The 144,179-nt window shown below is 47.1% G+C and overlaps 4 protein-coding genes across 5 annotated transcripts in view; all 4 read left to right on the top strand.

The window, feature by feature from the left end:
* Positions 1-20,890: 20,890 nt before the first annotated feature.
* On the top strand, positions 20,891-27,902 carry fgf10b (fibroblast growth factor 10b). Its single transcript, XM_056292336.1, has 3 exons — positions 20,891-21,374; positions 27,105-27,208; positions 27,583-27,902. The coding sequence occupies exons 1-3, from the start codon at positions 20,891-20,893 to the stop codon at positions 27,772-27,774; spliced, it is 780 nt and encodes a 259-aa protein (XP_056148311.1). The 3' UTR covers positions 27,775-27,902.
* Positions 27,903-30,419: 2,517 nt separating this feature from the next.
* Positions 30,420-48,936, top strand: paip1 (poly(A) binding protein interacting protein 1). Its single transcript, XM_056284187.1, has 11 exons — positions 30,420-31,118; positions 38,578-38,720; positions 38,904-39,101; positions 39,268-39,380; positions 39,512-39,623; positions 40,251-40,376; positions 40,498-40,604; positions 43,100-43,217; positions 44,019-44,073; positions 46,112-46,190; positions 47,622-48,936. Exons 1-11 carry the CDS (start codon positions 30,923-30,925, stop codon positions 47,707-47,709), a joined length of 1,335 nt encoding a protein of 444 aa, XP_056140162.1. The 5' UTR covers positions 30,420-30,922; the 3' UTR covers positions 47,710-48,936.
* A 12,386-nt stretch (positions 48,937-61,322) lies between these two features.
* Positions 61,323-116,425, top strand: LOC130114747 (integrin alpha-2-like). The gene is made up of 30 exons (XM_056282650.1): positions 61,323-61,428; positions 66,194-66,317; positions 67,981-68,090; positions 69,019-69,110; positions 74,866-74,980; positions 75,200-75,327; positions 76,572-76,720; positions 79,175-79,325; positions 82,570-82,735; positions 83,001-83,077; positions 84,550-84,688; positions 85,651-85,796; positions 87,854-87,997; positions 88,910-89,113; positions 92,541-92,671; positions 92,876-93,039; positions 94,260-94,411; positions 95,503-95,613; positions 97,491-97,576; positions 105,403-105,544; positions 106,494-106,586; positions 106,696-106,772; positions 106,869-106,952; positions 107,067-107,169; positions 107,263-107,373; positions 111,713-111,823; positions 112,066-112,179; positions 112,295-112,384; positions 115,729-115,845; positions 116,120-116,425. The coding sequence occupies exons 1-30, from the start codon at positions 61,380-61,382 to the stop codon at positions 116,204-116,206; spliced, it is 3,567 nt and encodes a 1,188-aa protein (XP_056138625.1). The 5' UTR covers positions 61,323-61,379; the 3' UTR covers positions 116,207-116,425.
* Positions 116,426-141,673: 25,248 nt separating this feature from the next.
* fsta (follistatin a) overlaps positions 141,674-144,179 on the top strand; it is a 2,954-nt gene continuing 448 nt past the window's right edge. Inside the window, exons 1-2 of one of the 2 annotated variants that reach the window (XM_056282159.1) lie at positions 141,674-141,861; positions 143,555-143,752. In XM_056282159.1, coding sequence (XP_056138134.1) covers positions 141,771-141,861; positions 143,555-143,752 — 289 coding nt within the window. In that variant the 5' untranslated portion in view covers positions 141,674-141,770. The remainder of the gene's footprint in view (positions 141,862-143,554; positions 143,753-144,179) is intronic. The other variant, XM_056282167.1, reaches the window with a different exon arrangement.

Here is a 144,179-nt window from a genome sequence, read left to right on the forward strand (position 1 = left end):
GTGTCCCTACAGACACAATTGGCCGTGTCTGTAGGTGGGAAGCCGGATGTGGGTGTGTGTCGTGGTCGCTGCACTAGCACCTCCTCTGGTCGGTCAGGGCGCCCATTCGAGGGGGAGGGGGAACTGGGGGGGGGAATAGCGTGATCCTCCCACGCGCTACGTCCCCCTGGCGAAACTCCTCACTGTCAGGTGAAAAGAAGCGGCTGGTGACTCCACGTATATTGGAGGAGGCGTGTGGTAGTCTGCAACCCTCCCCGGATCAGCAGAGGGGGTGGAGCAGCGACCGGGACGGCTCTGAAGAGTGGAGTAATTGGTGAAGTACAATGGGGGAAGGGGGTATAATTAAAGTACAAGAATGGGCAGACAAATTTATTTTGCAGTTCACCTTTATTGATAGCCTACATTTAGCAAACCAAAAAAAACAACCCCCCCTCCCGAATATCCGAATCCCAAAATTGAAACCGAATACCTACCCAACGAATTAATATCTGAATAGCCCCCCCCCCCCCCCGGTTCAGGGATGATTGTTCCTTCCTCAAAAAGATGGCCTCTTTGACTCCCCGTTCAAACCAGTGTTCCTCCCTATCAAGAATGTGCACATCCTCATCCTTGAAAGAGTGGCCACTGGCCTGTGGATGGGTGGAGACTGCGGAGTCCTGGTCTGACGTGTTGACGTGCATTCCTGTTGATGAAGTAGTGGATTTATAGTCCGTATGAAATTGCAAAATTACCCCACCCTTAGCAATAGGACCACCCTCAACACTGACCAAGTGTGTCTGCTCCTGAAGCTGTGTCTTCAGTCCATGTACTTCACATACAGGGGGCAGTACTGTAGGCAGAAGCATGGGTGTGCTATGGGTTCCCCAGTCTCACCTATAGTGGCCAGCTTGTATATGGAGGAAGTGGAAAAGAGGCTCTGATGTCCTATCCAGGGACACCACCTAGCCATTGGTTCAGGTTTGTGGACGACACCTGGGTTAAAATTAAATCTCAGGACGTACCACATTTCACCGACCACATTAACTCTGTGGACAACCACATCAGGTTCACCAGGGAGGATGTGGGAAATGACAGGTTAGCCTTCTTAGACTATGAAATTGCAATTGGTGATGGGGGACATTTGATTGTTGATGTTTACCTTAAACCAACACATACTGATCAGTACTTAAGGTTTGACTCTCATCATCCACTTGAGCACAAACTAGGAGTTATTAGGACGCTGTACGACCGAGCTGATAATGTCTCCACCAACACAGCGGCTGGGGAAGGGGAGAAATCCCACATTAAACAGGCCCTGGTTAAGTGTGGTTATCCCAACTGGGCGTTTGTCAAAGCCAGGAAGACACCCAGACAGTGCACCAGCTGATCGAAGGGAGGAGAAGGACAACAGCTGCCAAAGCATAAACCAGTGGTGATTCCGTATGTGGTGGGAGTGTCGATAAAGTTGAGACGCATATTTTCCACACACTCAGTTGGTTTCAAACCCCAAAACACACTGCACAAGAAATTGGTCCACCCCAAGGATCGGATCCCCCGGCACAAACAGAGCAATATAGTGTACACTGTTAAGTGCCGGGAGGATTGCCGTGACTTGTACATTGGGGAAACTAAACAGATGCTAACCAAGACGATGGCACAACACAGAATAGCTAACACATCAGGCCAGGACTCTGCAGTCTACACCATCTACACAGTCTACACCCACCTACAGGCCAGTGGCCACTCTTTCAAAGATGCGGATGTGCACATCCTTGACAGGGAGGAACGCTGGTTTGAATGGGGAGTCAAAGAGGGCCATCTATAATAAGAGGTTATGACTATCCCTGAACCGGGGGGGGGGGGGCGCTAAGAGTACATCTGTTGCCATCTTACAATGCTGTAATTGCAAACATTCCCAAATCCTCAGTGATGGCCATTGTGTAGCCATTCAGTGGCCACACATGGCCATTGAAACTAGTTAATGGTCACGCCTATTTGCATATGAAACTGATCGTTGGTTTCTGTCGTTATGCAACTGTATTGTTTATAAGGGTGGGATACCTGCAGTCACTGTATTGTTTATAAGGGTGGGGATACCTGCAGTCACTGTATTGTTTATGAGGGTGGGGACACCTGCAGTCACTGTATTGTTTATGAGGGTGGGGATAACTGCAGTCAGTTGAGACTGAAGAGGTCACTTAGATGAGTGATGAAACGTTTCTCTCAGTAAACGTTGTGTCCAGATGAACTGATTCAACTTTATTTTATTTATTTTTTTACCTGGTTTATTGCACATGCATAAAGACATATCAGAGATGCTGAAATAAATACTAGCAGGTTATTTACATACTACATGCCCCAGGTAGATGGACATGACAGAGTGTACCAGTATACATACAATGTACAGTACAGTATATATAAAATGGTTGGATTTATTTGACAGTGTTAACTGTTCATTTGCATGACAGCCCGTGGAAAGAAACTGTTTTTATATCTGGTTGTTTTGGTGTGCAGTGCTCTGTAGCGCCTACCAGAGGGAGGAGTTGGAACAAGTTGTGACCAGGGTGTGATGGGTCTGCAGTGATGTTGCCTGCCTGTTTCCTGACTTTGGAGGTGTATAAGTCCTGAATGGAGGGCAGGTTGGCGCCAGTGATTTTCTCTGCAGACCTGACTGTCTGTTGTAGTCTGTTCCTGCCCTGTTTGGTGGCAGATCCAAACCAGACAGTGATGGATGTGCAGAGGACAGACTGGATTATTGCAGTGTATCAATCAATCAATCAAGTTGCATTTTTATAGCGCTTTTCTAGCTGTAACAGCCACTCACAAGTGCTTTACAATTAATTGATTCACACACACACACAACTATATCATAGTGATTAACGTAGTGAAACTGTAACTGCTGATTCAGTGTAGAACTGAATCAGCAGTTCCTGAGGCAGGTTGAACTTCCTGAGCTGGTGGAGAAAGTACATCCTCTTCTCAGCCTTTTTGATGATTGTGTCTATGTTGGATCCTCACCTTAGGTCCTGGAAAATTGTGGAACCCAGAAGTCTGTAGGTTTTCACCACCAACACCATGCTGTTGAGTACGATGAGAGGGAGCAGTGTTGGGGACTCCTCCTGAAGTCCACCAGGTTGTTATGGTCGCACCAGAGGGCCAGCTGTTCAACCTCCTGTCTATATGCAGACTGGCCACCATCCCAGATAAAGCCAATGATGGTTGTGTCGTCCGCAAACTTGAGGAGTTTAACAGACGGGTCTCCTGAGATGCAGTCATTTGTGTAAAGGGAGAAGAGCAGAGGGGAGAGCACACATCCCTGGGGGATGCCAATGCTGATTGTCCAGGTGCTGGATGTGACTTTCCCCAGCCTCACCAGCTGCCTCCTGTCTGTCAGGAAGTTTTTAATCCACTGGCAGATGGGGGCTGGTACAGTGCGCCAGTCAAGTTTGGAGTGGAGGATATCTGGGACGATGGTGTTGAAGTCCACAAACAGGACCCTTGCGTGTGTCCCTTGGGAGTTGAGGTGTTGGAAGATGTAGTGCAATCCCATGTTGACTGCATCCTCCACTGACCTGTTTGCTGGGTAGGCAAACTGCAGGGTGTCGAGCAGGGGGGCCTGTGATTTCCTTCAGGTGGGCCAACACCGGTCTCTCGAAGGATCTCATGATCATAGACTTTAGGGCAACGGGCCTGTAGTCATTTCTTGGGAACCGGGATGATAGTGGAGCCCTTGAAGCAGGAGGGGATGTCACACAGCTCCAGTGATCTGTTGGAGATCAGTGTGAAAACTGGGGCCAGCTGGTCAGCACAGACTTTCAGACAGGAGGGTGACGCACCATCTGGGACCGGTGCCTTCATGGTCTTCTGATTCTGGAAGAGCTGGCGCACATCCTCAACACAGATCCTGAGTGAGGGATCGGTGGAGAGGGGCTGGCAGAGGGTGCAGTTGGTTCTGTGTTGTGGCTAGAGAGGGCGAGGGGTGTGAAAGTTTGCTTATCAAAGCTGCAGTTTGATAAGCCATAACCCATTTAGATCATCAACCAGTTGATGGTTCCCTGCAGTGTGTGTATGGTGGGGGGGGGGGTCTCCTGTAGTTGGTAATGTCTTTCAAACCTCTCCAGACTGATGCTGGGTTGTTGGCAGAAAACCTGTTTTTCAACTTTTCAGTGTAGCACCTTTTTGCCACTCTGATCTCCTTTGTGAGTGTATTTCTGGCTTTGTTGTACCGGCTCTATCTCCACTCCTGCAGGCCTCCTCTTTGGCCTGACAAAGCTGCCTGAGTTTTGTTGTGAACCAGGGCTTGTTGTTGTTGAAGGTACAGAAATTTCTGGTGGGCACACACGTCTTCACAAAAGCTGACGTAAGATGTCCCAGTGTCAGTAACTTCATCCAGGTCTGTAGATGCAGCCTCGAGAGCACTCCAATCAGTGCAGTCAAGGCAGGTCTGGAGCTCCAGTTTGACTCATTGGTCCATTTCCTCACGGTTTTAACCACAGGCTTTGTAGATTTTAGTTTCTGTCTGTATGTTGGGATGAGATGAATCAGACAGAGATCAGAGTCCCAGGGCTGCACGGGGGACAGAGCGATAGGTGTCCTTTAATCTTGTGTAGAAATGATCCAGAGTGTTTTTGTCCCTGGTTGGACATGTAACATGCAGTCTGTATTTTGGCAGTTCATGGCTGAGGTTTGCTCTGTTAAAATCCCCAAGGATAATGAGAAGGGAGTCTGGATATTTGCACTCCATGTTTGTAATTTGATCAGCCAGGTGTTTTAGCGCCTCTTTAACACAAGCCTGGGGTGGAATATAGACACAGGCCAGAATAAATGATGAAAATTCCCGGGGTGAATAAAATTGTTTACAGTCAATGAAAATGGTCTCTTAAGTGAGGGCTGCATGATTTCTGCAACACTGTGACATCTGTGCGCCAACCTTCGTGTATGTAGAAGCCTGGAGATTTACCATAATCGCTGTGTTCGCAGAGCCTCCGGCATCATTAAGGATCCCCACCACCCTTCTCTTTGTTTTGTTCTCTGTTTTATATGTTTTTAGTAGTATCGTCCCCCCCCTCCTTTTTCCCCCCTCCCCAATTGTATCCGGCCAATTACCCCAATCTTCAGAGTTGTTCCGGTCGCTGCCCCACCCCCTCTGCCGATCCGGGGAGGGCTGCAGACTATCACACGCCTCCTCCCATACACATGGAGTCCCCAGCCGCTTCTTTTCACCTGACAGTGAGGAGTTTCACCAGGGGGACGAAGCGCGTGGAAGGATCACGCTTTTCCCCCCAGCCCCCCCCCCGCCCCCGAACAGGCACCACGACCGACCAGAGGAGGCGCTAGTGCAGCGACCAGGACACATACCCACATCCGGCTGTCTATTCCGTTGCCTACCTACCCGGGGATCGCCGGTTCGAATCCCTGTGTTACCTGCGGCTTGGTCGCGCGTCACTACAGACAAAATTGGCCGTGTCTGTGGGTGGGAAGCCGGATGTGGGTATGTATCCTAGTCGCTGCATTAGCGCCTCCTCTGGTCGGCCGGGGTGCCTGTTCAGGGGGGAGGGTGAACTGGGGGGAGTAGCGTGATCCTCCCACGTGCGACGTCCCCCTGGTGAAACTCCTCACTGTCAGGTGAAAAGAAGTGGCTGGTGACTCCACGTGTATGGGAGGAGGCCTGTGGTAGTCTGCAGCCCTCCCCGGATCAGCAGAGGGGGTGGAGCAGAGACCGGGACGGCTCGGAAGAGTGGGGTAATTGGCCAAGTACAGTTGGGGAGAAAAAGAGGGGGGAGCTAACTAAAGCCTTTAAAAAAGTGGTGGGGATACGGCCCCAGCATGCCCAATGTAAATGACACCTATAGCCAGAAATAACAACTTTAGTTGAAAAACAAACAAAAGTAAACATAGATTAAATAATAACATTCATAAACACTGCTAGCTAGCTTGCTCATTTATTGGTGCAGAAGTATTGTTGTGTCTGTACGTTAATCTGTGTGGTGCTGTTCATTGTGCAGTTAAAGAAGTAGCTTTGTGTTGTAGGAGGTGAGTTAGCGTTAGCTTGAATTTAGCTTGCTTGCTTCACTGGTGGCAGGCGTCCGGCAGGCTGCGTCCGAAATCACATACTACCACACTATTTAGTACTCCAAAACAGTATGTGAGTTTGTTTAGTATGTCCGAAACCATAGTAGGCATCAAATAGGATGTGAAAAATACCAGGATGTTATCTACATGCAGAGAAATTCATGTCAGGCTGTCTTCCCTGGCTGTATGGGATCAGTGAGGGGGATCAGTGAGAAATTTTGGCGCATGCAATGCATTGCGATACTTCATGACAACAACCAACAATGGTGAAGGGTGTTAAACAATCCACCCAGTCCCAGACAGCAACCGGATGTGGGCCACTTCAGGCAGTGATGCGGCACTGACGGCCTTCTTCTGGCCCTGACAGAATGGATGTGAGCCTGAAGGGGCCTACATGTATAATAGCAAATATGGCCCAAATATGCCAAATCAAATATGAACCTTTTTTTGGCAAAGATGCGGTGCTCTGGGCAACATGTGATCTGGATGTGACCCTGAAGTGGCCCGTGTGGTAAATGGTGAATATGGCCCAAATATCACAAAACAAATATGGGCCACCTTTGGCAAATATGTGGCATTGCTATGGCTTGGTTCTGGCCCAGGTCTGGCAAACAGGAGCGGACCGCCCAAGTCCCATCATTCCACGCGGTATGTGGGCCGGATGAACGTGTCGGGTGTGGGACGGGTCCGGGCCGCAGCAGTTTTACTATCTGGGGTAGAACAGCGTAAAGTTTGAAATTTAAGTATTACTTTTCACTTTGCGAAGCTGAAAGAGGCGAAAACCTTGTTTATTTTTACATTAGGAAAAAAAGCTGTGGGTCTGTGCGGCATGTCTCATTAACCCGGGAAGAGCTGACAGGAAGTGGCGTGGCCCGATGACGAGGTAGGATGTCCGAACAGAACTTGTACTTTTGATTCTCTCGCCAATAGTACGCTGGAGGATGCTACACATATGCATTATGTAGTAAGCAGCATGTGATTTCGGACGCAACCCCCTGTGTGCGTTGTCAGAGTCAGGCTGTCTGAATTATTCGGACAGCCTGACATTAATCGAGACACTAATTATAATTAGTGGAAACCTTCATTGTTGACACGGGGACTTGATGACAGCCGGGGAAATCAGCTGTTGGTGAAATTGGCTGTTGGAAGCAGAATTAACACTGGTGAACTGAAGTCATCGTAAATTATATACGGCTCTCGGCCAATCAGATCACTTGGTCACAAACCACTGTTGTAAAAAGCACATTAATAAATGAGCAAGTAAATAGTAAGCAGAGTAAAGTGTTTTTAAAGTGGTTTTTTTCTGTTTAATCTGACTGCGTGCCAGTCGAATCCCATTGTAAACCCAGAGCGTGGTTTGAAGAAGACTATGGAATGTAATCATGTGCGCCAACTGGTTGGGAGGTTTGGAGCAGGGAGAGGTCCAGTCTGGTGACTCTCATCTGGACCCCATCAGGATACCTGTCCCCAGGCTGTTAGACTGGCATCCCTGCACCAAGCTCGTTTCTTTATTAAAGCCTCGGCCTGCTTTGACCTGGCACACACGGAGCAGGCCCGGGGGAACACAGACAGCGGCACACACATGGTTCCCATAGGTCAGTTTGGTTGTTTGTGAGTTGTGCGTTTGATTCCCTCATAGACCACATACGGATTCGAGCTTAAGTAACTCCGAGTGAGGTGCTTTTCTTCATAAAACATCTGCTTAATAACAGTGTACGAAAGGGAGGGCCCAATTTAAACACGATGAGGCCAAACAAAATCAGACACACATGATGTTGAGCGAGCTGAAGAAGGTTTTTCCACAGCTGAACTTGCCAAGGCTGACATTCTCATCATCCGCCCAGCATTGGACTGCATGGCATTCAGATTGGCTCCACCTGCCGTTAGAGGGGAAATCGTGAGTACCCGGGCTTAATGCCCCCCGTAGGCCACAGGCAAAAATTGAACATCAACAGGGGGACAAAAATATTTCAAGACATAGACTGATTAAACATGCTGAACCCTTAGAAAAGTTTAGCTTCCCAAATCAGAATCAGAACCCCAATCAGACTTTATTGACCAAATATGCTGAACACATACAAGAAATTATTCTTGTCATGAGCTCTCCATGTACTTTATATTTAATCATCCATAAATGCATACATACGTACATGCATACATACATGCATACATACATGCATGCATGCATGCATACATACACTCATGCATGCATACATACATACATACACGCACGAATGCGTACATACATATATGCATACATACATACGTACGCACGTACGTACATATGTACATACATACACACGCGCATGCATGTGTGCATGCATACATTCATACACACATGCATACATACATACATACATACATACGTACATGCATGCGTACATGCATGCATACATACATACATGCATACATACATATTGTAACGACCACAGATGACTCTAGGAGTGTAAGAATATATCGATGCACTCGAGTATCGCGATATTATCTTTCGTGATACTGTATCGATTCTCAAAACCACTATACTACTACTACTTTCGGCTGCTCCCGTTAGGGGGCGCCACAGCGGATCATCCGTTTCCATCTCTTCCTGTCTTCTGCGTCTTCCTCTGTCACACCAGCCACCTGCATGTCTTCCCTCACCACATCCATAAACCTCCTCTTTGGCCTTCCTCTTCTCCTCTTCCCTGGCAGCTCCATATTCAGCATCCTTCTCCCAATATACTCAGCATCTCTCCTCCACACATGTCCAAGCCATCTCAATCTTGCCTCTCTTGCTTTGTCTCCAAACCGTCCAACCTGAGCGGTCCCTCTAATATAATCGTTCCTAATCCTGTCCTTCTTCGTTACTCCCAGTGAAAATCTTAGCATCTTCAACTCTGCCACCTCCAGCTCCGCCTCCTGTCTTTTCGTCAGTGCCACTGTCTCCAACCCATATAACATAGCTGGTCTCACAACCATCTTGTAAACTTTCCCTTTAACTCTTGCTGGTACCCTTCTGTCGCAAATCACTCCTGACACACTTCTCCACCCACTCCAACCTGCCTGCACTCTCTTCTTCACCTCTCTACTGCACTCCCCGTTACTTTGGACAGTTGACCCCAAGTATTTAAACTCCGATGTCTTTGTCACCTCCACTCCTTGCATCCTGACCATTCCACTGTCCTCTCTCTCATTCACGCATAGGTATTCCGTCTTGCTCCTACTGACTTTCATTCCTCTTCTCTCCAGTGCATACCTCCACCTCTCCAGGCTCTCCTCAACCTGCACCCTACTCTCACTACAGATCACAATGTCATCCGCGAACATCATCGTCCATGGAGACTCCTGCCTGATCTTGTCCGTCAACCTGTCCATCACCATTGCAAACAAGAAAGGGCTAAGAGCCGATCCTTGATGTAATCCCACCTCCACCTTGAACCCATCTGTCATTCCAACCGCACACCTCACCATTGTCACACTTCCCTCATACGTATCCTGCACCACTCCTACATACTTCTCTGCAACTCCCGACTTCCTCATACAATACCACACCTCCTCTCTCGGTACTCTGTCATAAGCTTTCTCTAAATCTACAAAGACACAATGCAACTCTTTCTGGCCTTCTCTATACTTCTCAATCAACATTCTCAAAGCAAACATCGCATCTGTGGTGCTCTTTCGTGGCATGAAACCATACTGCTGCTGCTGATCATCACCTCTCCTCTTAACCTAGCTTCTATTACTCTTTCCCAAATCTTCATGCTGTGGCTGATCAACTTTATACCTCTGTAGTTGTTACAGTTCGGCACATCGCCCTTGTTCTTGAAAATCGGTACCAGTATGCTTCTTCTCCACTCCTCAGGCATCCTCTCACTTTCCAGGATTGTGTTAAACAATCTAGTTAGAAACTCCACTGCCATCTCTCCTAAACATCTCCATGCCTCCACAGGTATGTCATCAGGACCAACTGCCTTTCCATTCTTCATCCTCTTCATAGCTGCCCTCACTTCCTCCTTGCTAATCCGCTGAACTTCCTGATTCACTATCCCTACATCATCGAACCTTCTCTCTCTCTCATTTTCTTCATTCATCAGCCCCTCAAAGTATTCCTTCCACCTTCTTAGCACACTCTCCTCGCTTGTCAGCACATTTCCATCTCTATCCTTGATCGCCCTAACTTGCTGCACATCCTTTGCAGCTTGGTCCCTCTGTCTAGCCAATCGGTACAAGTCCTTTTCTCCTTCCTTAGTGTCTAATCTTTCATACAACTCACCATACGCCTTTTCCTTTGCCTTTGCCACCTCTCTCTTTGCTTTACGCTGCATCTCCTTGTACTCCTGTCTACTTTCTTCATCTCTCTGACTATCCCACTTCTTCTTTGCCAACCTTTTCCTCTGTATAATTTGCTGTACTTCCTCATCCCACCACCAAGTCTCCTTGTCTTCCTTCCTCTGTCCTGATGACATACCAAGTACCTTCCTAGCTGTCTCCCTCACTATTTCTGCAGTGGTTTTCCAGCCATCTGGCAACTCTTCACTACCACCCAGTGCCTGTCTTAACTCCTGCCTGAACTCCACACAACAGTCTTCCTTCTTCAACTTCCACCATTTGATCTTCGGCTGTGTCTTCACTCGCTTCCTCTTCTTGGTCTCCAAAGTCATCCTACAGACCACCATCCGATGCTGCCTGGCTACGCTCTCCCCTGTCACCACCTTGCAGTCTCCAATCCCTTTTAGATGGTGCCTTCTACATAAGATATAGTCCACCTGTGTGCACTTCCCTCCACTCTTGTATGTCACCCTGTGTTCCTCCCTCTTCTTGAAATATGTATTCACCACAGCCATTTCCATCCTTTTCGCAAAATCGACCACCATCTGTCCTTCAACATTTCTCTTCTTGACTCCATACTTTCCCATCACCTCCTCATCACCTCTGTTCCCTTCTCAAAACCACTATATAGATTTTTAATTGTCTACATGTAAAGCTTCGTGACAAACATGTTGTGTTGTGTGTAACCCCACGACCGCTAGATGGCAGTGTTGTCATCTATCTTCAGCCATGTGACTCTTCCACTCCAACCCAACAACGTAAACTGAGACAGGAAGTAGCCCTTGGCTAGTGGGTCGCACCCTTTAGCTGACTGGTTAGCGCAGTCGCCCGTGGTGCGGGGAACCCGGGTTCGATTCCCGGCTGCGACCTGAATTCGCCACATTGGTGTCAGAAGTGGGATGGTGAGACCATGAAGCCATCGGAAGCACGTGCGCCCAGAGGCGTGAGGGAGCTGGTATGCTGAAGCACGGGGACACCCCGGATGAGTAGACTCGCTAGCCCCGTTGGCTAATGGGTCGGACCCTTTAGTCGACTGGTTAACGTAGTTGCCCGTGGTGCGGGAGACCCGGGTTCACGGCCCGGCTGCGGTGGTTCCCGGCTGCCCCTTGAATTCACTACAACATATACAAAATATATATAAATCCAATGAGTCAAGTAAATTCTTTATGACACTGTACAAGACTGTTTCATGCCATAAGCAATCATCAGCTGTAAATAAACTTACTCGGGAAAGAACTTCCTTTCTTTCTTTCTTTCTTTCTTTCTTTCTTTCTTTCTTTCTTTCTTTCTTTCTTTCTTTCTTTCTTTCTTTCTTTCTTTTTTTTGGGAAAGAGGGTTCTTTAACGCTTGTTCGTGGGTTTGCGTGACCCATGTTGATTAACAACCATAAACCATAAATATTATTGATGTTATTGAGAGGAAGATAACATATACTGAGTATTTTTGAATAATTTTATAGTTGTTTTGCTGTAAAAAAAAATCAAAGGTGGCCTGGGTCAGTGACTGGCAGACAGCACTGCACCCATTGGTGTTCAGTGAACACAACATGATGGCAAAGTGTCAGTGGGTCCACCTCATGTCAACACCCTGACACACACACACACACACACACACACACACACACACACACACACACACACACACACACACATCTAGCATCGCTTTAGGGGGCCGTTCACCTTTGCTGTCCCTCGTCTCATCGCGTCTCATCTCGTGTCATCTCATCTCGTCTCATCGTGTCTCATCTCATGTCATCTCATCTTGTGTCGTCTCGTCGCGTCTCGTGTCATCTCATCTCGTCTCGTGTCGTCTCATGCCGTCTCATCGCGTCCCGTCTCATCTCGTCTCGTCTCATCGCGTCTCATGTCATCTCATCTCGTCTCATCTCGTCATCTCGTGTCGTCTCATCGCGTCTCATGTCATATCATCTCGTCTCATCACGTCTCATCTCATGTCATCTCATCTCGTGTCGTCTCATCGCGTCTCATCTCGTCTCATCGCGTCTCAACTCATGTCATCTCATCTCATGTCATCTCGTGTCGTCTCATCGCGTCTCATGTCATCTCATCTCGTCTCATCGCGTCTCATCTCATCTCGTCTCGTCTCATCTTGTCTCATGTCGTCTCATCGCATCCCGTCTCGTCTCATCGCGTCTTGTCTCATCGCATCTCATGTCATGTCATCTCGTCTCATCGCGTCCCATGTCGTCTCATGTCATCTCGTCTCATCGCGTCTCATGTCATCTCATCTCGTCTCATCTCGTCATCTCGTGTCGTCTCATCGCGTCTCATGTCATATCATCTCGTCTCATCACGTCTCATCTCATGTCATCTCATCTCGTGTCGTCTCATCGCGTCTCATCTCGTCTCATCTCGTCTCATCGCGTCTCATCTCATGTCATCTCATCTCATGTCATCTCGTGTCGTCTCATCGCGTCTCATGTCATCTCATCTCGTCTCATCGCGTCTCATCTCATCTCGTCTCATCTTGTCTCATGTCGTCTCATCGCATCCCGTCTCGTCTCATCGCGTCTTGTCTCATCGCATCTCATGTCATGTCATCTCGTCTCATCGCGTCCCATGTCGTCTCATGTCATCTCGTCTCATGTCATCTCATTGCGTCTCATGTCATCTCATCTCATGTCGTCTCATCGCGTCTCATGTCATCTCATCGCGTCTCATCTCATGTCATCTCTTCTCGTGTTGTCTCATCTCGTCTCGTGTCATCTCATCTCGTCTCGTGTCGTCTCATGTCGTCTCATCGCGTCCCGTCTCATCTCGTCTCATCTCATGTCATATCATCTCGTCTCATCACGTCTCATCTCATGTCATTTCATCTCGTGAGGTCTCATCACGTCTCATGTCATCTCATCTCGTCTCATCGCGTCTCATCTCATGTCATCTCGTGTCGTCTCATCGCGTCTCATGTCATCTAATCTCGTCTCATCGCGTCTCGTGTCGTCTCATCGCATCCCGTCTCGTCTCATCGCGTCTTGTCTCATCGCGTCTCATGTCATGTCATCTCGTCTCATCGCGTCCCATGTCATCTCGTCTCATCGCGTCTCATGTCATCTCATCTCATGTCATCTCATCTCGTGTCGTCTCATCGCGTCTCATGTCATGTCATGTCATGTCATCTCATCTCATGTCATCTCACCTCATCGCGTCCCATCTCGTCTCGCCTCGTCTCATCGCATCTCGTCTCATCGCGTCTCATGTCATGTCGTCTCATCTCGTCTCGTGTCGTCTCAGCCCCGGTGATGTCAGAGCTGCTGATATTGTTGATTCGTTGAAAACTGTACTGGAAACGGATCTGTACAGATGTGGTGGGGGGTTTTCTTTTCATGACAGTTTTTCAGATGAAACGACCATTTTGGAATCATAGTAAAGTCAGACGTGCAGCACACCCCCCCCCCGTAACACCAACGCCTCGGCTTTTTCTATCTGTATCATTCATCTGGGCAGCTTTTAGTCACGCTTCATAATGACTGCCTGTAAAGAACCTTATACTACATACGTGCTAGGGCGCCGATAAGCTCCCATAACCCATAAGTTAACATCAGCGGACGGCCTGGAATACGTCTTGGTGCGCTGTATCCACCGGCGTCGTCAGGTCGTTTTGCCGGGGCTTAAGCCCCAAACGTTTTGAGCGTAGTCCCGAATGTAATTTCAAATTCAAGCCCATGTGAAGCCCGATTAAAAGAACGCACCGTGTTTGAATGTCCGATAGTTAGTCTTTGTAACATAACAGCCTGTCTAAATAAACGCAGGTCTCTAAACTAAAGCGCAAGTTAAACGTTCCAGGCACACGAGGTCCGCCTGACGTAAATCTCGTCATCAGAGGGCGTACGCCCAGGGGCCGCGCGGACATCTTCGTACCTCCCACTTCTTGTGTCCGCGCGAACAAGGGCGCAACTGCGCATGTGCTGGTAAACAAAAATGGACGCCGACTTTGAAGAGAGGCTATGTGAGGAGGTCCGTCGTTACCCTCGTCTTTATAATTCGTCACTAAAACGCTACAAAGATAACCAGATGTGCACAAATTCATGGAAGGAAGTCGCCCAAGACTTTGGGGGGGGGGGGAGAAGGTGTGTGCAGACAGAAACGGAAGTATTTGAGAGACAGATTCGTGAAGGCAAGAAGCCGACGGGAAGAAGCGGCGCACCAGGCGGGAGTGTTCGTGTTCCCACCACCGTTTCCCATTTGAGCTGGCTTTCCGGGTACGTTAAACACCGTGACTCAGACTCCCAACTTTCCAGCAGAGGTAAGTTAATGTGAATCAGTTTTCCTCTTCCTTGGTCCTGTTGTGATTGAGTGGCCGCACACACCATTTTCTTGCTTTCCGCTTTTTTATTTTTTTTTCTCCAGTTGCGCCAAATACAACAGACAAAGCAGCTCCTCTTCTTGCATGTCGCCATTTTGCCCGGAAATACGTAACGCTGATCTACTGCGCATGTGCGAAACGTGTACTCCAAACGGACTCCTAACTCTGCGTCAGTTTATAAACGCTTGGCTCAACAAGAGACTGAGGACGTTCTCCCAGACTTCGTTGCTAAAACTGGGTGGACGCCATTAGAGTTAAAAAAAAAAGTTAATTGCGGGACCAATCCAAAGTCTTTAGGGCGGGGCCGCCACATGGGGGCGGTGACATGCAGAAAGCGTGTGCTAGTAAACGCTGTCGTACCAGCAACGCTAGCGTTATATGATGGGTCTAGCGTCAACCTTTAGAAATCCCCAGACGATTGGCAGGCGGAGATTGCCGATTGTCTGGTATCGCGAGACTACGTCAGCGCCATCTCCGCGCATGTGTGATGGGGTCTGCTGGTCAGCGCAGAGTCACGTGACACGTGGTAAAGCGGGAAGAGAGGAGAAATGGCGGAGCTTGCCGAAAAAAAACCCCAACTCAGTCGTTTTGGATTTTTCTAAGAGAAGGAAGGGGACGAGTCTAGTAACTTAATGTAGGAACTGTTCAATAATGGTTGAACTTGCCTGTTTATTTATGATATGAATTGGATTCGGCAGCTACATCGTGATGAAGAGGATTTGTCTTCATCGTGATTGTAGGTGCCATTAAGCTAGCGGGCCGTACTCGTCTGATCCCACAGCATGCTGCTATTGTCCTTTAAAAACGGTAACGACTCATTCATTTTACTGTAGGCACGAACAAAAGTTAACCAGCATATTGATTTAAATCTAAATGAACGTCAAGTAAATACTGTAAACTACTAATAACACACGTTAGCCCCTAGCTAACGGGTCTGACCCTTTAGCCGAGCGGTTAGTGACGTCGCCTTGTGGTGCAATACATCCCATATCGAATCCCGCACCGGGCACAAAAGTAACCAGCTACAATAATTAACTTTACGCCATTATTTTGGGATATTGTTTACACACTACTACAGTTAGATCATGTCATGTAATTAGAATGCAATCTAATCCAATTATGAATCCAAGTATGAGTTTCATTTAAGTTGGTTTCATGGTTTTGCAGAGGGCAGCAAAGACGAGATGCAGACTGAAGAGCAGCAGCAGCTGAGTCGGACCCAGGCGTGGAAACTGGTAACAGCAATTTGCTGTCACTTTGAAGCTATTTTGATTAGCCAAAATGCTAATGCTACTCATGCCTTTACATTGGAATGAATTTTTGTCAGTTGCAAATGTCAGTATAGACAGGTCAACGTCATGGTGTGCCTTCTAAAGTTACACTGAAACAACAAATGTTTTCATTTTAGCTTAATTTTATCAGGCCATACACCATTTTGACAATTTATGTCAAAAAGTATATAAAAAATATTGAAATCGCATTATTTTGACTTCCTGAAAAATATATAAAAATATAACTCTTTTGTGGTGACTTCATTGTAATGTGTATCACAAGGTACATGAAAATTCCTACCAGAGTAGGAGCAAACGACAGTTTTTGAGGTACACATTTCAGTTTTTCAATGATTAAGCTGTGTACTTTGAATGTAAATAAGGTGCCAGAGTGCATAAAAAATCATCAAAATTGAGCTTGTTTATCAAAAAACTTTTCCAGGGGAAAAATCCCCCCCGGACCTCCCTACAGAAGTCCAGGCTAAGCCCCAAATGTCCTTCAAATCCTGGAAACACCCCTGTCATGTCTTCTTCCTTCTTCATGTCACGCTAACCTCTTCTTGATGGAGCAGACCAGACTATCCTGACCTGAACCTCCAGCCACAGAGATGCCAGCTCTGAGGTCCCATTTCATTTGGGACACTTTCTTGTGTTTTCCTTTTAATTCAGTTACTGACAATTATCTAAATAGTCTAAGGCTTGTTACTGATATTTCTCCCCCCCCCTCCTTTTTCTCCCCAATTGTACTTGGCCAATTACCCCACTCTTCCGAGCCGTCCCGGTCGCTGCTCCACCCCTTCTGCCAATCTGGGGAGGGCTGCAGACTACCACGTGCCTTCTCCGATGCATATGGAGTCACCAGCCGCTTCTTTTCACCTGACAGTGAGGAGTTTCACCAGGGGGACGTAGCGCGCAGGAGGATCACGCTATTCCCCCGAGTCCCCCCCCCAAACAGGCGCCCCGACCGACCAGAGGAGGTGCTAGTGCAGTGACCAGGACACATACCCGCATCCGGCTTCCCACCCGCAGACACGGCCAATTGTGGCTGTAGGGACACCCAACCAAGGCGGAGGTAACACGGGGATTCGAACCAGCGATCTCCATGTTGGTAGGCAATGAAATAGACCGCTACGCTACATGGATGCCCGTTATTGATATTTCTAAGCCGTCTGCTAATTAACCAGTGTGTTGTATGGGTTTGTAAGTGTAATGACTATAAAACTCATTTACTGAACACTCTTTTCACTCTTTAAGCCTTGTTATCTTAATGGTTTGTGCCGAAGGTTAACAGAATAAAATGTGAACGTGGAGATAAAATGTGCTGGTCAAACTCGGCTAAGGCTGATGTTCTGTCAATGAAGACATGGTCTCCTAACAGATGAAAATCGCGTCAGCATTTGTGTTATGCTGTCGGTTGACACCTTCTGACAGCCCAGGGCTCTCCTCTGTGTCTTACCTTCATTCATAATCCAGTTTGGCATATTTTCATGTTGTGTGGCACATCACATCTCCAAGGATGAATCTGAATTTCCAGCATTTTATTGCCTTTGATGCAATTATTTTTTATGTTTTACTTTTTGGTTTTGGAAAGGCAGCCTAGTTACTCAGCCCAGAGCCGCATCCTGTAGCCAGGGATCAGAAACCCATCCGTCTGCTCTTCCTGCCCACCGGTTTGAACTTTGAAATGTAATTGACAGCGATATATGTATGAAGATACCACCACAGATGTAAAGGTGTGGAGCGCAGAGGGAGATGAGACCATCTCCATCCCTCCAAATCTCATTTATATTACGTTCAGAGGAGCAAACGGACTGGCTCGGCTATACCGACGAGGAATTTGCTCCTCTGGCCTTAGCTGAAAATCCAGCAAATCTTCAGTCCGTCGGCGTCACTGCCGGCCATCTCCCGCTAAGGCTCCCGTCAAAAAGACATTAACGTCATAACGGGAAAGAAAATACTTGGAACTGGTTGAATATCCAAACAGTTTTAGATTCTTTACTCTGGTCTGAGGATGGATCCGTGCCCCAGAGACCGGGTAGGAGAGGACTACGACTGATGGACCCACTGGAAATCTGTCAGAAGACATTTTTGAGGTATCTAACTGGGTGGTAATTATAGATGGACCCTAACTGTAAGAAGAGGAACGTCTCATGCCGTCTGTCGAGGGCAACTAGCAAGTGATAAATTTCAGAGAGCAGAGCCAGTAAAACTAATGAAAAATGCATTGTTATTTACTTTAGCCTTGAGTATTTATTTGCACAATAGGAACAAGTAGAGATTTTAAGAAAAGCATTTTGCAATACAATATTCGGTCATGTGTACAAATACACCAGACTTAGGCTCTAGCATATGCATTTACATGGAGCGAGAGTCGTCAAGCCAAACCAACCCATAAAGTGGAGAAGAGCACAGACCAGCTATGCAAATACAAGTTTGGGTGTACAAAATAAACCAGAAAACACAATCGCACCTGGAATAATCATTCATGTTATTGATGTGAGCTCTGTGTCGTTATGCAGATGAGCTTTGTCACATTGGGGAGGCTCACCACAGAGGAAGTGTTGATAAGATTGATTTGCTTGCATTCGCAGATAAAACCAAAAGGACTTGAGATCAGACCTCACTGTGGCCGTGGATCACTGACAGATGTTCAAACCGGCACTGAAAAAAACAAGACTAAAGCGAGGCTTTAGAGAAAGCTAGGTACTGGACAGGGCCCCGTGTATGTCAGCGACAAGGAGCCTGAGATGGCCAAGAAGAAAAGGTAAGGCTTTTGTTTTATGGTAGCTACATGTCAATGCTGTGATACTCTCCTTTATGTAGACAAAACCAGACATTCCCTCCTGCATTTTAAGTACGTAGACAACATTAGCCTCCTGTATACGGTGACGGTGTGTGTTCTCCACATCGCTGGCCTTGGAGGCTAGTGATGCATGGCACGTTAAAGGGTTCGCTTGGCTTCGGGCCCCTGCAGACACCTGAGTCACAGAGGAAAAGACCGAGGTCTGAAACTGGAGAGCTGCATTGCATTAGAGCACGGCGGGAGAGATAAAACGCTGTGACAGAGGAGCATGAGGGGAGAGAGAGGGAGACAGATGGAGAGAGAGAGGGAGGGGGAGAGATGGAGAGGGAGGGAGAGAGAGAGGCAGGCCTCGGTGTAGATAGCCCTGATAAGCCTTGCATACAGAGCATTCACACCCCCAATGGGTAACTTAATATGATTTTTTATCTACAGAGATAGAGAGCGAGCAGAACTTGTCAGACTTTTCATATCTTAATGAGCAACAAGTGGGTCCATTTCAGATTGGGTTCTCTAACCCCCCCCTAAACACACACACACACACACACACACACACAGACGCACGTGCACAGACGAACTTACAAACACGCATATAAATACAACCAGACACAGTAGCACAGTTCCCAAGTACACGCGTTAGAAAACAAGGCCGGTTCCTGATTAACCAACAGAGGAATCGTCACTACAATCTCTTCAAACATAACCACACTGCCTCTTCCTGTCCTCCAGCATCGACACAGATAAAACTTTGATATACACCCACGCCCCCGTACACACCCCTCAACCCCCCCATACCCCACAGCCCCCCTCCCCTTGCTAGACCCATGTCCTGCCGCCCACCTTCTTAAGACAGATTTACTTGCGCGTAGGCATGCGCACATGCACACAATTACATACGTACACGCCCACATGTATACACACAAACACACACACGTATACACACACAGTACTTGCTCCCATATGTGAGAGGGGGTGTGGAGTAAAGGGTGGGAGGGATCAAATGGCTTATTCACACTAACACACACACACACACAAACACACACACACACACACAATTTCTCAGAAAGTCATTTTCTCTGATCACCCTTCAGGTAAGGAGAGCAGAAGAGATATCTGCATATCAAGGACCCAACCTAGAAGAGCAAAACAGACTGACTCAGCTCTGAAAGAAAGAGGGCGAGAGAGAGCAGAGAGAGAGAGAGAGAGAGAGTTCTCCTGCGAGTGCCCTCTACCCCCCAGACTGTTACTTCAGTGTTCTGTGAAGGTGGAGTCATGTGGGGGTAGAAAGAGAAAGAGAGACTGAAAGAGAGAGAGAGAGAGGAGCAGGGTAAGAGAAGAAGACAAAGGGATTATCTGACATGCACTTGGGTTGACCAACATTCCTCTCCTTGTCCTGGAAGACGTTCTCACTCCTCTGAGTGAATCTGACGTTGTCATCCTGCACATGTGGAGTGAGGCCGGCATCTCGGCAGGTTGTTAAACATTGCGGTGCACCTTATCCGCCTTCAGGGGTGAAACCAAGGATTTTTTCTTTTTTCTTTCATAAAAACGCCAAAGTTTTCCTTCTTGGATATAAGTGAACTTCTTTTGTTTTTGGTTTTTGGTTCTTTTTTAAATCTCGTACTTAGCGGGCTACCTCAGGAGTCCCACCAGAGCAGCCGAGGACAAGAGTGAAAAATCACACAGACACTTTCAGGAACATTTTACAGAAACGAAAGGCGAGACGGAGAATTCAGGTTTGTCACTGGACTGCTCACACAGAATAATCACTGTGATCTCTATTCTTTTTTTCTAGTGTTGTGGTTTTTTTTTTTTTTTCATTCCAAGAGAGATTTGTGGACTCGGCTGCCGAGCAGATATCAAGCGTGCAACTTTTCGACTGTGCTGCAGAAATCTCAGCTAAAGAACAGCAACTTTCTCGGGACAGTGACTGCGCATTCAAACACGAGACGATCGGGAAAGGCGAGGGATTTGGTGCAGGTGTTGTACACACGTTAGCCGTGTACAGTGGGGAGGGGGAATAAGTCCAGTCCGGACCCTGGAGGGCTCTCCTCCCTGCCCTCCCAGCCTCCCCTCGCCCCCAGCAGCATGTCCCAGGCTCTGAGGCTGCCTCCAGTCCTCCACACAGCACACTACCATGAGCAGATGGGCTGCTGGTGGGAGTAAGGCTGCCGCTGCCTCATCACGCTCCTGGGATGAGTTAGGGGACCTTCGTGGTTCCAGGTCCCACCCTGGGACGAGGCCACCGTCCTCCATCTCTCGCCTATCTCTACCCCTCCTCCTCCTCCTCGCTGTGGTGGTCCTCTCCGTCTCCTTGCCCGGGGCCGTCTGCAGCCGCCGCAGAGACAGACTGAAGCTCGTTGTCGCCGGGCAAGCCCACGGGGGTCTGTTCAACGTTTCCGGGACTGGACCGGTGGATAGGCCCGGGGTCACCGCCGCCGCTGCTCCCACTGGGGGTCCTCCGGATCGACCCGGGGGGCCGCAGGGCCGACATGTGCGTAGCTACAATCACCTCCAAGGGGACATACGGAGGCGTAAGCTGTTCTCTTTCCAGAAGTTTTTCCTGAGGATTGATAAGAACGGAATAGTCAATGGGACAAAGAACAAGGACGACCCCCTCAGTAAGTCTTGTTTTTTTTTTTGCCACCAAGTGTTTTTATTATGTGAAAGAAAAATGCAGGCGTTCCAATATTTGTTGTCACAAGGAGAATTCGCCTCTCTCGCCCCTCTCTCTCTCTGCTACGGGTTTGACAATATGTGAAATCGGCAGAATTGCATGAAAATTTGTGCAGAATTATGAGGAGGATTAATAAACGTGCAAGGCGTTGTTGCTAAACGTTACTTGATTCCTTGCTAAAGAATTCACATCAAAAAAACCTGTTCAGGTGTGGAGTCAAAGAGGTCAGACACAGATCAGAGAAGTCGGGGCTTTAAACACCAACTGATCTGCTCCCAAACGGCTTTATTCCGGTACAGTCGGCGTTCCGAGGCGGCCTTCTCAGAAATCTTTATATGCACCCAGATCATCGGCCTGAACGGTGTTATTTGCCCCGAATCTTTTGAAACAGTTAATTTCCGCGGCCTGCAGACGGAGCAGCTGTAGGTCGGTGGTTTGAGATGGAGCATTCCTGATTAGAGGAGTCTTTCTGTTGTTGTTGTCTGAAACCAGACATCCTCCCGATATCTCTGCTGTCCAAACACTCGGCACAGGGATGGTAGCCCTCAAATGGTTTTAAAAAAGGGAACTGGGGGTAGATAGCCGGGGCACTATCAGGCGGTCTTCACAGCCTGGGGTAAACAGCGCTGATAACAGCCACAGTAGAACTGGGGGGGGGGCATGTCCATCCATCCAACTGATGCTTTCAGACTCTCTCTGTGTCTCACCCACTCAGTGTCCGCCCTGCCAGCCGGCGTGGGGCAGATTACATATTGTCAGAGCAGAGCCAGGTCCGACATTTGTTTAAATGACATATTATCAGAGCCAGGTCAGACATTTGTTTAAATGACATATTGTCAGGGCCAGGTCAGATATTTTTTAAGGCAGTTTAAGGTGGAATAACATTCTCATTAGTCTGACAGTGTTCCCACTGAGCTACGTGTGTGTGCCTCGCCAGCCGACGGGCAGTCGCATGCTCCAGTGGGTGTGTGATCATACAGCAACCAACACCGACACATGTGCTCGCTTATTGCCGCCACAAACACACACACACACACATACGCAGGCACGTGCACACATGCAGGCACTGCACACACACACAAGCACACACGCACTACCTCTTTTTTCTCTTTTTGTCATCTCTCTGTGTCTGTGTCTGTGTCTGTCGCTCTCTCCCTCTGTCTCTCTCTCTCTCTCTCTCTGTGTCTGTCTCTCTCTCTCTGTGTCTGTCTCTCTCTCTCTCTGTCTGTCTGTCTCTCTCTCTGTCGCTCTCTCCCTCTGTCTCTCTGTCTCTGTCGTCCCTGCAGCACCATACAGTGTATATGGAACCTTTTCATCTTCCTCTTGGGAGTGCTAAAACCACACATTCAATCAAAGTGACTTATGGGAAATGGCAAAAGGGGGGTAGCACAGTGTCAAAGGATGTGTTTGTTTTGACAAGGTCACGACAGAAACAGCTCTTTTCACCGACCGTATTACGCCATCACATCTTAACAGACACCTTTACTGTCGCTTCCTTGTTCTAAGTTGTTAAAAACCTTGCAAAAAGAAAGAAACGAGAGGAAGAGTGGGATTTTTTTTTCTGGGGTGTGTGTGAATTCACCCTGGGGTTAACGTAGGTTCGGACGGGTGATTTACTGATCCCTTCACCGTTTCTCTTTTTATTTTTATTGGTTCACAAATTCTCCGCTTTGCTACTGTTTTTTTAGGGAGAACACAGTCTTTTCAAAGGAGAACAGGTATCAGGGTGGGAAGCACCGGGAAGAGGAGGAGGGGTGTGTGTGTGTGTGTGTGTGTGTGCAATGACTATAGGGGTACAGCTTCATGAATGACATGGCTGGGCGTCATTGTAGCCACATCAAAGCTCCACGTCTTCGGTATCAATGGCGGTGCCGTCAAAAAAAGCTGTGTCCTGAGGGGGTCTGTGGACACTGTGTGTGGATTATGTGCCTGGATATCAGGTTCACAAGGTAAGAGATACTACACAAGAGCGACCCTAGTCCCTTCTGTGGCCCCTGAGGCTAGACATGATCCCAGGGCCCAAACCCTTTTGTAAGACCCCTTGATAGTACCTTGACGTGACAACACACCAACTGGGAGAAGGCGAGCGTACGCTGTTGTGGTTGCACGTCGGTTGACTTTTCCCGTATTTTTTTGAATGATTTAGATCGTGTGAGGATGTGTTGATACAGAGGTGTTGTTGGCTCTGGGTGCCGACTGACTGTGGCCCGGCGAGGACCCGGCCCGCTGACTGTTGGAAAGGCAGTATCCAGCCTCCCACAGATTTATGGGAATGCCAGCGCAAAACTGTCCCACATGGCTTTCCAACCCGCTGGGAGTCTGTGCTGAGGTTACAAAGAGAACGAGAGGGAGAGACGTAGAGAGAGAGGGAGAGAGAAGGGGAGAGGGTGGTAGGGAGAGAGAGAGATGGGGGAGAGAGAGGGAGAGGGGCGATAGAGAAAGAGGGAGAGAGACGGGGTAGAGAGGGAGAGAGAGAGATCTGAAATTTGAGAGAGAGGGAGAGAGGAAGGGGGATAGAGAAAAAGGGAGAGGGGGAGAGAGGGTAGGGGGAGAGGGGGATAGAGAAAGAGGGAGAGGGGGGAGAGAGAGAGAGGGGTATATGGAGAGAGAATGTGTAGAAGTGAGCTAACAAGCTTGCTGTCTGCTGAAGAGACATAGTTACAACATGCATGACTCAGTCGACTTCATGGGACACATTTGTTCTTTTATATTTATGCCCGGCGAGCGGCGCTGACTGAAATTTGGCAAAAGTTTGGTGGTAAAGGAATTTGGCTAATTACCCACGGCTGTGATGGTGTGTGTGTGTGTGTGTGTGTGTGTGTGTGTGTGTGTGTGTGTGTGTCACCCCACCAGTTCTATGCGTTAGAGGCCATGTGCCCAAGATGTCTCCGGACAAGACTTGAGAAATGTATGTGTGTCTATATGAATGTGTACGTGTGTGTGTGTGTGTGTGTGTGTGTATGTGTGTGTGTGTGTGTGTGTGTGTGTGTGTGTGTGTGTGTGTGTGTGTGTGTGTGTGTGTGTGTGTGTGTGTATCTCCTTTAATCAAAGTAGCTGCTTATTTGCGTGGGAAACAACAGATGGCGTTCTTATGGAGGTCTGAGAGAGGGATGTATAGTTTTCATGGAGGTGGGGAGGAGGGTGGATGTCCCCTCTGTGTAATGTGCTGCTTATCACACGGCATCACCATACAGATTGATACGCCGTCACCTCCTCCGCCCGTGCCGCAGTCACGCCAGAATGCCGCAAGTGCAAATTTAACTCTCACTCCGAGTCTCTTTCTTTTAAAGCTGCTGAGCGTTTGATATAGACGTGGTTAACTGAGCTGCTGTGAATAACAACACACGCCGCACAACACTTGGTTTTTAAAGCGTCGCACTGTGGGGGAAAAAAAGCAGCTTTAAATCTCACTGGCGTTGTCTCGCCTCCGTTCCATAGCCGCTGCACCGTTTACAGTTGTAACGCCAAACGGAGCGTATCAAATAAGACGCACGTTAGGGAAAATGCACCCAGCATGCAACAGAAAAAAAAAAACCCTGTTATTTCACCGTGTAAACGGTCGGACCCGGCCGGCCGGCTGCAGCCCGTCTGCTGGGCTGCACGTCTGCTGGGCTGCACGTCTGTGGTTCATACAAACGGAAAAATAACCAGTGCTACAAACTGGTGTCGATCGCTGTAATGTGGGGCATGCCAACCGCGTGTCAGCCATGATGGCGTTTTTCCATGCAGGACTAAATGAGCCTGCGTGTGTGGGTGCACGCGGCCTTCGCCAGAAAGACTGGCTGATCTTAACTCTGCTGACCTCGCGGCCAGCTTGGGAGTGTACGTGTGCGTGTTTGCATGCATACGTGTGCGCGTGTGTTTCTGTTTGTGCGCGCGCACATGCACGCCTACAACCTGTCTCGCCCCTGCCTCCGGTGGGTGACTTTGATCAGTGATCATTACAGCCTTTCTAATCCTCCCCTCCACCCCCAGTCTCACTGTCCTGGCTCCTCTGTCCTCCTCTGTTCTCGCTGCTTTCATCCCTCCCATGTTTACAGAGCGGCCAGAGACCGCCATAGATTGTCTTACATCCTCGCTCCGTGCCCGACACCTGATCCCTTACAGAAAGCAGCGCCTCTCAGATCTTTCAATGGCCACAGTGTCACAGTCCCCATGGAGCTGGCTGCTTCAGACCTCACCGCCCCGAGGTGCCACCGTTTGAACTAGAAACTGATCCAGTCCAAGACCTCACAGACGAGGAGAGAAAACACTATTTTCTTCTCTTTTTTTTTTTTAAGAGAGGGATGAGGGATTGTTCCATTGGGGACACACCTGCATCCGCCACTGTCCACATAGATATGGAGTTTGCAGTCTTACAGACCCCCCCCTCCTCCTCCTCCTTTCAGAAAAAGGCCGCAGAGGAGAGTGGGTTAGACAGTAAAGGAGTTGCCACACAAACAGTCAACAGACAGGGGCGGGAATGGACATCTGATCAAAGGACATCGTCGACTCCCTGGAGTTCACACCCACACACTGCTGTGTGTGTTTGTGTGTGTGTGCGTGTCTGTGTGTGTACATGTGTGCGTTGCTTTGTGTGTCTGTGTGTGCGTGTGAACACATGTGTGGTTATCAGGATGAAATAACGACACCACATAGGAAGTGGGGAAAGGAAGTCAGGGGAGGGAGGCACGAAATCAAATGTGCCATGGGAACTAGGGAGGTCCCCATCACACACACACACACACACACACACACACACACACACACATGCTAAACACGCACACACACACACACACACACGTGCACACACCAGTGTCAGATGAGACGAGTAGGTTCTGCGGTCAAAGGACACCATAGGAAGTTATATCTCTGTGACCTGAGATGCAGAGACCACACAAATAACCGTCGCTGTCTGCAGCAGCAGCATGCCCTTGTTACCGGGGGGATAAATTAGGCCTCGTAACAGCCTTTTGGAAACCTGAATTATTTGCATAGGGACTCGGTAGCCCACATACCAAACGAAACACAAACAACTTGAGAATTTGCCTGGTTATACCCCGACCCGTCTCCAGGCCAGATGACCAGACAGCTGGAACGCGTTACACAGGTGCAGATTTTAAAGTGGTGCAAGAGTAGCTCTGAAATGGAAGACGCTCACGGAGAGTAAATTACAGTACACAGGATCGATCCCCGCTTGGTGCGTTCCCTCATGCAAGCCGCTGGAAGTACAAGTGGAATAAGTTACTGTTCATGAGTAAAGCCATTCTGTAATGTCAGTACACGTTGTGCTTGTTCACTATACCATGCAGTACATGTATCACAAGAGTCCTACAGCTGTGTCCAAGACTACCCGTGGACTAAACCTGGTCTACATCCAGTACTGGTGTTCGGCCGGTCGGTGTGTTACTTGCATGTGGTCGGACTCTGCCGATTGTTCCACGTGGTCTTATTTGGAACAACTGGGGGCCAAGGAAGCCTTTTTTTTTTTTTACAACCTTTACTTCCTCTTCCTCGGAGATCTGTCAGTGCGTCTGTGTATCTGGGAAATGTGAGGCGGGCATGCTCCGTCTGGCTCATCTCAAACCTTTAAGGAGCTGAAACTGCCAAAATGAGTTTACCTGCAAAGATGACCTGTTATAATGACTGCACATGTTAACCTGAGTGTATATACGCTTCTTTTTTGTGTTTTTAGGCATCCTGGAAATCACATCAGTGGACGTGGGGGTGGTGGCCATTAAAGGGCTGAGCAGCAACTACTATCTGGCTATCAGCAGGAAGGGAGAGCTGTATGGAGCGGTTAGTATCCGGGTCAAAGGTCAATCTAGAGGGAGATAGTGTTAGATTCTTCGGTCTTTATCAAAGGAAGCTTTATCAGGACTCTGGCTTTTGCTAGGTCAGCTTTGGATCATAACCAGACCAGGGTGCCAACACACACACACACACATACACAAAAGCAGCCAGAGACACATAATACAACCAAGACACATGCTATCTAAACCTACTGACCAGCAAGGCAGCGGCAGTGATCGTGCAGATGCTAAACAAACACTATTGTTGTTATGACAACAGATACGCAGATGCTCTCTCACTTTAACTTGAACTGTCGGCGCAGAGGACGGAGGTCTGAAAGATGTCTACGAATTGTCTTTTCTTTTTTTTTCTCCTTCCAGAGGGAGTTCGGCGTCGACTGCACCCTGAAGGAGCGCATCGAGGAGAATGGGTACAACACGTACGCGTCGGCCGAGTGGAGGAACAAGAAGAGACAAATGTTTGTGGGTCTCAATGTCCACGGCAGGCCGCTGAGAGGAAAGAGAACCCGCCGGAAGAACACATCCACCCACTTCCTACCGATAATGGTGTGAGGGCAAACTGCAGATGGCCACAGGGGAGAGCGAGAATATATTCAGCACTGGACAGAGATTTTTTTTTTTTTTTTTTTTTTACAAAACACTGAGAAACTGAATAAGGACGTTCGCCGAGACATGTCTCCTTTGGGAATAAAGGCACTACAACACTGTTCAGAAAAGAAGCGAGCTTGACCGCTGACATTGGCTGAGGCCTTTTTATTTTCATTTGTTTATGTGTTTGTTTGGGGGGGGAGTTGTGATCTGTGTTTTCTGTGGCACAGGATGCAATATTAATCCTTTTTCTGTGCCAAACTGGTTTACGACTGGACCGGAGGATGTGTGTGTTCTAGACAGAGTATATAACATGTGGTCCATGTGGATGGACCGGGGGATCCAAGCTGTTATTTATAGTTCAGACTCTCTCGGAGAGGGCCGGTATTCTGCTAACATGAAGAGGAGGATTATAATGTCGATAATTTGCAGAAAGTACCCGGTAAATTTATCATGAAACCATTATACCATAGAGAATACTATACATCTACTTAACCACTGTGTTTTGACTGTATTGAAATGATTTATTTATTTTGTGACATATTTAACTGGAGGGGGACTCTTCCAAGGCATGCATTCCTTTGCATTCTTGACTTTTTATAGGAACTCTACTATGTGGAAATAAAATTACTGTTTTCCTCCTCTGCAACACGCTCCTTTTACTTCCTTCTTGCACAAAATGCAAACACCAAACTTTTACTACACACGAGTAGATTGGCGAGCGATTCAACAGAGGGCTCAATTTGATCACAAGCCACGAGGGAGACTTGACTGTTATGGCAATTTTATTCTTATCAGACTCTCCGAGGTAGGGAGGGACAAAAGGCAACCATTAATGCCCAGCCAGATATTCCATATGGCAACCATTGCACTAATGATTAGAGTTCCAAAACAAACTGGAAACATACCAACCAACCACATCAAAATGGAAAGGAGGTTACTTCCCTTATATGGGCTGTGGATGCTGACATCATTTCCTGCCGTAGCCCCGTTGCAATTTGGCTGCAGCATCCCTGGATGTCAGAGGGACTGGCCAATGAAAAAACCCTGAGCCACTGAGCACCTGTTGAAAGACAAACATATGGACAGCAATGTCTGTCACTGTGGACAGAATTACTGAGGTCTGAATATCCTGAATGAATGTGTGTGTGTGTGTGTGTGTGTGTGTGTGTGTGTGTGTGTGTGAGAGAGGGAGAGAGAGAGAGGGAGAGAGTAAGAGAAAGCGTAAGAGAGAGAGAGAGATCAGTGATATGACCTGTGTCTGGCCACCCACTTCCTTCAGTAATCATCTGCAAATGCACTAATCAATGACAGCTGCCTTGATGTCAGATCAAAAGACTAGGGGGAGAACATTAACACCGCAGGCTTCCGGGCCTCATGTTCCCTCATCCCGCCTCTCCGAACATCTATCTCAGGGAGGGCATGAAAAATTAAAAGGGTGAGTAAGGAAGGCAGGTGAGAGTAGAGCTGAGGCACGTGGTGGCCATGTTTTCATTTCCAAATTCCTTCAGGTTAGTTCGAGACCACAATTCCAGCCCCGGGGAGCTAAAACAATGGGAAATACTGTACTGCAGGATACCGGTGATAAGAAAAGCATTCACTCCAAGCTACATGCTCATGTTATCCTCTAAACAATGATTTAAGGATTTAACCACAATGGATGGTTGATACAGTGGAATGACACAGTGCGTCCCCATACGACAGTCAGGGTTTATGGCTGACATATGGCAACATATAGGAATCTATTTCACTGGCAGGTGTCTATATTAAACACTAAAATATCTACTATGAATTCTCTATTCACAAGTATCCTACAATATATTGCAGCCACTGCACACTCAAGTATTATTTGGTTGTTTATTTATTCAACAATTTTCCCTTGCCCAGATCTTGCCCTCTGCTTCTTCAAGTTTGCAGCACTGCCTATCGTCAAAATTCACCTAAATACCAAAGCTATTGTGATTTGTCATCCAATGCATTCCACGGACTTGTGAATGTTTGAACTTCCTCCAAGACACTGGTATGGAGAAAAACAGCAATAACGAAAAAAGAAAAAAAAGGAGGGGGAGCAGTAATCTTTTATCAAAGTGGGTCTCCACATTTCTGGAACGGGAATGGTCTTTGACATAATGTGATCCAGCTTTGGGAAACAAGTGGAAAAAGGCTGGGGGCTAAAAACAACTAATGAATACTTACGCTGAGAGGTCTGGTGCAACACACATGTTTGTAGTGGGCAGCTACTGAGTGAAAAGGGAGAGACTAGCTTTTCTGAGGCATCCCACAGGCTGTGATCCTGCCCGGCGATGCATGTGCACCACTGTGCTGTGCGAAACCTGTCCCTGCTTTCATGGTTGTGGTTTTCAGGTCATACTGGACAAAGTTGTGTATCTTTATCTAAGTATCAGACCACCGGGTCTTTTGGGGGTTACATGGCGAGAGTCTCCTCTCTTAACGGTTTACGTCCTATACGTTTTAGAGAGGTTTATATCTCTTTTTCAGGTTTTGAGTTCCACTCCCCGCCGCTAGAGGTCGACAGCCCGTAGAGTGAAGGGTGGCAGCAAATATGTAAAAAAAAAAATCCGGTCACAACTCCGGAGCAGTTAGCAGTAATGCGCCGAGCGCTCTCAGAGCCAAGCGGGAGAAGAAAAGAAGAGGAAAATGTTTCAGTGTCTCCGGACAGCCAAGTTGTTTTACAGAATTTGAGCTCGTAACACTTTTATTTCATTTTATTCGAGAACGCGGAGAAAAACGACCCGATCCCTACTCCGTACCGGGCGGCGACGTCAAGGCGCCATTTTGCCGTTCGCAGACCGCCGCTAAAAAAAAAAGGCAAGAAGAAGAAGAAGAAAAGGAAGTGAAGAAGACGACGAAGAAGAAGCTGAACTGTTGTTAAAGGAAGTGGCCATTATTAGGACGAACAACAAAAAAGGAAAAGAGAAAGAAAAGTTGTGCGCGCCTCGACCGCGGTCAACGTCAACATGAGAGACGCGTCGGCGCCGTTTTAACCAGATCGACGGCTCCGCAGAACAAACCCGAATCCGGCGAGGTCCAACGGCGCTCTTAGGCACAGCCGAACCCTATGCCTCTCTGAGCCGCGACGGAACGAGCGGACATGAGCGAGCACTTCGACCGAGCTCCGGGCGCCGGGAGAGCCCGTGTGCAGCCGGCGAGCCCCGGCCTGTTCGGCGCCGGGGACGCAGACGCCAGCGGCCGGCTGTTCAGCGAGAGAGAGCCGCTGAGGCAGCCGAGGACATCGCCGCCTTTAGCCGACAGCATTAGCTCTGTTAACGACCTGGTCGTCGGAGGAGGTAGGTGCCGAAGGAAACCCACCCGCTCTTCACTCGGGTTCAATTCGTGGGGGGTTGGGGGGGGGGTCGTTAAACGTTTTATTAGACATTTTGAGGACGGCGGAGACGGGCGGCTTGTGGCAAACCCGCCATCCACCGTGACGTGTGACCGCGCAGCAAGTTAAAGGACAAAATCTGCCTTTCGGGGTAAACGCGTCAAACCCGGTGTGCCTACGTCATAGGGGGGGAGGGGGCTTTTTTGATTTCTTTATTAACGACAGAAATCTCGTGTAAACAGGCGTTATTGATACGGAGCGAACGACATCAGAGCATGGAGACACGCTGAGTGAACACATTAAAACAAAGAACAACATTTTTGCAGCTTTCTCATGTTTAGAGGTGAAAGTGGTTTTAATGTATCGTTTGGTTTCATTTCCAAAAACGATGTGGCTAAATTTTGATTTGTGACTATATTATACTTTGCCAAAATAATAAACAGTGACTATATATATATAATTCTTTAAGTTATTATTATTATTGTAGAAACCACACAGGACCTTTTCCCAATAAAGAGGAAAGTCTGAGTCAACGTTGTCAGCAATAGACCACGGTGTCTTTCCAAAACGTGGTGGTGCAGGGACATTGCCAGAACAGGTGCAGCATTGTCTCTGGGTACATTTCACACAGTGACGTTAACACAACACATATCTTTCTTAAACTTAATGTGAGAAAGACACACATAAGTTTAAGAGAGACACAAATGTCTTTCTTAAACTTAATGTAAAAAAATGTGCTGGTGTCATCCTCTGCTGACAGTGTGCTGTATCTGAAGGACCACGGTGACACCAAGAATTGAGTTTGTAACGGTACACTGGCGGCGTGTCACATTTTGAAGAAAGTGTTTTGACTTTGGTGGATTTTTAAAAAAAATTGACCTGAGCAACTTCAACATTTCCCATGGACTCAGTCGGGCAGTGCTAGTCTCAGGTTTGCAAGATTGAAATCATCTGGTAACACCTATGTATGTGTTCTGAAAGAACCGTTTCTCTTTTGGTTAGGAGATATTTGTATCGCATATTCCAGATACTTTTCCAGTATCAACAAATCTAGACCAATGGGACACAACAGAAAGGGTACTAGTAATATATTTTAGAAACAGTTATTAGGGTTGCATTACGCTGTAACGTGCACGGGTAAGTAACAGGTCGGACCCTTGTGTCGCGGTGCGGGAGACACGTGGTCTATGGCGGCGGTTCCCGGGCTGCCCCCCCCCCCCTGCAGCCAGCTAGGAGGGCCGCCCGGCGCTGCTGCTAACGCTCTGGATATAGCCTAGCTAACGCTTCGATAGGTTTTGCCGCTTGACCCAAAAGCCAAACTCATTTTGCTTGACCGGTCAACGGGACGGTTCTGTGTGACATGACGGGATCTGCTCCGATCTAATGCGTCATTTCTCGCCCCACGTGGACAGACGACACATCCACGTGTTCGTCTGCCCGGCGCGGGCCGAGTCGTCAAAATGAACATTCTGCCTCATAGCGGGTGGGCTGTGCTGGTGGCTAAATAATGCGTAATTAATGGGGACAATATGAATGACATTATCTAAAATGTGAACATGTTAAGTTTCATTTTTTTGGTCAGGCACGAATCGGCGGACTAGAATCCCAATTTTCGTCAGGCACCAAATTAGAAGGTTAGAATCTCATTGCACCAATTGCGGCATCCATTTGTCTCGAGCAGCGATGGGGGCAAAAAAAGAAGAAGAGAGCAAATGGGGAAAATGACAAAAAGGAAGTTTTTATGCGCATGCTCAGCGATCCAGGTGAGAAAGTCGCAGGAAGGCGAGTCAGTTCTTCTGGACACGTTTATTGAGAGAAACATGACGTCACTCATCCGAGTGACCTCTCAGTCTCAACTGACTGCGGGTACCCTCCCAGCCTGATGAAGCATAACGACCGAAAACAACCATCGGTTTCATATGCAAATTAAAACCAGAGTTACGGTGACGGTGTGTACTATCCACAGAGGATTTGGGAATGTTTGTAGTCACAATTGTCACGGTATTTTGCATATGAAACTGGTCGTTGGTTTGGGTCGTTATGCCACTGTGTTGTTTATAAGGGTGGGGATCAGGGGCGGATCTACAGGGTGGCAAGGGGTGGCAGCTGCCACCTCTGAGACACAGTCTTGCCACCCCTGTTGCCACCCCATTTATAAATCAAGATAATATGTTTTTAAAGTATATTTTATGTACATGCATGGTGAAGGTCAATGAGACCCGCACCAAACTCATCTCAAACAGAAGTCGCCGATTTAGAATCCCCCTCCCCCTCACAGGCGCGGATCTACAGGGTAGCAAGGGATGGCAGCTGCCACCTCTGGGACACAGTCTTGCCACCCCAGGAAAAAATCTCTAGATCCACTACTGGTGGGGATACCTACCTGCAGTCAGGTGAGCCTGAAGAGGTCACTGAGATGAGTGGCGATGAAGAGTTTCTCTCAGGAAACGTGTCCAGATTAACTGATGCAACTTTCTGTGACTAGATAAGGACGTATTAACAATAAAAGGATCAGTCTTGGAAGTAAAGTTAAGAAAAGGGAAACTTAACCCTGCTGTCAAGAGCTGTGCCATTTTAACTTTTTAAATAAGATGACTTAGTGGAACATAGTATAGCTATGAAATTAGCAAAAGTGTCTTAGTTTTCTGTTATTAGTCATTCAGAAGAAAGTGTGTGCAAATATATTAGACCCAGTAACACTGAGCTGAATGAGTTTAGTTAAAGAAACAAGCATTGCTCACTGTCAACAAAATTATTTACCTGACTAGCATTACTTGTGCTTATCAAAATTTCAGGATAATGACCTGTTTCAAGAAAAAATGGAACAACTTGAAAAAACAAAGTAGGCTACTATGGTTATTGCAAATTGGCATTTCCCAGTTTTAAGCATACGCCATCATGCAGGGTGTCTATCAAACCTCAGGTAGCAGGAATCAGTTCAGTACCATTAGCAAAGCCTCGTCCACCGATTAAAATATGCCGTCTTCCCTTGTTCACGTGCCTTTGCCACCAGTGGCCTGAGCTGCATCCTTCTCTTTCTGACTGACTGGGGTAAATCTTTGGCAAAGCACAGCTTTTTGTCATGGAGGAATTTTTTTTTTTTTTTTTGCTTCTTTCCAAACTGCACCCAGTAGATTCGTGAGGCGAATTGGAAAATAATCCCTTGAGGCTTCGAATAATCTTTTCTTGGTTGGCCAGGTGATGCACTTTATCAATGACATCAGGAAACTTGGCCTTGTGCTCAGGTAGGATGGACTGGCAGATCTGTATAACCTCTCTGCAGACATTCTGGTCCTTACATTCAGCTACTCCGTAGAGTCACAGGTTCCATCCTCATGAATAGTTCTCAACCTCAGTTAAAGGTTCCACCAGATTTGCTTTCTTCTCAGCCATGCAGACTTGTTCTTCGACGTGTGTCATTTTCACTTTTACATCTCGAATCTCAGCACAGACAAAGTCTACTGCAGGGGTGGGCAATCTTACCCAGAAAGGGCCAGTGTGGGTGAAGGTTTTTGTTCCAACCAAGCAGTTACACACCTGATCCCACTAATCAACCAATAGAGTCTTTGCTAAGGAACTTGATTAGGAGACACAGGTGTGTAATTGCTTGGTTCAAACAAAAACTTTCACCCACACTGGCCCTTTCTGGGTAAGATTGCCCACCCCTGCTAGACCTTCGATCTTCATTGTGTTGTCGGATATCAAATCAATTTTATTTGTGTAGCCCAATATCACAAATTACAAATTTGCCTCAGTGGGCTTAAGGGCAACACAACATCCTGTCCTTAGACCCTCTCATCGGATAAGGAACAACTCCCTAAAAAAAACCCTTTAACAGGGAGAAAAAATAGGAAGAAACCTCAGGGAGAGCAACAGAGGAGGGATCGCTCTCCCAAGACGGACAGCGTGCAATGGATGTTGTGTTCATGCAATCAACATAATACATTGAAAGAGGATAACAGAATTATAATGGCCATCAAATTTATGAAGAACATGATGCACAGGATATGAACCTCTCTACGTTCTTTTCCAGAGCATCGATCCTGGTATTAAACATCACTTAGATTTTCTGCACAATGTCTGCGCTGTCTACGTCTAAAGTGCATGGCATCTTGCTTTTCTTCGATGCTGGGGGTTTGGGTGGTGTTCTAGGTAAGGGGGGAAACTGTGCACCCATGATAGATAACACTGGTTGTTCTTTCATGCAGTAGTCGTGCATGTTGTTCCCAGGCAGATTCTCCAGTGCTGACTCCATGCTGTTGTAGCTAACAGTGCTGTTAGCTTAAGCCTGTTTTATCAGGTAAGTGTATAAACTTAAAGATACCAACAATTTGAGGTCACTCACACATCAACACAAAACACAGTACCGCTCTAAGATGTGTTGTGAAATATAAGGCATAATAGTTATGTTCCACTTATTTTATAAAGTTTAAGGTGACCAGCTCCCAAAAACCTGTGCACTCACATAGCCATCTTGGCTCCAACTCCCACGTCATATGGGGGCATCAGAGATGCCCAGACCAAGGGCGTCTGGGTAGCGTAGCAGTCTATGCCGTTGCCTACCAACAAGGGGGTCGGCAGTTTGAATCCCCGTGTTACCTCCGGCTTGGTCGGGCGTCCCTACAGACACAATTGGCCATGTCTGTGGGTGGCAAGCTGGATGTGGGTATGTGTCATGGTCACTGCACTAGCGCCTCCTCTGGTCGGTTGGGGCGCCTCCTTGGTGGGGGGGGGTGGGGGGGGGCTGGGGGGAATAGCGTGATCCTCCCACGTGCCACATCCTCCTGGATAAACTCCTCACTGTTAGGTGAAAAGAATCGGCTGGCGACTCCACATGTATGGGAGGAGGCATGTGGTAGTCTGCAGCCGTCCCCGGATCAGCAGAGGGGGTGGAGCAGAGACCAGGATGGCTCGGAAGAGTGGGGTAATTGTCCGGATACAACTGGGGAGAAAAGGGGGGGGGGTGTCTAAAAATAAATAAATAAAATGCCCAGACCAGTGTGACATAGGCAACACGTGGTGCTATCACGCAATCAGCTTGCTCGGCCCAGGGGTGATAAAAGATTGACTCGGGACAATTTAATATGATGTTGGGATGTTCATATGACGAATGAACAAACCAACCAAAATACAAATAATTAACGTAATTCTGATGATGAGTTGCGTCTTGCTCACCAGTATTGTCCAGTCAGATGGTAGGGATAAAAAGTTAATATCGTGTCCTGGTGGGCACCCCGGCGGCTCACCTGGTAGAGTGCATACCACATAAAGCTGAGTCCTTACTGCAGTGGCATGGGTTCGAATCCGGCCCGGGCCCTTTGCTGCATGTCATCCCCTCTCTCTCCCCTGCCTTCTGTGTCTCTTTCTCTACTGCCGCCGGCCAATAAAGACGGAAAATGCCGAATTTTTATTTTTATTTTTTTTGTGTCCTGCAGATCTGCTAACATTTTGCCCCAGCGCAAACCCTCTTTCAGCATTAAAAAGCACCTGCTGAGATCCAGTGTAGGGACGCAGTTGGTATGTTGTCCAAGTGAGAGGAGATGGTAGGTGGGTAGAACGTTTACGCGTCAGCCACATTGTATATGAAAGGTTAACTCCTTTATAACCGGAGTTACCCTTTCATATCGCAAAATATTGGGGGAGATTATGGAATTAAACACTATACAAATTTATCAAGGCCGTTTGTGAAAAAGATTTTTGTGATCACGTGTGTTATTTAAATCATGTGAAAAGCATGTTTTAACTCATTGCACCTCTGACACGACTACTTTTGTTGTAGCTTGGAGAAGGCACCGTAGGATACAGAGAGAGAGTTTCTTTTTTCAACACTTATTTACAACGTTAGATGAAAATGTGACCGTATCACCTGCTAAATCACATTATTCTTAATTTGCTGGAGGAAATCAAAAGAAGATCTGGAACCACAAACCAGGAGTCATGCCCTCCCAGTGAATTAACAAAACTCCTTGCCACTCTTCATTTTATTTACCTCTGGTCCTTTCCAGTGCATGGTGGCATTTGTGGCTGCACTGTCACAGTCAGCATTATCCCCCATGCTGTCGCAAGTCCTTAATGCAAAAACGCAAAGAGTGCAGAATCATATGCAGTTCTCAGTGCAGTCAAACAGGGTATACTGGGAGGAGGATGCTGAATATGGAGCTGCCAGGGAAGAGGAAAAGATGAAGGCCAAAGAGGAGGTTTATGGATGTGGTGAGGGAGGACATGCAGGTGACTGGTGTGACAGAGAAAGATGTAGAAGACAGGAAGAGATGGAAATGCATGATCCACCGTGGCGACCCCTAACGGGAGCAGCCGACAGTAGTAGTAGTGGTAGTAGAAGTAGTAGTGGTAGCAGTAGTGCAGTCAAACAGGTTTCATAATATAGCAGAGTTCCCAGATGTATTAGGAGCAATTGAAGGGTCACGTGCAAAGCGTGTTTGTAGCACCGGTCACATTTACATTAACGAGGCTGCTTCAGCATTAATTAATCTGCCCATTTTTAGTAGTTATCCCTGCAAAATTGGCCACCCCCATTACAGCTACCGTACACACTACAGGATAATTGGCCTATTTGTGGCCCGATTCCCCCCCCCCCCCTTTTGAGACTTGGGGTGGCGGTCCTGATTTGAAGCTGCCCAGAACCGATTATCCTGCGGTATGAGGTATTTATAGAGTCAGTATTTAGCCTCCTGGGGCCGCTCCTGATAATATCAAACATGTTTGTTACTCACAACTGGAAATGCTGTTGTGTGAGGGGAACAGAAACCCACAACAGCCAATGAGAGTGACGCTGACTCAGAACTCCAAGCAACAAATCAATCCATTTTTTTTTTTTGCTGCAGAAAAATACACACAAGAAGCTTGACACGTCGTGTCTGACTGTTCCGACTGCTCTTAAGTCACATTTGCATTCATGAGTTTCTGTGAGTCTTTGCCCCCCCCTCCTTTTTTTTTTTTAATGGTGGTCAGTATCCAAAGTGTTGCACTACCGCTAATTGCTGGTTTAAGATGAAACGGTTCTGAGAAGTGAGACTGTGATGGATAGTTAACAGGCTCAGTAGGGGCTAGTTTCCCGGACGGAGATTAAGTTCAACTGGATTAAACTGGAGTTCGAACGGAGATTCTTCACACAAGTCATTCAGTCTGGGTATAGACTTAATCTGTGTCCGGGAAACCGGCCCCAAGTGTGTAATGCTTGGCCTGATCATTCAGTGTGTGCGTTCTAATGACTGAGACAAAAAAAAAAAGAAAAGTGAAATATGTCCTTGTGTGTGCCGTCTCCCACGTTTTCCATACCAGTTAGGATCTGAAAAGTCCTTGAGTGTGCTCGCCGCCTTAATGAAGTAAACATTTCCCTTTCAGGGCCTGGTAGAGAATCACACAGTGGACAAAGGTTAAGAACATTTTTCTTTCCCTTTTTTCAGACACTAGAAGACAGACTAAACCCCAACAAATTGCATGCGGCAACAGCGCTGCTGTACCGAAAGGGTGTAATGTGGAGACCCTGGCCAAGTCGTCTACACTTTCAGCCAACGCTCCAGAATTTGTCCCCTCGGGAATTTACGTGGTATGAGGGACCCCTTTAGAACATCACTGGCTTTGTCCAACCACACACCACTGGTGGGGCAGGGGGGGTTCTCTGTCACCTCTTTGGAAATTCGTGTATTTTGCCTTGCCATGTTGAACTGTCTAGAATCTTCCCATATCTTTCCAATTCCTGTTTCTTGAACATCACCTTCTTGACTTGCAGGACCCGACATTCTACGACGGCAGTGAAAACTATTACGGTGAGGAAACACTGGCTGACTTGGTCGCAGACTTCCTTTACCAACTGAGCTCCTCACCGGGCTCCTTTGATTCAGATGTTGAACACATTAGCTACACGCTCAATTCCTGGGTAACTACCGAAGCCCTGCTGCAAGAGCTGGTTGAGCTGATCTTCACACAGGTACGGAGGGCCACACCCCTGTTTTCCACTTTGCACATTATGTAGAAACTTCTGTAAACATGGCACACGGCCAAACGTTTGACATTCCTGTTCCTATAGACCAGATTGTCCATCAGCGTCTGTGCAAAATATACCAGTTGATCTGAGTTTCTGTTTTTCTTTGCAGTCCACTGCTATTCCCAACTTCTCTTACACGGGTGCCAGACTCTGTAACTACCTGTCTCATCATCTTACCATCTGTCCAACGAGGGGCAACTTCCGTCAGCTGCTCCTGGAAAGGTGATTTCTTCCATCAGATGTCACATAGTTAGAGTTTTGTACATGTTGCTAATCGTTTTTGCAAGCTATTTTTTTTTAGGTTATCCCATTATTATTATTATTACTATTATTATTATTTTTGTGTCTTGCAGGTGTCAGACGGAGTTTAAGAAGAAGGATGCAGCTGTGACAGGAGATCAGGAAACTCAGAAGTCATTTCACTCGTTTGTGCTCTTCCTGGGAGAACTCTATCTTAACCTGGAGGCAAGGAACCCCTCTGCTTTACTTTGTCTGTTCTGCTATACTTGGTTGTCTGTCGTCTAGTGAAAACTATTGTCCTGTGTGAAGCCATTTAGTTTTTACTCCTGCTGGCCTTCATTCATTGTCCAAATCGCTGAGGCTGAATTTTAACATTTTCTTTTTTTTTTATAAATTTATTTCTGATTTTTCCCTTTTTTCTCCCAATTTAGTGGCCAATTGATCCCTATTTTAATTCAAACACCCACCCTCGTATTGCATGCGTTCGCCAACTGCATCTCTCTGGCCGGCAGTCTCGAAGGAAAGCGCCTCCCCACTTTCGTGACAAGGCGAATCCAAGCCGAACCACTGTTTTTCCGACACACACAGAGACGCATTCACATGACGAACACAAGCCGACTCCGCCCCCCTCCCGAAGACAGCGTTGCCAATGATTGCTGCTTCACCGAGTCCGTCCATAGTCGGATCTGACGAGACCGGGGCGCGAACCCCAGTCCCCAGTGGGCAACTGCATCGACACCAAGCCGATGCTTAGACCGCTACACCACCGCGGACGGTCGAATTTTAACATTTTCAGTGTGAAAGCAGTTTTGTGCGTTTGAGAGGAGACAGAGATGTTTTCCATTTGTCCAGGTGAAAAGAGGGAAAAGGCCCCCGACACGAGCTGACATCCTCCTAGGAGCACTGAAAGACCTGTTGAACTGTCTCCTCTCCCACCCAGTGGATGCAAACCTCATCTGTGCAGTAAAACTTCTGAAGGTTATGACATTTTCCGGGATTATGCTTACAGCCTACATTTGACTAGTGCTCCCAACTTGCTTTAATGTTGTTGTTGTTGTTTTTTCAGTTAAACAATGAAAATTCGTTCTTGTCTTTGCAGTTGACAGGCTGTGTCCTGGAGGACACATGGAAAGAAAGTGGTAAATCAGATATGAAAGAGCTGATTCAGAGAATAGAAAACGTTGTGCTGGATGCCTCCTGCAGCAGGTGCGTGTGCATCTACGGCCCTTTTGCTCACGCTACGGGCTGGATTCTGATTTATTTATTTTTGTCAAGTTATTGAAATGTGAATAACACGAAGCCTAGAGAGGTTTACGTGCAGCAACAGGTGGATTCATTGCATGCGAGTTTCAAGAATAAGTCTGACAAATATTAGAAGTTAGTTCAAGCTACAGGGCTGGGTATTGCCGCCAATTTCCCGATTTGGTTCCGATTCGCAGCGTCCCAAATTGATTCACTTCGCTATTGCTTCAGTTCAGGATATTTCAGCTATAATGCCAGTTTTGCTGGGATAAGAAAGAGATTCTCGGAGAACTAACGTTGTAAATTGTACAAGGAACCCTCTCACCTGGTGCATTATTAAAGATATTAATGTGTACATTCAGAATTGACCCCAAAGCATTTTCTGATAAACAAACATTAAAATATCGATTCAGGGATTAAATTAATCGATAATCAGATTGTTATGATGATTGATTTGAATCAGGAAAACGATTAATTTAACTCAGCCCTATCAAAATATATATAGGTCCTGGGTGTCTGGGTAGCGTAGCGGTCTGTTTCGTTGCCTACCGATACGGGGATCGCTGGTTTGAATCCCCGTGTTACCTCCGGCTTGATTGGTTGTCCCTACTGTGTCTGCATGTGGGAAGCTGGATGTGTCGCTGCACTAGCACCTCCTCTGGTTGGTCAGGGTGCCTGTTCAGGGGGGAGGGGGATCAGGGGGGAATAGCGTGATCCTCCCACGTGCTACGTCCCGCTGGTGAAGCTTCTCATTGTCAGGTGAAAAGAAGCGGCTGGCGACTCCATGTGTATCGGAGGAGGCATGTGGTAGTCTCCAGCCCTCCCCGGATCGGCAGAGGGGGTAGAGCAGCAACCGGGGCATATCGGAAGAGGGGTAATTGGCCGGGTACAATGGGGGAAGGGGGGGGGATATATATGTATATTTCTAGGTCCATCACTAGGTATTGAAAATATTTGGAGTTGAACTACGAAGCCTGCAGCATTGCAGTAAAATCTTGGGTTTTTGTTTTTCTACACCCACTGTTAAGTTCAATTATTTTCATAACATGATGTGACAATTACGTGTCCCATTTGTTAATCTACATCATGTTGAACACCAGCCAGAATCTTTTGAATTCATCCCTGAGCTCAGAGTTACAGTCCTGAAGATTTACATCCAAACAAAATTCTTCTTTTGTAACTACTTTTCTGGCTTTTTAACACAGTAACTGATATATGGAAACTGAAATCCAGATTTTGTAGTTGTTCCTTGTAATGGTTACTGACGAGGAGGACTTTTCCAGGGAGATTGATCAAGTGCATGGTGTTTTGCCGAAGAAGGCAGAGGTAGCTGCGAGGTTGAAGTAGCAGTAAGTAGTGGTGGCCAGCAGGTTGATGTAGTAAGTAAAACTTCATTCATAAAGTGCCTTTCAGAACTGAAGTTACAAAGTGATTCACAGGGAGAGAGCCAAAGGACAAGAATAGAACAGTCATTTAATTAAAAGCTGCAGTGAAAAGATTATTCAACACATCATTTAACCACTGGATGGCGTCCAGGTAGCAGTCTATTCCGTTGCCTACCAACACGGGGATCTCTGGTTCGAATTCCCGTGTTACCTCCGGCTTGGTCGGGCGTCCCTACAGACACAATTGGCCGTGTCTGCGGGTGGGAAGCCAGAAGTGGGCATGTGTCCTGGTCACTTCACTAGCGCCTCCTCTGGTAAGTCGGGGCGCCTCTTCAGGGGGGAGGGGGAACTGGGGGGAATAGCGTGATCCACCCACGCACTACGTCCCCCTGGTGAAACTCCTCACTGTCAGGTGAAAAGAAGCAGCTGGTGACTCCACATGTATCGGAGGAGACGTGGTTGTCTGCAGCCCTCCCCAGATTGGCAGAGGGGGTGGGGCAGCGACCGGGGCAGCTCGGAAGAGTGGAGTAATTGGCTGGATACAATTGGGGAGAAAAGGGGGGAGGAAATAAAAAAAAAATGTTTTTTTTTAAAAACGATGCCAGTGGAGGTAGCCGTTCTTGTGTAAAGGGGCAGCTTGTTGCAGAGTTCAGGGGTCACAGCAGAGAATGCAGATACCATAGATTTCAATGTGGTCCTTGGGACGGACGGCAAGACACCCTTGATCAGAGCACACGAGGTCTTGCTGGATGTATCTGGGAGGTATGACAGAACAAGGTGGTAGAAGACCTTCACCAATGGATAGTACAACATCGACAAGTAAAACTCAGGTTCAAGCACGTTTTTTTAGTTTGGGGGGGGGGTGCTGACACAACAACACCTGATGGGTCTGTGGTTAGGATGGACCTCTGGGATTTGATGTGGTCAGATTCCTGTTCAGTTACAAGCATCACCACAGGTGTGATCCTCAAGAGTGTAGCTGTAAGGTGTGACAAGAAATGGAAGTGGAATATGTGGAGCGTGTGTGTGAACCGTGTGTATGAGGTCACAGCAGGACTGAATGTCGCCCCTCAGGGATGTAAAGCAGATGCTATTAAAACTCGTGGAGTTGAGATCCAGCAACTGGGGCCGGGTCCATGCTGCCGCTGCAACCAGTAACGCCACGCCAGACAACGACCCCAACTATTTCATGGTGAGTTGTGACGCGCACTGTGCTCCACCTTTTTTTTACCACTGTGGTGCAACTTGAGACACTCTATAGCACTGCTCTATAGCATTGTGCTTGTTTAACGTCATCACAGTTTGAATTTTATTTTATTTTACAAACTGTTAAAATACATGCTGAAATAACTGTTGTCTTTTTGCTAATATATAAATATATATATAAAGGGAAGTAAGTGTGGCATTGTTGATCTTGACACCCTGGGCAAGAATGCTACAGTACACAACCACAGTCATCATTTTCCTTGAAAAAGAAATATACATAGAGCGTTGACACAAATGTGCCATGGCATTGTACAGAACCTGTGCTGCAAGTGGTTATAATGGTTTTTGTTTCATGGTTGTCATTGGGCGGCACGGTGGCGCAGTGGTTAGCACGGTCGCCTCACAGCAAGAAGGTCCTGGGTTCGAGTCCCGGGGTAGTCCAACCTTGGGGGTCACCCCAGGCCGTCCTCTGTGTGGAGTTTGCATGTTCTCCCCGTGTCTGCGTGGGTTTCCTCCAGGGGCTCCGGTTTCCTCCCACAGTCCAAAGACATATATAGGTCAGGTGACTCAGCTGTACTAAATTGCCCCTAGGTACGAATGTGTGTGTGTGTGTGTGTGTATGTCGGCCCTGGGTGATGGCCTGGTGGCCTGTCCAGGGTGTCTCCCCGCCTGCCGCCCAATGACTGCTGGGGTAGGCTCCAGCATCTCCGCGACCCTGAGAGCAGGATAAGCGGTTGACATAATGGAATGGTTGTCGTTGAAGTTTTCTTGTTTTTCCTTTCCTCAGAATGAGCCCACGTTCTACACGGTGGACGGGACTCCCTTCACGGCAGCAGATCCAGGTGATCGTATTCGAACACATTCAAAATATCTTAAATAGTTCTCTAACTGGGGCAACGGACCAGTTTCATGGGTACCCTGCATACTAAAAGTGTAAACACTCATGTTACTGTATGGCACTCTGGGTAAAAGTGTCAACCAAGTGACACGTTGTGACCGCATGACACATCGTGAGGGTTTTGCAGTGGTTCCAATACGTACGGTTCGGCTTGCTGTACTCCTATTTTTACCTTCAGCGTGCTCCACTTGTCCTATGATTATCATTTGCCACTGCAACCACATAGTTGTCCCGTGGGGATATCAGAGTGTCATCTGATCTGATCACAATTTATGATTTATTCAGTGGAGGGAACGGTGGTCGGGGTAAATACATTTGCATCACCTTCAGCCATCCTTCGGTAACATTTTATTTTTCTGTGAAATCAGAGAAATCCCTGTTTCCTGGCTCTTCTGTTAGGTGATGTCTAGGGCTGCACTGTACTGGGAAAAACTCGCATTGCGGGTTTTTTTTCTTTCTGCGATTATATATTGTGATATGAAAAAATGCAGGAATTTTCACCAGATGACTTGAATATCTGAGTTTGGAAAGAAATAATCATTCTAGAATGATTGGGGTGACTTTGTAGGGGAGTGCATCTGCATAGAACATAGAAATAACTACAAGAGTGCAGATCCCCACCAGTTATATCTCCCCTTCTCCGCTGCTTGGACTTAGAGAAAAAAAACCAAAACAGCTGAGGTGTTGCAATATGCAACACTCAAGCTAAAAAAAAAATCTCTGTAAGGCATCCAGGTGGCGTGGTGGTCTATTCCGATGCCTACCAACCACCGATTCGAATCCCTGTGTTACCTCTGGCTTGGTCGGGTGTCCCTACAGACACACTTGGCCGTGTTTGGGGGTGGGAAGCCGGATGTGGGTATGTGTCCTGGTCGCTGCACTAACGCCTCCTCTGGTTGGTTGGGGTGCCTGTTCGGGGGGGGGGGACTAGGGGGAATAGTGTGATCCTCCTACGCGCTACATCCCCCTGGCGAAACTCCTCACTGTCAGGTGAAAAGAAGCGGCTGGTGACTCCACATGGGAGGAGACATGTGATAGTCTGCAGCCCTCCCCGGATCAGCAGAGGGGGTGGAGCAGCGACCGAGACAGCTCAGAAGAGTGGGTTAGTTGGGGAGAAAAAGGGAGAACCCCCCCCCCCCAAAAGAAAAGAATGATTGCGATTGGTGGTTCTGTGTGCGTGCAGAGCCTGCATGCATGTCACTCACTAGCAACAAACTCCATGGCCACAGGAAGCCTTAAATCGGAGTAAACTATGTTCTATCAGACAGACTTGTCTTGTAGATTAGTCATGGAAAATGAGAACTATCTGAGTTTTCCTTTCTTATCAAGGGGCAAAAAGTTATCGCGTGAGGTGTTTGAGTTGATTTGCCTTACTTCACATCGCACATGCTCGTGTCACGATGACGACACTGAAACGCTATATCGTGCGGCCCTACTGGTATCTATTAGCATACTGCTTATGAGTGGTGGGGGTAAAGGAGGCAAATAGGCAGTAACTTTGCAATACAAGTGAAGGGAGACTCGTAAACAATCATATTCCCGTAGAATGAAGTTTTCATCAGTTACACATGCTGATGCACCGCTAAAACGAGACCCAGACATGCGAGCGTCAGCGGAGGTGAGTGAGGTTTCATGGTGTCGAGGGGGGGGGGGGGGCACGGTCAGTAGTCTGATGATGTTCACACTGTTGTCGTTCAGAAATAAAAAGATGGGTGTAGATTCCTTTTTGTGATATACCTCTACATAATCAGTCTGTAAATTTAACATGAATATAAAATGATTGACTCGTTGCATGCTAACCCTAACCCAGTTATTTGAGTCATCGTACTGTTTTTCCATATCGCCTTCAGTGGCACTGGTAGCTCACCGTAGCCTTTTCCAAAGAACAAGTACAAAACTACAGCTCATACCAGTAAAAGTTGCCCAACCCCTTGTCACATTTCACTCATACAAATGCATTTTTGGTCACCTTTCCCTTGCAGAATATTCTGAGAAATACCAAGAAATCCTGGACAGAGAGGATTATTTCCCCGATTTTTACGAGGAAAATGGGAACGACTCGTGAGTACACGTTGTGAATATGTAGAGATAGTGATGAGTTGGGATAATACTGGTCTGTGGCCAGTACAATGGCCTCCCTCATTGCTGGGTTTTCAAAAAAAATTCCCTGATGGTTCTGGAAAGCCTCTCTGCAGAGACAGGCAGGTAATGCCTTCTGGGTCATCGGGGTCAGCTATATGAATGCCATTACTGTACACTGGGTAGTACCAAAACAAGCGAAACAGTTATTTTTAATCCATGGGCTTTCCGTACATCATCTCCTGGAGAGCCATGTGAATGCTATCACAATTATTTTTCTGGAGGAATTGTTGTATACAGTCTGTCTTTTATGATGGGGCTCATAAAATGCCTTAAACATGGTTGTGGAATATCCTTTAGTCAGAATGAAATGGGCTGATAATGAAGCTAATGACATGTATTATGCCATAATCGACTAACCATCAGGCGGCCACATGTCATGTAGACTGCAACATCATTGCCTGGAAAAACGCACAACTTCCATTAAAACAAGATGACGAGAACGTTCATGCCAGAAAATGCACCACTGCAGGTGCACTGTAAGGGAGGAAACCGCCGACGTCGTGGTTTGATTTTTGACCATTGGTGTTGAGGGGAAACAGTTAAGAATTTCGGCTTCATCTCTTGGACGATACTCCATTAGCAGCCATAATACCGAGCATTCTTCTGCGCGTCGCCGACATGGTGCGGAAAAGTGTCTGCCAGTGACATCACCGGTGAACAATCCACGAGACTGCAAACTTAGTTGCTGGTTTTCCAGTAGGCTGCGTTGTGCAAGAAGATGCAGATAAGCTAATTGCTATTCGCATTTTCTTTTGCAGTGCGTGTTATCGACAAGCCAGGAAGTAAGATTTCAGATTCGCCCGGTGCTTTTCTGTGTTTCCGAGACAGGCAGTAGACCGACCGCTCGGTATTACTGCTGTTAAATGGAGTATCGTCCCACCACGCCGGCCCGCATGTAAAGACGAGGCTCAACACTGTGACTGTGTCCAAGCTCTGTGATCCTGCTCGCACATCTTTGGTCATGTGACCGGACAGTATCTTCATACAGGTCATGTGACCATGTCTCTCATAACGGTCATTGACCCATGGGCCCCTCTGAGCCCTGTGGATGTGATTGTCTGGCCCACAATGCATCAGGGGAAACCAGGGGCTTAGATTTAGTTTAGTCAGCAAACGGGCGTGAATGTGGGCTTAGCTCGCTCTCGCTGCCCGCTCAACTCAACGTTACGTGTGGGTTTGTGTCCGTCTGTTTGTGTGCCTCTGCGTAGGAAACATAAACACACAGCAGTGCTGAAGCAGTGTTTCTTCCCCTCATTCTTGAGTTACACCAACCAGCCGCATGCATTTGTCTCCAAAGGTGTGGAAACAAAGTGAGAAATCCGAAGGCTCCTTGTTGTTTTGTGTTAACAGGTTCTTCTTGGAAGAAGAGATGGACCCCGAGATCGAAGAAGCGTTTGAGGATTTCTGCTTGGAGGCGGAGAAAAAACGAGGACAATGACAGAAGTGAGAGTATAGCTAGACAACTCAGTGTTTGTTTGCCATCTGGGAAAGTCTAGGAAAACTACCGTTGAATAGATACATGCTTGGTTTTCCAGTAAGCATTTTGGCAAAAAAAAAAGAAAAGAAAATGTGAATAGTTTGCACTTCCTGGCACCTCAGTTCCAATTTTTTTCTGGTTGTGCTGAATAGAAAACGGAGGACAATCATCTGGGTAATCTTTCTCGACGTTGAGCTATTTTAGACATTTCTGTCTTAAGAAAGGTTTTATTTTTGTTCAGGATTGGTTTCACTTCCCCTCGGGGAACACTTCCTTCCTTCACTCTGCAACACAAGGCCGCGAGGGGAAACTGTGTGCTGTGGATATTTAAGTACTCTTCTGTGAATTGCTGTAACGAACAGTAACGAATGTGTGCATCATTTGCTTTAATACTAACTGGCTTTGTTTACTGTTATCAGTTTTTTAAAAAGCAAAAATCTCTTTTAGACACAGGACGGCACCACGGCGGCGTGGCGAGGGACACAGATTCAGACCGCATGGGGATAAGAACGCTTTTTAAACGCGAGAGGAGGTTTCTCGTATCGACACGAGTGGTGTATAAGATACTGCACTGATACTGTGTACTGTGTACCGTGTACTTATACTGTGAAAGTCAGGTCTCCAGGATTCTGAATTTGTGTCTGATTGTTTTGCTGGTGTTCAACCCTGAGGTTATAAATTCACTTGACATCCGTCATCTGGCTCCAGTTCATTCAACATTCGGTCAGACGCCCTATAAAAAGCTATGCAGTTTAGAAGCTGGTTTGTAGAACTATGAAAACCCAATACTTAAATTCAGCCACAAGCAGACCAGTAAATACAGGCTCATCCTACAGTATAGGTTTTCTCTTCTTTTCTTTTTTTTTGTCCTTCCTTTGTGGGTTCACATCGATAAAAAACACACATCATGACATTTCTTACATGACGAGCGTGTTGGAGAGCGTATTAAACAATTCCGGGAAGGTTAAAGAATCATTTTGTCTCTTGAATGTAGCTTTAAATACCCTCCTGTCTTGCCATTTTTGTAACCATCACGAAGACGCGCAGAACAGCAACAGGAGCCAATTTTTATCTCTGGACTCAAAGACTGTTTACCAGCCATATATGGACCCACAAAAAGGAATGTTGTTTTATAGTTTGTAAATATTATTTATAGTATTATTTGCCTGCAAATAAATTCTTTATAATGTGACGGTTATTTTGCCTGGGCTTTTTTGCAAATCTTGTTTGCAAGTGAAGGTTTGTTGGCGAGATGGAAGCCAAGTGAGCATCCGAGAGCTTTGATGGGTTTCGTTTGGCTCGGTCAGTTATCGGTAGCCAAAGTGGACGACGGGGGAATTGATTTTTTTTTCCCTTATTGATCAAAATGTTATTGATGGAAATATCCATACATCCGTTATCCAAGCCACATATCCCAATTGGGGTTGCGGGATGCTGGAGCCTATCCCAGCAGTCATTGGGCGGCTTGGGTTTCCTCTGGGTGCTCTGGTTTCCTCCCAAAGTCCAAAGACATGTAGGTCAGGTGAATCGGCCGTACTAAACTGCCCCTAGGTGTGAATGTGTCGGCTCTGTGATGGACTGATGGCAATATGATTGATCAAAATGATCCGGGCCCATGTGATGAACTTAGGTTTATCACATCAAACTGTTAAGTAATGAAAAGTATGAAATCAAACCAAAACTAGTTTTCGAATAATACTCTCAAATATGTCATACCTCGTTTTGCGAAGTATTTTAGGTCATAGATTATCAATAATTTTAAACAACAGAATAGTGTCATGATATGGCGTTATGTGACTATGATCCATATACATCCATCCATCCATTATCCAAACCGCTTATCCTGCTCTCAGGGTCGTGGGGATGCTGGAGCCTATCCTAGCAGTCACCGGGCGGCAGGCGGGGAGACACCCTGGACAGGCCGTCACAGGTCCACCAGTCCATCACAGGGCCACCAATCTATCACAGGTCCACCAGTCCATCACAGGGCCACATACAATACCGAGATAAATAATATTGAATTACTGACCCTGATAACGTCTCATGTTTGTGTTGAGAAATTAAACTTGACTAACTCCGCCATCTTCAGGGGTCTTGCTGTATGTGCAACACTACAGTAAAACAAATGCCCAGTTCAGCTTTGTCATCAGAAAACACAGAACACACAAGCTACAATACCTCCCATTAAAAGTGAAAAGAAAACGTTGTTAGAAAGTGCAGGTATCCCGGTGTCTCCCCAGGGCTGACTAGGATTGGCCAGCAGCGTGATCATGGCGTTCTGAGACTCATGCAGTGGACAGATAAATTTGTATGTCAGGTTTCTCAGTAGGGCCTGGAGAGTGTTCAGTCCTGCATTACAGAACAAGTCAGTTGCGCTACCCCACCTGGGTCTTTTAGTGTCCACATACAGTCAGAGATCAGAATCTAACACTTTGTCGTTTCCCCCAACCCACACAGCAGTGCAACACAAAGACAACTACAAGAACACAACTAACACATATATCTAAACTAAAATAAATAATAATAAAAAATCACTGTCCAGGAGAACTAACGACAGTCAGGATGACTGTCAGAACTGCCGGTCTGCATGGGCTAGCAGTTAGCTTAGCCTGCCCCGCCTCCGCGCCTCGTCAGACCGTACTCGGTGTTACCTCTTCGGGCGGCAGCTCCAGACAACGTCGTGGTCCCTGGGCCCACAGGATACAACACACCAGGCTCTTCCAGCCGATCCAGCGCCAGCTCTCCCAGCCGTCAAACGAAGACAAACTTAGACGTGGACAAAGACAAGACACCTTCGACACACCTCCCCGCACTCAAAACGACGACACTAAAAACACAGTCAAGGCCAGGCGAGGTCGCCGCTAGACCGCCCTCGGTGTTACCGGAACTGCCGGTCTGCATGGGCTAGCAGTTAGCTTAGCCTGCCCCGCTTCCGCGTCCTGTCAGAACGCCCTTGGCGTTGCCTCTTCGGGTACAGCTCCAGCCAGGGCCGTGGTCCCTGGGCCCACAGGGTACAACAGACCAGGCTCTTCCAGCCGTCAAACGAAGACAAACTTAAGACGCAGACGTGGACAAAGACACTGCATGGACGGTGCTGGGTGAGGCCGCCGCAAACGTGAATTCGCGTCGCCATCTTCCCACACCACCGGAAGCCTGTGTATGCTTGCCTTTTTAAACTTGACCCACAAGGGGGCAGTAAAGAGGAACGCAATTCGCTCTAAATAGACTATCTTAACATGGTCTGAACACGGAGAATTTTCTTGCCAACATGTACATGTCAGCTTGAGCATTTCACATGTGGTTGCCACCTATACACATCGTCGTCATCAGACCTGATCAGCAATGAAGTGCCCCAGATATTTTGTTTTATCACAAACACAGCAGCACTTGCCCTGACATAAAAATCTGGAAAGTTGAGGTCCTCATCCCCTTTTGTTCTCCATATCATGACAGCACACTTTCATAGCATTGTATTGCACATCATGTTTAACCCCATAACCAGAGCATATAGTTCAGCAGCTGTTGAAACCAGCACTGCCAGGAGAAAGAACAGCCAGGTCGTCAGCATACATACGATGGTTTATTAGGGTGTTACTAACCATACAGACAGTTTTGCAGCCTCTTAGTTGGTCAAATAAATCATTCATGTACACGTTAAAGAGTTCTGGTGAAAGTAGCCCCCCCTGCCGTACTCCATGACCAACACCAGTGGAGCGGAGATTCTATTGATCCATTTGATCTGCTTACGCTGGTTGGCATACCAGTATGCCACGAGTCTGATCATGCTGTCAGGCACAGCCCTTTTACTCAGTTTCAGAAACAACTTTTGGTGATTAACTCGGTTAAAATCCTTAGAGCCATCCGTAAATCTGATTAGAACAGAGGAGTTTTGCCCGCTATACATTTCAGCTACTTCTTTCAAGGCATAGATAATCAGCACCATGTTTAGCCTTGAAACCAAACTGGCTTTCTGTGGTACCAATATATTTACATATAAACGATCTAATAGAATCCTTTCCAGGATTTTGGATACCACACTGGCTTGTGCAGCTGACAAATAATTATCTAGGCTCCCAGCCTTGTCAGCTTTGTCCTTGATGACAGGCACAAGAGTAGCAGGCAACAGAGTCTAGCAACAGTCAATGAATCATGAAGCCAGTAAAACAAATGGCCAGAGCAACAACATTTAGGCTTGCAAACTTAAGGTGCTCTGCAGTGATGTGACCTGAGCCACTTGCTTTACTGACAGATTGCTTGATAAACGTCATTGGTTTTGATTCCCAATGTGTCACTGTTGCGAGGCACTTGTGACCTCTGATGACTAGTAGTTCTCCTGATTTCCGACGTTAAATGCACTTATTGTAAGTCGCTTTGGATAAACGCGTCGGCTAAAGGACTGTAATGTAATGTCACTGTTGGCAATATTGCCCGCTTTCTAGGGGTCACTTTTAACACCGTTAAATAAAGCAGAATAATGTTGCCCCCACAACTGGGCTATATTATCGGCTCCAGAAACTCCCTCCATAGTGCATGGTAGCCATGTATTGCCCCTGTTCAGAGCTCTCAGCTCCTTCCAAAAGTCAATATCATTGTTACAAAGCAGCTTTTCATCCATAGAGTCTGCTCTCACAACTTGTTTGTGTTTGCAAACATAATGAACTGCATATTTATACCTCGCATTGGTGAGCTTGTTGTAATCCAGGACAGGCCCCTGTCTGGGCCTACCTACCAGGACCCAAGCCTTAAAGGCCTCTTTAGCTTCTGCACGATGTGCAGCCACACATACTTATTCCAACCCGGCTTGATCTTGTGTGCCTTATCTGAGTAAGTAAAGTGTGATCTACTGGCCTCATACACAACTCCCACAATACAGCCATACATAGCACAGAGGTCCTTACGGTGGGAAATGCCATTACAATTTACAGCAGAACACATGATTGCACCTTTGGGTAAATATGCATCACTCAAGAGGACATCAGTTTTCCCATAGTATGACAAGACAGCCTCACTTGTGAGCTTAACCCAATCCGGTTTAGCCTTGCAGGTAAGCGCAATATGAGATTATCATCACAGAACTGTAGGATGTCTTTAGCAAACAGTGAACAGCTATCTGAAAAGTTATCATTGATATCACCAACCACATAAACAGTCGTGGATGATTATCATGACTAAAGGAATTTAAGCAAGCCTATTCAAGTACTCTCCCTCATTCTGTTGACACTCATAAGAGCTCATAGTGCTCCACTTGATTTATAGATTCACTTTAGACCACACAAAGGCCTTTCCATTTGGCAAGTTATAGCTGTTTTTGATCAAATCCCAGGTTAGGGTTAATCTATAGCTGTAAGTTATCACAAGCAAACCAACTTTTAAGTCATTGCAGTCTGTTCACACAAGGCTGTGTTGCCAAATATGGTGAAATCCGCAGATGACGCCACAGTAATTGGACCGATAAATGACAAAAATGAAGACGCCTATAGGAAGGAGGTGAGGGACCTATCCATATGGTGTCAAGATAACAACCCCTCTCCCTAAATGTTGAGAAAAAGGAGATAACTGATGATTTTTGGAAGTCTAAACAGTTCAGACACCAGTTTACGTCTGTGATGTCCCTGTGTAGTTTGGGAAGATCTTCAGATCTTTAGGCATTATTCAGATTTCGGACTCCCTCTCCTGGTCTCCAAACACCGGCTGTGTCGTTAAGAAAGCACAACAGAGACTATACTTTCTGAAACAATTTAGAATGTCCACAAAAACCCTGGTCAGTTTCTATCAGACCACCATAGAGGGCCTCCTTACTGGGAGCATACTGTGTGGTTTGGCAACCTGAATGAACAGGACCGCAAACGACTGAGAAGGATAGTAAAAGCGGCTCCAGACGTAATAGCAACAGCCCTGCCACAGCTTCATGGACATTTACACCACCTGTTGCAGAAGGAAGGCTGTAAGCACGATGGAGGACGGCATCCACCCAGCACATGGTCTGTTCTCCTCCTTCCCTCAGCACAACGCTTACAGAGCATCAGAGCTCCAACCAGCCGCCTCAAAGACAGTTTTTACCCCCAGGGGGTCGGAATAATGAGCAGTAGGCTCCTCACATAACGTCAGTGATTTATTATTTTGCAGGATTTCTGCTTTCCTATTCATTGTTTTTGTTATATTGTTTTGTTTCGCGGTGGCGCAGTGGGTAGCGCGGTCGCCTCACAGCAAGAAGGTCGTGGGTTCGAGCCCCGGGGTAGTCCATCCTTGGGGGTCGTCCCGGGTCGTCCTCTGTGTGGAGTTTGCATGTTCTCCACGTGTCTGCGTGGGTTTCCTCCCACAGTCCAAAGACATGGAGGTCAGGTGGATCAGCTGTACTAAACTGTCCCTAGGTGTGAATGTGTGTGTGTGTGTGTGTGTGTGTGTGTGTGTGTGTGTGTGTGTGTGTGTGTGTGTGTGTGTGTGTGTGTGTGTGTGTGATGGCCTGGCGGCCTGTCCAGGGTGTCTCCCCGCCTGCCGCCCAGTGACTGCTGGGATAGGCTCCAGCATCCCTGCGACCCTGAGAGCAGGATAAGTGGTTCGGATGATAGATGGATGGATGGATGGATGGATGGATGGATGGATGGATGGATAGATGGATGGATGGATGGATGGATGGATGGATGGATGGATGGATGGATAGTTTTAAGGGCTGAGAAAACCAGGGCACATGCATTTCATGGCAATGGAAGGTACGTGGTACTTTTATATTAATATGACAATAAAGTGGAACTTGAACTTGCCCAAATGAAAACTGAACAGTGTATAAGTGCATTTGAAATTTGGTTTGCAATAACTCAAAAGCGCTTAAGATTTTCACACAACTACACAGAGTGTTTTACTGTCTGATCTACTGAGGCGGTTCAAACGGAGTCGGTGCTGATTTTAATGTTGGCCTATAGCCCCCCCAAGTGACCTTTTTGGGTAAAGTTGGTAAAACTTTACTACTATTACTACTACTACTACAGCTGCTCCCGTTAGGGGGCGCCACAGCGCATCATCCGTTTCCATCTCTTCCTGTCTTCTGCATCTTCCTCTGTCACACCAGCCACCTGCATGTCCTCCCTCACCACATCCATAAATCTCCTCTTTGGCCTTCCTCTTCTCCTCTTCCCTGGCAGCTCCATATTCAGCATCCTTCTCCCAGTATACCCAGCATCTCTCCTCCACACATGTCCAAACCATCTTGCCTCTCTTGCTTGTTCTCTTCCCAGACAGCAGAATTGCTGTGGCCCAGACTCGTCATGTGCCACATATTTCCAAGATTGTGTTAAACAATCTAGTTAGAAACCCCACTGCCATCTCTCCTAAACACCTCCATGCCTCCACAGGTAGGTCATCAGCTGCCTTTCCAGTCTCCATCCTCTTCATAGCTGCCCTCACTTCCTCCCTGCTAATCCACCGCACTTCCTGATTCACTGTCCCCACATCAACCAACCGTCTCCCTCTCTCATTGTCTTCATTCACCAGCCCCTCATAGTACTCCCTCCACCTTCTCAACACACTCTCCTCGCTTGTCAGCACATGTCCATCTCTGTCCTTCGTCACCTTAACTTTGCTGTACTTCCTCATTCCGCCACCAAGTCCCCTTGTTTTCCTCCCTCTGCCCTGATGACACACCAAGTGCCCTCCTAACTGTCTCCCTCGCCACTTCCGCAGTGGTTGCCCAGCCATATAATATGAATAAAGGAAGAGATAAACAGCAACTGGGCAGAAGGGTAGACAGATAAGCAGAGAGGGTGCGAGAGAGAAAGGGAAACAGATCAATTATTCCTTCTGCTACAAGGGGAAATGTCTTGCCACAGCACATACGTCACAAAATACAAGTTTCTGACATTAGAAAACAAGTTCACCTGTGCAGATGCTCACACAGTTATATAAAAGTTCCCCTGTGTTTTTTTTAAAAATATCTTTGTATTCCCCCCATAGGGAGGGCATGTTGTGGCTGGCTTTTCTATTTTCAATGCATTGTATTATACTTACAATAAGAACCACCCAAACACAAACACAACCACCGCCTTTTACCGCTGAGCACTACAAGTCTTCCAGCCCCTGCACCCTACCGCGACCGACAAGAGCGTTTCCTAAAGCAGCGCCCCTAGCGGCGGCAGGAGGTATGCCACAGATACTTTTCTCCTCTGTGCATTGTGGGTTTGTATCTACTAGTTGACCTCCTGTCTGCAGCGTCCCACAGACAGGCTGGTGAAGGGGAGTGGGCAGTAGGTAGTGATGAAAGCAGTTTGGGAACAGCAGAATATGTAGACGGAGCGTTTTTGTGCTGTTTCGCCGTCTAGCATAGTAACTGAGGTTGCTATTGGCAGCACGGCCGCTAGAGGTCGCATAGATGTAAAACGTAACTATACTAGGTCGTAATAAGCTGCTTGTACAAACGACCTACGGGGTCGTTTGTAATTAGTGCTTTTACGGCCCCTCTTCTTTCTTTTCTTTCTTTTGTTTCTTTTGTTTCTTTGTTTTTAGCAGAGAGGCAGCAGAGCTCATCAGCTTGTGCGGTCGGCTGATTCACGGGGGAAAAGCCCCCGAGTGTCACGTGCGCGTGCGCGAGGCGGCTCTTCGCACCGCCGGTGTATTTTCGCACTTTGGTCTGTGACATATTTCCCATGTGAGGCTATAAAGGGGAACTTCCTGGTTCGCTCGCCAGACAAGGGTAGCGTTTGTCATCGGGGTCCGGGGCCAGCCAGCCCGCCAGCCCGGCCCTCCGAAATTCCTGCTGGTTGCCGGAGACACTCACACAGTCGCCACATTCAGCTTAGCGCGCGCGCGCGGACGCGCGCACAAAGGGGCGTGACGTCACCACGGGCTCAGAGCAGCGTACGGGCGCACGACGGATCCACTTCAGAACAAAGACCCGGTGCTGGTGCGGACGAGCTCAGGCTCGTGCTGCTGATGACGACACGCTTTATATATTCGGCAGCGCTTCCACGCTGACTCTTGTCTCGAGCGCCCGAGAGAACGTGTGGGTCGTGAGTTAGAACCCGCGTTCTCGTGTCAGAACTTCCGACGTGAAGCCCATCTACCGCTGCACAGCCGGTTCTGGTGTGAGGGTGCCGCCACACTGCTGTTGGAAGCCATTTATTTACTGTTTACTTGTGTGTGTGCGTGTGCGCGCGCGTTTGTGCGCGCGCGCGTGTGTTAGAAAACAGAATAGCAGTAACGCTCCTTCAGTCGCTGCTATGGGGGGGCACAGCCCGGCAGGCCCGGTAGGAAGGCTGCTGGCTGGCTGCTGTTCCGCCACAGTAAGCAGGGGGCCGTGGAGGAGGTAAGACGCGTGACCAAACCGCCGTGTCCCAGCACATCTCAGGGCCACTCTTCAATCTGGGGCAACTTTTGGCTTTTGAAATTTTGAAAAAATAAAAAAATACAGTTCTTTAAAATCAGTTTTGTTTTTGTTTTTTCCCCCCCAAAGCCTCTATTAAGTGGTCTTAAACAAGTATATTAGCATAGCTTTGATCGTCCTACATAATAACTTTGATATTGTAAGCGGTTATTTTCTTGCCCGGTGCGGGATTCGATACGGAGTGTCCGACACCCCTCGGCTAAAGGGTCAGACCCGTTAGCTAAGGGGGCTAACGTGTCTTATTAGTAGTTTACAATATTATGATGATTTTCTTTTCAAAGTTGTAACAGCAAAATGTGACGTAATGACACGTGACGGTCATGACAATTTTCACTTTTTGGAGAAAAAGTTGGCTGAGTCTTAGACTTGCTAAGCTAACTTGTTAGCTAGCATACAATGTACAATGCATATACGTGAATAAAGTGAGATTTCTTATTTCTGAACTAAAACCCTCAATTAGTAACTAGTGTAAACTACTAATAAGACCCGTTAGCCCCTATCTAACGGATCTGCCCCTTTAGCCGAGCGGTTAGTGACGTCGCCTTGCGGTGCAGTACTCCTCGTATCGAATCCCGCACCGGGCAAGAAAATAGCTCGGTTATAGTAGTTTGGTAACGACGACTAATAAACATTGCTAGGGATAATTTAGTAGCGCCAGGTCACCTGACTGCTGGACCAGGCTGCAGCATCCCCGCCACCCTGACAGCAGGATAAGCGGTTAAGACAATGGATGGATAGATGGACTAATAAACATCCTCTCAGATCAGGACACAGAAATCTTCACATGACATTTGTGGACATGGAAAAGTCATGTTTCTGCCATGACCCGCTCGTGCGCCTCTGGTACTTCTAGTTTCCATGGCAACCACGCTGTCGTCGTTTGGGAAAACGTTATGGCTCTCTACAGTGTTGGGTGTGATGGTGTGATGTTCCGGAAGATGCTCTTGGTCATCTTCCAGTGATTCACAATCTTTCTCAAAGGGGGATTTTTACACGACTTGAAAATAGGCTGCGTAGTTATTTTGCTTTGTTTTGTTTTGTTTTGTTCCAGGTAATGATAGATTTCCTGACAGCCAGTCGACCCGCCTTGTCCGTAAAAGGTGAAGACGTGCAGGATCTCGTAATGTCTCTTAATCTCATTTCTCATCTACATTTACAGTCAAGTCAAGTCAAGTCCATGTTATCAGAGATTACGAAGTCCTGGGCGAGGTGTTTGTCTCCATCTTCATCGTGGTTCAGGAGTCCGCTGAATCTGCTCGTGCACAGCACGAGGGCTCACTCGTGCATGAATGACTTATTGGCAGCAGCGGTTTAAAGCGAATTATTCCCTTCAGTTACAAAATGCGACCAATCCCAGGAACTGGCTGTCAAATCCTTTTCATTAGAAATCCTCATGGGTCAGTTCCCGGTCCACATTAATCACATGACCACCGACTCATGCACCAGTGGGTGAGTGTGCACACGATTCAGCTTTTGAATCAGACCCCCCCCCAATACCTTCTGAATCAGACAACACCCCCCATACCTTCTGAATCAGACCGCCCCATACCTTCTGAATCAGACCCTCCCCCCAATACCTTCTGAATCAGACCCCCCCATACCTTCTGAATCAGACCACACCCCCATACCTTCTGAATCAGACCCCCCCCCAATACCTTCTGAATCAGACCACACCCCCCATACCTTCTGAATCAGACCCTCCCCCATACCTTCTGAACAGACCCCCCATACCTTCTCAATCAGACCACACCCCCATACCTTCTGAACAGACCACACCTCAATACCTTCTGAGTCAGACCACACCCCCCATACCTTCTGAATCAGACCACACCCCCATACCTTCTGAATCAGACCACACCCCCATACCTTCTGAACAGACCACACCTCAATACCTTCTGAATCAGACCCTCCCCCCAATACCTTCTGAATCAGACCCCCCCATACGTTCTGAATCAGACCACACCCCCCATACCTTCTGAATCAGACCCCCCAATACCTTCTGAATCAGACCACACCTCCATACCTTCTGAATCAGACCCTCCCCCATACCTTCTGAACAGACCACACCTCCATACCTTCTGAATCAGACCACACCTCCATACCTTGTGAACAGACCACACCTCAATACCTTCTCAATCAGACCCTCCCCCATACCTTCTGAATCAGACCACACCCCCCATACCTTCTGAGTCAGACCACACACCCCATACCGTCTGAATCAGACCCTCCCCCATACCTTCTGAATCAGACCCCCCCCCCCATACCCTTACACCAAACCAAAACTTCTGAGTCAGTTAACAAGTCAGTGACAATTCTGAATACAAACAGTTCGTGGTCCATCTGCCGTGCCAACGCGCTCTTTGTTAGACGCTCCCAAGTATAAATGTCCTGCTAGATAAGAATGATTACTCCAGTGAATGACGTAACAGGTGGATTATTTATGAAATCAGTTGTCGAATGCACAGAAATTGTTTGATTTGGGTAACAAGTGGCTATCCAACTGTTGGCACACCCAGTTGTCTATGAAGTGAGCGTGCAGGCCGTGTTGTAGCGTTGCGCCGGTCTCCCGGCATCATGGGGAACAAGCCGTTGAAGAAAGTGCTCCTGGTACCCAAATGATGGCAGTTTGTGGGTTTGTGCCTGAGATGTCCAAACCCGTCTGTGTGATTCGAGATGTGACTTGACACGGATGAAAAGATAAAGAAAGCTGAAGGTGTTGAAATCCCTGCCGTGCCCAGGGTGTCGACTGTGTGACCAGCGTTTCTGGAGTCGTGCCAGAAGATGGCCCAGCGCTCAGTTGCGTCGCTGTTGTCTCTAAAGCGCTCGCGTTTTACATGACTCATCGAGCGGGGCAGTGACTCAGTCGCAGTTGGGGCAGCGTGGTGTCTGGCTGCCTCGCGGCAGCCGATGCCCGCATATTAATGTGCGATCTGGGTCATCGGGGCTCGCCTGTTCCCCATCCCCCTGATTGGTGTTTCGGTTCGCCCGCGCCCCGCTCACCTGGTTGCCCCTGCTTCACTCACCCGTTCCCTTTTCTCCCATTGGCTGTTCCGTTGCCGCGCACCTGATTGGCTCCCCTACGTATATAGTCCCCCCTGGTTGCCTTGTCGGAGCGTGTGTCGCACACGCACACGCACACGCACACGCAGGGCTCTCTATCGCCGGATGCGCCACGTCCTGTTTCGAGCCTTTCCTGCGGTCTGTGGCGTCTGCTCCTGCTGTGTGCAAGTTCGTGTGTTTATTAAAACATTGTTCTTGCCCAGTCTGTCCGGGACTCGTGCCTGTGGGTCCTCCGTTCCTGCCCCCGGCGGGACCATGTATGTACCCGTGTCCCACTGAATGTCACGTGTGTATGTGTCCTCCAGACTCTCTACTGAATACACAAGGGCTAATTTATTATATCTTTGATGTCCTCTTTACCCTGTCAAGGTTTATATGTGTCTGTTGTCTTCTTTAATCATTGGCTGCTTTGAATTTGTGCACGTTCACTAAAATGTAAAACGCTGTAATGTTTGATTGCTTAATAAATTGGTTGATTACTGTGTCGGTTCCTCTCCTGGATCTCCACCTTGTCGTGGTGGAGAGGCTTGCATGTACATTTCATCCCAAAGACTGTCCCGGGGATGGCTACTGGTTGGGTCACCCAAGGTGGATAAGTCGGGGGGGGGGGTGGTAGGTCAAGGGGGAGGGTTCTAGACGAAGCGCGATCCAACAGAGACCTCAGTGGCGGAACTGGCGGAAGATGTCTCCAGGTCACGATGCCAGTGAAGGCGGAGGGTGGTCCCCAATCGTCTTGGTTCTCCATGCCATTGGACTCTGCCCGCCCCCCCCCCAAAAGACCGTGCGGTGGCTGCACGCGCATCAGCCACCGCAGGTAAAAAGCTGTCTCGCGCAGGCGTCCTCCCATTATGCGGCCCAGGATCGGCCTCTATGCCCACCTGAAGACCCAGAAGGAGGACGGTCCTCCTTGATCCCGACTGACCGCCGATGAGGATGATGAGGATGAGGATGATGATGTTGGGCGGCGGAGGGGTTTCTTTTTTCACCGAGTGTGGCTTGTGACCGTGTGACGCACACTTCACAATATAACTGGGTGTAGTTTGGGGGGTGCGCGCGCGGTGATGAAGCCGTCCGCAGACCTGCGCGTCGTCATTTGACGTCACGCTTGGGCGTGAACGCCCATCGACACGGTGAGCCAGAACCAAGCCAGACAAGTGCAGGACACCGGACCGTTCCCCCCTCAAATGGAATAGAAACGATGACGGAGTACTTCGGGAGCAAACTGCTGTTCACTGCCCTGGCTCTAGGTGAGTGCGGAATATCCATATCCATGAGCACTTTTCTCGGGAAACTCGGATTTCCTGGAGTTTTGCGGGGCTGACTGCGCCCCTAACGCACAACTTCAGAGCCGCTCTCTCCAGCTCACCTCCCGTCGCGTCCTCTCTTACAGTTTTGAACACGCTGCTTCTGTTGTTGTTTGTTTTGTTGTTGTTTTGTTTTGTTTACACGTGCTGAACGATTTTCCCCTTAAATATCGGATCACACCAAGACCGGTAAGGACCACACAGGATGAGCGGCGTCTTCATTTCAGCCGCGTCCACTTTCAAATACTGGATCCGAACAGAGACGCCAGCCTTTCTGAGGCGGATTCCGCGTTACTCGGTGGGTCGGGTCAGGTTAGGACAGCCGGGGACCAGCAGTTTCTACACCACGTTGTGAATGGACCCACCACTCCCCAGACCGGGGTTGGGCAGTCGTATCCAGTAGGGGCCAGTGTGGGTGAAGGTTTTTGTTGCAACCAAGCGGTTACACACCTGATCAGGAGCTTTACACACCTGACCAGGAGCTTTACACACTTGATCAGGAGCTTTACACAAGCGGTTACACACCTGATCAAGAGCTTTACACACCTGATCAGGAGCTTTACACACCTGACCAGGAGCTTTACACAAGCGGTTACACACCTGATCAGGAGCTTTACACACCTGACCAGGAGCTTTACACACTTGATCAGGAGCTTTACACACCTGACCAGGAGCTTTACACACCTGATCAGGAGCTTTACACACCTGATCAGGAGCTTTACACACTTGACCAGGAGCTTTACACACTTGATCAGGAGCTTTACACACCTGACCAGGAGCTTTACACACCTGATCAGGAGCTTTACACACCTGATCAGGAGCTTTACACACCTGATCAGGAGCTTTACACATCTGACTAGGAGCTTTACACACCTGATCAGGAGCTTTACACACCTGACCAGGAGCTTTACACACCTGATCAGGAGCTTTACACACCTGACCAGGAGCTTTACACACCTGATCAGGAGCTTTACACACCTGATCAGGAGCTTTACACACCTGACCAGGAGCTTTACACACCTGACCAGGAGCTTTACACACTTGATCAGGAGCTTTACACACCTGACCAGGAGCTTTACACACCTGATCAGGAGCTTTACACACTTGATCAGGAGCTTTACACACTTGATCAGGAGCTTTACACACTTGATCAGGAGCTTTACACACCTGATCAGGAGCTTTACACCCTTGATCAGGAGCTTTACACACCTGATCAGGAGCTTTACACAAGCGGTTACACACCTGATCAGGCGCTTTACACACTGGCCCTTTCTTCTGGATAAAATGACCCACCCCCGCCCTAGCCTAGACCATCCCACATGGAGACATATATGATAAGATAAGAACCCTGACTCATTTTTACTCCTGTCACGCTTCTTGTGCAATAAGTCACTAAAACAGTTTGTGTGTCTGGCCTGAAACACGAAGTCTTTAAAACGTGTGTAAACCTGTCCCCGATGCAAAAACACACGCGCAATTAAGCAGCACACTGATTTGTAGGTAATATAAGAGTAGTGTACACGAGTTCACTAATAATCAAATTGGTTATTGTCATATCGTCATACACAATTTTTGTGGTCTAATGTATAGATAACGAGACTCTACGGCCTCATGTGGTCTGACGTATTTGAGGAAGTATTATTTGAGAACTAGATTTGGTTCGATGTTCTCTACATTACCAAACAGTTCAACGTGATGCACCTCAGCTGGGTTCCTAAACATGGTGTTGTGTAGACCGAGATCAGGGACCGGGTGTGTTAACAGATAAGTTATTAATAATTAATCACGTTGAGTTTCTTTAGTTATCAAACCGCTTTCATGGAGAAATGATGACGACGACTGGCGGCAGGTTCCTCCTTTGAGGAGAACAGGAACACGTCCCTCTGTTTGCTCTGGTCTGTTGTGTTGGTTTTCTTGTATTTTGTCAAACAATAATCCTCATTTTCTTCAAGCGGCTCCACTTTTGCTGCTGTTTGCTTTTCTTCCGACGGCTCTTTAGGGAGTTACATGTATAGATGTAGTGAATTCGGGGGGGGGGGGGGACAGCCGGGAACCGCCGCAGCCGGGACGCGAACCCGGGTCGCCCGCATCACAGGCAACGGCATTAACCAGTCGACTAAAGCAGTGGTTCTCAACCTTTTTGGGGTCCTGGACCCCCTGCGTATTTTTGATCTACCCTGAGGACCCCTCCACCTGATCTTGGGGGAGGGGGGGTTGCAATTTGATAGAAACAGTAGAAACTGCATTTTAAATTGCATTATAGCATTTATTCACTCTTTGGGGCAAAAATAAGAGCTTTCAGTTGTAACTTAGATATAGTTAACAAAACAGAATTCTTATGCAGTAACTTTCAGATATATGTAACAAAACAGAATATGTATGCAGTAACTTTCAGATATATGTAACAAAACAGAATTCTTATGCAGTAACTTTCAGATATATGTAACAACACAGAATATGTATTCAGTAACTTTCAGATATATGTAACAACAGAATTTTTATGCAGTAACTTTCAGATATATGTAACAAAACATAATTCTTATGCAGTAACTTTCAGATATATGTAACAACACAGAATATGTATTCAGTAACTTTCAGATATATGTAACAACACAGAATATGTATTCAGTAACTTTCAGATATATGTAACAAAACAGAATATGTATTCAGTAACTTTCAGATATATGTAACAACAGAATTTTTATGCAGTAACTTTTAACAATGCACACGGGAGCGAGATCTCTTATTAAAATACAATAAATTACACTTGTGAAACAGATGTAATTAGAGAAAAAAGTCCTGTTACCCTTTATAGTTTAGGTAGATAAAGGTCTCAGTCACATTTGAGTAAAATAATCCTATTTCTATAAATGTCATAGGATCTTTTTTTTTTAAAGATATTTTATTTTCACGGACCCCTTGCAATCACACCACGGACCACTAGGGGTCCGCGGACCCCCGGTTGAGAAACACTGGACTAGAGGGTCCGACCACATTTTTAATCAGGTCCTGTCATTTTCCGGGTGTTTGTCGCGGCCAGAGAGCTAGTGTGTAACCCTGCTGTGTTGATCCGTGCACCGTGTGTAGTGTCCTTAAAGGAGGCCAGGTCACACGTTGAGCGTGTCGACACACAGGCCGGGTAAACACGCGAGGTGTGACTCATCCAGGGTGCTCTGAGTCCACATGCCCGTGGTGCTGCGCTCCAGGCTCCGCGCAGCGTGCAGGGACTCGCCCCTAAACGGCACATAGAAAGCCGCCTGCTTGCAGGGCGTTTCACCGCTTGTTTTGATGGCAGACTTGAACTTGCGTCTGATTAAAGACACGCCGTCTCACAACAGCGTAGCTGCTCATGGACGTTTCCTCGTTTCATGAAGCCTGCGCATGTTTCATGCACAGCCTTGCTGCTGTTTGGTGGGCTGCCCCCTGTCTGAGGAGGCTCCCGGTGCGGGAAGATGGCGGCGTGAGTTCACCGTTTGCGGAGGCCTCACACCGTCCACTGCATCTGATGCCACTACACGGCGCCGGCTCGACTCGACGGAGTCGCCCTTTGTTCGTCTCCCATTACCGGCATGTCGGCGACCGTTACCGCCTCTCTGGTACCACCTTCGTCGAGGTTCCGAAGAAGCTGGAGCGGGCCCCAAAATCAATGCAGACCTCTGATTGGTCAGGGAAACGCGTCACTGCGTCATTTTGCGTCACGACGTAATCAACGCGCGCATGGGACGAAGAAGAAGAAGAAGAAGAAGAAGAAGAAGAAGAAGAAGAAGAAGAAGAAGAAGACAGTATCGCCCGACATTTGTGAATACCGAAGAGGTCGAAGCGGCGTTATATTAAAAGCACATTTTCAAATTGGAGGGGGAAAAAAACGGATGCCTGAACAAGTCAGAGGTAACATGGGGATTCGAACCGCCGATCCTCGTGTTAGTAGGCAATGGAATAGACCGCCGCGCTACCCAGACGCCCCCGCTATTTAGATTCTTAAATTTTTGGGCGGGCGTCTGGGTGGCGTAGCGATCTATTCCGTTGCCTACCAACACGGGGATCAGCTGTTCAAATCCCCGTGTTACCTCCGGCTTGGTCGGGCTTCCCTGCAGACACAATCGGCCGTGGCTGCAGGTGGGAAGCCGGATGTGGGTATGTGTCCTGGTCACTGCACTAGCGCCTCCTCTGGTCGGTCGGGGCGGCTGTTCGAGGGGGAAATGGGGGGATAGCATTATCCTCCCATGCACTGCGTCCCCCTGGTGAAACTCCTCTCTGTCAGGTGAAAAGAAGCGGCTGGCGACTCCACATGTATGGGAGGGGGCATGTGGTAGTCGGCAGAGGGGGCGGAGCAGCGACCGAGATGGCTCGGAAGAGTGGGGTAATCTGCCAGATACAACCGGGGAGAAAAAGGGGGAAAGGCCAACATTTTTTTTTCAAAATTTTGAATCGGAGGGACTCATGATCGCTACAGGCCTGATCAGGTTCGTTGGTTGTGTTTAGACTGCAGGCAAACCCAGTTAGTCTCTTCGATCCCGTCTTTAGGACTGACTGTCCACGTTGTTATTTGCAAGTGAGTAGGTTGATTTGCAGAAATCTGTTTCCACGTTTTTGCTGTTCACACTTGATTAAAGCAGTCTGAACCCAGTCTGGATATGCCTGAACTGGGTTTTGAGCGGCCGGTCTGAACATATCCTTTATTTCAACTTGTGCCATCTCTCTCCCCCAGCTGAGTGGATTTTGTCCACTCACTCCTTCAACGTTGGCACCGTAGACGCCAAAATCTTCAGCGGGCCAGCGAGTGAAGAGTTTGGCTACACCATCCAGCAAGTGACGAATCATCAGGGCAAATGGTACGAATGGGAGTCATCCTCACCGGAAAGAAAGTTGTTCTCACCGTGACGTGTTTGTATTCACTCTGAAATGTCTTCAGAAAGGAAGAAAGAGAGCCGCTTTATTTTGTCAGTGTGCAGGTTACAGTGAAATGTGTCTCCTGCGTGTAACTGTCCTGTTGTGTAGAAGCAGGGGGCAGCTGCAGCGCCCGGGGAGCACCTCCAGTTCTTCTTTCCACTGCCTTGCTCAGGGGCACAGGCAGGAGTGTTAACCCTAACATGCATGTCTTTTTGATGGTGGGAGGAACCCCACGCAGAGAACATACAAACTCCACACACAAAGGACCTGGGACGGCCTCGGGCTCGAACCCAGGGCCTTCTTGCTGTGAGGCAGCAGTGCTGACCACTGGGCCGCCGTCCCGCCGTCTTTCGGTGCAGCAGCAAGTGCAGCGTTTATTCATTCACAGTTCTGTTGTCATGCTTGTGCAACATTCAGCATTGCAACATGACGATGTGGTTTCATTGAAGTCCTGTTTCTCACAGGCCTCTAAACAGTATTAACAATTGATGCGTCCCGCATGTCCAGGTCCAGAGCAGCAGATGAGATGGGCCTATATTCAGTTGTTGGCACTTAATAATAGTTACTACTGATGCACCTAAATTTTTTTTTTTCTAAATTTATTTCTGATTTTTCTCCCAATTTAGTTGCCAATCGATCCCTATTTTAGTTCAAACACCTACCCTCATACTGCATGCGTTCGCCAACTGCATCTCTCCGGCCTGCAGTCTCGAAGGAGACGCCTCGCCACTTCCGTGACAAGGTGAATCCAGGCTGAACCACTGCTTTTTCCGACACACCCAGAGACGCATTCATGTGACGAACACAAGCCGACTCCACCCCCCTCCCGAAGACAGCGTTGCCAGTTATCGCTGCTTGATCGAGTCTGGCCATAGTCGGATCTGACGAGACCGAGGCGCAAACCTCGGTCCCCAGTGGGCAACTGCATCAACACAAAGCCGATGCTTAGACCGCTACACCACCACGGACCGATCGCCTAAATTATGATGTTTGAATGTGAAAGTATCCGTTTTTTTATTACAAATTGAAACTGTAACAAAGAAGCTTGTCCGCCATGTCTGGTACGACTGACATCACAGGGTCTTAATGTTGTGTTTCGTTACAACCTAAATTTAAAGGGAAATGATGTTGATTTTCAACACACACACATCTGTGTGTGTGTGTGTGTGTGTGTGTGTGTGTGTGTGTGTGTGTGTGTGTAAAGCAGTAAGTAAGTTTTCACATTCACAGATGGTCTGCCAGTGGCGTCACAATTTTGCGTCATTTCAGAGACACACACAAGACTGCACAGCGCTGTGGCTGCAAGTAGAGTGTTATGCATACAACATACAGTACGGTACAACATACGTACGTATACAAGAATAAATACAGATCATCTTATGATAAATGCTGAAAAACCAGGATTGTTTCCCTTGAAGTGACCGAAGCTGTGAAATGGATTTTGTCTTTGCAGAGACAGCCAGCAGCCTCTGTGTGCACTAAGTAACGCAGGCTGGGCCCCATGAACCCACCATATGAAGAGCCTGCAGTGAACAAAACAAAACATCTCAGACTGCATGTTTATGAGTTTCATTAAACTTGTATATCTTGCTCCTCTTCCTAAAGGCTCTTGGTCGGCGCTCCGTGGAGTGGTTTCACCCGAAACAGGAAAGGAGATGTTTACAAGTGTCCCATCTTGGGGTCTAAAAGCACCTGTGACAAGCTCAATCTTCAGGGTAAGACCGCGCACTATCTTCTCATCGTTGGCCTGTTAAGCCAAACTACAGCAAATGCATTCAAACCTGGGGTGGTTTGAAACCAGACATCAGTCCGACCTGCAAGTGGGGGTCTTGTGAACTGACCTGTCATGTTAAAGACGTCTGCGTACTACAGTGACCTGCTTTGTGGCATCAGTCACATTTGTAAGGTTTGAACATATATGACAGATGATCCTGATTCCTGATATGTACACATAGAGTGATATATACATATAGAATGATATATACATGTAGAATGGTATATACATATAGAGTGCATCACTGGGATTTCCACAAATAGAGACTAAACTGCATTGTGTGTGTGTGTGTGTGTGTGTGTGTGTATAGATATATGGTAACACTTTATTTGAAGCTTGCATCTATAATGCCCTAAAAGCATCTATAATTCTCTATAAGACCCCATAAGCATCTATTGCATCTATAACACCCATACTTTCCTATAATGTGTATTACAATGACTGGCGGCTATGGCTGAAGGCTGTGAAATAGCACTGAAGTTCATTATGAATCTCTGCAAAACTTGAGCAAAACAAGTTGGCTATGATGCATTATGACATTTGACAGATAAACAGGCTAATGACATATTTATAGTGCATAAATCCGTTTTAAATTGACGTAGTGTATCATAAAGGTGGTTATGAGGTGTTGTGAGGGCATATACATGGTTATAATGAATCTTACAATGACTTATAGCTACATTTATAGGGCGTTATAGATGCTTATCAGATGCTCATCATTGGGATTTCCACAAATACTAGAGACTGAATTGCATTTTGTGTGTGTGTGTGTGTGTGTGTGTGTGTGTGTGTGTGTGTGTGTGTGTGTGTGTGTGTATATATATATATAAATGAATTTAACTTACATTAATTTAACTGCCTCTTCACAGACTCTGTCAGTATTCCAGATGTGCAAAACATTTACACCAATATGAGTCTGGGTATGACTCTCGTCCGCATGCCCACGATCAGTGGGTCGCTGGTAAGCGTGTGTGTGTGTGTGTGTGGGTGTGTGTGTGCGTGTGTTCTCATAGTTCTATCTTGGTGAGGACCAATGTGAAAGTGAGGAGATTTGGTTGTTCCTTACTTCTTAAGGGTTCGGACTTGGGTTAGGGTTAGAATTAGGACTTGGTATCCCTGCCTCTGTGTTCCCCTTCAGGAGAGTGACCTCAAATTTCAAATATTTAGGGATTACGGTTCTTCGCTCCATTCAGCTTTTACACAAACTAAACTTCTCCCCTTTAATTGACAAATGCAAACAAGATCTGGAGCGCTGGTGCACACGACCATTACCGATGGCTGGGCGCACTAGCTTGCTTAAAATGAAGGTTGTTCCTGTATCTTTTTCAGAACATTCCTACATTCATTCCAAAAAAAACTTTCTTGACAGGATGTTCTCTAACTTTATCTGGGATGGCAGACAGCCCCGGATATGCAAGGACTTCCTACAACGTCCCAAAGCACTGAGGGGGATGGCTATGCCCGGTCTTCTTTACTACTAGTAATATCCAGGAAGTTGTCATGCACGTTCAGAGCAGCTCGCTTGAGCACACACCTGAGTGGGCGAAGATAGAATCCCATGATCATCCTATTCATTTCTTAGTCACTTCCCCGCTGCCAGTGGTAGTTGGCACACCACACAAAAACCCGGATACAGCTCATACAATCAGAATATGGACTCAAGTTAGGAAAACACTTGGTCTGCAGAAAGCCTCCTTAATGACACCCATTATGTCAAACCATCTCTTTACCCCCACCAGGTTAGATGTGGCTTTTCGAGCACGGCATGAGAATTCGATTTATAAAGGATATATATTTTGATTGGGTATTTGCTTCATTCAATCAGTTGGTAGAAAAATTTAACCTACCCCACTCCCACTTCTACCGCTATTTACAGATTAGGCATTTTGTTCAGAAGGGTTTCCATCCTTTCCCTGAGATACCTCTGACAACATCAATCGATACACTTTAGCCACAGAGGCTACTCTCAAGGGCACCATCACAAGGATCTATAATAAACTAGCCACTACAAATCCTCAGCCAATGGCTAGCCTTCGAAACCTCTGGGAGCAGGATCTTGGTACTCCTCTCCCTGGTGATCTGTGGGAGGCAGTTTTGGATCAGGTACACTCTTCCTCTTTATGCAGTAGATTTGGATCAGGTACTCTCTTCCGCTTCATGCAGTAGATTTGGATAAGGTACTCTCTTCTTCATGCGGTAGAAAAGGATCAGATGCTCTCTTCCTCTTCATGCAGTAGATTTGGATCAGGTACACTCTTCCTCTTTATGCAGTAGATTTGGATCAGGTACAGTCTTCCGCTTCATGCAGTAGATTTGGATAAGGTGCTGTCTTCTTCATTCGGTAGAAAAGGATCAGGTACGCTCTTCCTCTTCATGCGGTAGATTTGGATCATGTACTCAATTCCTCTCCATGCAGTAGATTTGGATCAGGTACTCTCTTCCTCTTCATGCGGTAGATTTGGATCAGGTACTCAATTCCTCTCCATGCAGTAGATTTGGATCAGGTACTCTCTTCGTCTTCATGCAGTAGATTTGGATCAGGTACGCTCTTCCTCTTCATGCGGTAGACTTGGATCAGGTACTCTCTTCCTCTTCATGCAGTAGATTTGGATCAGGTACTCTCTTCCTCTTCATGCAGTAGATTTGGATCAGGTACACTCTTGCTCTTCATGCAGTAGATTTGCATCAGGTACTCTCTTCCTCTTCCTGCGGTAGATTTGGATCAGGTACTCTTTCTCTTCATGCGGTAGATTTGGATCAGGTACACTCTTGCTCTTCATGCGGTAGATTTGGATCAGGTACTCTCTTCCTCTTCATGCAGTAGATTTGGATCAGGTACTCTCTTCCTCTTCATGCGGTAGATTTGGATCAGGTACTGGCTTCCTCTTCATGCAGTAGATTTGGATCAGGTACTCTCTTCCTCTTCATGCAGTAGATTTGGATCAGGTACACTCTACCTCTTCATGCAGTAGATTTGGATCAGGTACTCTCTTCCTCTTCATGCAGTAGATTTGGATCAGGTACTCGCTTCCTCTTCATGCAGTAGATTTGGATCAGGTACACTCTTCCTCTTCATGCAGTAGATTTGGATCAGGTACTCTCTTCCTCTTCATGCGGTAGATTTGGATCAGGTACACTCTTCATGCAGTAGATTTGGATCAGGTACTCTCTTCCTCTTCATGCGGTAGATTTGGATCAGGTACTCTCTTCCTCTTCATGCGGTAGATTTGGATCAGGTACACTCTTCCTCTTCATGCAGTAGATTTGGATCAGGTACTCTCTTCCTCTTCATGCGGTAGATTTGGATCAGGTACTCAATTCCTCTCCATGCAGTAGATTTGGATCAGGTACTCTCTTCCTCTTCGTGCAGTAGATTTGGATCGGGTACACTCTTCCTCTTCATGCAGTAGATTTGGATCAGGTACACTCTTCCTCTTCATGCGGTAGATTTGGATCAGGTACACTCTTCCTCTTCATGCGGTAGATTTGGATCAGGTACACTCTTCTTCATGCAGTAGATTTGGATCAGGTACTCTCTTCCTCTTCATGCGGTAGATTTGGATCAGGTACTCTCTTCCTCTTCATGCGGTAGATTTGGATCAGGTACACTCTTGCTCTTCATGCAGTAGATTTGGATCAGGTACTCTCTTCCTCTTCATGCGGTAGATTTGGATCAGGTACTGGCTTCCTCTTCATGCAGTAGATTTGGATCAGGTACTCTCTTCCTCTTCATGCAGTAGATTTGGATCAGGTACTCAATTCCTCTCCATGCAGTAGATTTGGATCAGGTACACTCTTCCTCTTCATGCAGTAGATTTGGATCAGGTACTCTCTTCCTCTTCATGCAGTAGATTTGGATCAGGTACTCTCTTCCTCTTCATGCAGTAGATTTGGATCAGGTACTCAATTCCTCTCCATGCAGTAGATTTGGATCAGGTACTCTCTTCCTCTTCGTGCAGTAGATTTGGATCGGGTACACTCTTCCTCTTCATGCAGTAGATTTGGATCAGGTACACTCTTCCTCTTCATGCGGTAGATTTGGATCAGGTACACTCTTCCTCTTCATGCGGTAGATTTGGATCAGGTACACTCTTCTTCATGCAGTAGATTTGGATCAGGTAAACTCTTCCTCTTCATGAAGTAGATTTGGATCAGGTACTCGCTTACTCTTCATGCAGTAGATTTGGATCAGGTACTCTCTTCCTCTTCATGCAGTAGATTTGGATCAGGTACACTCTTCCTCTTCGTGCAGTAGATTTGGATCGGGTACACTCTTCCTCTTCATGCAGTAGATTTGGATCAGGTACTCAATTCCTCTTCATGCGGTAGATTTGGATCAGGTACACTCTTCCTCTTCATGCAGTAGATTTGGATCAGGTACTCTCTTCCTCTTCATGCGGTAGATTTGGATCAGGTACTCTCTTCCTCTTCATGTGGTAGATTTGGATCAGGTACACTCTTCCTCTTCATGCAGTAGATTTGGATCAGGTACTCTCTTCCTCTTCATGCGGTAGATTTGGATCAGGTACTCAATTCCTCTCCATGCAGTAGATTTGGATCAGGTACTCTCTTCCTCTTCGTGCAGTAGATTTGGATCGGGTACTCTCTTCCTCTTCGTGCAGTAGATTTGGATCGGGTACACTCTTCCTCTTCATGCAGTAGATTTGGATCAGGTACTCTCTTCCTCTTCATGCGGTAGATTTGGATCAGGTACACTCTTCCTCTTCATGCGGTAGATTTGGATCAGGTACACTCTTCCTCTTCATGCAGTAGATTTGGATCAGGTACTCTCTTCCTCTTCATGCGGTAGATTTGGATCAGGTACTCAATTCCTCTCCATGCAGTAGATTTGGATCAGGTACACTCTTCCTCTTCATGCGGTAGATTTGGATCAGGTACACTCTTCTTCATGCAGTAGATTTGGATCAGGTACTCTCTTCCTCTTCATGCGGTAGATTTGGATCAGGTACTCTCTTCCTCTTCATGCGGTAGATTTGGATCAGGTACACTCTTGCTCTTCATGCAGTAGATTTGGATCAGGTACTCTCTTCCTCTTCATGCAGTAGATTTGGATCAGGTACTCTCTTCCTCTTCATGCAGTAGATTTGGATCAGGTACACTCTTCCTCTTCATGAAGTAGATTTGGATCAGGTACTCGCTTACTCTTCATGCAGTAGATTTGGATCAGATACTCTCTTCCTCTTCATGCAGTAGATTTGGATCAGGTACTCGCTTCCTCTTCGTGCAGTAGATTTGGATCGGGTACACTCTTCCTCTTCATGCAGTAGATTTGGATCAGGTACTCAATTCCTCTTCATGCGGTAGATTTGGATCAGGTACACTCTTCCTCTTCATGCAGTAGATTTGGATCAGGTACTCTCTTCCTCTTCATGCGGTAGATTTGGATCAGGTACTCTCTTCCTCTTCATGTGGTAGATTTGGATCAGGTACACTCTTCCTCTTCATGCAGTAGATTTGGATCAGGTACTCTCTTCCTCTTCATGCGGTAGATTTGGATCAGGTACTCAATTCCTCTCCATGCAGTAGATTTGGATCAGGTACTCTCTTCCTCTTCGTGCAGTAGATTTGGATCGGGTACTCTCTTCCTCTTCGTGCAGTAGATTTGGATCGGGTACACTCTTCCTCTTCATGCGGTAGATTTGGATCAGGTACGCTCTTCCTCTTCATGCGGTAGATTTGGATCAGGTACACTCTTCCTCTTCATGCGGTAGATTTGGATCAGGTACACTCTTCCTCTTCATGCGGTAGATTTGGATCAGGTACACTCTTCTTCATGCAGTAGATTTGGATCAGGTACTCTCTTCCTCTTCATGCAGTAGATTTGGGCTCATCCAGTTTAAGATTGTTCACCGTGTCCACCTTACCAAAGCTAAATTGGCCAAAATTTACCCCAACATCAACCCCACTTGTGACAGATGTAAACATGCACCAGCTACCTTGTTGCATATGTTCTGGACATGCCCTAAGCTAAATACATTTTGGTCAGCAATATTTAAAATCTTAAGCGATAGTACAACTATTGATCCACATCCTTTAATTGCCATACTTGGTGTGAGACTAGAAGACTGTGACTGGCCATCTAACATGTAAATTGGTATACATAGTCCATGTACAGGAAATCTTCTTGGCAATATTTAACAAGTCCTCCAACCCGTACGACCACATAGGTCATTTGTCCTCTAATATGACCCACAGGAGCGCGTCCTAAATTAGCGCCCCTAGCGGCGGCAGGAGATATGCAACAGGTACTTTTCGCCTCTGTGCATTGTGGGTTTTTAAAACAATGTGAGAACAATACAATATGTAGTCAGTGTGTTTTTGTGTTGTTTCGTCGTTTAGTATAGTAACTAGGATTGCTATTGGCAGTATGTTTACCTATGAATAACGTTATAAGAGCTAACTTAACGTTAGCCACAAGTTAACAAGTCAGCTAGCGTGGACATTAAACTTTGCTTTTATTAATGTTCCTTCTCGCGAGAGCTTATAGAAGGAGATGCTTATTGTTACAGGGAAAGTGACGTATTATAATTACGGAGGTCCACGAGGAAGTAGCTTAAAACCTTCCTATAGGTTGTAATAAGCTGCCTGTACAAACCAACTATGGGGTCGTTTTTTGGTTGAGGACAGTCTCTTATAGTTAAAGATACATGATAATGGTGGAAACACTAAATCTGTTCGCTGTTGTCCTGGTAAAGGTGTGTGGACCTCTTTGGGCACAACGGTGTGGCAGTCAGGACTACTACCCAGGACTGTGTGCAGGCGTCAGCCCCCTCTTCGAACCTCAGCCTGCCTTTTCCCCTGCCGTCCAGAGTAAGACCATCCATCACTTACACACCAAATACTGCATCAGTATTATCTACAGTATGCCATCTGCTTGATGTGATACCCCGCGTGTAAGGGTTTATTAACAAGCCAATAACGAATGAGCTTGCCGCCAGCAGGAACATGCACAACGAAAAGAAGGGGCAATCCATCATCCCACCGTATCTTATGTTTGACACCTGCCTCTTTACCCTGTTTCATTTCCAGCTTGTGGGGGTCCTATGGACATCGTGATTGTTTTGGATGGCTCCAACAGTATTTACCCGTGGGCTCCGATGGTCGAGTTTCTACAGAAACTGATACCGGCGCTGGACATCGGGCCGGAAAAAACCCAGGTGCGTCATTTAGGTTGTGCCCAATGGACTCCTGACGACACCATACTGTAAAAATGGAGCAAGTTAACGTATGGGAAGAACCTCCTTGACCTCTCAGGTCATCTGGGACCAGTCTGCTAACTATTAAACCCAACACAGTGAAGCAGCGTTATGTTATTACGCTACACAAGATCCAGAAGATTTATGACCACTTTTTTGTTTTGGACCCCCCCCCCCTTTCTCCCCAATTGTATCCGGCCAATTACCCTACTCTTCTGCGCTGTCCCGGTCGCTGCTCCACCCCCTCTGTTTATCCTGGGTGGGCTGCAGACTACCACATGTCTCCTCCGATACATGTGGAGTCGCCAGCCGCTTCTTTTCACCTGACAGTGAGGAGTTTCACCAGGTGGATGTAGCACGTGGGAGGATCACACTATTCCCCCCAGTTCCCCCCTCCCCCCTGAACAGGCGCCCTGACCGACCAGAGGAGGCGCTAGTGCATCGAACAGGACACAGCCACATCCGGCTCCCCGCCCGCAGACACGGCCAGTTGTGTCTGTAGGGATGCCCGACCAAGCCGGAGGTAACACGGGGATTCGAACCAGCGATCCCCATGTTGGTAGGCAACGGAATAAACTGCTACGCCCCCCACATACACCCCAACTCTGACCGCTTTTAAGACTAACCTAAAACTTTTATGTTGCCATGCCATTAGCTGAATCTTCATTTTCACTTTGACCATTTTTTCACTTTGCTCTTTGATCCTGCACTTTTTTATTCTTTGTTTTTCTTTAAAATTTTGTTATCATTTGTTTTTGTCTTTTCTGTTGTTTGGTCTTATTTTTTATTTCTTATTTTTTGTTCTTATCATTTTTTGTTGTTTTTTGTTTGTGCTTCTGTATTGTTTGTTTTGTTTTTTATTTGTTTTTCCTGTGATGGCCTGGCGGCCTGTCAGGGTGTCTCCCCGCCTGCCGCCCAGTGACTGCTGAGATAGGCTCCAACATCCCTGTGACCCCAACTAGGATATAAGCAGCTTGGATGATGGATGGATGGATTCTATGTTTGTTGTTTTTCATTTCTACTGGTCTTATTTAAAGTCTTTCCATGCCTGACATAAAACACTGTGAACTGCCTCTGTGTACAAAATGTACAAATGAACTTGCCATGCGTTGCCAGATGGAAGGGATTCGCCCATTTGCTGTTTTGCCTTCTCGCCGTCGTTGAACTCGCTGTCTGTTTTAACTCGCCGTTTGTTCTCGTGTCAGGTTAGTGTCATTCAGTACGGAGAAACGGCCCAATTCGAATTCAGGCTGAAGGACTATGAAACCAAAGAGGAAGTGGTTGCTGTAGCCTCCAACATCGTGCAGATGTACGGTGGATCTACTAATACCTTTCACGCTATCCAGTATGCCAGGTGGGTGGCTTTATTTGTGTCTATGCTTTATTTGTGTCTATGCTTTATTTGTGTCTATGCTTTGTGTGTGTGTGTGTGTGTGTGTGTGTGTGTGTGTGTGTGTGTGTGTGTGTGTGTGTGTGTGTGTGTGTGTGTGTGTGTGATGTGCATCAACCTACTAAGTAACCAAGAAAATGGAGTCTCAGCTTTTTTTTCTTTTCTTTTTTTTTGGTAATGCTTTAAACTACAGGCCATTCGTTATGCAGAAATAACCATGTAATATCCGAATAAATGATATGTTTTAACTATAATGAGGGGTAATTTCTGAGTAATATATGAATAGAATAGGGTCTTTTCTATATCTCTAGTTGCTTCCTGGTAATTAAAATGTGCCATTAAATATAATCTACATCAAACACTTTGTGGGATAAATTCACAACTCACATTGTACCAAACAAGTATTTTAAATCCTTTGTGTCACAGGGATAAATAATAATTATCTGTTAAACTTGGATATAAGGTGAATATTGAAAGTCTATCTACCTTTCTACCTTTCTTTACGATGACCCTTTGTGATTTGTGGTGTTTTCTATAGTGCGTACTGTGTAGCTGGTGCTCAGATTCGATAAGATTCAGTGGGGGCGGGTGTAGCGGAGTTAAAAAAAGGCACTTAATTCATTTATTTCCAATTAGTGTGTTTGAATTTATTTGTCATTTAATACTGCTGTTAAGTATTTGTGAAATGTATCTTATATCTTACTATTTTAATTTACGGTTATTAATATTGCCTGCGGAAATGATGTTGCTTCACGTCACTTTTTCTGTACCTCCTGTGCTTCCGTAGCTTCCGCCTTCCCCTCGCCGCGCCGTTTTGCATTGACGAGGGGAGCTGTGTGAAAAATGCTGGGAGAGAAAGAAAGGTATATTGGGAGAAGGATGCTGAATATGGTCAAAGGAGTTGAATCAAGTGCAACTGGACTTGGTATATATCCGTGAAGACGTTTCGCCTCTCATCCAAGAGGCTTCCTCAGTTCGTGCCTTTCTGACTAGCCCAAGCTAAAACGGCGCTGCGAGGGGAAGGCGGAAGCTACGGAAGCACAGGAGGTACAGAAAAAGTGACGTGAAGCAACACCATTTCCGCAGGCAATATTAATAACCGTAAATTAAAATAATAAGATATAAGATACATTTCACAGATACTTAACAGCATTATTAAATGACAATGACTAGCTTGGTCTAGTCAGAAAGGCACGAACTGAGGAAGCCTCTTGGATGAGAGGCGAAACGTCTTCACGGATATATACCAAGTCCAGTTGCACTTGATTCAACTCCTTTGGATAACCATGACCTGGATGAATGAGAACATTCACAGAGATGCTGAATATGGAGCTGCCAGGGAAGAGGAAACGAGGAAGGCCGAAGAGGAGGTTTATGGATGTAGTGAGGGAGGACATGCAGGTGGCTGGTGTGACAGAGGACGATGGAGAGGACAGGAAGAGATGGAGACGGGTGATCCACTGTGGCGACCCCTAACGGGAGCAGCTGAGAGTAGTAGTAGTAGTAGATTGAATGTCCTGGGTGGCGTGGTGGCGCAGTGGTTAACATGGTCGGCTCACAACAAGAAGGCCTGGGATTTGAACCCCGGGGTAGTCCAACCTTGGGGGTCATCCCGGGTCATCCTCTGTGTGGAGTTTGCATGTTCTCCCCGTGTCTGTGTGGGTTTCCTCTGGGTGCTCTGGTTTCCTCCCACAATCCAAAGACATGTAGGTCAGGTGAATTGGCTGTACTAAATTGTCCCTAGGTGTGAATGTGGAGGCCCTGTGTGATGGCCTGGTGGCCTGTCCAGGGTGTCTCCCCACCTGCCACCCAATGACTGCTGGGATAGGCTCCAGCATCCTCGTGACCCCAGTTGGGATAAGTAGCTTGGATAATGGATGGATGGATGGCTGGAACGTCCTGCTGAGTTACATAACCATAGTAAAGATAGCACCACATTCAATATTCACCTTATATCCAAGTTTAACAGATAATTACAATTATATTCAAGTGTAACAGATAATTACCATTTATCCCTGTGACACAAAGGATTTAAAATACTTGTTTGGTACAATGTGATGTGTGAATCTATCTCATACAGTGTTTAATGTAGATTATATTTCACAGCACAGTATAATGACAAGGAAGCAAATTACAGATACAGAAAAGACCCTATTTCATTCATGTATTACTCAGAAATGACCACTCATCATAGTTCAATTGCATCATTTTACTCAGTAATTACATAGCTTCTTCACATCTAGTTTACTCATGGTAATTTGGTCATTTCTGTGTGTTGAATGGCCTGTAATTTAGAGCGTTCCCCTTTTTGTATTTTGCAATCCTCTTGAATTTGTAGCAGAGCATCAAATCTGATGAGTGTTTAGTGCGTCAGCTGCTTTTTGTGGGAAAATTAGTAATGCCTGTCCATTCTCTCAGTCAGTGGGGTTTCCATTCAGATAACGGCGGCCGTGCTGGCGCTGCCAAGGTGATGGTGGTTGTTACCGACGGGGAGTCACATGATGGAGCAATGAAGGAAGTGGTCATCGCAGACTGTGAAAAACAAGGAATTACTCGCTTTGGTATTGCTGTAAGTCATCGTGTGTGGCTCATTAAACCTATACCATCATCATAACACTTACACAGTACAGCTGTGGTGATTGTAGGATGGGGCAGCACGGTGGCGCAGTGGGTAGCGCAGTTGCCTCACAGCAAGAAGGTCCTGGGTTCGAGCCCCGGGGTAGTCCAGCTTTGGGGGTCGTCCCGGGTCGTCCTCTGTGTGGCGTTTGCATGTTCTCCCTATGTCTGCGTGGGTTTCCTCCGGGTGCTCCGCTTTCCTCCCACAGTCCAAAGACATGTAGGTCAGGTGAATCGGCCGTACTAAATTGTCCCTAGGTGTGAATGTGTGTGTGTGTGTGTGTGGGCCCTGTGTGATGGCTTAGCAGCCTGTCCAGGGTGCCTCCCAATGACTGCTGGGATAGGCTCCAGCATCCCCGCGACCCTGAGAGCAGGATAAGCGATACACATAATGGATGGATGGATGGACTGTAGGATGACTCGTGTTTAAAATCCACGTGTCTGCAGGCATCGAATAAACCGAGGTGCTGATATAGGCCCTATGTCCTTACTGTCAGTTACACACCTTAAGCAGCCTATGATGTCCTGTGCCAACTTAATACACAATATATTCACACATATTCTAGAAGGCCACACTGAGAGCAGCTTTTAATACATGACATCAGTGACCATCTACCAGTTTTACTGTCTATGACTGTAATTTTAGGAAGAAAAAAGTTCCCACCAACATAAATATATAAAAGTAAGAACAAAGGAATCCACGAATGCTTTTAAAGATGAATGTGTCTCTTTAGGAAAGATCTGTCATTTTCAGTGGCGTATGCTGCTGATTGGTAACCATCTCAAGGAACATGAAAAGGGTTTACAGAGGTGGTTTTGTTTTCAAGAAGGCGCCACCAGCCCCCCGGGTTTCATGTAGTCAACAAAAAGCGTGGTGAAGGTATCTGACATAGACTCCTTTATTCCTGATGATGATGATGACCATGACTGACTGAAACATCCTGGAAAAATGACAACCACAACTAAAATGCCATTTCGGTGAAGGTTGACGACAACTTGAGAAACAGAAATACAATCGGTGATTAAATTCACCAACGTCCAGTCGTACTCAATGTTTAGTAGGCCATATTTCTTTTTTTTTTCTTTTTTTTTGGATTTTTCTCTCCAATTGTACTTGACCAATCACCCCACTCTTCCGAGCCGTCCCAGTCGCTGCTCCACCCCCTCTGCCGATCCGGGGAGGGCTGCAAACTACCACATGCCTCCTCCCATACATGTGGAGTCGCTTCTTTTCACCTGACAGTGAGGAGTTTCACCAGGGGGACGTAGCGCGTGGTAGGATCATGCCCCAACCGACCAGAGGAGGCGCCAGTGCAGCAACCAGGACACATACCCACCCCACATCCAACTGCCCACCCCCAGACACGGGCATCCAGGTAGCATGGTGGTCTCTTCCGTTGCCTACCGACACGGGGATCAGCAGTTCAAATCTCCGCATTACCTCTGGCTTGGTCAGGTGTCCCTAAAGACACAATTGGCTGTGTCTGCGGGTGGGAAGCCAGATGTGGTGGGTATGTGTTCTGGGTGCTGCACTAGTGCCTCCTCTGGTCGGTCGGGGCGCCTGTTCGGGGGGGACTGGGGGGAATAGCGTGATCCTCCCACGTGCTGCGTCCCCCTGGCAAAACTCCTCACTGTCAGCTGAAAAGAAGCAGCTGGTGACTCCACATGTATGGGAGGAGGCATGTGGTAGTCTGCAGACCTCCCCTGATCAGCAGAGGGGGTGGAGTAGCAACCAGGATGGCTCAGAAGAGTGGGGTGATTGGCCGGATACAATTGGGGAGAAAAAGGGAAAAAAATCCACAAAAAAAAAAACTTAGAAAACGTGAGATTAGCTGCTTGCATACAATGTTCAGAGAAACAGTGACATTTTGCACCAAATGTTTGATTCCCCATTGTCCAGAAGCTTTATTGCTCATTAATACAATCAGGAAGTTAATGCAAATGTCACAGAAAAAGACCGGCATGAATAATTTGAAGCGACACCCTGTGAACCCACCACCTGCGGGGATGAGCATTGGGGTAGGGTGAAATGCAGGTGGGCGGTAGGCAAAGGCGGGGACCGGGGCGTGTCGACTTCCGGCATCGCAGACTGGTCCAGGAGGACCAACTGGAAGGAGACCAGGGGATAGACCCAGAACTCGGTGGAGGGACTACATGTCCAGTCTGGCCTGGGAACGCCTTGGGATCCCCCAGGAGGAGCTGGGGGCGTCGCTGGGGAGAGGGACATCTGGAGTGCCCTGCCTAGCTTGCTGCCACCGTGACCCGACCCCGGAGAAGTGGCTAAAGATGACATGAAAGTGTCACAAAGTGAAAACGGATCAAACAAATAGACTTGAAAACTTGAACCTTCCATTCTGTTTTGTCCAGATTTCTGACATTCTGCTTGATTTGCTGGTGAAGGCCTTCCCGCTTCCAGTGTGGGAAGATGGTGGCGTGAATTCACGTTCGCAGTGGCCTCACCCAGTACTGGTGTGGGAAGATGGCGGCGTGAATTCACATTTGTGGCGGCCTTTCCCAGTACCGTCCACGCAGTGTCTTTGTCCACGTCTGCGTCTAAGTTTTTGTCTTCGTTTGTTGGCTGGGAGAGCTTGGTCTGCTGCACTGTGGGCCCAGGGACCACGGTCTTGCCCGGAGCTGCACCTGAGGAGATAATGCCGAGGGCGGTCTGACAGGACGCGGAAACGGGGCAGGCTAAGCTAACTGCTAGCCCATGCAGACCGGTAGTTCTGATAACACCAAGGGCGGTCTGGCGGCGGCCTCACCTGGCATTGACTGATGTTTTTGATGTCGTTGTGTGGAGTGCGGGGAGGGGTGTCTGGCTGGGAGAGCTGGTGCTGGATTGGCAGTGAGAGCTTGGTCTGCTTCATCTGGTCGCCACAGGGACCACGGCCCCTGCCTGGAGCTGTGCCCGAGGAGGAAACACGGAGGGCGGTCTGACAGGACGCGTAATCGGGGCAGGCTAGGCTAACTGCTAGCCCATGCGGACCGGAGGTTCTGACAGTCATCCTGGCTGGTGTTTGTTCCCTTGAACAGTGATTTTTATTTATTTATTTCATTTGGTTTGGATATAGTATGTGTTAGTTTGAATATGTGTGTTCTTGTAGTTCTTGGGTGTGTTTTTGTCTGTGTGTTGCACTGCTGTGTCAGTTTGCTTTTAGTTTCTTCTCTTGTGAATCTTTTTCTCCCCCCCTTCTCAGGTCCTGGGTTACTACAATAGACAAAACATCGACACTAAAAACCTAATAGCTGAAATCAAGTCCATTGCCAGCGTCCCCACAGAAAAGTTCTTCTTCAACGTGTCTGAAGAGGCTGCCCTCTCCACCATCGCTGGCACACTGGGAAACCGCATCTTCAACATAGAGGGTATGTAATATGTCTCGCCACTTCCTGTTCATACTTGTAATTTACTTGACAGACGCGGCACCATCCTACATTCTGCAAGAGGAGCCTCAGACAGATGTGTCAAAACAAGTCCGTCATTGTTCACCATCCCACCAAACCACATTCACAGTGCTGTTGAGACCAGTTCAGTTCTTCTGTTCTCCTCTTTTATTTGCATTTGAAATGGCGTGTGAAACGTTTAACCTCACGCGATTTTCGTTTGACCTGAATCCTGTTCTCTTGCAAGGCACTGGTAAGGGGGCCGACAACTTCAAGATGGAGATGTCCCAGGTGGGCTTCAGCGCTCATTACTCCACAAAACAGGTAAAACCTGGTCGTACCGTCCTCTGACACTCTCTTCCTTTTTTTTTGTGAAAGCTGACGGGGAGTTTTACAGCCATGCCTTCCCCCTCGTGGTGCATAGAAAGACCACGTCATGTCACATTTTAGTTGTTTCTCCCAAATTCACAGTTCACTCCCAGGGGAGTTCACACCTGTTGCATTCTCCACAAGGATAGGTGCCATGTATGACCCCCCCCCCTTTTTAGATGTCATTTCCGATGAGGAAAAACTTGACGAAAATAAACCTTTGTCAGGAAAAAAAATTCCCCCCTTTTTCCCCCCAATTGTACTTGGCCAATTACCCCACTCTTCCGAGCCGTCCCAGTCACTGCTCAGCCCCTCTGCTGATCCAGGAAGGGCTGCAGACTACCACATGCCTCCTCTAATCATGTGGTGTTGCCAGCCGCTTCTTTTCACCTGACAGTGAGGAGTTTCACCAGGGGGTATAGTGCGTGGGAGGAGGGAGGATGACGCTACCCCCCCCCCCCCGGACAGGCGTCCCGACCAACCAGAGGAGGCGCTAGTGCAGCAACCAGGACACATACCCACATCTGGCTTCCCATCCGCAGACACGGCCAGTTGTGTCTGTAGGGATGCCTGACCAAGCTGGAGGCAACACGGGGGATTCGAACCGGCGATCCCTGTGTTGGTAGGCAACGGAATAGCCTGCTTCACTACCCAGATGCCCCTGTCAGGAAAAATTTTATTTTTATTAAACCAGGTTCAAATGAGCAGAGCAGCCCATTTGACTACGGTAAAAAACTTCTGATATTTCAGTTCTGTTTTTAGTACTCCATTATGTACTATTCTATAATATCATATTGCTGATACTGATTTGTAGTTATATCACTAATTATACTGTTAGTCGGCAACAGTACCTCTCCATCCTAGTTTTCTTACATTACTGTATTTGCATTATCCTGTGAGCATGCATTTTCCACATTTTGTTGTTTGTGTACATGTGCTCAAACACTCAGCAGTGACAGTAAAGTTAAATGGAATTGAACCAGGCAGCACAGTGGTGCAGCAAGAAGGTCCTGGGTTTGAAACCCGGGGTTGTCCAACCTTGGGGGTCGTCCTCTGTGTGGCGTTTGCATGTTCTCCCCGTGTGTGTGGTGGGTTTTCTCCGGGTGCTCCGGTTTCCCCCACCATCAAAAAGACATGCAGGCTGAGGTTAATGCTCCTGTTGTGCCCCTGACTGAGGCATGGCAAGAGGAGCTGGAGTTGGTCCCCGGGCGCTGCAGCTGCCCACTGCTCCTGGCTACACAGCTAGGATGGGTTAAATGCGGGGAAAGAATCTCCCCACGGGGATTAATAAAAGCAGTAGAAAAAGAGCCAACCTCCGCTTTTCCTAAACGAGACACACAACAGATGGCAACAAACCCAGAATTACTGCCATGGGAAACCTGCATCACACTGTCTGTTGTCTGAGCTTTTTGTCTTTGTTTTCCTAGAACGTGATGATGTTGGGGGCGGTGGGGGCGTATGCCTGGAGCGGGACAGTCGTTCACCAAACGGGATCCAAAGCAGACATCCTCCCTTTCTCTGCCTTTGAGGGAATCCTGCAAGACAGAAACCACAGCTCATTACTCGGTAGGAGCTGCCAGGCCTTCTCCACTTCTGAGGCTCTGTGTCTGAACAGCCAAAAGACGGAAACTGTGGTTATTTGCTGCATTGGTTGTTCTGTACTAAAGGGCCATTGCAGAATCGGAGTATGCATTAACGTAGTCTACCATGCCAAAGTTTGTACCTGTATAACAAGACTAAAGGAATTCTGATGGCGTGTTGAGAAATGACAATATGTGCAGCTGAGGAGGAGTTTGAAATGTGCTTTTAGATCTGTAAATGTTTTTTATTATTAATGTTTTTGTGACGCTGTGAGCTGTGGTGGACTATCAGGGTTACAAAGAGATTTTTCTTATCATTAAAGTCCCTGTATTGATGTCCGGGTAGCATGGCGGTCTATTCCGTTGCCTACCAACACAGGGATCGCCAGTTTGAATCCCCGTGTTGCCTCCGGCTTGGTCGGGCGTCCCTACAGACACAATTGGCCATGTCTGCGGGTGGGAAGCCAGACGTGGGTATGTGTCCTGCTCGCTGCACTAGTGCCTCATCTGGTCGCTTGGGGTGCCTGTTCGGGGGGGGGGGGATTGTGGGGAATAGCGTGATCCTCCCACGTGCTATGCCCCCCTGGTGAAACTCCTCACTGTCAGGTGAAAAGAAGCGGCTGGCGACTCCACATGTATGGGAGGAGGCATATGGTAGTCTGCAGCCCTCTCCGGATCAGCAGAAGGGGTGGAGCAGCGACCGGCATGGCTCAGAAGAGTGGGGTAATTGGCCGAGTACAATTGGAGAGGAAAAAGGAAAAAAATCCACAAAAAAAAAGAATCGCTGTGCATGTATCAACCTTTCATGTTTATATGGACTCCATATTTGTCTTTGAGGAGTGACAGTGTCCCTGCATTACGTCCCTGCATTACCTGACAGTGTAAGACTTGCAGGTCGTAGAAGTTCTCTGGTTGAACTTTAACAAGTTTAACTCGTGTCATGTGCAGGTTACTCCGTCAGCACTTTGAGCGACGGGCCCAGCGAGTTCTTTGTGGCCGGTGCGCCTCGCTCCAACCACTCAGGACAAGTCGTTGTCTACACCGTCAACAGCCAAAAGCAGCTCGTTGTCGTCGACTCGGCAAGAGGAAAACAGGTACCGGTGTCTTTATAACGCTGCTGTGAGAACCTACAACAAGGAAAACCCATGACCATAAAACCTGCTGTAAACTAAAGCCACACACACACCGTCGCTTTAACCACACACACACACACACACCGTCGCTTTAACCCGCCTGCTCTTTGGACAGTCATGTTTTTACATCTTACATCAGCTCGTCTGAGGAAACGGCTGAGAATTAACTGCACACGTTAGTTGGTTTATGAATGAGCAGGGCGACAAGGTGGCGCAGTGGTTAGCGTGGTCGCCTCACAGCAAGAGGGTCCTGGGTTCGAACCCCGGGGTAGTCCAGCCTTGGTGGGTCGTCTCGGGTCGTCCTCTGTGTGGAGTTTGCATGTTCTCCCCGTGTCTGTGTGGGTTTCCTCCGGGGGCTCCGGTTTCCTCCCACAGTCCAAAGATATGTAGGTCAGGTGAATTGGCTGTACTAAACTGTCCCTACGTGTGTGTGTGTGTGTGTGTGTGATGGTCTGGCGGCCTGTCCAAGGTGTCTCCCTGCCTTCCACCCAATGACTGCTGGGATAGGCTCCAGCGTCCCTGAGAGCAGGATAAGCGGTTTGGATGATGGATGGATGGATATCAGTCTAAAGGCCTATTATGAATATCGCTTGTTTTTCTTTTTTTATGTGTATGTATGTGTGTGTATTCGTATGTAGCGGTTTTGGGTTTTTTTTTTTTGGAACCCGTTAGTGGTGTTGAAAAGTGCTCAACAAATGAGGAGCAGAAGCTGATGAGTGCGCGACACATGAAACAAGGTTGTACTGCTATGTATTAAAAGTTTTTTTTCCTACATCTACGTATATTGCGATATATATATATATATATATATATATATATATAAAATATTTGTCTTTATTTTTCTTGTCTTATGGAAACTCTAAGCCATATGAGTTCTTGGTCTGTTAGTGATGGTGTTTGTGTATACTTGCATGTATCATGAATGAGTGTTCTTGATGTGTGTGTGTGTGTGTGTGTGTGTGTGTGTGTGTGTGTGCATCTTGTGACTATGACTGATTAATTGTACTGCGGTAACACGGGTGTTTATGGGATGCACTGTCGTCGGGTCCTGTGGCGAACCGTGTGTCCATCTTTTGCTGTATCTGGAATTATTGATGGATACGTACAAATTGTGCGTACCACGTTGCAGTAGTTGTTTCCTGTAGTGCGCTGCCTGGAGAATGCCACTTTTCAAGCCCCTTGAGGGTTTTTAGGCAATTCTCCTTCACATTGTCATTCCAATGATGTATTATTTTATCTTTTTTTTTATTTTTCATATGTATAAATAGAGAAACAAACAAACATGACATATGAGTAGATTTGCTCTAAAATACACCGGCCAACTGAATTTTCAAGAAAACAACAACTGATACTGCAGGTTTAACTGTAAAATCGGCCATTCATCATGTCTTTTTTTTAATTTATTTAAAGATCCAGTCCAGTGGTTTAAATCAGTCAGAAAGTTTATTGTGTAACGTTAATGTTAGGAGAGTCTTTTTTTTTTCATTTTGAGAAGTAGTTTGTGATTTGTTATAACTGTTTTCGAGCTCCCTCTCTGAACACCCACACTTCTCAGGAGGTTGACTTCTTTATTGAGAATGCTAGTTAATGAGCTAGCTAGCTTATTAACTAGCATGATGCTGCTTGGCAACTTTCCAAAAGCACACCAACAGTCAGACTGATGACGACGATTCATTGACTGTCCGATCAAATCAGAGTACGAGATGTCATTTATTAGCAGAAGCTGACTGGTTTTCTGAAATGGTTTAATTATGATGAAAACCAGGAAGAGAGTTTCTCACGGGGACTTAAGTCATATTTTCACCAACGGCAGTTCTGATATTTTGAGTCACTACATTAACAAAATTTCTGTTAAAAAATACATAGACTGCAAAAAATATTTTCCTTGGACTGGATCTTTAAAGTGTTGTGTATGTTGTCTTTTCCCCTCCAAATACTGATATGTCTGAAGAAAAGCCCTTCAAAAGGGAGTTAGTGTTTCTGAAAAGAATTTATTTTTCATTTGTCTCCTGTCCTAGATTGGGTCCTATTTTGGCAGTGTCCTTTGCCCCCTGGATGTTGACCGGGATGGCGTGTCAGACCTCCTGCTGGTCGGAGCTCCCATGTTCATGAGCGAAGTGAAGAAAGAGCAAGGCAGAGTCTACCTCTTCTCTGTCACCAAGGTAAAAAAAAAAAAGAAAAGAGATAAGCTCACCATTTTCGACGAATCACATAACATAAAAGCTGAACATGTGATTTGGTGTTGGATAAAAAAGACTGTCTGAATTAAACTAAGTGACATCTTCAGAGGGATGTTGCTTAGTTTTTTTTTTTTTTTGGGGCAATTTTCCCCCCTTTTTTTCCCCAGTTGTACTTGGCCAATTACCCCACTCTTCCGAGCCGTCCCGGTCTCTGCTCCACCCCCTCTGCCAATCCAGGGAGGGCTGCAGACTACCACATGCCTCCTCCCATACATGTGGAGTCACCAGCCGCTTCTTTTCACCCGACAGTGAGGAGTTTCACCAGGGGGATGTAGCACATGAGAGCATCACGCTATTTCCCCCCCCCCACGCCCCGAACCGGTGCTCCAACCGACCAGAGGAGGCGCTAGTGCAGCGGCCAGGACACATACGCACAGACACGGCCAATTGTGCCTGTAGGGACGCCCGACCAACCTGGAGGTAACACGGGGATTCGAACCAGCGATCCCTGTGAGATGTCACTTAGTTGAGTGATTAAACGTATCTTTCAGTAAACGTTGTCCAGAAGAACTGATTCAACCCTCTTTGATTTTCTCACCTGGATTATTGAGCATGCATCAAGATAGTATGGATTAAGTATAAATGATGGACATTCTGATTTCTTCAGGTGAAAGTTCTCAGATCAACATTTGATTTGAGTAACCTTGACCTAAAAGACCTTTGAGTGCCCAGTCTGAATTATTAGGTTTTTTTAAACTGTCATTGTTGTCCAACAACTCTCAAAACTTATTGACGGATGTGAAAAGCCGTAGAAAATCCAAATTGTTCCTCTCTATATGTTTGTCCATATTCTCTCTCTCTCTGTCTCTCTCTCTCACTTTGCCATCCATATAGGGAATCTTAAATGAACAAGGTTTCCTCAGCGGTCTGTCAGCGGCGGAGAACGCCCGCTTCGGAGCTGCCATCTCAGCCGTCACTGACCTCAACCTCGATGGCTACAGCGACGTGGTGGTAGGAGCCCCCTTAGAGGACAACGGTAGAGGTGTCTTGTATGTTTACAACGGTGTGAAGAAGACGTTACGGAAACAATTCTCGCAGGTAGGACATTTGGGGGAAAAAGTCCAACCTAATGAATGTAAGCTTACGGGTCAAAGGTTGTTTGTGTAATATTTTACAGCCATACCAACATGTACCCTGGCCCTGCCAAATGACGGACACTAGGCAGGTATTGGCTTGCCTAGTACTTGGATGGGAGACCTCCCAGGAAAACTTGGGTTGCTGCCTGAAGTGGTGTTGGTGAGCCAGTAGGGGGCAGTCTTCGCTCTGGTCCTAATAAAAAACAACAAATATCAGGTCCCAATGCTCCAGTGCAGTGACGGGGACACTGTGCTGTAGGGGATGCCGTCCTTCGGATGAGACGTAAACTGAGGTCCTGACTTACTGTGCTCATTAAAGAGCCCACGGCAGGCCACTCTGATGGCCGAGCGGAATAAACCGCCGTTCTTGCAACCCATTCTTGCAACTCGTCATGTGGCTGCGAGGTTCGTATCCCAGACTTGCCGTAACCGGTCACGGCCAGAGCGTCCACAGGGTAAGGCATTCATTAGTCCACCCTTACCCGAGGGATAGTGGGTGTAGATCGGGGTAGTGTTCGGGGACTAGTCGTTCTCCAGCAGCCCCTCTGGCCCACTCGGGCGCCTGCAGCCAAGCAACTGAAAGCATTCTCCCTACGCCTCCTTCGTGGCCTGAAGGTGATGCGATCCATGCGAGGCTTCAGCGTGTAAAATAGCGAGAGCAGCCGACACGAGTTTGAAGGAAGCCGGTGTTACGGCTATCTCCTTCCTGTGGAAACGTGAGCCAGGGGAGTTATTCAACAAGAGTTCCGGCCAAATGCCATTGGGTTAATTGGGTGGGATAAGGGGGAAACCTAGAAATAGATTTATAAGAAAAAATAAAAAAAAGATCCCACGGCACTTATCACAAAGAATAGGGGGTTCCCTGGTGTCCTGGCAAAATTCCCAACCTGGCTCTCTCCATCTGGCCACCTCATCATCTTCCCCATGTAGTTGGCTCAATGATTCCTCCCTCTCCACCTCAAGCTGATGTGTGGTGAGCGTCCTGGTGCAAAATGGCTGCCGTGCATCACCTAGGTGGGTGCTACACATTGGTGGTGGTTGAAGTGAGTGACCCCCTTCAATGTGAAGTGCTTTGGGTGTCTAGAAAAGTGCTATGTAAATGTAATCCATTACTTTTTTTTTTTTAACTTTTATCAGACCACTCTGCATTCACTTTGACACATTTTGATTTTCCTCAGATTTAAGTTTCTAGGGCTGCACAGTGGTGCAGTGGTTAGCGCGGTCGCCTCACAGCAAGAAGGTCCTGAGTTCGAGCCCCGGGGTAGTCCAACCTAGGGGGTCGTCCTCTGTGGGGAGTTTGCATGTTCTCCCCGTGTCTGCGTGGGTTTCTTCCGGGTGCTCCAGTTTCCCCCCTCACAGTCCAAAGACATATAGGTCAGGTGAATCGGCCGTGCTAAATTGCTCCTTGGTGTGAATGTGTGTGTGTGTCGGCCCTGTATGATGGCCTGGCGGCCTGTTCAGGGTATCTCCCCGCCTGCTACCCAATGACTGCTGGGATAGGCTCCAGTATCCCCGCGACCCTGAGAGCAGGATAAGCGGCAGGGTAATGGATGGGTGACGTTTCTGGTGGCGTGGCCTGGTTAGCAGCGAATATGTTCTGCATCGTCTGTCTTATTTAAAGGAAGAACAAGTAGGATTTGTCAGTTGCAGTTTGTAAACACAACATTCAAAGTTGGCTCCTCCCCCATCTCAACGACACCAGAAGGACACGCCCCCTGATCGCCGTAGCCAGAACACATCCCAGTGTACAGGCCAACTCCGCGTTGCTCTTCATCCCCATCCTCTCCCTCAGTGTTCGCCAGCGGGTGAAAGCCAACTCCAGATTCAGTCTGGTGCTGGAATGAGCTTCGTCCGCTGGGTGTTTCACCTCGCTATATTTGTGTCTTTTTGGCGCTGTGTCAGCCATTGTCATTAAAAAATGACTTTTTCTTTTTTGTGATCAAATGTTTTTTTTTAATTTAAACGAGAGAGAAAATATTTATTTTCGTAATTATTAGTGCAAAGTCAAGTCAACTTTATTTGTGTAGCCCATTATCACAAATTACAAATGTGCCTCAGGGGGCTTTACAGCAACACAACATCCTGTCCTTAGACCCTCACATCACATAAGCAACAACTCCCTAAAAACAATAAAGAATGCGATAAATTAATATATTCCAAAATCTGTCTAAAATAATGTTGTTTTTAGTTTTTACTGTGAAAAGTACCTGGTGGATCCCGCACCTTCAGCTCTCAGATGGTTCACCACATGGAAGATGGAGAACCTGCATTAGCAGATTGCTTGGAACTACTAATAATTATTTATGAATAATGGTTAATAATGGCATTACAACAACGTGTAAAAACAAGATGAAATTAAAGCTCGGAGCGGACATGTCTGAAGATGAAGGTCAAGTTTAGACCCAGAGTCTTCATGGTTCAGGTTAGAAGTAACCTGATGGTCTAGTTGGGTAAGTGCTGTTAGGACGAGGTTAAATATAGATTAAAAAAAAAAACAGGGACATATATTTAATGTATGCTCTCAAATCTGTAAACAGACCGTAACCCCCTGATTTTCACACAGCCATCTTTGACATACTGCCCCCTAACTGTAAGGTCACAACTCTGCAGGCAGATGCTCTAGCATGTGCTTCATTGCTCGCAGACTTATTCTTTGAACTGGAAATCGAATAAAGCTCCATCATTTCTGCAGTAGATAAGGGAGGTGCTGTCCTTTCTACCAACACGGGGATCACCGGCTTGAATCCCCGTGTTACATGTGGGGAGTCCGGGTAGCATAGCGGTCTATTCCATTACCTACCAACACGGGGATCGCCGGATCGGATCCCTGTGTTACCTCCGGCTTGGTCGGGCGTCCCTATAGACACAATTGGCCGCATCTGCAGGTGGGAAGCCGGATGTGGGTATGTGTCCTGGTCACTGCACTAGTGCCTCATCTGGTTGGTCAGGGCGCCTGCTCGGCGGGGGGGGGGGGGGAATAGCGTGATCCTCCCATGCGCTACATCCCCCTGGTGAAACTCCTCACTGTCAGGTGAAAAGAAGCGGCTGGTGACTCCACATGTATGGGAGGAGGCATGTGGTAGTCTGCAGCCCTCCCCGGATCAGCAGAGGGGGTGGAGCAGAGACCGGGACGGCTCGGAAGAGTGGGGTAATTAGCCGGATACAATTGGGGAGGAAAAAATCAAAAATCTCCACAAAAAAAAAATGAAGACACTAGATACGACACTCCAAACCATATTAATGAGATGGTTATTAATATTTTCAAGTGCCTGCATATGTTAACAAATGCGTTATAAGCGCTCATAAGTGTCCTGTTACTCTTTTATTAATCACTGTTTACAGCTACTCATTATGAAGCGTTATCGAAACGAAGGTTTGATGTTTTCCAGAGAATCCTCGGCTCTAAACTGGATCCGAAGGTGCAGTATTTTGGGAGGTCTCTGGATACTTATGGAGATCTGAATGGCGACACCATACCGGACATATCGGTCGGGACACATGGAAAAGTGGTCCAGCTCTGGTGAGGAAAGCGATATTCCCAAATAGTCACTCGTCCAAACGTGTGTGGGGTTGATGGGGAGTCCCTGGGTGGTTATGAGCTGAGGCGGTGACCGATGCCGCATCAGCACAGCGTGTTGCATGTGTCAGGTTCGATCAGTTCGATTGATCGTCTCACAAAGTGGCCCGGAGGGAACTGATTGTGATGTGCATTGTTGTCTTTCAGGTCTCGTGGCGTAGCCGCCGTCACAGCCAAAGCCTCTTTCACGCCGGATAAAATCAGCATTCTGAGTAAGCCTTGTGTGATTAACGGACGTAAGCTGTCCTGTTTCAACACCAAGCTGTGTTTCACCGCCGCATTCAAGCCCAGAAGCCAAGTCGGACCCCTCGGTAACTCGGACCACGACCAGCTTTAAAGAAACAAAGCTGGACATTTAACTTTGCTGCCTCTTTAACCCGTTTATGGTCATGGTGGACGTTTTGAAATTCCTTAACTACAGTTGTTCCCTCACCTCATCTCGGCACAGATGGACGAGAAAAAAAAGATTTCAACCAAAACATTTTAAACTGCGATATTTATTTTTCTTGATGCACTTTTCTTTAGTCTCTGCACACAAGGGGTTACTGTTTTGTAGATTCCTTATGTTTTTACAGAGAGAGAGAGAGAGAGAGAGAGAGAGAGAGAGAGAGAGAGAGAGAGAGAGAGAGAGAGAGAGAGAGAGAAGGTCGGATGATGTGGGGATCGTGAATCAGGAAGTGCGGTGGATTAACGAGGAAGTGAGGGCAGCTATGAAGAGGAGGTTTATGGATGTGGTGAGGGAGGGCAGGCAGGTGGTTGGTGTGATAGAGGAATATGCAGAGGACAGGAAGAGACGGAAACAGATGATCCGCTGTGGCGCCCTCTGACGAGTCCGTTTATGTAAACGCCATCGACGACTGCTGCTGGCATGTCAGGGTCTTGAAGGGTTGTCCATGTCATAGTGGAAGATTTCAACCACCAGTCCCTAATCACTTGTCCCTAGGTGTGACTGTGTCGGCCCTGTGATGGACTGGCAGCGTGTCCAGGGTGTCTCTCCGCCTGCTGCCCAATGGCTGCTGGGATAGGCTCCAGCAGCCCCAGCTGGGATAAGCGGCTTGGATGATGGATGGATGGATAAACAGATAGACGCTGAGTAATGACAATGAGGAAAAGGCTCTAGAGCCAAAACTAGAACGAGCTGAAGGAAGTGAATGGTATAGTCAAGTACAGAACAAGTCAAATTAAAAGAAAATGTGGTGTCGGTGTCCCTTCTGGTATTTCTGGTTGGAAAAATACTTTTAAGTTAATTTTGCTATTTTCTGTCATTTCCGGAAAATGAAAAATGTGGCAAACAAAACACAACAGACAGTGAAGATGAGAGTTATCGCTAATGTCAAACTTCAGATGCAACGCTATGTGGACTCCACCGTGGACTCCACCGACACCAGATTTCCTGAAATTTAAATGGGAAAAAGTCTGTAAACGGGTTAAAAATGGAAATAGTGTTTGCATCCAAATTGTGTTTTTCTTTTTCTATTTGATTTTGTCAAAACATTGAGCCTGGAACTGTCTCTTTTTACTTGTCTGTCAGACTTCTCCTACAACTTGACTCTGGATGCCGACTTGCAGTCCTCCCGCGTGACCTCCCGTGGGCTGTTCAGCCTAAACAATGAACGCCTCATCTCCAGAAATGCTCAGATATCATCCCAGCCTGTGTGCCAAGACTACCAGGTCTACGTTCAGGTGAGCAGCGAGTCACATGACCTTTTGTGGTTGAAGGTGAGAAGTCGTTGCTGTGTGTCAGATGCATGAAGATGAAACTGACGTAGCTGTAGTCTTTATGCGTGAAAGGAAGGTGTTTGTTGGAATATCACTGACCTGATGAATGGGCGTTGGGTAGCGTGGCAGTCTGTTCCGTTCCCAGACAGCAAAACTGCTGTGGCCCGGACCCGTCCCACACCCGACACTTTCATCCGGCCCACATACCGCGTGGAATGATGGCACTTGGGCGGTCTGCTCCTGTTTGCCAGATCTGGGCCAGAACCAAGCCTTAGCAATGCCGCATGTGCCACATGTTTGCCAAAGGTGGCCCATATTTGTTTTGTGATATTTGGGGCATATTCACCATTTACCACACGGGGCCACTTCAGGGTCACATCCAGATCACATGTTGCCCAGAGCAACGCATCTTTGCCAAAAAACACCACATTTGATTTGGCATATTTGGGTCATATTTGCTATTATATATGTGGGCCACTTCAGGCTCACATCCATTTTGTCAGGGCCAGAAGAAGGCCATCAGTGCTGCATCACTGCCTGAAGTGGCCCACATCCGGATGCTATCTGGGTTGCCTACCAACACGGGGATCGCCAGTTTGAATCCCCGTGTTACCTCTGGCTTGGTCGGGCGTCCCTACAGACACAATTGGCCATATCTGCGGGTGGGAAGCCGGATGTGGGTATGTGACCTGGTCGCTGCACTAGCACCTCCTCTGGTCGGTCGGGGCGCCTGTTTGGGGGTGGAGGGGGATAGTGTGATCCTCCCACGCGCTACGTCCCCCTGGTGAAACTCCTCACTGTCAGGTGAAAAGAAGCGGCTGGTGACTCCACATGTATCGGAGGAGGCATGTGGTAGTCTGCAGCCCTCCCCGGATCAGCAGAGGGGGTGGAGCAGCGACCGGGACGGCTCGGAAGAGTGGGGTAATTGGCCGAATACAATTGGGGAGAAAAAGGGGGAAAATAAAAAAAAAGTAAAGATAAATGTGCAGTTTTTGGAAATACTATCTATTACTGAAGATGATATGCTCTTCATTCATCTGTGGTGTCCCCAATAGGAAACTCTAGATTTTGTCAACTCCATCAGTCTGAAGGTAGATGTTGGTCTACAGAAGCAGGACGTGAACCCTGTCCTGGACGTCTTCTCACCCAGCGCCTGGGAGTTCTTTGTAAGTGTAACACAAAGACAAATGTTGTGTCTCTTCTTTACTGCCATCACAGTTACGTCTAATGATGCATGTCAGGTGAAAGATGGCTCGACAGTCTGGGTCTTCATGTGATGTGGACCCTGATTTTGGTCACCTGCTCGGTATTTAAAGCTCCCCGTGACGGTTGAAGAAAAAGAATAAGCGTGTTATTCTGCAAGAACTGTTTGTTGTTTCCATTTGAAACAACAAGGTGGGAATGTCGCGTTGTCCCTGTTTCATGATTACTAACCAGCTCCCGAAACCAGACAGGGAACATGAGTCATGCAGTGCACACACACACACACACACACACACACGTCACCTGCTTGCTACTCTTCATGCTGGAGCAACAACCATGTTTATGCATGAGAACTTGTAAACTTGTGAAACTTGTACACAGACTAGACAGACATACAGGTAAACAGCCTGACAAACTTATAATACATTTACTACACTTAATATTAGGGCAGGCAGACAGACAGACAGTCATAGACAAGACCGGTAGATGGATAGATTGATACTTGCCCTTGTGGAGGAAATTCTTCTCCAGAGCTGGTGATAATTACACACAGCCAGATAGAAAAATACACCCTTCTTCAAACAAACCAAACAAACACACGTCATGGACACACACACGGCCACCTGGTGCTCACCACAACACTCAAGAGTTGTTTCCTTTTTTTTTCCAAGGATGACAAAACTCAAATAGGTATGAGGCCAGTGAAGTCATGTAAGTGATAGATTAGCAGGTGGGTATGGTATGAGGAAGTCGGGAGTGGCAGAGAAGTATGTAGGGGTGGTGCAGGATATGTATGAGGGAAGTGTAACAGTGGTGAGGTGTGCGGTAGGAGTGACGGGTGGGTTCAAGGTGGAGGTGGGATTACATCAAGGATCGGCTCTGAGCCCTTTCTTGTTTGCAGTGGTGATGGACAGGTTGACGGACGAGATCAGACAGGAGTCTCCGTGGACGATGATGTTTGAGGATGACATTGTGATCTGTAGTGAGAGTAGGGTGCAGGTGGAGGAGAGCCTGGAGAGGTGGAGGTATGCACTGGAGAGAAGAGGAATGAGAGTCAGTAGGAGCAAGATGGAATACCTATGCATGAATGAGAGGGAGGACAGTGGAATGGCGAGGATGCAAGGAGTGGAGGTGACGAAGGCGGATGAATTTAAATACTTGGGGTCAACTGTTCAAAGTAACGGGGAGTGCAGAAGAGAGGTGAAGAAGAGAGTGCAGGCAGGGTGGAGTGGGTGGAGAAGAGTGTCAGGAGTGATTTGTGACAGAAGGGTACCAGCAAGAGTTAAAGGGGAGGTTTACAAGATGGTTGGGAGACCAGCTATGTTGTATGGTTTGGAGACAGTGGTACTGATGAAAAGACAGGAGGTGGAGCTGGAGGTGGCAGAGGTGAAGATAAGATTTTCATTGGGAGTGATGAAGAAGGACAGGATTAGGAACGAGTATATTAGAGGGACCGCTCAGGTTGGACGGTTTGGAGACAAAGCAAGAGAGACAAGATGGAGATGGTTTGGACATGTGTGGAGGAGAGGTGCTGGGTATATTGGGAGAAGGATGCTGAATATGGAGCTGCCAGGGAAGAGGAGAAGAGGAAGGCCAAAGAGGAGGTTTATGGATGTGCTGAGGGACAACATGCAGGTGGTTGGTGTGACAGAGGAAGATGCAGAGGACAGGAAGAGATGGAAATGGATGATCCGCTGTGGCGAGCCCTAACGGGAGCAACTGAAAGTAGTAGTAGTATTAATAGTAGTAGTTGTAGCAGGAAGAAAATGAAAACGGAATGATAGAAGCAGGAAGCAGAATCAAACACAAATAACATATTGTCCCTACATCATGTCCTCAGGTCCCCTTTTCAAAAGACTGCGGCTCGGATGACGTTTGTGTGAGCGACCTGGTGTTGGCGGTGAAGAAAGGAGCCGAGGTGCCCAGGTAACCAGGCAACAACCTGTCACATGACTACTACATACGGTACATCACTGCACTCCTTGTTTTGGAGATGCTCGTTGGGGATTTTTTTTTTCCCCCCCAATTGTATCCAGCCAATTACCCCACTCTTCCGAGCCGTCCCGGTCTCTGCTCCACCCCCTCTGCCGATCCGGGGAGGGCTGCAGACTACCACATGCCTCCTCCGATACATGTGGAGTCGCCAGCCGCTTCTTTTCACCTGACAGTGAGGAGTTTCACCAGGGGGACGTAGCGCGTGGGAGGATCACGCTATTCCCCCCCCAGTTCCCTCTCTCCCCCAAACAGGCGTCCCGACCGACCAGAGGAGGCGCTAGTGCAGCGACCAGGACACACACCCACATTGGGCTTCCCACCCGCAGACACGGCCAATTGTGTCTGTAGGGACGCCCGACCAAGCTGGAGGTAACACGGGGATTCGAACCGCCAATCCCCATGTTGGTAGGTAACAGAATAGACCGCCACGCCACCCAGACGCCCTACTCGTTGGGGATTTGATACCAGGATCAGGACCCAGTTGGGTCATCAGATCCAAATTTAAAATGAGGCTGTGTGTGACAGAGCAAGTTCAGATGAAAAACAAGCAATTTTCTTATTTGTGATGCATGTTCAAAACCGGTTGTACCAATTGTATTTACTTAGACATCTGGAAAACACTTGACCAGCTCTCCTAGTGTTTTTATCTCTCTACCATATACATGGTGTTTATTTTTGGTGTGACGATAATTCTTTTTCATCTGAATGTCATGTCTCCAGTAGTGTACATGTAAAATCTAAATATCAGTCACCGTTGATTTTTTTATTGATGGGCCAGTAGGGGGCAGTCTTCCCTCTGGTCCGAATAAAAAAATAAAAACAACAAATATCAAATCCCAATGCCCCAGTGCAGTGAGGGGGGACACTGTGCTGTAGGAGAAGCTGTCCTTGGGATGAGATGTTAAACTGCGGTCCTGACTCACTGTGGTCATTAAAGATCCCATGGCACTTATCACAAAGAGCAGGGGGTTCCCTGGTGTCCCACACAATGTACACACAATGTAGCTCCTTCTGGCCTTCTCTATACTTCTCCATCAACATTCTCAAAGCAAACTTTTCATCTGTGGTGCTCTTTCCTGGCATGAAACCATACTGCTGCTCGCTAATCGTCACTTTTCCTCTTAACCTAGCTTCTATTACTCTTTCCCATATCTTCACGCTGTGGCTGATCAACTTTATACCTCTGTTGTTGCTACAGTTCTGCACATCGCCCTTGTTCTTGAAGATCGGTACCAGTATACCTCTTCTCCACTCCTCAGGCATCCTCTCACTTTCCAAGATTGTGTTAAACAATCTTGGAAAGTGAGAGTAAAAACTCCACTGCCATCTCTCCTAAACATATCCATGCCTCCACAGGTAGGTCATCAGGACCAACTGCCTCTCCACTCCTCATCCTCTTCATAGCTGCCCTCACTTCCTTCTTGCTGATTCACTGTACTTCCTAATTCACTATCCCCACATCATCCAACCCCCTCTCTCTCTCTCTCTCTCTCTCTCTCTCTCTCTCTCTTATTGTCTTTCATCAACCCCTCAAAGTACTCCTTCCACCTTCTCAGCACACTCTCCTCCCTTGTCAGCACATTTCCATCTCTATCCTTGATCGCCCTAACCTGCTGCACATCCTCGCCAGCTCGGTCCCTCCGTCTAGCCAATTGGTACAAGTCCTTTTCTCCTTCCTTAGTGTCTAACCTGTCATACAACTCACCATACGCCTTTTCCTTTGCCCTCGCCACCTCTCTCTTCGCTTTATGCCGCATCTCCTTGTACTCCTGTCTACTTTCTTCATCTCTGTGACTATCCCACTTCTTTGCCAACCTCTTCCTCTGTATTCTTTGCTGTTCCTCATTCTACCACCAAGTCTCTGTCGTCCTTCCTCTGTCCAGACGATACACCAAGTACCTTCCTAGCTGTCTCCCTCACTATTTCTGCAGTGGTTGCCCAGCCATTCGGCAACTCTTCACGACCACCCAGTGCCTGTCTTAACTCCTGCGTGAACTCCACACAACAGTCTTCCTTCTTCAACTTCCACTATTTGATCCTTGGCTCTGCCTTCATTCTCTTCCTTTTCTTGGGTCTCCAGAGTCATCCTACAGACCACCATCTGATGCTGCCTATCTACTTTCTCCCCTGTCACCACCTTGCAGTCTCTAATCCCTTTCAGGTCGTGCCTCCTGCATAAGATATAGTCCACCTGTGTGCACCTTCCTCCACTCTTATACGACACCCTGTGTTCCTCCCTCTTCTTGAAATATGTATTCACCACAGCCATTTCCATCCGTTTTACAAAATCCTCCACCATCTGTCCTTCTACATTCTTCTCTTTGACACCTTACCTGCCCATCACCTCCTCATCATCACCTCTGCTCTTCACCAACATGTTCATTGAAGTCTGCTCCAATCACCACTCGCTCCTCCTTGGGTACACTCTCCACCACTTCATCCAACTCACTCCAGAATTCTTCTTTCTCTTCCATCTCACACCCAACTTGTGGGGCATATGCGCTGATAACATTCACCATCACACCTTCGATTTTCAGCTTCATACTCATCACTCTGTCTGACACTCTCTTCACCTCCAACACACTCTTAACATAGTCTTCCTTCAGAATGACCCCTTCCCCATTTCTCCTCCCATCCACACCATGGTAGAAGAGTTCGAACCCACCTCCAGTGCTCCTGGCTTTACTCCTCCTCCAACCACCACTAGTGCTCCTGGCTTTACTCCTCCTCCAACCACCACCAGTGCTCCTGGCCTTACTCCTCTTCCACCTGGTCTCTTGTACACAAAGTATGCCTACCTTCCATCTCTCCATCATATCAGCCAGCTCTCTCCCTTTACCAGTCATAGGGCCAACATTCAAAGTTCCGACTCTCACCTCCTCCACACTCCTACCCTTCCTTCTCTCCCGCTGCCTCTGGACATGCCTTCCCCCTCGCCTTCTCTTTTGCCCAACAGTAGCATAGTTTTCCACTGGCACCCTGCTGGCCAACATTACCGGTGGCGGTCGTTGGTTACCTGGGCCTCGACTGATCCGGTATGGAAATCTCATTTATGATCCGCTTATGACTACTGATGCCTGCAGTACCTATGCTGTTCCCTCGACATGTCTGGGTACAGTGGTTGGTGAGGAAGAATATATTTTACATCAAATTTTCCGTATTTAGCAGCTACATTAACAAAGCCTTTCCCAGTGACGAAGTCATGGCTGTAGGTCTCTACAGTAAAGTATGACACATCTCGATATCTTGTTTAATATGTGCAGGGGGAAGTGCTTTACCTTAGAAGGAGAGCTTACTTATATGGGGAGTATGGAGCAGGTATGTTGCGTCAATCCAGAGGCGCCAGATTTGTGCTTATTGTACAAACCCCAATTCCAATGAAGTTGGGATGTTGTGTAAAACGTGAATAAAAACAGAATGCAATGATTTGCAAATCCTTTTCGACCTATATTCAATTGAATACACTACAAAGACAAGATATTTAATGTTCAAACTGATAAACTTTATTGTTTTTTGAAAATATTCACTCATTTTGAATTTGATGCTGCAACACATTCCAAAGAAGCTGGGACAGGGGCAACAAAAGACTGGGAAAGTTGAGGAATGCTCAAAAAACACCTGTTTTGGACATTCCACAGGTGAACAGGTTAATTGGAAACAGGTGAGTGTCATGATTGGGTATAAAAGGAGCATCCCCGAAAGGCTCAGTCGTTCACAAGCAAGGATGGGGTGAGGTTCACCACTTTGGGAACAACTGCGTCAGCAAATAGTCCAACAGTTTAAGAACAACGTTTCTCAATGTACAAACACAAGGAATTTAGGGATTTCATCATCTACAGTCCATAATATCATCAAAAGATTCAGAGAATCCGGAGAAATCCCTGCACGTAAGCGGCAAGGCCCAAAACCAACACAGAGTGCCCGTGACCTTTGACCCCTCAGGCGGCACTGCATTAAAAACCGACATCATTGTGTAAAGGATATGACCACGTGGGCTCAGGAACACTTGGGAAAACCATCGTCAGCTAACACGGTTGGTCGCTACATCTACAAGTGCAGGTTAAACTCTACCATGCAAAGCCAAAGCCAGATATCAACACCACCCAGAAACGCTGCCGGCTTCTCTGGGCCCGAGCTCATCTGAGATGGACTGACACAAAGTGGACAAGTGTGCTGTGGTCTGACGAGTCCACATTTCACATTGTTTTTGGAAATCATGGACGTCGTGTCCTCCGGGCTAAAGAGGAAAAGGACCATCCAGATTGTTATCAGCGCAAAGTTCAAAAGCCAGCATCTGTGATGGTATGGGGTTGTGTTAGTGCCCATGGCATCATGGGTAACTTGCACATCTGTGAAGGCACTATTAATGCTGAAAGGTACATACAGGTTTTGGAGCAACATGTGCTGCCATCCAAGCGACGTCTTTTTCAGGGACGTCCCTGCTTATTTCAGCAAGACAATGCCAAGCCACATTCTGCAGGTGTTCCACCAGCGTGGCTTCGTAGTAAAAGAGTGCGGGTACTGGACTGACCTGCCTGCAGTCCAGACCTGTCTCCCATTGAACATGTGTGGCGCATTATGAAGCGCAAAATACAACAACGGAGACCCCGGACTGTTGAGCAACTGAAGTCGTACACCAGCAAGAATGGGAAAGAATTCCACCTACAAAGCTTCAACAGTTAGTGTCCTCAGTTCCCAAACGCTTATTGAGTGTTGTTAAAAGGAAAGGTGATGTAACACAGTGGTGAACATGCCCCTGTCCCAGCTTCTTTGGGACGTGTTGCAGGCATCAAATTCCAAATGAGTGAATATTTGCAAAAAAACAATAAAGTTTATCAGTTTGAACATTAAACATCTTGTCTTTGTAGTGTATTCAATTGAATATAGGTCGAAAAGGATTTGCAAATCATTGTATTCTGTTTTTATTTACCCAAAGGAGTTGAATCAAGTGCAACTGGACTTGGTATATATCCGTGAAGACGTTTCGCCTCTCATCCAAGAGGCTTCCTCAGTTCGTGCTTTTCTGACTAGACCAAGCTAGTCTGACTGGCTGCTGATGAGACTCAGTATTTATCCTTTAGGAGTCGTTGTCAGAGCTATTGATATGCGTGGCTCTTTTGTGTACCGATGTTATGGCCGCGCCCGTCATTATCGGAGCATTTGTTAAGCAGCGACGGTTGTTGGGGGTGTTACTTTCGACTTCATTGTTCAGTGGTCATGAGAGTCGTACAATGAACAATGAAGTCGAAAGTAACACCCCCAACAACCGTCGCTGCTAAACAAATGCAAATCCATAGCTTTGATGGCGACGGGCGCAGCTGGACATCGGAGCACAGGAGAGCCATGGACATCTATAGCTCCGACAACGACTCCAAAGAGGATAAATTCTGAGTCTCATCACCAGCCAGTCAGACTAGCTTGGTCTAGTCAGAAAGGCACGAACTGAGGAAGCCTCTTGGATGAGAGGCGAAACGTCTTCACGGATATACACCAAGTCCAGTTGCACTTGATTCAACTCCTTTGGATAACCGTGACCTGGATGAATGAGAACATTCACAGACATGTTTTTATTTACGTTTTACACAACGTCCCAACTTCATTGGAATTGGGGTTTGTAGATCAATACTTATGCACATTTGTCACGTCTAACAAAGGCCACCCACTCCTGTGAGATTTAACTGTTGTTGTTGTGGGAAGATGGTGGTGCGAGCTCGCGTTTGCGGCGGCCTCACCCAGTGCCGACTATGTAGTGTCTTTGTTCACGTCTACATCTGAATTTGTGTCATCATGTGAAGAACTTTTCCTTCTACGAGGATTTATGTCTGTGATTGTCGATTTTGTTTGATGGCTGGGAGAGTTGGTGTTGGATCTGCTGGGAGAGTGAGGCAGGTTAAGCTAACTGCTAGCCCATGCAGACCAGCATTTCTGATAACACCAAGATAACATCGAGGGCGGTGTGGCGGCGGCCTCGCCTAGCGTCGATTGTGCAGTGTCTTTGTCTGCGTCTGCATTTGTGTCGTTGTGTGGAGTGTGTCAAAGGCTGGGAGAGCTGGTGCTGGATCGGCTGAAGGAGCTTAGTCTGCTGTGTCCTGTGGGCCCAAAGACCACGGCCCTCACTGGAGCTGTGCCTGAAGAGGAAACCCCGAGGGCGGTCTGACAGGACATGGAAGCGGGGCAGGCTAAGCTAACTGCTAGCCCATGCAGACCGGCAGTTCCGACAGTCATCCTGGCTGGTGTTCGTTCTCCTGGACAGTGAATTTTTTGAATTGTGTTGCAAATTTACTGAATGGACTGTGTTGTTGACTGTTTGTGTTCTTTGGCTTTGTTCTCTCAGGTTTTGTATGTTTTTGACGGTGTCGTTTTTGGGAGGTGTTGGACATGTGTTTTTGTTTTTTGTGTTGCACTGCTGTGGGCTGGGAGAAACCAAATTTCGTCTCTTTTGTGCACGCAAGTCTATGAATGAGATGATAAATTGTTCCTTATTCCTGATTTGCATGGGGTCCCACGAGACCCACGGGATCCCAATCCCAATGCAGTGTTCTACCACAAACCAACTGACATGTGGCAAACCTTAGGCCTTCAGGGCCCCTGGAGGGTCTGAGGCCCCGGGGCAGTTGCCCACATCGGGGGTCTGAGGCCCCGGGGCAGTTGCCCACATCGCCTGCTCAATAATCCAGCCTTGAATCAGGACACCATCATGTCTCTTTACTACGCTCATTGACCCGTGGGTTCCTCTGAGCCGGCTGGACATTGATTGTCTGGCCCACAATGCAACAGAGGAAACCAAGGGCTTAGATCTGGATTAGTCAGCAGATGAGAGCTTAACTGTGCAGAGCAGCACACTACTAAAGCCAAGTTGCTAGTTTGCTGTATGCTGTCAGAGACAACTCTGTTGGCTCTTATTTTTATTTTTATATACATTTTATATTTCAACGTTGATTTGAATCAGAAGAGATACACAACATGAGTATTCAAGGACTCGTCTGTTGTCACACATCATAACACTGATCATTTGTAATGTCTGTCCCGAGATGGCGTTTCATCTCATGAAACCCCCATGTGTTTTAGTCCCATGTAGAAGGTGCATTTCAAGTGGTAACAGTGGGTAGTGTTGGTCTGTTTGAAAAAAATAAACTAGATCTTTCTTTAATTTCTAGTTGTTTTTTTAAAGGTGAGGACATAATGAAACGTTACATTTTCCCATTCTGGTATAAAGAGGAATGAATTGAATTGAACAACCGCAGTTTAAAGCTTATTCTGTTACTGGATGAAGAGGGGAGATGACAGTTCAGTTTTGGCATCCAGTGTATTTATATCATATATTTATATAATTTATTGTATTTTTATATCATTTATAGATAAATATATATACATTATGTAAACTTATAATTTATATAATTTATATTTTTTTAATTGAGATTTTATTTATAATTTAATATAAATGCTAAATTTATGATTTATGATTTTTTGACCCTGGGAGCAGGATAAGCAGTTTGGATAATGGATGGATGAATGGATGGATATATAAATATATTTATGTAATCATTATTATTATTATTGTTCAGTGTCAATACAAATATCCACACACAGTCATAATAGTCTTCATCATTCTGTCATTATTGTTCTTTCACAGCAGCTGCGATGAATAAAAACAAGAAGTTTGTTGAATTGCTGTTCTCTGAAATGAAATGGGAGATTTTGTGGGTGCTGGAGAGCAGATCTGCAGACTTCAGTAATGGGGTTTCCTTGTGTTGCAGTTCCGGCCCCATGGTCGTCAAGTACAACAACCGGGAACTCACTTTCGAGGTCACGGTGAAAAACACAATGGAGAACGCCTACAACACACAGATCATGACCACGTACTCCAGCAACCTCTTCTACGCGTCCGTCCTCCCGCCCGTGAGTTCAAACCATGGAAGAACTAAACCTGTGACATGGGGTTAACGTTGATGGGCGATCCGACTTCATTAAAACCTTCTTTTGAACACCTTGTCTGGCAAAACATGAAGTCACAAAGTACAGTTTAGCAGAAAACTTTGACAACTTTTTGATCATACACAAATTGAATATCATGGTGGAATACTCCTTACTGAAGGAAATTTATCTGCCTTTCTACTTCTTTCTTCTTGTGTTAAGAGTTAACCAGATTAACCTACAGTGGTGTTTTTAACCTTGAAGGTGTTGAAGAGTCGGTTCGTTATTGTTAAAAGGTTCACGGTTACATTGTAATGGAAATACCACACGGCAAAGGGACAAGCTCGGAACAAGCATCGTGCACGGAATGTAATATCATATAATTAATATCAAGTAATATTTAGGTAAAACAGACTTTTCTATGTGTATCAATTGTCATTGTACTGTACATGACACTGATATTCATACTAATACATTATACTGATATTCATGAGCTGAACTTTGATTGGCAAGTATAAGCAAGGGTGGGCGGGGTTTCATATTTTGATGATTTGATCTGATTGGCTGTATGTAAACAAGTGTCTGATGACATCATGAGGACCAGGAAAAACAGATGGGCTGATAGATGCTGAACTAGGGGACTCTTAAGAGAGGAAACAAGAACAACTGAATTGTACCTTTAATATTTGAGCAGTTGTTACCTTGCATACCTTGCATAGTTGACATGCCATCAGTGAGTGTGTGTGTGTGTGTGTGTGTGTGTGTGTGTGTGTGTGTGTGTGTGTGTGTGTGTGTGTGTGTGTGTGTGTGTGTGTGAATTAAGTAACTGTGAAGAGCTCTGGGTGGCTGTTGCAGCTAGAAAGGTGCTATATAAAATGCAACTTGATTGATTGATTGGTTGGTTGATTGATTGATTGATAATGTGAATTCCCAGAGCGATGGCACCTCGGTCAAATGCTCGTCTACAGAGCAAACGCGTGTCGTCGCCTGCCAAGTCGGATACCCAGCTTTAAGGAAAGACCAAGAGGTAGGGACAAGTAAAGATTAATTTCTACTCATCGTGTGACATCTGTGATGAATAGTCTCTTTGTTCAGATGCTTGCATTGGTGTTAAGCTTTGTGCCGTTCCTCTGCAGGTGAAATTTTGGCTGAACTTTGACTTCAACCTCGCCCAGCTGCAGAATGAAGCACATCTGACCTTTGATGCTAAAAGGTACACTTAAATTTTACATTTGCCTCTGAAATATTGCTTTGGTTTTTCTAAAACGTATCTGATGAATGTTTAACAGTGCCCGTTTATCGTTTGTAGTGACGGTAAAGAGGACAGACCAAAAGACAACAGGGTAGACATTTCAATTCCTGTCCAGTACAATGCAGAGATTGTTATGTCCAGGTAACAACACGAAAGCCTCAGATTCTCTACAGACTTTATCTTATCTTAGCATTCTTACATTGATTGAAAGCATCCTGCATTAAGTTATCATGGTTTCGTTGTATGATCCTATAGGGAATCAAACATCAATTTCTACGTGGCAGAAGAAGCCGATGCAGTCATAACGACAATAAAAACCTTAGACGACATCGGCCCGCAGTTTAACTTCTCCTTAAAGGTACGGATATCGAATCTACCTTTAAAATGTCCGACAGTGAAAACTGAACTATACCGAATCCATATTAACGGTGTCTGCTAATTATACCCATAGATTTCAACAGGCAGCTTCCACGTTAACCTGCTGTACCTGACCATCACCCTGCCCATGACCACTAAAGCCGGTAACCCACTGCTTTACGTCACCAGCTTGGACACGCAAGAGGTGAGCATTAAGACGGATGGGTACAGGAGATTTAATGAGAGTAGGGCGGATGGATACCTTGAAACATCAGAGTGTGATAATGTCAAATGGCGTAGTTCAAAATCAGGTCCTCATTCCTCAGGTCCTCATCAAGTTCCATTAACACTGCTGGTTTCCTGTGTTCTTCCACGTAGTTCATTACATTTACACGCTTGGTTAAACCAGCGGCACGGTGGCGCAGTGGTTAGCGCAGTCGCCTCACAGAAGGTCCTGGGTTCGAGCCGCGGGGTCGTCCTCTGTGTAGAGTTTTAATGTTCTCCCTGTGTCTGTGTGGGTTTCCTCCGGGGGCTCTGGTTTCCTCCCACAGTCCAAAGACATGCAGGTCAGGTGACTCGGCCGGACTAAATTGTCCCTAGGTGTGTTTGTGTGTGTGTGTGTGTGTCGGGCCCTGTGATAGCCTGGTGGCCTATCCGGGGTGTCTCCCCCCACCTGCCACCCAATGACTGCTGGGATAGGCTCCAGCATCCCTGGGACCCTGAGAGCAGGCTAAGCGGTTTGGATGATGGGTGGATGATCTAAATACCTGGAACAATATGGGAATGTTATTAAGAAATTGCAGTCACATCATAGTAGTACTATACGAGGGTGGAGTAGTTCATTTTTACTAACCTTTCTTTACCCGGGGTAGTATGCTGAGCAAGTGTGCTCATCTTCAGCAACACCCTGCTACACATTCACACAGTGCCACACACATTCACACCTGGGAGCGGCCCAGTACAACCGTAGTCTTCGCTGCCACTGAGCAGCTCCACTGGAGCAGTTGGTTGGGGGGGGGTTAAGTAAATACCTTGCTCAAGGGCACATCAGCCGTGGGTATTGAGGGTGAGGAGAGCGCCGTTCAACCACCCACATTTTCCTACTGGTCCGGGGATCGAACCGTCAACCTTCTGATCACAAGCTTGCTTCTCTAACATTTAGGCCACGGCTGTCCACTTGCTGCGTTCTAAGAGTTTGTGTCATGTCAACTACATTTCCTGTAAGTGTGTCCTAGATCATCAAGAAGCGGTGAGCAGGAAACACAAAGTAGATTTACACTGACACGGTTCCATTCTGACCTGCCTTTTCTTTTCTTTTTTATCCCCAATTGTATCCGACCAATTACCCCACTCTTCCGAGCCGCCCCGGTCTCTGCTCCACCCCCTCTGCCGATCCGGGGAGGGCTGCAGACTACCACATGCCTCCTCCCATACATGTGGAGTCACCAGCCGCTTCTTTTCACCTGACAGCGAGGAGTTTCACCAGGGGGACGTAGCGCATGGGAGGATCACGCTATTCCCCCCAGTTCCCCCTCCCCCCCCGAACAGGCACCCTGACCGGCCAGAGGAGGCGCTAGTGTAGCGACCAGGACACGTGCCCACATCCGGCTTCCCATCCGCAGCCATGGCCAATTGTGTCTGTAGGGACGCCCGACCAAGCTGGAGGCAAAACAGGGATTCGAGCCTGTTGTTTGTATGAAGTTTACGTGCTTACTTTAAGAGCTCAGGGTGTAGCCATGGCAACGCAGCGCCATGTTGGTGGAGGCGGGGTGTGTGTGTGTGTGTGTGTAATGAAAGAATAAACAACATGTGCGTTAAGGTAGTCAAAGAGAGAAGTTGTTCGTCTGTTTTGCAACTTCCACTATACCAACTTATACCAACTTTGGATGATGGATGGATGGATGGATGGATAGTTGTCGGCCCATCTAGTAGAATGTACTGTACGTCTATTTGCTGTATTTCTGCTTTAAACTGCTGTGACCATAGAAATTGAATGAGTGGAGTGGACGTTGAACTGTTTGCCGTGGTCATTTGGGTAGCTCAAAAGAAAGTCGTGATTGTTGTTCGTCGATATGGTGTCACGCTCACTAGTTTGCAAACTTCTCCGTTTTGGCCTACATCAAAACTAAGTCAGCATCTTCCACCCACAAAACAGAGCTTTTCAGGAAGAGTCTCTGAGGCGAATAAATCTGAAAACAATAAATCTCTATGGCCACAACTCAGCTGAACTCTCACCCACATCTGACGTGAGAGACATGGACAGCATGGCCAGTCACGACCGAAGAGTGTGGTTCTCTTCCTGGTCTAGCTTCTCTAGCCAGCTGCCTATCTGCAAAGCAACAAGTCTGCCTGGTAAGCATTACCAGACATGTTCTTTAGTTAATCTTTTTTCTCTTTGGAGTGAAGATCAGCGTGATGGCCCAGTGGTTAGCACTGCTGCCTTGCAGCAAGAAGGTCCTGGGTTCGAACCCCGGGCCATCCCAGGTCCTCTCTGTGTGGAGTTTGCATGTTCTCCCCGTATCTACATGGATTTCCTCCAGGTGCTCCGGTTTCCCCCCACCATCCAAAAGACATGCATGTTAGGGTTAATACTCCTGTCTGTGCCCCTGAGCAAGGCAGTGGAAAGAAGGGCTGGAGTTGGTCCCCGGGTGCTGCAGCTGCCCACTGCTCCTGTACAACAGGATGGTTTACATGCAGAGAGCAAATGTCATTGTAACTGAACAACCGTGCAATGACAAAATAAAGTGGCTTTCTTTCTTTCTAAACGTTACCAACTGTCGTAGATGTTATGCTACGTAACACTGGTGGAGAAGAAAGGGCTCCTTAAACGTCCATTAGACACCGGCTGAAACTGAGACGAACGCCTATAGCCTATGATAACCATACATCTCACTCACTGTGCAAAGATGTCAATACCTCTGGTAAGACAACAGCAACCTGTGGAAGACCACCACCTAGTGGCGGCAGTTCAGCTTTAGGCATTAGTGGACATGGGCATGAGTGGACCCAGTTAACTAAAACGATTACAATGCTGCCAAGCAGTCGTCCCCCACTGAAGGAATCAGGAACACTGGGTCATTTCACCTCATGTACTTGTGCACATAGGAAGTGAAATGAAATGTCGTTTCCCCCAGCCCACAGCAGTGCAACATACAGACAATTACACATCCAAGAACTACAAGAACACACATATTCAAACTAGCACACACACACACACATACATATATACAACCAAAAATATCAATAAAATCACTGTCCAAGGTAACAAACGCCAGCCAGGATGACTGTCAGAACCGCCGGTGTGCACGGACCAGCAGCCAGCCCAGCCCACCCTGATGACGCTTCCTGTCAGACCGCCCTCCACCAGCCAAAAAATGTTGGCAGGCGAAGCTGAAAACGGAGTCCATCTCAAACCAATACTCAAGCCAGCTGTATGTGTCAAACCAGGCAGCTTTAAAAGATCTTAGTTGGTTACCCATTAGCCGTGAAGAATAATTTTTCTGTTCTGGGTGCTGGTTAGCGTGGTCGCCTCACAGCAAGAAGGTCTTGGGTGCGAGCCCCGGGGTAGTCCAACCTTGGTGGGTCATCCTGGGGTCGTCCTCTGTGTGGAGTTTGCATGTTCCCCCTGTGTCTGTGTGGGTTTCCTCCGGGTTCTCCGGTTTCCTCCCACAGTCCAAAGACATGTAGGTCAGGTGAATCGGCCATACTGAAAATTGTCCCTAGGTATGAGTGTGTGTGTGTGGGCCCTGTGTGATGGCCTGGCAGCCTGTCCAGGATCCCTGTGAGCCTGAGAGCAGGATAAGCAGTTCAGATGATGGATGGATGGATGGATGGGTGCTGGGGTCCATCCCCAGCTTGTTGGCTAATATCACTTGTAGCACTAGACTGATTAGTATGGCTAGTGATCTACAAGACAGGATTTGCAGGAGTAGATGGAGTTGAAGAACTAATGTTGTTTATGATCTCATCAACCTTGTCGCAGAAAAGCCTAGAAACTCATGGGCCGTGAATGGTGAGCAGCTAATAGGCGGCTGCTTTTTCATAAGTTCAGATACAGTGTCAAAGAGAACTGTGGGGTTACGTTTATTAATATTGATTAAGTGAGGGAGATACGCTGCTTTTGCAGCAGATAAAGCATGCTTGTATTTTAATAAACACTCATGCCACAATAGGTGAAAAATTTCCAGTTTTGATTTTTGCCATACTGTATGTTCCAGTCTCCTGCAGGTCCGCTTAAGAGCGCGTGTCTCGTCGTTAAACCAGGGTGTAGGCCTCTTTAGTCGCCTCGCTCTGGTAGTGAGAGGTGCAACTGAATCGAGGAGACTAGAGAGGGCCACATTTAAGTCACCAGGGAAATTTTTAACAGAGTCAGTTACCACAGTGAAAGGAGTCAAGACTTCAGGCAGCTGCTGGCCAAATGCAGCTACAGTGGAGGGACCAATGTGGCGAGTGGCAGTTATAAAGCTTTAAACTTACTTCCTTAATTCACACATCTTGTGTGTGTGCGTATGTTAAAATGAGACTTCTTTTTATGCCTTTTGCAGGGTAATTCTGTCAGCTGTGATGGAAGTGACCTTGTTGACCCACTTAAGATTGGTATGGAACAGCATCAAATGTCCTTCTCAAAGGAAAATTTAAGACGGATACAGAAACTGGTTAGTTTTTTTTTCCATATCATTGGATTGTGTGAATGGTCATTGTATTTAATAAAAAAAAGGTGACTCAAGGGCCAGTTTTTTTTTTTTACTTTATAATTTTGTAAATGGTGGCCTGATTGTGACTTTAAAATTAAGCCTTTGACTTTGCATCTGACTTTGCAGATTCTTCTTTTGAGGTCAAGTTAAGTTGGTACTGAACACTGCATGTTCTCATTACCGTCATTTTTTGAAATTCACAGGACTGCGAAAGTGCAAACTGCAAGCACGTACAATGCATTCTCAAGGACATTCAGAGGAAGAGCGACTACTTTGTGAACGTTACGACGAGGATCTGGAGTGGCACATTTCTCACTGTAAATATATATTCACTTGGAGATGCATTTTAATGTCTTGAAACTTTTTTAACCTTTGCTCTCAAGTTTTGGGGTATTTTTTAGTAATTCTGTGTGAATTTGTTTTTCGACGCAGGCTACATATCAGACCATTGAGCTGACGTCCACAGCAAAAATTGAAAGCAGTGAACCTGAGCTCATCATCCTTGACCAAAAGCAGCTGCCGGTAAGATCACTTAACTTCTTCACTTCAGCGGTTTAAACTCGGGTATTTTTTTTAATATATATTAAAGATGCTCAGTAAAGATCAGCAGTAATGTGGACGTTGTACTGGACCGTTGTGGTGAAGAGGGAGCTGAGCCGGAAGGCAAAGCTCTCAATTTACCAGTCAGTCTTCGTTCCAACCCTCACCTATGGTCATGAGCTTTGGGTAGTGACCGAAAGGGTGAGATTGCGGATACAAGCGGCTGAAATTAGTTTCCTCCATAGGATGTCTGGAGCTCAGCCTTAGAGATAGGGTGAGGAGCTCGGAGTAGAGCTGCTGCTCCTTCACGTCAAAAGGAGCAAGTTGAGGTGGTTCAGGCATCTGATTAGGATGCCCCCTGGGCGCCTTCCTTTGGAGGTTTTCCAGGCACGTCCAACTGAGAGGAGACCCCGGGGTAGACCCAGAACTCGCTTGAGGGACTACATGTCCAGTCTGTCCTGGGAATGCCTTGGGGTCCCCCAGGAGGAGCCGGAGGGCATTGCTGGGGAGAGAGGGCTGTCTGGAGTGCCCTACTTAGCTTGCCACTGTGACCCAACTCCGGAGAAGTGGCTGAAGATGGATTAATTAATTAATTAATTAATTAATTAAAGATGCTTTGACTATCAACCTGGGTTAATTTCATAACTCAAAAGGAACATTAAAACTTGATCACTACACAGAATTGCTTAAATGAACAAATGAAATGGTGAGGTCTGATTGTTGTATCCCATGTTGTGCCCTAACTAATGGAACAGACCACCATAAACCCCATGGGAAAAGACCTTGTCAATGACTATTCTCAGCTGACTGGGCGATCCTAAGCTAGGTGTCCTGCCAATGCTGCCATTAGTACTGAGAAACGTAAATCTCGGCTCTGGGAGGTTTGAGTTTTATTTAAATGGTTGATTCAGATCAGCACATCTCTAAATCACATTTTCAAGCCCTCAGTTTCCGGCACAGAGAATTTGGCACAGAGAATCTTTGTCTTGCTTTCTTTCACCATCTGTCTGGGCCTCCTCTTGTTGATCTGTTACTTCACTGTTATTTCAGTGCATTACTCACTTTGAACAATCCTTAATGACGTTTATATTCAGTATAGGTGGCGCAGTAGTTAGTGCGGTCGCCTCAGAGCAAGAATGTCCTGGGTTTGAACACCAGGTTGTCCAACTTTGGGGTCATCCTCTGTGTGGAGTTTGCATGTTCTCCCTGTGTCTGCATGGGTTTCCTCCGGGTGCTCCAGTTTCCTCCCACAGTCTAAAGACATGTAGGTCAGGTGAATCCGCCATACTAAATTGCCCCTAGGTGTGAATGTGTTGGCCCTGTGATGGACTGGCAGCCTCTCCAGGGTGTCTCCCCGCCTGCCGCCCGATGACTGCTGGGATAGGCTCCAGCAGCCCTCGACCTGAATTCGGATAAGCGGCTTAGATAATGGATGGATGGATGGAAGTTTCTTGCACAGCTCTTACCTGAGACCTCATTCTTCTGACCATGCAGTATATTAATTGTCCACTAGAGGACTCCCATGTTCCATGTTACTCTGGTAGACTGGGCATTCAGAGACACTTAAACTATCTCAATTAACCTTTTGCAAAGTACCGTCCCAGAACGGTGCTTGTCCAATCCTACCTTAGCAACGGTCCGTCGAGCTTTCAAACACACAACAAAATGCTGAAACGGTGTGCCTATGGGATCTGCAGATCGGATACTAGATATCTGAAAAGTTTGGAGGGGGTGTCATTTTCTTTCCCTTCCCTAAACCCAGAACGCAAGAAGCGCAATGTCGGCAATAGATTTGGCAGTATAGCAGACCCCATGGCCAGCTTAATCCATTCAAAATCAACAAAATACCTGTCTGCTCCAAGCTAAGCTAGCTACTAGCTATTATTGATAGCTAACACAGCTAACGTGTTATTACTGTTACTTTTACCCACACAATGCGCTGATTTCTTCCTTCATGTTTTGGTGTTTTCTGGCTACTTCCTGGATAGTTCTGAAATGCTTGACGGGCATAGCAACAGTAACTAAGGGGGGCGGGACTTTGCAAAATGTCAATTACACAAACGTACCATGACATTTGCGCTTTAAGCCAGTGTTGCAAAACTGAACAATTTCCACAACCTAAAGGTTTAGTTTTCCCATATTGTCAACTGAAAATTAATTTTTTTTGTAGACAACTGGGCTATAACTATAAAAGATGACAATTGAGTATAAAGGCAGTTGCCAATTAACAACGTTTTTCTCCATGAATTGGCTGCTTATTGTTAATGCATGTGAGTTTTAAACATCCTGATTATTTACGGGTGTTTCCAACGTTTTAAGCCTTTGACTTTGACCTAGCATCACTGTATGCAACAGTACCGGTCAGGTTGGTACACAGTGGGGTTTTATATCGGTGCTGGCAGCAACATGGCCGGATTAGTCCCAGCAGCAGATGCTCGGAAACAGCTGTCTTTTCAGAACTGAACTTTAATCAGCAGTACCATCCAACATCAACTGGAGATGCATCTTCAGCCTTGACTGATGTGCTTTTTCTTCTGCTCGCAGTCGCTTGGCCTCAACTTGCTTAGTTTCACAATCACTGGAAACTGTCCTATTCTCACATCTTGCAAATCTCCTTCAGTGGCATACTGAATGTTGGCTTCTTACAACCTCCAAAAATGACTTTCCATTAACTGCTTCAATGGCGTTAGCATCCCCGTACTGGAGGGTGATAAAATAATCATGCTAACTAAAACTGGGTGAAGATTGGATAGCTTATTTGAAACAAGTTGGTTTAAAAATTACATTTCAGGCGTCCGAGTGGCGTGGCGGTCTATTCCGTTGCCTAAAAAAAAGGGGGTTGCTGGTTCAAATCCCTGTGTTACCTCAGGCTTGGTGGGGCGTCCCTACAGACACAATTGGCTGTGTCTGCGGGTGGGAAGCCAGATGTGGCTATCTGTCCTGGTTGCTTGCACTAGCGCCTCCCCTGGTTGGTCGGGGTGCCTGTTCGGAAGGGGGGGGGGTGAACTGTGGGGAATAGCATGATCCTCCCAGACGCTACGTCTCCCTGGCGAAACTCTTCACTGCAGGTGAAAAGAAGCGGCTGGTGACTCTACGTGTATCGGAGGAGGCATGTGGTAGTCTGCAGCCTCCCCAGATCGGCAGAGCGGGTGGAGCAGAGATCGGGATGGCTTGGAAGAGTGGGGTAATTGGCCGTGTGCAATTGGGGAGAAAAATGGCGGGAGGAAATCCAAAGAAAAAAATTTTTTTTTCACCTTGCATCCTTCATATGGAGAAGTGAAATGGCATAGGCTACTGTGACCTCTCTTTGCCCTCCTCTCCAACAGGTGGCACTAGTCATCAGTAAGCCTGGAGAGACAGCTGATGTTCCTATAGGGGTAATTGCTGGCAGTGCGATAGGTGGGCTTCTGTTACTGGCCCTGGCTGTGGGACTACTCTGGAAGGTAAGATGTTGAAACTCTGAAATGACCTTGTTTATTTGAATCTCAGTCAGTTTAACACATGAGAACTCCTGACCCAGCTGATCCAGCAGTGTGTCAGGCAACTTAACTCATTTCTGAAAGATGTATATTACAGAACGTTCAACCCTTCATGGGAATAGTCTTCGGGATGCATGCTAGTTTGAGTCCCATTAATGCCACTATATACATATTCCAACTCCCAACTAGGATTTGTCACAGTGAGCTGTGTAACTGAACTTTGAATTTTGTTTTCCAGTTTGGATTTTTCAAAAGGAAGTACAAGCAGCTTCAGAAGGAAGCCGATGATGAGATGGCGAGCGTTCCTGATAACGGCGTGTTGTGAGTTCTGGAGACTTTCTGTAGCCTCCTTTTTGGTGGATGGTATCGGACTTTTCAGATTCCATTTGGGAATGGAGGACAACTCTATCACTGGACTATCGAACACAGTATCCCTGATCTCTGGAGAAGCACAGTGCGGTTTGGAAAATGGATTCAGTCTTTAACGTTTGTGTTCTGTTGTGAATGGATGTTCAATAAACATCGACTTGCCTTTTTACAAATGTGCCAGAAAATGCTTTCTTGGCTTAACTCGCGGACCAGCTTTAAACCTGGGAAACTAACTGCGTATTTGTGTCTTTAGTTGTACGCTGGCATCATCAAAGTTGTAGACATTGCCCAGCTAAACCGGACAGGAGCACATCAGAATTAATGCTGGGAGTTTGTAATTGCGTCGGTCATTTTGGCTGTAGGCACAGACACGGACATAACAGCCCAAGGACATGCGGACTCCATCAGTAAAGGCTTTCCTCCACCAGTTTTCAATACCAGTAATTAATAAAAGGTAAGAAATGCTTAAAGACTGTAGCCCTTGAAATCAGGACAGAATATCACTACCCGAGTCCAGTGTCTTCAGAATGGAAAAGTGAGTCATGGTGTCTGAGGATCTGGTTGGGTGACTGTTTCCAAGATCTGCAAGTGTTGTAATGTGCTGATGTAAAAAAAAAAGAGTTTTAATATCAAACTGTTTCCATTTGGTGTAAATGGCAACTTTTAGGGCCCTTTCACGCCTACCTCGTTTGGTCCGGACTTTTGTTTGATCCGAGCCAAAATTACAGGGGTGGAACCTCCTCCAGACAAGGGTTCAGACCAAACATCCCAACCTTGGTCCGACGAAAAGAGGTGGTCTGGCTCAAACCGAACGATGGTTCATTTCTACTGTGAATGTGTATTTATTTAGTTTTGGCTGCTTCAGACTTTCGGACCAGTTACAGGAAGTTCCGGCAGGCCGTCGTCAGAACTGGACAACTAAGCCGCGGAGCACACGAGGGCGAGGACGAGACAAGTTTTTAACTGAAATATGGTCTCGTCTCGTGTTTTGCATTTGAAGTTGGCGCTGCTGGTAGTAATAACAATCTCATCATAGTAGCAACCAAGGGCGTAGGAGAGAGTTTTATATTGGGGGGGAGACAAAACCCTGTGGGGGGGGGGGGGTCCAGGGCCAGGCTCCCCCAGGACAAAACGGTTTAAACTGCCATTTTACAAGTTTTCAGCAAAGCAAGACATGTTTCATGGCCATATGATAAGCACTCCTCAGAAGATTATTATTATTATTTCTAATTTCTAAATTAACCTTTTTTTGGGGGGGGGGGGTTTCACCCATTTTTTTTTCTCCCCTCCCCAATTGTATCCGGCCAATTACCCCACTCTTCCGAGCCGCCCCGGTCTCTGCTCCACCCCCTCTGCCGATCCGGGGAGGCCTGCAGACTACCACATGCCTCCTCCCATACATGTGGAGTCACCAGCCGCTTCTTTTCACCTGACAGTGAGGAGTTTCACCAGGGGGACATAGCGCGTGGGAGGATCACGCTATTCCCCCCAGTCCCCCCCCCCTCCCGAACAGGCGCCCTGACCGGCCAGAGGAGGCGCTAGTGCAGCGACCAGGACACATACCCGCATCCGGCTTCCCACCCGCAGCCACGGCCAGTTGTGTCTGTCGGGACGCCCGACCAAGCCGGAGGCAACACGGGGGATTCGAGCCTGTTCATATGAAGTTTACGTGCTCACTTTAAGAGCTCAAGGTGTAGCCATGGCAACGCAACGCCATGTTGGTGGAGGTGGGGTGTGTGTGTGTGTGTGTAATGAAAGAATAAACGACATGTGCGTTAAGGTAGTCAAAGAGACCGGCCAGAGGAGGCGCTAGTGCAGCGACCAGGACACATACCCGCATCCGGCTTCCCACCCGCAGACACGGCCAGTTGACCTTTCGCAAAATCCCGCCCCAGAACGGTGCTGGTCCAACCCCACCTTAGCAACGGTCCGTCAAGCTTTCAAACACACAGCAGCATGCTGAGACGGTGGGCCTATGGGGTCTGCAGACCGGATACTAAACCCAGGACGCAAGAAGCACAATGTGGGCAGTAGATCTGGCAGGATAGCAGACCCCATGGCCAGCTTCATCCATCCAGAATCAACACCAATACCTGCCTGCTCCAAGCTAAGCTAGCTACTAGCTAGTATTGATAGCTAATACAGCTAACGTGTCATTACTGTTACTTTACCCACACGATGCGCTGATCTCTTCCTTCATGTTTTGGTGTTTTCCGGCTACTTCCTGGATAGCTCTGAAACGCTTGACGGACATAGCAACAGTAACTAAGGGGGGCGGGACTTTGCGAAAGGTCAGTTGTGTCAGTAGGGACGCCCGACCAAGCCGGAGGTGACTTTCCGGATTCATCCTAGGAAAAAAAATATTAGCGTACACACACAGTGAAGTTGTCACAGCTAGCTTGGTCGCAAACGTGGCTAAAGGCTAACAGTTAGCTAGCAAACGTGGCTCGGGCTCAGGGCTAGGGTTAGGGTTGTCGCACGTTCACATCGGCCTTGACGGACAGGCAGAGCTGTCCAATCCTAGCGCCTGACGGCGGGAACTTTCCGGATTCATCCTGGGGGAAAAAAAACGTTCGCCACCCGCAGGCACGGCCAATTGTGCCTGTAGGGACGCCCGGCCAAGCCGGAGGTAACACGGGGGACTCGAACTGGCGATCCCCGTGTTGGTAGGCAACGGAATAGACCGCCACGCCACCCGGACGCCCTAAATGAACCATTTTTAAGCTATTCGAGACGAAACGTAAAGCCTGGACCTCTGTACGCCGCTCAGGCAAATCACGCTCGTTGGTTAACACGTGTAGCCAGACTGCTTATCCTGGTGTAAACTACTAATAAGACCCGTTAGCCCCTAGCTAACCTAGCTAGCGGGTCTGACACGTTAGCCCCTAGCTAACCTAGCTAACGGGTCTGACCCGTTAGCCCCTAGCTAGCGGATCTGACCCGTTAGCCCCTAGCTAACGGGTCTGACCCTTTAGCCGAGCGGTTAGTCACGTCGCCTTGTGGTGCAGTACACCCCGTATCGAATCCCGCACCGGGCAAGAAAATAACCGCTTACACTGGTAAATCGTTCTTGCGCAGAGGGAACGGAAACGGATGGTCCGCGGTGGCGACCCCTACCGGGAGCAGCCGGAAGTGGTAGTACTTGGATTTCTGTGCAGAGCATCTCGTGTATGAACAGGATATTATTGATACAGCACCAATTGTTTGTGGAAAAAAATGTCCATCAATGAATCACAACGCCGGTTAACAAACAATATTTATTTAGTTTTCCCATGCCTCTCCTCTTCTCGTCTCCCGGCTTCTCTCCGCTCCTTTTCTCCTCTCCCCCTGTTCTTCACTGTTGAAAAGCGAGCAAACGAAAGTATTATTCCCCCTGAAAATATTACAGTCCTCAGTTATCAATAATCAATACACAACAGCAAAGGTTACTAACCATCTAGCCCTGCTGCTTGGCCATTCCCTTTCTACCCTCTGCTCTCCTCTTCTCTCTCCTTCTGTTCTCCTGCGTCCTCTCCACTCATTTTCTCCTCTCTCCTCCTGCCTCCTCTCCACTCCTTTCCTCTCATCCTGGCTCCTTTCCACTCATTTTTCTTCTCCTTCCTTCTCCACTCCCTTCCTCCTCTCTCCTCTCCACTCCTTTCCTTCTCCCTCGTTTCTTTTCCTCCTCTCTCCTGTACGTATTTCTAATCTTCTTCCTTCCTCTCCACTCCTTTGCTCCTCTTTCCTCTATTTCTCTTCACTCCTTCCCTCTCCCCCTGGCTTCTCTACTTTTCTCCTCTCCTATCCGCTCCTTTTCACCTCTCTCCTTCTGGCTCCTCTAAGCTGCTCTCCTCTCTTGCTGGCTTTTCCCCACTCCTTTTCGTCTCTCTTCTTCTATCCTCATGCCTCCTCTCCACTCCTTTGCTCTCATCCTGGCCCTTTTCCACACATTTCCTCCTCTTCTCCACTCCTCTTCTCCTGGCTCCTCTCCACTCCATCCTCCTTCATTCTCTCCTCATAGTTTCTCTCCACTCATTTTCTCCTCTCTCCTCCTGGCTTCTCTTCACTCCTCTCCACCTGGCCTCTCTCCACTCCTTTTCTTCTCTCTCCTTCTATCCTCCTGCCTCCTCTTCACTCTTTTTCTCCTCTCTCCTTCTCCTCCTCCTGCCATCTCTCTATTCCCTTTCTTCTCTCTCCTTCTATCCTCCTGCCTTCCCTCCACTCATTTTCTCCTCTCTCCTGCTGCCTCCTTTCCACTCCTTTCCTTTCATCCTGGCTCCTTTCCACTCTTTTCTTCACCTTCCTTCTCTGCTGCCTTCCCCCTCTCCACTCCTTTCCTCCACCCTCCTCCTTTCTTTTCCTCCTCTCTCCTTCACCCTTTTCTTCTTCTTTCCTCCTCTCCACTCCTTTGCTCCTCTTTCCTCTATTCTTCTTCACTCCTTCCCTCTCCCCCTGGCTTCTCTCATTTTCTCCTTCTATCCTCCTTCCTCCTCTCCCCTCCCCTCCCTTTCTCCTCTCTCCTCATTCTGGCTCCTCTTCACGCCTCTCCTCTCCTCCTGGCTTCTCTCCACTCCTTTTCTCCTCTCTCCTTCTATAAACCTTCCCTTCTCTCCACTCATTTGCTCTCATCCTTTCTTTTCTGCTTATTTTTCTCATCTCCTTTCCTCCACTCTTCTTCACTCCTCTCCTCCTGGCTTCTCTATTCCTTGCTCCTCTCATTTATGTTCCTCCTCTTATTTCCAAAATTACCATATTTTCACATTTGAAAATACAACTGGCACCATCCAAAAAAAAACCCAAAAGTAAACTAAACAAAACAAAAAAAAACAACCTCCCTTTAATCAAAAGAGCCAAAGACTGTTTCGCGCCTCTGGTTTCCTGCCACAAACTGCTCACAAATGTCTCTTCCATCAAGCAGGTCGACCTCGTCTTGGTGCACATGGCAAACTGCTACATGATGAAGCCTTGTTTTGAGACATGGTAGATCTTAGCCTCGTCTTCAGTCTGCAAAGGGCGCTGAAGCTCCTTTCTGCCTCACAGGAAGAAACCGGTACCGCCATGAGCAATCTAAATAGAGTCTTCATTTGTTCGAATAAACAGCGGACCTTCACTTGCATGCCACGTATCACCTCTGCAGCCTCGCTTCAGCTTTTAATTGGGCGGTTCACCAAAAACATTGGAAGCCGTACAGAGAGACTGTCTCTTTTCTCCAGTTTTTGCAAGTCTAGTGGGTCTCCTTGCTGAAATCTCTCAGAGGTCTGAGCATCTGCAGCATCCAGAACTTTATAGAATTCCTCTCTGTAATAATGCTCTACTGGTCCTGACTTGTTTTACTCAGCACTGCATGCATAACGGTTTGGTGGCTTCCTGGTTCTTGGCACATAGACTGGATCCAACTGTAGAGCCTCAACTTGGTTCTGCACTTTCTCAAACAGGTTGTGAAATGTTGTGCTTTGTTCTGAGAGACTTTTGGAAGCATTTGACTGCTGCCTTCGTTCCAGTGATTGTCCGCCGTTTTCCTTGAAGAGAAGTGTTAAGGCACTCCAACTCACCGATAACAACACATGCCAGTTCAAGCCCTAGCACTGTTTTACCTCTGAGAAACTGCTCTCTGAGCCCATTTGCTGTTGCTGCAGAGGACGAGGAACTTGCAGCCATTTCTTCCAATGCATCCAACATTGGCTCATACTGACTGAGTACTCTGCTGATTGCATCCCCCTAACAACCCACCTGGTTGGCCATAGTGGCTTAATGGCATGATATGGCATGTTTGCATGGATGACAACCTGTTCAAAGATATTTTTGAATTTCCCCAGTTGTCCCAGGAGGTTCCCCAATTGATGGACACAGTCCAAGGCGTTGTGAATGATGATTGAGGCTGACGGAGAGTTAAATTGACACTGTGCTCCACAATGCATAAAAAGGGCAAGTGGCTGTTTTCCCTTAATATATGCCTGTGCACCAGAGTATTTTCTGCTCATATTTGCAGCACCGTCAAGTGTGTGGCCTCTAAGCCCAGAGACGGGTTTAGTCAAATTAGTGAATCATTTGCCATCTCAGCAAGGCCCTTGCCTGTTGTGTCGTTTGTTGTTTACATCCCTATGAACACTTCATGCGGCAACAGATGATGGTCAATATATCGCAGCCAGATAGACTCCTGCTCTTTGCCAGCGATGTCTTGAGTACCATCAATAATGATGCAGAATTGGAGCACAGGTAGGGATCTGATACAATCTGCTATGTTCCGCACTACCGCGTTACTCATCAGTGATAAAAATTTCATTTTGTATGTCCGGACTGACATAATCTTTGCAGGATTTATTCATCCATTTCACGAGCATTGGGTCATCCTTGACTCTGACTTAGAGAAGTTGACAGAAATGTCCACTGATTTCTTCATGACCCCTTAAGGGACGACCCTGTCTGGCTAGGTATTTGATGGAGCCAGCTATTTTCCCTAAACAGTGTTGTCTCTCCTTCTGTTTCCGTGCCTTCACACTGGTCGCCCGTCGTATCCAACGATGACCATCTTCTCCTATTTGTCAGTTCTTTGGTGGGTGAATAGTCAGATCTTGGATGCACAGTTGCAGTTGCAGACCAGGCATGTAAAAGTGTAGCAAAGCATGCCTCTTCGCATGCTTTGCTACACGGTGTTGTGTGCGCTGGTTTTCAATATACTTCACTCCCTGTGAGACGTGAGAGCGCCAGATGGTGCGGCAGGAGGCAAGTTCCTCCAAAGAAGAGGGGTTGATCTGGCATCTTTTCAGTGTGGTCTTCATTTGGTCTTTGAACCACTTCTTCTGCCCACCAGCAGTGCATTGACCAAGGTGTAGTTGGCTGGAGAGGACTTAACGTGGGAGTCATTGGCTGGGCATGCGAATGACATGCCCGAGCCACCTGAGTTGATGGTGATTTAGGGTAGACTCCATTCTGCAGCTGCCTGCCTGTTCCAACACCTCCATGTGTGGCACTCTGTCCTCCCAAGTAATGCCAAGGATCCTCTAGAGACATCTCACATGGAAGGCCTGGTGGCTGTAGATGGTCCTGCCTCACATCCACAGAGTAGTGTGGAGATGCACACTGCTCTGTAAACAAGCACTTTGATGTGGAGATTGAGGTTGCTGTTCTGGAAAACCTTTCTCCTTGGACGACCAAAAGATGTTGAGGCTTGTTTGAGGCGGTGTTGGATTCCATCATCCATTGTGCAGGTGTCAGATAGTATGCTTCGCAGATATTTGAAGACAGGAACAGTGACCATCTGTTACCCTTTATGCTGTGAACTAGATAACTGTGCATCTACAGGTTTAGATTTTAGGGCACTAACACTTACTGCATGGCAGTTAGCGTGGCTTTTAGTATCAGTAGAAAAATGTTCCGCTGCTTTCCTCCAGTTTCTGAACCCTGTGCATATAAAGACGGGCTCTGCTTTAGAGGCAAGAGTCGACGTTTTGCCTCTAAAAACTTTCATGCAATTGAAACATAGCACCTCCTTGAGGACAGAGCTGTAATGCAGTCAAGGAAAGTGGGCAATTGGGGAAAGGATTATGGGCAATACTTCCGGTGTTCGGCGGAAGCAGTATCCCAGACCGGGTGACACCGCTTCCGCCGTATCACAGCCAGAAGGTTCTGGGTTCTGCGGGTGTGGAAAGGCCCTTACGGGAGAGTGAACTGTGAAACAGTGAAGATGGTTTCACAGGTCGGTGAGCTTAAAAGGAATCAAGAAGGTTGTCGGTTCCAAAAACAGAATGGATGAACTTTAGGAAGTCTAAGCACCGGGTGAAAACAGTTGTAGTTTTCTGAAAGTGCTTGAGTGGCATTTCTGTCGACAAGTGCAGGAACTAACTACAAAAATACTGCACGTTGGACAGAAGAGAGAGCATGAAAACGATTTTATTTTTTTTATTTTTTATTTCTGGAGCATATACTAACGGGAGCAGCCAAATGTAGTCGTAGTAGTAGATTAAACGGTAACACTTTAGTATGGGGAACATATTCTAAGTAAGAAAACTTATTTATAAGTGAATTAGTAATGATCAAGATGTCACTTTAGTATGGGGAACATATGCTAAGTAACAAAAACTTAATTTAGAGTAATTTAACACTATGAACACTTGTAGTTTTGTGTGTTGTTATGTAAGAACAGAGCATATTCATTAAGTGTTAGTAAGGGAGAATAACTCTTCTTGTGGTACTACCACCTTATAAAGTCCATACTAAGCAAAGCATATTGAGATGGTACTACTAATAAGCAATACTTCTGAAGTTATAGAGGGAAAACTCATAGTTAATGGCTTACTGGTTGTATAATAAGGCCATGCAGAATAAGGCATTAATGAGTACGTAACAATGACCAATTAAGAGCCAATATGTTGCTAATTTGCATGCTAATAAGCACCTAATTAACGGTGACTACGTTCCCTATACTAAAGTGTTACCCATTAAACAGATGGTCGAAAAGTGCAGAAAAAGAGATAGGACCTGTTTAAATTGGAGGTGAGCTGGATCAAAACACGATTCAGACGCATCCGGTAAAACTTCATCCATTTCCGGGCTGTTTGTCTCTGGTTTCATCCTGGTCGTATTCAGAAGGAGAGATTTTACCAACGACGTCCGTGTATTTGCAGCTTACGGCCACCAGATGGCGGCATGACGCAAAGTGACTTCAGTCTGCTGAGGCGCTGAACTCCCTGAACTTCCTCGTGCAGGAACGACAAGGTGCTGGGCCTCTAATGCTGCCCCGCTCTGCTCCGTACTGCGGAAATCCAGTCAGCCGGCTCAGAGCCTCCTAAACGTCAATGCAACTCCAGTCAGATGGCTCTAAATGTCAAGGCAGCGTCGTCTTTACGTCAGTTTTATGGACGTGTGCCTGACGTGTCCTGCCGTGTTGCTTGGGACGCGCAGGTTCGGTCCCGTGTCCGCCTGGAGACGCTGCTCTGGACGCCCTCCTTGCAGGGGAGTCAGCGGCCTCTCCACCCCACCAGGGCCTTTTACTCGCATTCCGCCGGAGTTGCCAAGGTGAAATCTTTTTTCTAATATGTAGCATGTTTTGTTGAACTTGGGCCGCGAACTTCCTTGTGGGGGATAAAAAACAAAAAAAAAAAAACAAAAAGAGAAGGAAAAAAAACCCAGTTGATAAAAAACAAACCCACTCTTTCACAATTCCCGACGCACGGAGGGGGGTTGGGGGGGTTGGGGGGGGGGTTGGGAAAGAGCCTTTGGATGCTGCGTGCGCGCCCCCGGGGAAGCGTTGGGGGAAAGGCTTCGGAAACGAGACACCGTGGAACTGCTCGACCGACCGCCTGTTGGAACCCCTCCCTCGGTTCGCCGCGGAGCACCGTCCCGTCTCCCCTCACCGGGGACGTTACGCAACCCAACGCGGCTGCCCGACGCCGCCTGCGAGCCGAATGTCCCCCGTGCCGGGGAAGCCGGGACCCCCAGACTCCGCGCGGCCCGCACGCGTTTGGACTCGGGCAAAGGTCACAAAAAGGATCTTTTCTGTCTTGTTTTGCTTGTTTTCATTAAAAGCATCGCATGTGGGGGCAAATGTGCTCCTGGGGCTGTGTAAGGTTGAAATGACAGTTTTGCAAACACTTGAACTGGGGATCGTCCGTGTTTACTGGAATAACCAGGGCTGCACGCGCCGGTTCTCTTCATTAGCGACGAATCTGTCGAGTGTTGCTTTGATTAATTGTTGAGCCTATGAAGTGTTTAAGATAATGATGAAGTGTTTAAGATAATGATCAAGTGTTTAAGATAACGATGAAGTGTTTAAGATAATGATGAAGAGTTTAAGATAATGATCAAGTGTTTAAGATAACGATGAAGTGTTTAAGATAATGATGAAGCGTTTAAGATAATGATGAAGTGTTTAAGATAATGATCACGTGTTTAAGATAATGATCAAGTGTTTAAGATAATGATCAAGTGTTTAAGATAATGATGAAGAGTTTAAGATAATGATCAAGTGTTTAAGATAACGATGAAGTGTTTAAGATAATGATGAAGCGTTTAAGATAATGAAGTGTTTAAGATAATGATGAAGTGTTTAAGATAATGATGAAGTGTTTAAGATAATGATGAAGCGTTTAAGATAATGAAGTGTTTAAGATAATGATGAAGTGTTTAAGATAATGATGAAGTGTTTAAGATAATGATCAAGTGTTTAAGATAATGATGAAGCGTTTAAGATAATGAAGTGTTTAAGATAATGATGAAGTGTTTAAGATAATGATGAAGTGTTTAAGATAATGATCAAGTGTTTAAGATAATGATCAAGTGTTTAAGATAATGATGAAGAGTTTAAGATAATGATCAAGTGTTTAAGATAACGATGAAGTGTTTAAGATAATGATTAAGCGTTTAAGATAATGAAGTGTTTAAGATAATGATGAAGTGTTTAAGATAACGATGAAGTGTTTAAGATAATGATGAAGCGTTTAAGATAATGATCAAGTGTTTAAGATAATGATGAAGTGTTTAAGATAATGATCAAGTGTTTAAGATAACGATGAAGTGTTTAAGATAATGATGAAGCGTTTAAGATAATGATCAAGTGTTTAAGATAACGATGAAGTGTTTAAAATAACGATGAAGAGTTTAAGATAATGATCAAGTGTTTAAGATAATGATGAAGTGTTTAGGATAATGATGAAGTGTTTAAGATAACGATCAAGTGTTTAAGATAATGATGAAGAGTTTAAGATAATGATCAAGTGTTTAAGATAATGATGAAGTGTTTAAGATAATGATCAAGTGTTTAAGATAATGATCAAGTGTTTAAGATAGTGATCAAGTGTTTAAGATAAGGATCAAGTGTTTAAGATAATGATCAAGTGTTTAAGATAATGATGAAGTGTTTAAGATAATGATCAAGTGTTTAAGATAATGATCAAGTGTTTAAGATAACGATCAAGTGTTTAAGATAACGATGAAGAGTTTAAGATAATGATCAAGTGTTTAAGATAATGATCAAATGTTTAAGATAACGATGAAGAGTTTAAGATAACGATGAAGTGTTTAAAATAATGATCAAGTGTTTAAGATAATGATCACGTGTTTAAGATAATGATCAAGTGTTTAAGATAATGATGAAGTGTTTAAAATAATGATGAAGTGTTTAAGATAATGATCAAGTGTTTAAGATAATGATCAAGTGTTTAAGATAATGATGAAGTGTTTAAGATAATGATCAAGTGTTTAAGATAATGATGAAGTGTTTAAGATAATGATGAAGTGTTTAAAATAATGATGAAGTGTTTAAGATAATGATGAAGTGTTTAAAATAATGATGAAGTGTTTAAGATAATGATCAAGTGTTTAAGATAATGATCAAGTGTTTAAGATAATGATGAAGTGTTTAAAATAATGATGAAGTGTTTAAGATAATGATGAAGTGTTTAAGATAATGATGAAGTTTTTAAGATAATGATGAAGTGTTTAAAATAATGATGAAGTGTGTAGATAATGATGAAGTGTTTAAAATAATGATGAAGTGTTTAAGATAATGATGAAGTGTTTAAAATAATGATGAAAAGTTTAAGATAATGATCAAGTGTTTAAAATAATGATGAAGTGTTTAAGATAATGATGAAGTGTTTAAGATAATGATGAAGTGTTTAAGATAATGATGAAGTGTTTAAGATAATGATGAAGAGTTTAAGATAATGCTAGATGTCCGATACAGATTCCCACTGGAACATTCCCAACCAGTGTTTTACACAGTTTACTGATTCTGACCAGCAAACAAACACCCCTGAAGTGCTATCATGACATGTAACCTGGTTCATGTTATGATGACATGTAACCTGGTTCATGTTATGATGACATGTAACCTGGTTCATGTTATGATGACATGTAACCTGGTTCATATTAACATGACATGTAACCTGGTTCTTATTAACATGACATGTAACCTGGTTCATGTTACCATGACATGTAGTGTTATCATGACATGTAACCTGATTCATGTTACCATGACATGTAATGTTATCATGACATGTAACCTGGTTCATGTTACCATGACATGTAATGTTATCATGACATGTAACCTGGTTCATGTTATCATGACATGTAACCTGGTTCATGTTACCATGACATGTAGTGTTATCATGACATGTAATCTGGTTCATGTTACCATGACATGTAATGTTATCATGACATGTAACCTGGTTCATGTTATCATGACATGTAATGTTATCATGACATGTTACCTGGTTCATGTTACCATGACATGTAATGTTATCATGACATGTAACCTGGTTCATGTTACCATGACATGTAATGTTATCATGACATGTAACCTGGTTCATGTTACCATGACATGTAGTGTTATCATGACATGTAACCTGGTTCATGTTACCATGACATGTAATGTTATCATGACATGTAACCTGGTTCATGTTATAATGACATGTAACCTGGTTCATGTTACCATGACATGTAATGTTATCATGACATGTAACCTGGTTCATGTTACCATGACATGTAATGTTATCATGACATGTAACCTGGTTCATGTTACCATGACATGTAATGTTATCATGACATGTAACCTGGTTCATGTTACCATGACATGTAGTGTTATCATGACATGTAACCTGGTTCATGTTACCATGACATGTAATGTTATCATGACATGTAACCTGGTTCATGTTACCATGACATGTAATGTTATCATGACATGTAACCTGGTTCATGTTATGATGACATGTAACCTGGTTCATATTAACATGACATGTAACCTAGTTCTTATTAACATGACATGTAACCTGGTTCATGTTACCATGACATGTAGTGTTATCATGACATGTAACCTGATTCATGTTACCATGACATGTAATGTTATCATGACATGTAACCTGGTTCATGTTACCATGACATGTAATGTTATCATGACATGTAACCTGGTTCATGTTATCATGACATGTAACCTGGTTCATGTTACCATGACATGTAGTGTTATCATGACATGTAATCTGGTTCATGTTACCATGACATGTAATGTTATCATGACATGTAACCTGGTTCATGTTACCATGACATGTAATGTTATCATGACATGTAATCTGGTTCATGTTACCATGACATGTAATGTTATCATGACATGTAACCTGGTTCATGTTATCATGACATGTAATGTTATCATGACATGTTACCTGGTTCATGTTACCATGACATGTAATGTTATCATGACATGTAACCTGGTTCATGTTACCATGACATGTAGTGTTATCATGACATGTAACCTGGTTCATGTTACCATGACATGTAATGTTATCATGACATGTAACCTGGTTCATGTTACCATGACATGTAATGTTATCATGACATGTAACCTGGTTCATGTTATCATGACATGTAATGTTATCATGACATGTAACCTGGTTCATGTTATCATGACATGTAACCTGGTTCATGTTACCATGACATGTAATGTTATCATGACATGTAACCTGGTTCATGTTACCATAACATGTAATGTTATCATGACATGTAACCTGGTTCATGTTACCATGACATGTAATGTTATCATGACATGTAACCTGGTTCATGTTATCATGACATGTAACCTGGTTCATGTTACCATGACATGTAATGTTATCATGACATGTAATGTTACCATGACATGTAACCTGGTTCATGTTACCATGACATGTAATGTTATCATGACATGTAACCTGGTTCATGTTACCATGACATGTAATGTTATCATGACATGTAACCTGGTTCATGTTATCATGACATGTAACCTGGTTCATGTTACCATGACATGTAGTGTTATCATGACATGTAATCTGGTTCATGTTACCATGACATGTAATGTTATCATGACATGTAACCTGGTTCATGTTACCATGACATGTAATGTTATCATGACATTAACCTGGTTCATGTTATCATGACATGTAACCTGGTTCATGTTACCATGACATGTAGTGTCATCATGACATGTAATCTGGTTCATGTTACCATGACATGTAATGTTATAATGACATGTAACCTGGTTCATGTTACCATGACATGTAGTGTCATCATGACATGTAACCTGGTTCATGTTACCATGACATGTAATGTTATCATGACATGTAACCTGGTTCATGTTACCATGACATGTAATGTTATCATGACATTAACCTGGTTCATGTTATCATGACATGTAACCTGGTTCATGTTACCATGACATGTAGTGTCATCATGACATGTAATCTGGTTCATGTTACCATGACATGTAATGTTATAATGACATGTAACCTGGTTCATGTTACCATGACATGTAGTGTCATCATGACATGTAACCTGGTTCATGTGACCATGACATGTAATGTTATCATGACATGTAATGCTATCATGACATGTAACCTGGTTCATGTTACCATGACATGTAGTGTTATCATGACATGTAACCTGGTTCATGTTACCATGACATGTAATGTTATCATGACATGTAACCTGGTTCATGTTACCATGACATGTAATGTTACCATGACATGTAACCTGGTTCATGTTACCATGACATGTAATGTTACCATGACATGTAACCTGGTTCATGTTACCATGACATGTAATGTTATCATGACATGTAACCTGGTTCATGTTACCATGACATGTAGTGTTATCATGACATGTAACCTGGTTCATGTTACCATGACATGTAATGTTATCATGACATGTAACCTGGTTCATGTTATAATGACATGTAACCTGGTTCATGTTACCATGACATGTAATGTTATCATGACATGTAATGTTATCATGACATGTAACCTGGTTCATGTTACCATGACATGCAAGTCTGAGCATCTGTGAAGGTGTAACCAGCAAATGTTTGGTATCGTTACTTGACAAGTATCTAAAACGATCAATAGATTACTGAAATTATAACTGATTAATGTTTAAGTATCGACCGATCAATCAGCTAATCATTGCAGCACCTGCGATATTTCCCAACAGATGTAAAGGTGAGTTGGTCTGGGACAAAATCCTCTGTTCCGTGTCACAAAACACCAAGACTAGAAAATCAATATGCAAAACATGCGCAAACAAACACAATACTTCCATGTCACCTTGAGCTCTGCAGGGACCACGTCACCCATTTCCCCCAGAGTGAAAAAGGTGAAATTTGACTTAAAAAAAATTTTTTTTTTTAGGTGTGAACAGAAGTCACGCATGACAACAACACCGGATGCAGAGGTGAATAACACGTTAATGTGAATCCACTGGGATTCATGTAAAGTCTGGATCACACCGGGTACCGAGTGGACACCAGGGGAGGGTGATCCCGCTGTGAACCTCCAACCGAACCGACACGGACACGCAGCAGAACTCCTCGGCACGTGAAACCCCAACGCCGACTAGTGTCTGTCAGGGTCTAGCCCAGTGGTTCTCAACCCAGTCCTCAAGGACCCCCTATCCTGCAGATGTTCACTGTAACCCTGCATAGGGAGCCCTGCTTGTACTTACTCGACCAATCATCTCGCAGCACTTAATTATGCAAGGTGTGCAACAGCTGACAAACTTAATTGCTGATTGGTTGAATAACTACAAACAGCAAGACAATCTGCAGGATAGGGGGTCCTGGAGGACTGGGTTGGGACACACTGGGGTTCACGTCAGATGTCGGGACACGTCATGTGAACAATCTGCTCACATGTGTTATCTCCAGTCCACATCATCTGGCGATCACACGTTCATCCTCACCCCTTTATCCACTTTTCTTGATATTGTTTAATTTCTTTTGCTCTGAGTTGGGAAAGTCTCTTCTGTCTGCACGGACGGGAACAGAAGATGAGAAACAGATCTAACAGTAATCCCTCAGCCACGCATCCGGCCACGGACGTGAATAAATATGGAGTGAAGATGGTCTAGAACAGTGGTTCTCAACCGGGGGTCCGCGGACCCCTAGTGGTCCGTGGTGTAATTGCAAGGGGTCCGTGAAAATAAAATATCTTTAACATTTATAGAAATAGGATTATTTTACTCAAATGTGACTGAGACCTTCATCTACCTAAACTATAAAGGGTAACAGGACTTTTTTCTCTAATTACATCTGTTTCACAAGTGTCATTTATTGTATTTTAATAAGAGATCTCGCTCCCGTTTGCATTGTTAAAAGTTGCTGCATAAAAATTCTGTTGTTACATATATCTGAAAGTTACTGAATACATATTCTGTTTTGTTACATATATCTGAAAGTTACTGAATACATATTCTGTTTTGTTACATATATCTGAAAGTTACTGAATACATATTCTGTTTTGTTACATATATCTGAAAGTTACTGAATACATATTCTGTGTTGTTACATATATCTGAAAGTTACTGAATACATATTCTGTTTTGTTACATATATCTGAAAGTTACTGAATACATATTCTGTTTTGTTACATATATCTGAAAGTTACTGAATACATATTCTGTTTTGTTACATATATCTGAAAGTTACTGAATACATATTCTGTTTTGTTACACATATCTGAAAGTTACTGAATACATATTCTGTTTTGTTACATACATCTGAAAGTTACTGCATAAGAATTCTGTTTTGTTAACTATATCTAAGTTACAACTGAAAGCTCTTATTTTTGCCCCAGAGAGTGAATAAATGCTATAATGCGATTTAAAATGCAGTTTCTACTGTTTCTATCAAATTGCAACCCCCCTCCCCCAAGATCAGGTGGAGGGGTCCTCAGGGTAGATCAAAAATACGCAGGGGGTCCAGCACCCCAAAAAGGTGGAGAACCACTGGTCTAGAAGATATACACTCACCGGCCACTTTATTAGGCACACCTGTCCAACTGCTCGTTAACGCAAATTTCTAATCAGCCAATCACATGGCAGCAACTCAATGCATTTAGGCATGTAGACATGGTCAAGACGATCTGCTGCAGTTCAAACCGAGCATCAGAATGGGGGAGAAAGGTGATTTAAGTGACTTTGAACGTGGCATGGTTGTTGGTGCCAGACGGACTGGTCTGAGTATTTCAGAAACGGCTGATATACTGGGATTTTCACGCACAACCATCTCTAGGGTTTACAGAGAATGGTCCGAAAAAGAGAAAATATCCAGTGAGCGGCAGTTCTGTGGGCGAAAATGCCTTGTTGATGCCAGAGGTCGGAGGAGAATGGCCAGACTGGTTCGAGCTGATAGAAAGGCAACAGTAACTCAAATAACCACTCATTACAACCGAGGTATGCAGAAGAGCATCTCTGAACGCACAACACGTCGAACCTTGAGGCAGATGGGCTACAGCAGCAGAAGACCCCACCGGGTGCCACTCCTGTCAGATAAGAAGAGGAAACTGAGGCTACAATTCACACAGGCTCACCAAAATTGGACAATAGAAGATTGGAAAAACGTTGCCTGGTCTGATGAGTCTCGATTTCTGCTGCGACATTCGGATGGTAGGGTCAGAATTTGGCGTCAACAACATGAAAGCATGGATCCATCCTGCCTTGTATCAACGGTTCAGGCTGGTGGTGGTGGTGTAATGGTGTGGGGGATATTTTTTGGCACACTTTGGGCCCCTTAGTACCAATTGGGCATCGTGTCAATGCCACAGCCTACCTGAGTATTGTTGCTGAGCATGTCCATCCCTTTATGACCACAGTGTTCCCATCTTCTGATGGCTACTTCCAGCAGGATAACGCGCCATGTCATAAAGCTCGAATCATCTCAGACTGGTTTCTTGAACATGACAATGAGTTCACTGTTCAAATGGGCTCCACAGTCACCAGATCTCAATCCAATAGAGCACCTTTGGGATGTGGTGGACCGGGAGATTTGCATCATGGATGTGCAGCCGACAAATCTGCAGCAACTGTGTGATGCTATCATGTCAATATGGACCAAACTCTCTGAGGAATGTTTCCAGTACCTTGTTGAATCTATGCCACGAAGGATTAAGGCAGTTCTGAAGGCAAAAGGGGGTCCAACCCGGTACTAGCAAGGTGTACCTAATAAAGTGGCCAGTGAGTGTATATGGTTTCTGTTTGGATGATGCAGGAAACGATTTGGAAGACTTCCTCCTTGTCGGGTCATGGATGCAGCCGCAGGTCGACTCCACCCTGAGACGCTCACTGGGATAAATGATCGGGACTCTTAGCGGAAATGGAAGGAGGCGCGTCCATCCAACGTCAGCGTTGTCTGGGAAGTAGCTGAGGGTAACCACCCACCTTATCACGCGCGAATACTCCGCTGTCAGTCAGACGTCAGATCTGCCAGACTCTTCACTCTTTCAACGAAGCGAAAGGGCTTTTTGTTGAGTAGCTGGAAGTACAGCGTTTCAGATCATTATTGCGTCATCGGTACCACGTGGTGCGGTGCACCGCGTCCTGGGTTCGAGTCCTGCCTGAGGCATGGTTAGCACTGGGGTGGGGGGGGGGTAAGTTCTCCCAGGAGAACATGTGCAGTGGCTGTCTGTGTGTACTCTGCGTGTTCTCCCCGTGCTCTCCTGGCCCGTCCCTGACCACGACATGGAGATCCATCTGACCACGACATGGAGATCCATCTGACCACGACATGGAGATCCATCTGACCACGACATGGAGATCCACCTGACCACGACATGGAGATCCACCTGACCACGACATGGAGATCCACCTGACCACGACATGGAGATCCATCTGACCACGACATGGAGATCCACCTGACCACGACATGGAGATCCACCTGACCACGATATGGAGATCCACCTGACCACGACACGGAGATCCATCTGATCACGACATGGAGATCCATCTGACCACGGCATGGAGATCCATCTGACCACGACATGGAGATCCACCTGACCACGGCATGGAGATCCATCTGACCACGATATGGAGATCCACCTGACCACGATATGGAGATCCACCTGACCACGATATGGAGATCCATCTGACCACGATATGGAGATCCATCTGACCACGATGTGGAGATCCACCTGACCACGACATGGAGATCCATCTGACCGTGACATGGAGATCCATCTGACCACGACATGGAGATCCACCTGACCACGACATGGAGATCCACCTGACCACGATATGGAGATCCACCTGACCACGACACGGAGATCCATCTGATCACGACATGGCGATCCATCTGACCGTGACATGGAGATCCATCTGACCACGACATGGAGATCCATCTGACCACGGCATGGAGATCCATCTGACCACGACATGGAGATCCACCTGACCACGATATGGAGATCCACCTGACCACGATATGGAGATCCATCTGACCACGATATGGAGATCCATCTGACCACGATGTGGAGATCCACCTGACCACGACATGGAGATCCATCTGACCGTGACATGGAGATCCATCTGACCACGACATGGAGATCCATCTGACCACGACACTGAGATCCACCTGACCACGGCATGGAGATCCACCTGACCACGATATGGAGATCCATCTGACCACGACATGGAGATCCATCTGACCACGACATGGAGATCCGCCTGACCGTGACATGGAGATCCATCTGACCACGACACTGAGATCCACCTGACCACGGCATGGAGATCCATCTGACCACGATATGGAGATCCACCTGACCACGACATGGAGATCCATATGACCACGATATGGAGATCCATCTGACCACGACATGGAGATCCATCTGACCACGACATGGAGATCCGCCTGACCGTGACATGGAGATCCATCTGACCACGACATGGAGATCCATCTGACCACGACACTGAGATCCACCTGACCACGGCATGGAGATCCGCCTGACCGTGACACGGAGATCCATTTGACCACGACACGGAGATCCATCTGACCACGACACTGAGATCCATCTGACCACGACACTGAGATCCATCTGACCACGACACTGAGATCCATCTGACCACGACACGGAGATCCATCTGACCACGACACTGAGATCCGTCTGACCACGACACCGAGATCCATCTGATCACGACATGGAGATCCACCTGATCGTGACATGGAGATCCATCTGAACTGGTCCCCGGGTGCTGAAGGAAAGGGCTGCCCACTGCCGCTGGCTGCCCCTGGAGGGAGGACAGCGGGATGGGAAACATGCAGGAGGAACATTTCCTCAGCCACCACTCCCTGCGTGCATGCGTGTGTGTGTGTGTGTGTGTGTGTGTGTGTGTGTGTGTGTGTGTGTGTGTGTGTGTGCGTGTGCGTGTGTGTGTGTGTGCGTGTGTGTGTGTGTGTGTGTGCGTGTGTGTGTGTGTGTGTGTGTGTGTGTGTGTGTGTGTGTGCGTGTGTGTGTGTGCATGCGTGTGTGTGTGTGTGTGTGTGCGTGTGTGTGTGTGTGTGTGTGTGCGTGTGTGTGTGTGCGTGTGCGTGTGTGTGTGTGTGTGTAATAGCTGGCTCCATGTGTCCTTACTGTCTGCTGGTAAACAGGGAATATGGGGGAGCCCTGCAGCTCCTGATGGCATGCGGATGGAAAACACTTCAAGGTATTTTGGGTGAGTCTTCATCTTAATTCTTTTGGGGGGGGGGTTCCCCTCTTTTTTCTTTCTTCCCAATTGTATCCGACCAATTACCCCATTCTTCCGAGCCGTCCCGGTCCCCTCTGTCCATCCGGGGAGGGCTGCAGACTACCACACGTCTCCTCCCCGACCGCTAGAGGTCGCTTAAGTTTAAAACGTAACTCTAGGTCGTAATAAGCTGCTTGTACAAACGACCTATGGGGTCGTTTTTGGTGGAGGACCGTTCCCCTCCTCCATACAAGTGGAGTCGCCAGCCACTTCTTTTCACCTGACAGTGAGGAGTTTCACCAGTGGGACCTAGCGCGTGGGAGGATCACGTTATCCCCCTCAGTTCCCCCTCCCCCCCGAACAGGCGCCCCGACCGACCAGAGGAGGCGCTAGTGCAGCGACCAGGACACATACCCACATGCGGCTTCCAACACGCAGACACGGCCAATTGTGTCTGTAGGGACGCCCGACCAAGCCGGAGGTAACACCGGATTCGAACCGGTGTGGGTTCCATTTCTGCTCGGGTACAATATCGACTCGGGGTCCTTCGACTACATATGACGTCACGGATTATGTTGCTAGCTAGCTAGCTTTATAGTTGTTTAGCTGTGTGTTTTTCACAATCCACGTTGACATGGAGTTGGTTAGTAAAGGTGCGAGGACCGAAGACCCGAGCTGCGTCTAACGTCAATCTACTGTTTCCCGCTGTTCCTAAACTGAACTGGCCCCTACCCAACCCCCTACCCAAGCCCTTACCCAACCCCCTACCCAAGCCCTTACCCAAGCCCCCTACCCAAGCCCTTACCCAGGCCCCTGCCCAAGCCCTTACCCAACCCCCTACCCAAGCCCTTACCCAAGCCCTTACCCAAGCCCTTACCCAACCCCCTACCCAAGCCCTTACCCAAGCCCTTACCCAAGCCCTTACCCAACCCCCTACCCAAGCCCTTACCCAAGCCCCCTACCCAAGCCCTTACCCAACCCCCTACCCAAGCCCTTACCCAAGCCCTTACCCAAGCCCTTACCAACCCCCTACCCAAGCCCTTACCCAAGACCTTACCCAACCCCCTACCCAAGCCCTTACCCAGGCCCCTGCCCAAGCCCTTACCCAACCCCCTACCCAAGCCCTTACCCAAGCCCTTACCCAAGCCCTACCCAACCCCCTACCCAAGACCTTACCCAACCCCCTACCCAAGCCCTTACCCAACCCCCTACCCAAGCCCTTACCCAAGCCCTTACCCAACCCCCTACCCAAGCCCTTACCCAAGCCCCTGCCCAAGCCCTTACCCAACCCCCTACCCAAGCCCTTACCCAAGCCCCTACCCAAGCCCTTACCCAACCCCCTACCCAAGCCCTTACCCAACCCCCTGCCCAAGCCCTTACCCAAGCCCTTACCCAAGCCCTACCCAACCCCCTACCCAAGACCTTACCCAACCCCCTACCCAAGCCCTTACCCAACCCCCTACCCAAGCCCTTACCCAAGCCCTTACCCAACCCCCTACCCAAGCCCTTACCCAAGCCCCTGCCCAAGCCCTTACCCAACCCCCTACCCAAGCCCCTACCCAACCCCCTACCCAACCCCCTACCCAAGCCCTTACCCAACCCCCTACCCAAGCCCTTACCCAAGCCCTTACCCAACCCCCTACCCAAGCCCTTACCCAAGCCCTACCCAACCCCCTACCCAAGACCTTACCCAACCCCCTACCCAAGCCCTTACCCAACCCCCTACCCAAGCCCTTACCCAACCCCCTACCCAAGCCCTTACCCAAGCCGCTGCCCAAGCCCTTACCCAACCCCCTACCCAAGCCCCTACCCAACCCCCTACCCAACACCCTACCCAAGCCCTTACCCAACCCCCTACCCAAGCCCTTACCCAAGCCCTTACCCAACCCCCTACCCAAGCCCTTACCCAAGCCCTTACCCAACCCCCTACCCAACCCCTTACCCAAGCCCCTACCCAAGCCCTTACCCAACCCCCTACCCAACCCCCTACCCAAGCCCTTACCCAACCCCCTACCCAACCCCCTACCCAAGACCTTACCCAACCCCCTACCCAAGCCCTTACCCAAGCCCCTACCCAACCCCCTACCCAAGCCCTTACCCAAGCCCTTACCCAAGCCCCTACCCAACCCCCTACCCAACCCCCTACCCAAGCCCTTACCCAACCCCCTACCCAAGCCCTTACCCAAGCCCTTACCCAACCCTCTACCCAACCCCCTACCCAAGCCCCTGCACAAGCCCCTACCCAAGCCCCCGCCCAAGCCCCTACCCAAGCCCCTACCCGAACCCCTACCCAAGCCCCTGCTCAAACCCCTACCCAAGCCCCCGCCCAAGCCTCTGCCCAAGCCCCTACCCAATCATAATGCGTGAAGTAGTGATGTCATCTGTAGTCGCACGACCTCGAGCACATCCGGTGGGGCGAGTAGCTCAAGTACTCACACCGGCGATCCCCGTGTTGCTAGGCAACGGGATAGCCCGCTACGCCACCCGGACGCCCCCATTTTGTTTGTAATGTTCATCTGATGCTCCGTTCATCATGGTTTCTACTCTGTTTCGCAGTTTGTCAGATGAACTTAGATCTGAGTTGTTTTTGTAATTTCACGTGGAAGGTTTTGCAGGAAAGTGTTAAAACATGTCGTGTCCACATTACAGCGCCGCCGGCCGGCCGGGACCTGCGGAGCCCGCTCCGCTACCCCGGTATCGTTTCATTTCACGTGTTAACACCTGCCGGTGTTCCGGAAATTATTACGAGAAATGAAATGAACCGGAAACCAAATCCAAACCGGATATTCAGCAGCGTCAGGCACTCTGGCGCGACTACACGCACGCACGCACGCACCTTTCTGTACTGGTGAGGATACATTTCATACTTGTAATTTCAGTTGAAAATTCAAATTTTTATTTCAATTCAATAAAAAATTATATTTAATAGATTAATGAATTAATATGAACTAGTAAACAAATTAATATAAATATGATATGATAACATCAATATATAGTAATTAATTAATAGAAGTAATTAGTTAATATAAATTAATAATAAATGTAAATAAATTTAATAATATAACTATAAATATAATATAATAATATTAATACAATTTAATAAATAAATTAAATGATTTTTTCTACTTGTAATTTCAGTTCAAAATGACATTTTCGTACATGTGTTGACTGCGCTGACCCGAACCCACCCCTGAGCCGAACCCAACCCTGAGCAGAACCTACCCGTGAGCCGAACCTACCCCTGAGCCGAACCTACCCCTGACCCGAACCCACTCCTGAGCCGAACCTACTCCTGACCCGAACCCACTCCTGACCCGAACCCACTCCTTAGCCGAACCTACCCCTGACTCGAACCCACCCCTGAGCCGAACCCTAAACACGCGTCCTGGCCCTAACACAGACCTGCAAGAAGTGAGGAGGACGTCATGGCCGCTAACTGGCAAACCGGTCCTCACTAACATAGAGGTACAAAACGCTTTATGAGTTGGATTTATTATTATTATGATTATTATTATCATCATTATTACTATTATTATTACTATTATTATAATGGTTGTTACTATTATTATTATGACTATTATTAGCATTATTACTATCATTATTAGCATTATTATTATTATTATTACTATTATTATTATTATTAAGAACACGCGCGCGCGCACTACTGTCGCCGCGTCCCTGCATTTGAGACCTACTGCGCACGCGCCGCGCTCCATGCATAGTGACGGAGCAACAAAACTGATTTCTCGATTAGCATTAATTAATTAATTACCCGGACATTTTTTTCCCCATCGACACGTGACGGGAGAGCTCTTCAAAAATGTCCCCCGTCCTCCGCGCGACAAATGGATCCCCAGATGTGGTCCGGAGCGAGGCGGCACGTCGTGTCCTTGCCAGGGTTCCGCTCCAGAGGTCGCGCACGCACTTTCTGCATCAGCCGCTCCCGGACGGGGGGAGGGAGGGGGGGAAGGGGGGGAGCGGTGGGACCTCTTATGCGCGTTTCATTCAACGAAATCCAACACCCCCGTCTCTCCTATCCGGAGACCCCCCTCCCTCCCCTCCCCCCCTCTCCTCCCCCCCCTCCCCCTCTGGACGCAGGTCTGATTATATTTTAAAACAGCTTTGACCCCGCAGAGAAACCCAAACAACTGTCTGTTCTAATATTAGCAGGCCTTCCGGGGGCTCTACTCGCAACTCTATTATTGTCCGGGGGGGCAACACTTAGCCCGGGGGGGCAACAGCGACAGACAGGCAGACAGACAGACAGACAGACAGACAGACAGACCCGCGCGCGCAGGACCTGACGCACTCTTAATCTGCACTTGTTGGAGGACTGACCAGTAACGGTGGAGCTCCGCTATATGGAGGGGTCGACACGCGCGGGCGCGGGCGCGCACACATATATCCGGATGCATATGCACATGCATCCGGATGTGTGTGCGTGCGTGCGTGCGCGTGCACGTGGACGGACCTGATCCTCAGGACTCACGCGGTCCGCTCGTTATTCTGACTCTCGAGACGCGGGAGACGTGCGCACAAACGTCCCGTGCCCGGCCCCCACCCCCCCACACTGCGAAACGCGCCCCGTCACAGATACCGGGAGAGGGGGGGGTTGGAGCAGGGGGGGGGGGGTCGATGACACGCATGACCCAAAATATTCACGAAGGGACCGAAGACCAGGTGGGTTTATCAGCGGCGGATGTACCGACCACGGCCGGGGTCCCCATAGCGCGCGCTCTCGTGGTGGGCTGCAGCTCCATGTGGTTTGTTATAATAACCCCCCCCGCGCACACGCACGCGCGCGCACGCACGCACGCATCACGTATAATCCTTCATTGTTGCGGCGAGGGAAAGTTGCGTCCGGCGGTGTCACCTGACCGGGATTGGAGGAAGTTTGGTTGGGAAAAAAAAAGGAAAAAGTTCTCCCCACCCCCACCGAGCGGGAGCCCGCCCACCAGAGACGGGCGAGCCGAGACCCCTTATAGATTTAAAAAGAGACGCTGCATTCTCAGACCGACACTCATTCAACGCACCCACCGCCGCCTTAAGCAGATTAGCTGTTGCGCCGCCTGCGTTGCTCCTGCCTCTCCATCATGTTGAGGATGCTGAAACACCACCTCCACCCGGGCGTTCTGCTCCTGCTGGTCTGGCTCTGCCACCTCATGGAGGACCGCAAAGTTCAAGGTAAGCTGTTGCTCCGCTTTTCTTCTTCTTCCTCTTCTTCTTCTTCTTCTTCTTCTTCTTCTTCCTCTTCGTCTTCTTCTTCTTCTTCTTCTCTGCCGTTGCCGCTTTCTCTTCCTTTTCGTAAACTTCCTCTTGCTGATCCATTTGAAAAGCCTTGTGCGGCTGTCGGATACTGACCGGACCGGACCGGACCGGACCGGACCCGGAGTTTCAAACTTTTCTCCAGACGGGGATTTTGGGGGGGGGGGCGGTACCCAGATCCTCGTAGAGATAACGCGTCTCCGTGTCCGCCGGCGGACCGTGCGTAACGCGTAAAATAAAGAGTCCGTAGAAAGCAGGTGCCGCGCGGAGGCTGGTCCCCCACACACCGGGGCCGGCGGCGGCGGCGCCACCCGTCCCGTCCCCACACACCGGGGGCGGCGGCGCCACCCGTCCCGTCCCGGCGGCGGCGCCACCCGTCCCGTCACACCGGGGCCGGCGGCGGCGGAGGTGGCGCCGCCCCCGTCACACCGGGGCCGGCGGCGGCGGAGGTGGCGCCGCCCGTCCCGTCACGCCCGGACGCTTGTAAGGGTGCAGCATCTCTGGCGGCAGGACACCACCTCTGCAGGACGACACGCTACCGCAGCCCACCCCGGCAGACGTCCACGTAACGCACCCCGCAAGTCACGCGCGGTGTTGAGGCACTTCCGCCGGCCTCCGGGGATCCTGCCTCGGACTCGGCGTTTGTTTTGGTTGACGTGTTTAATCAGCACCGCAGCAGCAGCCGGCCGCCTTGTTCTCCACCCGCCTTGTTCTCCACCTTTCTGTGGCGACCTGAGCAACTTTTCTTCTCCCGAGTGTTTCTCAGAAACGTCCATTTAGAAACGATACACTCCCGTCCATCAGCACTGTGTGTGCGTGTGTGTGCGTATGCGTGTGTGCGTATGCGTGTGTGTGCGTGTGTTTTAGTCACGTCTTGATAATCTACACTCGTCTGAACCAGGAGATCTTGTTGTTTTTTTCCTCCTCCTCTCGTTTTTTGCCTTCTACAGAAATAAGATAACTCGTTTTCCCCCCTGAATTCCACTTTGTTGATAAGCGAATGGGTGTCTGGGATGTTGTGTTGTGTTGTGTCTGGCGCGTTCAATAAGGTGGTACGCTCTGTCGTCAAAAGACGGTGGGCTTTCAGAGAGGGAGAGAGGGAGAGAGGGAGGAGGAGAGAGAGGGGGGGGGGGGGGGAGAGAGACACACACACAGAGAGAAAGGGAGAGAGATTTGAGTGGTTGATTTTTAACACCGTCTAGACGCCCCACTTTTCTTTCTCTCCGGTGATAACTGGGAGGCTGTGGGCGAATAAAAAGAACGACCCCCGCATGAGAAGGTTTTTTTTTTCTTTCTCCTCCACTTTTGGTCAGTTGTTTGTGTTGTAAAGGGGGCTGCCAGTCACCGACTGTGCGCCGCGGACTGGATGGACAAGCGTTAACTTACAGCAATGCAACAAAATCAGACCAAATCCTGCAGGGAGGGAGGAAAGAGAGAGCGCGCGCGCGCGAGAGAGAGAGGGAGAAAGAGAAGGAGGGAGGGAGGGAGGGAGGGAGTCTCTCAGATAATGCTGGCTGCACGTGTAGCGTGTCTGGGTCAGCCGTTTAAGACGGAAAAATGCGACAATGTTTTTTTTTATATATATCGTTTCTTTTTATTTTGTCGTTTGCAGCTGGCAACTGCTGGCTGCAGCAGGGGAAGAACGGGAGGTGCCAGGTGCTCTACATGCCCGGGATGAGCCGGGAGGAGTGCTGCAGGAGCGGCAGACTGGGGACCTCCTGGACGGAGGAGGACGTCCCCAACAGCACGCTGTTCCGCTGGATGATCTTCAACGGCGGAGCCCCAAACTGCGTACCATGCAAAGGTGGAGGTGCACCCAATTCCCCTCATTTCTACATCAATATTAGCTCCATTGCATGCACCCATGCACGCAACGATCCTCGTGCACGCATGCAACCCTTTCGTGCGTGCATGATGCATGCATGAAGGGTTGCATGCGTGCACGAGGATCATGCATGCACCCATACATGCAATGCATGAATGCATGCGCAAATATCATGCACGCATGCATGCATGGTCCTCGTGCACGCATGCAACCCCCCTTCGTGCATGCACGCGGACCATGCATGCATGAAGGGGTTGCATGCGTGCACGAGGATAATGTTGAAATAGAAATGAGGGGAACTGGGCAAGCAATAACCCAAATTTCTATTTCAACATTGTCTCCATGCATGCGTGCTGCACGTGCTGTTTGGATTCTGTTTTCTGTTTTTACTCGTAAATTACTTTTTAAGGCA

Source organism: Lampris incognitus, chromosome 1, assembly GCF_029633865.1.
Source record: "Lampris incognitus isolate fLamInc1 chromosome 1, fLamInc1.hap2, whole genome shotgun sequence".
Classification (NCBI taxonomy): Eukaryota; Metazoa; Chordata; class Actinopteri; order Lampriformes; family Lampridae; genus Lampris; species Lampris incognitus.

Excerpts from the sequence above, each read along its gene's own strand:
- LOC130114747 (XM_056282650.1), top strand. The coding sequence starts at position 61,380 with ATGACGGAGTACTTCGGGAGCAAACTGCTGTTCACTGCCCTGGCTCTA. Across the intron at positions 93,040-94,259 it reads AAGCCAAGTCGGACCCCTCG|ACTTCTCCTACAACTTGACT; the intron begins GTAACTCGGACC and ends CTTGTCTGTCAG. Across the intron at positions 97,577-105,402 it reads AAAGGAGCCGAGGTGCCCAG|TTCCGGCCCCATGGTCGTCA; the intron begins GTAACCAGGCAA and ends CTTGTGTTGCAG.
- paip1 (XM_056284187.1), top strand. The coding sequence starts at position 30,923 with ATGAGCGAGCACTTCGACCGAGCTCCGGGCGCCGGGAGAGCCCGTGTG. Across the intron at positions 39,102-39,267 it reads TTGAGCTGATCTTCACACAG|TCCACTGCTATTCCCAACTT; the intron begins GTACGGAGGGCC and ends TTTTCTTTGCAG. Across the intron at positions 44,074-46,111 it reads CTTCACGGCAGCAGATCCAG|AATATTCTGAGAAATACCAA; the intron begins GTGATCGTATTC and ends TTTCCCTTGCAG.
- fgf10b (XM_056292336.1), top strand. The coding sequence starts at position 20,891 with ATGAGCAGATGGGCTGCTGGTGGGAGTAAGGCTGCCGCTGCCTCATCA. Across the intron at positions 21,375-27,104 it reads GAACAAGGACGACCCCCTCA|GCATCCTGGAAATCACATCA; the intron begins GTAAGTCTTGTT and ends TTGTGTTTTTAG. Across the intron at positions 27,209-27,582 it reads AGGGAGAGCTGTATGGAGCG|AGGGAGTTCGGCGTCGACTG; the intron begins GTTAGTATCCGG and ends TTCTCCTTCCAG.